Raw genomic sequence first — 114,368 nt, 5'->3', positions numbered from 1 at the left:
TAGCACCAAGTCTGCTCAAAGCGGTCAACACTAAATAGGTTTCTGTGTTCCAAAGACAGTGATTCAGACTTGAGGGTGTGGTAGTGCTGTTGTCCCATTAGACAGCAGTGGAAGCTGAGGCTTAGAGATGTTAAACAGCCCACCCAAGGCCATGGATCTGAACGACAAGATGACTACAAGTCAATTCCCAAGCCAGCTCTTAACCACGGTGTCATAGGGACATCTGACCAAGAAACAAACCATGAAAACTTCAAGAAATGGGACTGGCAAAGTGGTTAAGCAGGTGACTGTCACCAAGCCCAGTGACCTGAATTTAATCACCGGAACTCATGTGGTGGAAGGAGATAACCAATTTTCTGAGCTCACAAAGACGGTGGCATGGATGCCTCCCTTTTCCATATAATAAAGAAATAAAATAAAATCTTTTTTAATTCAGCAAATGCTTCCCAAGTAACTACTGTATGCCTAGACCTGTGCTGAATGCTAGGGCTTTGATGAAACTGTTTTCCGGCGCAGCTCAGTGTCCAGAGTTTTGTGTTTGCTGGTAATTTTTGTGAGTGAAGAAATGAGTTTTATAATTTTTATTTGATTTAGCCCTCAAGTTGTTAACACCTCCAGTGCAGGGTCAGGGGAGAGGCTCATCTATAAATATCAGCTCCCAATGTCGAAACGCCTCTTTCATCTCTAAGGACTTAATTAAGCTGTTGACTGAGGAAGGATCAACACCTCTGTTGGGAACAAAAGACACTTCTGTGGGTGGAAGGGTCTGTCCAGTGAGCGTTCCTGTGACATGCAACCTTTGAAAGGACAGAAATAGGCAACCTGGGTGACACAGGGATAAGTCTGTCACAGAGTGCACGCTCATGCCCATACCCACACCCACACCCACACCCAAGGCACTCACAGCCCAACAGCCTAGGAGGCACCTGACGTCTCTGTATAGAAATCAGAGCAACAGACACATTTACTGACAGTGCCACTTACAGAGGTAAACTGAGTCAGGGTGGGTCCACCTGTGGTCAGAGGACTCTGGCAAAAGAGGACCACAAGCCAGGTGGTCACCTTCCCAGAGGGGAAGCAGAGAGCCTGCCTCTTCTCTGCAGGGCACTGGCTGTGCTGTGGGGCTGTTGGGATGTGGCAACCCTTTATTAGGAGCAGTTGAGAGAAGCTGGCTTCCCTGAAGTCCTGATTGCAAATGCTGGGCTTATTCTATGGGAAACTCAGAAGTGGTTCCTGGAGCCACTGAAGTCCATGAGAGTTTAAGGCAGGTTGTAGAGCCGTGGATTTGAGGGGCAGCAGGAGGCACAAGCACGGAGAAGTGGTTTCCTCAGTGGAGCCTTGTGAGTAAGGGAGGCGTTTAAGTCTGGGGACAGAAAATGAATTAGTGGGGGGACACCAAGAGCCACTGGAGATGGAGCAGCCGCTGCACAATTGGTGTGTCCTCAGAAGGGATATCTCTGGAGCTGTGGCCAAGATGTCCAAGTTTCAAACTCATGAAACTATCATGCAGTTTACCATCAACAGCATATGCCTCTGAGTCAGGAGTCAGGATGCCAGCTTATTCTAAAAGCAAGATGCAGAGGAAGTCCTGTGCAGTTTGAGTCACGGCAGGAAGAAGGGAAGTTTTGGGGGAGGCCAGAGCTCTGACACCCGAGGAAGAGGAGGAAATCAGAATCTGGGGTTGCTGAGAGTGCCAGGGGCCAACAGAACTACCACACACACGCATACTGAACATCTACCTGGCTGCAGGATCTCAGGGAACAGGGGAGGGAGGGCTTTGTGCCAGAGGTGACTTGTGGGTAGGGTTGAAGCAGGTCATGTAGACTTCATTCTGCAAATGCTGAGGAAAGAATGGGAAGGAGCGAGAAGCTGGGATCAGATCTACACACACACACACACACACACACACACACACACACACACACACACACACAGATCCCCCACCTCGAGCCATCCTCAGCACTGGGCACTCCTTAGGAGTCCTCGGTGATCCTAGCTCACTGTTAGAGCTCTGTGGAAGATCCGCATGCCTGCCCGCCCCAGACACTGCACCACAGAAGGGAACGCAGCCACTTTGGATCTAAATGTTAATAAAAATGAAATCCCTGAGCAGTCACCGAAATTAGCGGGGGTATGATTGAAATGCTAAGGCAGGTCTTGCTATTTTTATGAAGCCGTGAATAATATAAGTATCCAATTGATAAAATGTTATTAAAGCTGACAGCCCTTAAGTGATCTAAGTGGTAAATATTGAAATGAGGTCTCTGTAACACTGTGCCTGGGGGGCCTGCTGCGGTAATAAGCATTGAACAATGGTTTCATGGGCTCTGGGGGCCTGCAGAGCTCGGGGGAAGCAAACGCTCTCTTCCTCCTAAATAATTAAACCAGGATTCCAGGGATGGATAGCAGGTCCTTGTAGTGGTTTGTTAACGTCCAAGGGAGCGTCGTCCTTCAGGCAACGCTCTGTAGGGACGGCTTTCCCCCAACTGGGGGCAGCAGGCAGCAGAGGAGGCTGGCTCGCCTTCCACGGACCCCAAGGAGCCTGCGTGGAGTGAGCTGCATATTTTAGTCTTTATTTATAATCTACACAGACTGGTACGCCCTGAGGGCAGTGGACGGTTGATGAGCAGCGGGCTGCCATGTGGGTTTAAGATTTTATTAGCACTGTTTAGGAAAAAAACACCAAGGAGAGCAATTTAGAAATTCCGTATCTTCTTGATCATCAGGTCCTTAAAGACGTGTGGGAAGCACCTTCTTTTGCTCTGCTTGGGTAACAGCAGGCAGAAGAAGGCTCTGTATAGTCACTCATTCTGTTCTTAGCTCAGGACCAGCTATGCTCACCTGGGTCTTCTGGCTGGGCGGTAGGATACTTCTGTGGGTGTTAGAGTTGGTCTGTGAAGGGCTGGGGTGTGAAGATGTGGGTAGAGACCCTGCAACAATGCACGGACAGCAAAGGTGGAGCAATCTCAGGTGTGTCCTGCATGCACGTGTGGATAGGTGCAGCAGGGCCTTCTGACCCTGGGAGCCCCGCTCTGGGTGGTGAGTGCCCAGGGCAACAGGGTTAGGAAAGACTGGGGAAAATCTTTAATTTACCAACATCCATGCTGAGATGCTGGAGCCTTTAAGTGGATTCAAGTGCTCACTTGGGCCAGGGAGCCAGCGTGGAGAGACGAATGAGAGTCGGAAGTCCTTTAGATTCTTGAGTAGAAAGTTAAAACTATGATGATTCGGATGTTCACACGGTGGTTTTCGGAATGCGTTTTAGGAAACTCAGACCCAGGGAAGTTAAGAGGTGCATGTTTGGTCTCCTGCTAGAGCACTGTTTTGGGAAATTGTGAAACTTTAGGAGGTGTGGCCTATCTTTGGGAGGTGTGGCCTATCTTTAGGAGGTGTGGCCTGTCTTTAGGAGGTGTGGCCTGTCTTTAGGAGGTGTGGCCTATCTGGAGGAAGTAGGTCCCAGGCAGGTAGGTCGGAAGTAACAGCAATGTTCCAGGTTCTGAAAAACCAGTACTGCTGACTTTAGGCCGGGGAAAGAAGATTTTTGGTTTTTTTAAATAGTGTTTCCCTTAGTCTTAAGGTTGAGCTTTCTTTCTGAAACTACTACTTAAACCTCCTCCGGGTCGCCTGAAGCTGGGGTGGCAGGGCTTTACTGAAATGGTAAGTGCTTTCCTGACCTTCGACTCTCAACAGCAGACAATAAAGTAACTGATCAGTGTAGTAACGCCTCCCCCACAGGTCTCAGCTCTCTCTACCTCTCTGAAGAGACTTTTATGGTGGTGAACAAACTCCCAAGACTATGGCTTAAGAGGGGAAGGGTGTCCTTCAGTTCAGTTTCAGACGGGTCAGACTGTGGTGGCGCAATGTCACGTACTTGGGCAGAACATCATGAGATCAGGAAGTAGAGACAAGGACACTGCCTGGGACCTACTTCCTCCAGATAGGCCACACCTCCTAAAGATAGGCCACACCTCCTAAAGATAGGCCACACCTCCTAAAGATAGGCCACACCTCCTAAAGATAGGCCACACCTCCTAAAGTTTCACAATCTCCCAAAACAGTGCTCTAGCAGGAGACCAAGCATTCAACACCTGAGCCCATGGGACATTTTTAATTATAGTCATTGATTCACCCTCAGGCTCACTGGTGTCCTGGGAGTGGGCAGAGTAGAATTTTCTCCAGGCAGCACTGGGGAAGGTGAATTCTATAGCAATGGATGTGAACTAACTTGGTTTCCCAACCTGGTGCCAACATAGTCTTTCTATTGTGTGTCACTGGTAGCTGCTACTGTGGACAGACGGCAGCCTGGGGTGTGATGCGGAAACACCGACCTCGCGAAGCAGAATTCTCCCTGGAGAGACGGTGTTCTCTTGTATATATAACCTAGTGCCCTGGGCCTCGCCTTAGAGGCCATTGTTTACCTCTGAGAAGGAAGATTATGGGATATTTTAAAGACATAAATGCAAGGTCTCTTGTGGGTAGGCAGTGGCTTGAGTGTAGGTCAGCAAGCAGAGCGGTTGGCAACTGCCTTTAAACAACGGTGAAAGCTTCCAGCCCAGGTGTCCTCCTCATGTGTCTTGGTGCCTCCTTAGGCCTCTGTAAACAGCCAATCGATTGAGTGTCAGGACTGTTTTCATAGCTGTCCTGCACACTGGGAGTATTAGATGAAGCAGACTTTTTATTTAGTTCCTGACAGGTAATTAAATTCTGCCTCTACATTGGTTTGTGATCCAGCCAAGAAGCCAGGAGTAGAATTCTGAATGGCCCTAGCTATTTTCTGGAATATTACAACTTAATTTTGCTTCTCAAGTTGCAAGTAGAGATTCTGATACTGTGGAAAGTTTGACTCACGCTCAGGGCTCCAGGTTGGAGATTTCATTTTTCCAACCAGAGTTTGTGCTCTTTCTCAAACATGTAAAAACCCCTCGTTCCACATTCTTTCCAGCGTGGCCAACTGTGGGAAAAACTAAAAGTTACAGTTAAGAAAAACACCAACTGGCAAGAAAAGAAATCGGATGCCTTCCCAAGACCTGTTTCTTTAGGAATCGGGATTTATTTTACAACAGAAAGTCGGGGGATCTGTGTTCACTGAAAATGGAACTGAGAGCCCCCAGGAATCTGAGTGTTTCTGTAAAGAGCATGTGGGATTGATTGGGTGTACAGGTGGAGCTCCCAGCGTGGCCTGATCTTACTCCTTATCTAAAAACAAATGAAAGAAGTTCTAAGGCCTATGAGATGATGCAGTGGGCAAAGGCGGCGCCAAGCTTGCCGACCTGGGTTAAATCCCCAGATCCCACGTGGTGGAGGGTGACTGCCTCAAGTCGTCCTCCGACCATATGAAGGCTCCCATGCACCCACAAATACATATTAAAAATTAAAAAAAAATAAAAAGAACCAGAGGTTCTAGCTTCCAGACACAAGGTTCCTTGCATAGTCCTTTCCTGAGCTCTGTTGGAAGCAGATCTAAGACATCTTTATGTCATCCTGTTTTCCCAGTGGCCTGCATCTCCACAGAGATGCCCAGGTTTAGCCTGTCTGCACTCAGTGACTACCTTCAAGCTTATGAGATGTACCTCCTTACTACCAGAAATTTCCTAGCACCTCCTCCCTCAGAATGTAGCTTCTCTGTCCTCCCTCCCTTCCTCCCTCCCTTTTTACTGCCCTTCTTTCCCTTTAATAACACAAAGCATCTCTGAATATGTTTACATTATCCAATCCATCCTTAGGTCTCTTAAACCACGCATACAAATTATTTTTCTTCACATGTTGACTTGTTATTTATCTCCTTATGCCATGTAGCCCTGGTTGGCCTAGAGCTTATTATGTAGACCAGGCTGGCCTCTAACAGAGCCCGGTTTGCCTCTGACCCCCAAGTTCTGGGATTGAGGGTGAGTACCCCACACCTGGCTGCATGCTGCGCTTTGAGGACATGCCTTACATCTGTCTTGTGATTGGCCATTTTTCTCTTTAACTATCTCCATCCTGTGTAGAATTTATTTTATTCAATTTTAAAATTTCATTAATTGTATCCCCCCCAAAGTTTTGGGTTTTCTTCTTTCTATTTTGTCTCATCCTGGTTTATCTTCTGTCCCCCCTATTTTTTAAAAATGTTAATTTCCTTTTTTTCTCTCTTTGCCTAAATGTACTTATTCAAAATTGCTTTCTAGATTTTCTATTGCTCTTATTTCATTTGACATAAATGACTTTCTGGGGGCTAGTTTTCCTCATCCTCTGGAATTTGTGTTTGTAGGCTTATTTTGAACGCAATTTCTCTGCGCACCCACTTACTCCCTCCCTCCTTCCCGCTCCAACCTTGCATTTACCTCCTCTGAGTGATTTCGTAGAGGTCCTGTGGTCCAGGTGTCTCCTGTAAGCCTGGTGTCATGGCATGGGTCTCCTATCCTGATCCTGTGGGAGCTGGGCCTGGGTCCTGGGTTCAAGAATATATTATTTACCTGGCCTCTCCAGGTAAGGCAGAGCCCGAAGCTACACTCTTGAGTGCCATGTCTGCCTCTTTCTTGAGTAGGTAAGCCCCGGACTGAGTCCTAGCATTTTAGACCATGGGTTTGAATGCAGCCTTTGGCTCTGTGGGTCACGTTTAGGGGCTGCTAACCTGAAAGAGCTAATCTGCTGTCTGTTTGCTGGCTTATCTTACTCAGTGGTATTTATCTGGGTTTTGAGCGAGTGGACTCGATCTTTGTAACATTCTCCTATTTTGTCTAAAGTTACTGTCTTTTACAGCACAGAGAGCTCAGATAGAAATAACGGCATGTTGATGGAAAGTTCTGGAGAACAGCTTTAAATCTTTGTGTGAAGAAGACGTAGGAAAAGGAGTTCTCATGTTCCCACCTCTTCTGGGCACAGCGATTGGCCAGGGTTGCTGGAAAATGTCAGCGAGTATTTGCTTTGAAGGACAGGGTAGAAAAGGCATGCGGCTAAAACAGAAGCAGAATTCTGAAAACTTCATTGGTGGAAGCAGCAGGAAAGACCTTCAGATCTCACTCTTTGCTCCTTCTGCTCCATGTTTGCTCACAACATCATGAACAAGGGCTCGTCCACACTCAGAAGGACTCTCCAGGGGAAGGACCCTACACATGAAGGCTCCTACATTTCTGCCATTCTGTTCTTCCCTTAACAGCCTGAAGTCTGTCTCCCCAAGGTCCTGCCAAGGTACTGCACAATTCAGTCATTTTTCCACTTGGCACACATAAATGCTCAACCCTTGCTCTCTGCCATTCTTTCTGAGCCCTGTTATGTTAGTACATCGGAGCTCCCTGAGCACAGCTCATCCCACAACTTCATGGCTCTTCCCCAGAGCAGTATGATTGGTCAGGATGCTTCTCCTGCCTCAAGCTTTCTGGTGGTCTTTCAGAATGGGAGCAAGACCCATGGCAGCTCTCTCTTCTGCCCACTGAGGGAAGAGCTGCTAAAACCAATAGCGGAGATGCTCAGCCTCCCCTCTTTGACACCAGTGTAGCCAGGGAATTCTGGGATTCAGAAGCCCCCTCTCTAGGCAAACCCGGTGTGCAGTGCTAGGCTGAGAGGTGGCCTGGCATTGTGTTGGAATGTATGGAGTGGCACTGCCAGAAGCCTGAAGTTCCATTCAGCCTTGGGGATGAGTGGCACTAGCTTGGGGCACAGGAAACACGCCAAGGAGTCATATGAACTTTGGCCTTGGCTATCCTGGGCTATTCTTAGTCCAGCATTTCACTACATAAAAGAAATACTAAGGGCTGGTGAGATGGCTCAGTGGGTAAGAGCACCCGACTGCTCTTCCGAAGGTCCAGAGTTCAAATCCCAGCAACCACATGGTGGCTCACAACCACCCATAACAAGATCTGACTCCCTCTTCTGGTGTGTCTGAAGATAGCTACAGTGTACTTACTATAATAATAAATAAAAAATCTTTAAAAAAAAAAAAGAAAAAGAAATCCTTAATTCTAAAAAAAAAAAAAAAAAGAAAAAAGAAATACTAAGCTCCAGGTCCATCAACCAACCAGAAAAGTCCTGACAATGGTAGCAACTATTCTACTAACTTACTTTTCAAAGAAATTGTATGTGTGTGGTGAGACTGGGGCATGTGCACACCACAGTGCACATGCAGAGGTCAGAGGACAGCTGTTGAGAATTGGCTCTCTCCTTCCACCATAGTTTCCAGGGATCAAACTCTGGTAGTCAGGATTGCATGGCAAATGTTTTTACCCGATAGGCCATCTTGCCACTCCTTCCCTAGGTCTCTCTGACTCACAGGACTGTAGCTGGAATAATACTGATTTGATCAGTTGATGCACTGCAAATGTGTGTTGAGATGTCACATGAGCCCCATTAACATCTACAGCTATTACACAAACTACTAAAAACAAAACCAGACCCAAGCCATCCTGCCATTGTGGCTTAGGTGGCAGTAGACACCCAGGCCACCCCTACCTTCATGGAGAGTGTGGCAGGACATCACCATATGTGATGGAGAGATGGGAAAGAGAGAAAATTGAGCACTGTGTGCTATGGATACTGGTGGAACTGGAGATGTGACTGGGCACAACAGCAGTGAGGACCAGGCTGGTGCAGATGGCTTGCACTGCCACCTAAGGCCATGGTGGTGTCCAGATCCATGCTGCCCCCAAGGCATGTCTGGGTCTAAGATACTACTACGACTGAGTCTCTATTGATGTCTGTGGCCCAGGTTACCACAAAAGACCCTGCAGATGACTGAGGACTACTCTCCTCCATGTAGCCGTGTTGATCTCTGTGAGCCATGCTACTGCTAGTGGGCGGAAGGCATACTGGTGTGAGTGGCCTGGGCTGCCACCTGAGACCATGGTGACGTCTGTGGTCTGGGCTGCTCCAAGGGCCTTGTCTGAGTCTGTGGGCCTCCTGCAGCCAGAGGCCATGTTCATGATCTGTGCTGTCACCAGAAACCATGTGGAAGGAAGCCCATGTTCCATGCTCCTGCCAGCTGTGAAGAGCAAGCTAGCTCCTTTTGCAGTGATAGCGATGGCTGCAGATGCAGAGTTGGAGAGGAACATGGAAGGCTTCTGTGACAACCCCTGCCTCCCCCAATCCCTGTTTAACAGCAATGATAGGAATGCTCACCTTAGTTCCCTACAACTGATGGCGCCCGGCAGGGGACATGGGAGGGGAAGGACTCTGTTTAAGAGGAGACCACTGAGGGTTTGACCATGCTGTGGTGATATACAGATAGCAGAAGGGGCTTTCTTATTTATTTTTTGGGGAGGGCACAAGGGTTGGGGGCAAACATGGAAGGATGGGGAAATGAGCGTGGATCAGGGTGCATGATATGAAATTCCTCAAGAATCAATAAAAATATTATGTTGAAAAAAATGTTTCCTACAGTTGGAAAGCAGTTTAAATCCCAGTTTATCCACCACATACTTACGATGTCTACAATTTCTCTGATTCTTTTTCCTTTCTGAGTCTGAGTCTTAATTCCTTTTGTGTAAAATGGATCTAATCCTGTTTGTGCATATGTGTGTGTGTGTGTGTGTGTGTGTGTGTGTGTGTATGCGCGCGCACGTGCGCGCGAGAGTGTGTGCCTAACTTTTTCAAGTCTGCTCCAAAGGACAGATTCGTTCACGTTTGAAAAGTGCTTAATATACTGTCAAACACACCAATAATAAACATTTATCCAATATTCTCTTCGTTTTTTCCTCTTCACTTTTCTTTCTTTTTCTTCCCAGGAATGGCAGGGTTTATTTCTCAGCATTTTTGAATCAAACACAGTAACTCAGAACTCACAAACAGGGGACAGTAATTGTTATCATCACGATTAGGAGACACACATGAAATGGGTTTGGCTGATCTTAGCTGGGCTACCTTTCTGGCCCAGTGGAGCCAATGCCTCATGCCTGCCCACCTTCTCCAGAGGCCAGTAAGGGGGCAGAAAGAGCAGAGGTGGCTGGGATAGTCTCAAGTGGACAGTGCTGGACATGAGGTCTTTGGTCATGCATTTGTTCAGAGTTTACCTATTAGGGACTTTCTGAAATGTGTGAAGCAATGTTCTGTGGGCCTGGGGAAATAATCCATCCCAGAAGTCAGCTCATATATGGGTGTTTAAGGCATGCATATAAGTTTGTTCTCCACCAAACCGTGATCTAGAGAAAAGATATTTGACACACACACACCCAAACTCTTGTCTCTCTTACTCTCTTCATAGGTCACTGCTTAGCCAAGGCTGCTCTCAAAATCATCATAATCACCATGTCCCTTGAGCTTCTATGTGTGGGACCACAGGTGTGTGGTGGCGCCTTTACAGCTGGGGTTTTAGAAGGAAAGAAGGACAATGGATGCAGGCAGACGGGAGAGCCGTTTTACAAGGCCTTAAATTCTGCATGCATAGAGAGCTTCTCACAGAGTGGCAGTGGGCACCTCTCAGGGCCCGTAAAACCCTCAAGCCAACCCTGAGTGTATCAGGAGGCTTAAGAGGATGGCTGGAGACTTGAGGGCCAGCAGAGAAAGGACCAAGGAGACATGCCAGGCAGGCTCCTGAAGTGGGAGCCGTCCTCATAGGGGTGCCAGGCTGTGAGTCTTTATAGGCAAAAGTGACTGGTGCCGCCTTGTTTCCAGAGCTGGAGGTGCCGGGCCTGCCGAGCACGTTTGCAGCTTTGCAAGCGAATGTATGCGCTTTATAAATGGAGCAGACGACTTCTGTTTCTGATTGATGGGCCATCAGTTGCACAGTTGTTAGGCAGTGATTGACTTTCCAGCCCAGCTGCTCCAGCTGTGCCACAGATGCCCCTCGTCTGAAGTTGGAGGGCTGGTGTTGTAGGCCGTGGAGAAGATCCTAATTGGAGTGATCCCTGAGAAATCAGCCATTGTGATGGCTAACGGCCATTAATTTGGGGCTTTCCTTGGGGTGCTAAAGTACAAGCTCTCCCTTGGTAATTGCCATCCCCAACTGGATTGGTGCCATTCTGAACTCACAGTGATGCAGATGGGGCCAGGCTGAGTCTTAACTCCTGCATGCTTTGCTGAGCCAAAACTCAATTTGCAAAAAATACCTTTTTTTAAAAATTTTTTTTCAAAATTAACACACGCTATTTTTAAGGTCTTAATATACACAGAAAGGTGAAGGATGAAATCAGCCTCGTTCTCACAATGCTAGGGTAAGCACCGCTTAATGGTTTACTGAGTTTTTCGTTGGTTGTTTTATTCTATGTATGACTTAAATGTTTTCAAAGTTGGAAATTATACTTCAAACAATCATATGTTTCATCTTTATAACTGGGAATGTAATCTATACCTTAAATAAGAATAAAAATGGTAACAAAGCAAATGATAAAGCCTTGTTTGTATTCTGGGACAGAACTGCTTAAGGACAGCCGGGTGCGCAGAAGTCCATGGAAGACAATGGAGATCTGGCACATGGAATATTATCACTGGCATTATAGTATGCCAAGTATCTCATATATACAACTGTATAGATATCTGCCCACCTGTTTCATAGGTAATGTAGTCACAATGCATGAGAGCATTAGGGACAATCATGTATGCAGTCACACTGTGTGAGAGCACTGGGGACAATCATGTATGCAGTCACACTATGTGAGAGCACTGGGGACAATCATGTATGCAGTCACACTATGTGAGAGCACTGGGGACAATCATGTATGCAGTCACACTATGTGAGAGCACTGGGGACAGTCATGAATGCAGTCACGCTATGTGAGAGCACTGGGGACAGTCATGTATGCAGTCACACTATGTGAGAGCACTGGGGACAATCATGTACGCAGTCACACTGTGTGAGAGCACTGGGGACAATCATGTATGCAGTCACACTATGTGAGAGCACTGGGGACAATCATGTATGCAGTCACACTATGTGAGAGCACTGAGGACAACCATGTGATAAAGTACTATTGTTACTTAACTTGGAAAACACCCTAAGCTTGTTAGCTGCACACATCTGTACAGTCTGGTTAATGAGGGACTCCTCAGTCATTAGAGCAGACCCCAGGGCTGCACATGCTCCTCCCTTCACTGGGTTTGCACACCTTTCTGCCTGCAAGTAGGCTTGAGCCAGTAGCTCTATGGATTCTTCTTCCAGCTCTGACTCCTGCCATTCGATGCCTTTGAATGGGTTAGCAATGAATGGGTCTCTTCTAAACACTCTGTCAGAGAACATCGAGGTGTGTCTCCCGGTCCTTCCCATGTTGTCCATACAGTGGCTTTGGGGAGATTTCCTCATAGGCTTAGAACCAGAACAAACCACTTCAAAGCTCCAAGGCTTTCTCGAGACATGGAGAGACTGTTGCGGACCTACAAAGGTAGACACTTCCTGTCAGGGAGACTGTCCTGGGTGGTATGAAATTCAAACAACCCTTCCAATCTGCAGACAGGAGTGCAGAGGTGAGGTGGTCTCTAGCTGCTGACTCTGCCCAAGTTTCCTGTGGCCGGGAAACCCAAGCAACATCCAAACCAGTCCTAGTTCACACGTGTGGTGTCTATACCTGCGGGTGACCTAGCCGTAGTGCCAGGATCTGAAGCCACGTATCACTTTTAGGACATTTTAAGTTCTTAGGATTCTCACCCAGGGAGGGGGAAAACAAACAAACAAACAAACAACAAACAAACCCACGCACCCAGGAGGGTCAAGCAGGGTGCATAGCAAGTGATGCCCGCCTTGAATCTCAGAGGCAGAGTAGGTAAATCTTGGTGAGATCAATGTCTGCCTGGTGAGTTCCAGAACAGCCAGAGCGACATAGCGGGACAAAACAAAAACAAACTAACAACAACAACAACAAAAAAATCGCACAGAAGCTCACAGAATCGCCCCAGCTTTGATTCCTATGTAAGTGTGAGGGATGCTGTGCAGGCCATGGTATGTGGCTGGGGAGTGGGGCAGCCCATGCACACTGCTGCCAACCGTGCCCGTCTTGTTAACTGGTGAGAGGAAACCATTTTCTCTAAGTTAGAGCCAGCAAACACCTTCCTGAGAAGTGAGACCTCAAACTTTGAACTCAAGCCCGTGTAAATGGCAGGTCTTACCTGCCCAAGTCCTGAGTGTGCTCAGGTGAGGAGAAAGGTCAAGTGTCAGAGAGGACGAAAAGTACTCAATGGTCAGCCTCTTAGGCCCAAGCTTGCAGCTGCTAGGGCGCAGGCACAGTTGAAGGATTCGTGGGCCCTGATGCTCCAGGCTCCGCGCAGGCGCAGGTGAGGCCGCCCGCTCCTGCTCAGCTAACAAAGGCGGTGTGCCCAGGCGGCCTCCAGGAGGCCGGCCTGCTTTGAAGCGCACAGCCTGGATTATTTAATATAATGGAACAGTGCAACTCGACCCATCAGAGACATAAATTTCCAGGTGTTTTAAATTTGTTTGCCCCGTCAGAATGGTAAATGACGGACAGTAAAACTCGGCCCAGGTCGTGGCTGTGGGAGCAGAGCCCCCCCTCAGGCTGCGCAGGGGCTGCTCTGGGGTGGGCTTGGTGGCCCGGGCAACTGGGGGTTCACCCGAGAGACACCCGGGGGCCAGGCACTCTCCTAGGCCGAAGCCTCTGAAGCCTGGAGAGCGATTCTGCACGCAAGCTGGGCACGGGTCCTGGGCTTTTAGATTGTGGAGTCTCTGGCACCTAAATCTTACCCCAGACATCTGTGCAAAGCAGCCACCAGGCTCTCGGCCCCCCAGGTTAATTGAGGTGTGAGTGCCTGTAACACCCATAACGAGGTTTCTATTGCCCTTGCCAAGTTCAATTACGGTTGCGTCTGCTTTCTGCTTTTTCCAAGATGGCTTGACTCGCTCCCACCCCCACCCCCCAACTACAAAGGGACACGCTGCACAGTAGCCCTTTGCAGAAGGTAAAATATTCCTGTTGCTTTTTCCAGACTCTCCTTTTGAGATGTGTCAGCCTCCATAGCATGGCTGCTGAGGATAGATATTACCGAGAGTGATTCTAGAGAAATCAGATCCTTGGTCTCACCCCATACAAGTCCCTTCACCCTTTTCCCTTCAAAGTAGTAAAGGACGTTGACTTTTTATGAGGTGGGCTCCCTGCCTGCTACTCAGAAACCTACTGTGATCTGTCACTGGGGATGGAGAAGTCATTTCACGGACCGGAAGCCCGTGCTTAGGGAGGGGGAAACCCCAGAAGTCAGCGAGACAGAGGAGATGAAGGAGGCAAAGACCTACTTAGTACCAAGGTGACTGATTATCATTGCCTACCTGTTTTTTACGGGCAGGGCCTTAAACAGGGACGCCTCGGGGACCGATCTCCTAAGGACAGTTACATTTGCACTGAGAGCGTGCTGTTGGCCCAGCACTGCACATGAACATACGGATGTATGTGTATTGGTGGAAGAACAGGGCTGAGGATTAAAACACAGAACTGTGAGGCACGGGGGATCAGTAGCCCTCCAGGAACTTAGCCGCCTTATCAGAATAGGGCACAAAGTCAAGAGTGATGGGTGTTAGTAGAGCAAATGGATGATACAATCCAAGAAGATTGAAGAGAGACAAATCCCCCCTGGAGTCTATTGTGGGGGCGTGGGGGGCGATTGAGGGAGTGTGAGGAGACACAGGGAGAAGCAAGGTACTGATGGGGGAGAGGTAGGATATGAGGACCAGTGAGAGGTCGCATTATGGAGATCACAATGGGGTGGAGTTGGACCCTGGCATTCTCAGAAAGTTGCTGGTCCCCTGTTAGCCCGACTGCTGTGTTTTCAGCCTGCTGTTGCTTCCTGGTGACAAGCCCCCAAAGCAGGAGGGTGTTCAGAGGTCAGTGACTCCAGCTGATTTTCAGAAAGCAGGAAGCAGAGATTAGCAGATCAATTAAGGTCCAGGCAGTCGTCGGATTATAAAGAATGGCTGTTAACTGAAGGCAGGCCCCTGAGAAGGCTGACCACCACAGCTCTGCTAACCCATGTGCTGACCATACAGCTCCGAGAGGCAATGTGAGAAATTCTAGCAGCTCTGCCTCTGCTGATGACAGAAGTGACCGTAAGAAACCTAGGAGGCCACAAGTCAAACAAATAATTTGGTTGACAAATAGGAGTATAAACAAGACCTTGATAAATGTATTTCCTAATAGTTCTCTGTTTATTGACATTAGCTCAGCTCGGTCATTAGCTCTGACATCGCCTATATATACCGCGCAGTATAACATCTATTCATCCTGTGGCTGCCCTGCCCATTTCCCCTGCATGTTTTATGTCTCCAAGGCTCCTGCTTTTGGCTGGGCCATGAGGCCTTGGTTCCAAGAAATTGTGCTGTGCTTACTGAATGAAGAGTAGGTCCCAGAACTTGTTATGGATATGAGTGGAGAAATGAGAGAAACAGGGAGAGCTTCCAATGCCTCGCCTTCCCTCCCATGCTCCTGCTGGGAATCAGGCACTAGCTCTGGTCTCTCTTTCTCTGTTTTTATGTAGATGCCTCTTTGCCTGTTGGTTCTCTATTGTTCTGTCTCTTAAATGAGTGCAGAAGGCGACACTGGGTGGGAATACATACTGGAGGGATGGCCTCTGGGACAAGAATGTGCCTAAGGGTCTTGGCCACAGCTTAAAGTGCTTCTACCTGAGACTATCTCGCATGCTTTGGGGACACGAAGCTTTGCCTCTCATGGCTCAACCTGACAGGTTTGCATGGCCAATCATCAGTTCTTAGCCAGTGGAGCCAAGGACACAGCCTGACCTTGTTGGCAGAATGTGCAGGGGCGCTGTGGTCTCAGGCCAAGATTCTTGTCTGGGGTAGCCTCTTGTGGAGCCTTAGCAACATGGGAGAAAGCAAAGACAGAAGGTTGAAGTTGTAAATGCCAGCTGTATTTTTATTGGTCATCTGCAACTTCAAAGGCTTCCCTACTTTAAAGGAGGCCCAAACAGGTATCCAGTCAGCTCTCTGGGCTCCCAGCCTTGAATGCCTTATTGATTTTCAATGTGGCTTGACTCCCAGGTGGGCAGACTTCAAAATGGTGTGTATTTCCCCCCACCCCTCGCCGTCATGTTTCCATTCCCGTTAGTCTCCATCTCCAGCAAGCTTCTGGGCGGCGGGGTTTGGGAGTGGTTCTGTCTTTGGCTTCTCTCACTTTCTCCTTGGACAGGATTTCAGAGGGCCAAGGGCTGCTTCTGTGGAGTTGTGTCGTAGGGGCTTTGCACGGAGCTGGACCAGATGCTGCCAGGTGTGAAGGACGAGATGTAGTGCTTGCTCTCAAAGAGTTCAAACTAATCAAGCCATCTAGTGGATTCTGAGTGAGGCCACTGTCAATGTGTGGCAGTGATGGAGGTGGAGCCAGCTGCTGAGACCACTTCCTGTTGAACACACACCGTTCAGAAAGGACCTTAACCCACCAAGTGTTTGCTGAGCTATCGCGTTCCATGCCACGAGGAGCATGAATACTTTCTAGCTGCCCACTTTAGGCCAGGTGCTCTGTTCAGCTCATATTTCATGGTAGCTTTACTGAAACACCATGTAAGTTCTATGTGGCTTGGAGAAACCAGTTTTTACCCCCTTTCCACAGGAGGAAACTGGATTGTGTGGGACTTACTAAATTTGTCCAATTTCACTGAACAATTAAGTGAAGACAGACAGAGGCTGTACTGTCCTCATTTCCCTGCCAGCCTGGGATTTGTGTGCCTGAATGTATTGTAGAGAAAAGGGGAGGAAGAAGAGACACTGGAAGACAGCCATCTTGTTCATTGCAGATCATCCACATTCATTCATGTGGAATAAATAAGCAAGATGAGACATACCCATGGATATGACAATAACGGCAAACACTTCCTCAACACCTGCCCTAGCCCGGACTACGGAAGTGTTTCACCGGGGTTAACTAATCCCCATGGAGAAACTGAGGCACAGAGGGTTGGGTTTCTCTCCCAAAGGAACATGGCTGGGAGTACCAGATTGGAGATTCAGATACTGGGTGTATCTTACAATCCTTGGTTGAGTTTCAGACCTGCTACAGAAAGGTACCAGCAGTATGGATTGACTGATGACTTCTGACAGGAGTTCTGTCACCTGTTCCTTCATAATTAACCTCTAGACAGTTGTGAGGCAGTGGCCAGGCTCTAGTGTCACCCCCTTTGATAGATGAGAAAGAGAGAAAGAGCAAGTGAGAATCCAGAGTTACCCTGACCACACCCTTGAAAGGACTTTCTCTACTATGAGAAGAGAAGAGCCCTAGCTAGCCGCAACAGCGAACACATCTTTGAGCAGAAGAATCTTATCTATAAACTTGGGGCACACTGGTCTAAGAAGTCTCCCAGGCAGGCCGACTGTGTGCCTTCTGTGTGCTCTGGACACAGTAAATTGGGAAAGACATTTTTTTTTTGCATATGAAAGAAAGAGGTAAGGGTAAGCTGGGCCCAGCTCCCAGGAGTCCCCAGTACCCTGGCACAGATGGGCCTTCTGCTCAGCAGACAGCCTGGCCCAGCCATGGAAAAGGAGAGGCCTTTGAAGTCACAGGCCACCAATAACATTGCAGCTGGTAGCAGAAGCTCGCAGGGCTCCATTTTACACTGCCAGAGGCTAAGCCAATGCTGACAGGGTTGGAATGTGCCCTGGACTCCCCTTTCTTGTGCAAAGAGTCACTAGGGTGCCTCCAACCCTGGCTACTCTGTCACCCAATCAATCAATGCTACAGTCAAAGTCCATTATTTACCACGGTGGGGCAAGGACAGTTTGCAGTAGCTCTAGCCCTAAGACAGACACATGTGCAGGACACAGCCACGGTAAAGGCTGCAGGTGAGTCCAGGCTGGGCTGTGAGGGGCCAGGCAATAAGGCCAGGAGAAGGGGACAGAGTGGGCACGGGTGTACTTCATATGTAGTAAATGGGGTGTGGTGGTACATGCCTGTACTGCGAGCTACTCAGGGGACAGAGGCCAAAAGATTATGAGTTTGAGGCAGCCTGGTCTACCTTATCTCAAAGGGATAAAGGAAGCTGGGGAAGGGGCTCAGTGCTGAAGCTCACAAGTGTGAGGACCAGAGTTCAGATCCCCAGAAACCCCCATAAATGCCAGGGTTGCGTGGCGTTCCACCCATACTTTGGAAGGCAGAGGTAGAGAATCCGCAAAGCCAGCTAGCTGGTAAAACCTACCATGTCGAGAAGTTCTAGGTTTGACTGAGAGTCCCAGGTAACGATTAACATGAGTAGGGCCTTCAGTGGACAGGGAGCAGTAAATTAGTAAATATGCCTGATTGGATAGTGAGGGAAAACGTCTTTAAATCTGGGATTACAAAACATATTCGGCCAGGGGAAACTCCATTTCCTTTAAAGTAGTTACCTTGCCAAGTCAGCATTCCCTGAGACTTTTGAGCTTTGCAGGAAGCTCTGCTTTGTTCCAAAAGGAACTTGGCATGCTGGTCAGGGAAGGCCCCATCACCTAGTGGGACTCTCTGAGTTTAGACGAGAGATCGCATGCTGCCTGAGGTTGGGACAACTGGCAGACGGTTACTGTGTGGGAATCATTCTACTGTATGAACTGAATCATATGGGAAGGCAAAGTCAACCTTTTCATTAGGTTAGCTGTCCCGGGAGAGCAGAGGGCAGGGGTAGGGTGGCATACTGATCTCTTTCCTGAAGCCTGAACTAAATGGGAGGTGGGGGGAGTTCAGTTGACGTGGAGCCTTGCTGGATCGCAAACTAACTAACCACTTCTGTTCCCCAAACTGAAGCCGGGGTTGGTGGCATTTAAGTAGCTGTTGACTTAGCAAAGGCTTGGGTTTGTGTTCTGGCACAATGGTGGTGAGCCCACGGGGGAGGATGGCTTTGAGGGCTTCCTTCCCACCGACAGCTGGTTTCTCAGCGCTGCAAGGCAATTGCTGCTAATCCGAGAGCATTGGCAGAGGCCAGCAGCCGGCACCTTCGGGAACACTCTGTGGGTTTGAGGCTTATGAATATGTGAAAGCTTTAGGTGTGGGGAGTCTTTTCTTGTAGAACTGGGAATCCAACCCAGGGCCTTGTGCAGGCTGGGCAAGTGCTTTACCACTGAGCCACACCCCAGCTCTATATGAACGTAAGTGGTAGTTTTTGTTTTGTTTTATAAATGAGGTGTGGCCGGAAGATGATACATCTCAAATGTATTCTTAAAAATTATTGACAAAAGGAACCGTAAGCCTGGCCTTAAAATAATCGTGTTCAGTCTTGAATTCGTGCCTGGGCTTCTGATGTTGCTGCATCGGAGGAAGGACCCTGCGAAGCTGAGCAGTTCTCTTCTCTGACCGCTCAGACATAGGCAGGGATGACGGTGCGCACGGGTGAGGGTCCCAACAGCACAGACAGCTTTAAGTTGTTGGAAACAGAACAGTAGGGTTTTCTCCTCAGGACATCAATTACACTCTTACTTATTTGCTGTGGACTTAGATAATGCTAGGTGAGTAATCTTATATATTGCTTTTGTTACTCTGCTTTTAAGTCCTAACAGTGTGAGGATCCTCTCTTACTTGACTGTTCTCTCAGATACCAGGCTAGAGGGTGGATATCGTACTTCATCAAACGGAGCTCATAAGTCTGGACATTAGGACTATCTTTCCCTTTTTTGATAATTTAAGTTTTTGACAATTTCATACATATGTATATATAGACACACACACACAAACAAATGTGTATTATAATGTATCATAAACAGTTCCTTCCACCAGGGTAACCTTCCTTATCTACCCCACAGTCCACTAACTTCCTTTTCATTTCATGTCTTATTTTTATGTGCTTTTTGTGCAGTGTCTTGTGTGGGTAGGCGTACAGTCTGTGTCCATTCTTAAATCAGCCATGTCAGAGCTGGAAGATGTTTCAAAGGGTTTCTCCCCAGTTTCTAGGTCTTGCCATCTTTCTGGCCCCTTTTCAGTGATGTTCCCTGGACCCAGTTTAGGACGGGACTCTCGGCAGCCATTTCGTCTCTGCATCTGACCAGTTAGGACTCTGTATTAATAACTGTCACCCATTGCAAAAAAAAAAAAAAAAAAAAAAAAAAAAAAAAAAAAAAAAGCTTTACTGGCCAGAGTGGACAGCTGTGCTAGTCTAAAAACACACATATTTAGAAGACAGTATTTATTTAGCTTCATGTCAGTGGTTCTGTCCAATGACTTATACCATCCTCAGCCCTAGATCTGTTCTTAGTGCATAGTGCCGGGAACCTATTTCTTCCTAGGAGAAGGCCTCTGTCTAATGAGAGAGTGGTTGCTTGCATATTGCCTGGCAGGCCCAGACTGTAGTCGTCGGCATCCAGAGCTAGACAAGATGACTGACACCTCTCTCTCCTAGCAGCCATGGCTCCATGCACAGTAGCCAGCAGGAAGAAGGCTTCCATCTTAGCTCCAGACTGATTCATCTGTATGCTCATGTCCAGTGTGTGTGGTCAGCAATGCCATCCAGTTCTGGTGTATTTCCCAAGAGCCATGACAACAGCCTTCATTGTTCTAAAAACCTCTGGGTGTGTGCTGGGGACTCTCTCTGGCCAGTAACTCACCGGGAGCTATCCCACCCCTAGCACCGGGATTTTGGTTTAAGATACATTCCCATTCTTACCTATTTTTAGAGGTTTTAAAAAATTAACTAAATCTCATAGTTGCTGCATTATTTAGTATGTCTTTCTTTGGCTTTTTCCTGTATCGTAAGTGCTGGTTGACACCCCACCCCTGTTTAACCCTTTCTAGTCCCAGTACTTCCCCACTCCACTCTCCTAGCACATGTGTTCTCCCATCCTTCCCTCAAGCACCCTGACCACCCATGGCTCTTTAACTTATATTACGGTAGGTACGTTTCTTCCAGTGGAAAGCGTTGGCTGGTCAGAAGCTTCTGTGGTGTGACAGTTTCCCTCCTGTTGTTCACAAGGTTCTGGCTGGCCTACCATCTTTGAATGCACCCATTTTTCCCACTCCTTCTGTGTGCCAAGCTAGCTGTCACTCATTTCCATCCCAGGATGGGTGGGCTCAGGCCTGCTCTCCTTTGTTTCGTGGAGATCCTCAAACTGTGGTTTCTCATGTGTTCCCTTTGCCACACAAGAAGACAGGGTACGTTCTCCTGTCCAGACTCTGCCTTCACCATCTCTTCCTGACCTCAGCAGAGGCCTAGGGGTAACCAACTATCAGTGTGCCATCTTGGAAACTGAGCCTCATTGTCCAAGATGGCTCAGTGGGCCCATCTACCTCCCTCAGAAGTCCCAACTTGTCTGTCAGGGAAGGGACACAGAAAGAAGGGAAATCTAGGACCTGAGCACATAGGACAGCAGGACTTGACAGCCACAGGAGCTCACAGACAGCTGTCACAGTCCCTTCTCCAAGGAACAGTCACCCCCTGGGACCTCCCGGTCACTCTGACCTCAGAGACCCTCTGTTTTTACCAGGCAAGCTTTCTGATGGCAGAGTCATTCTTGTTTTTTGCAGATATTTAAAAAGTATAATAATAACAACAACAACAACATCGTGTAGCCTCCAAGAAAAGAGTAAGGAGCCCACATGGATATTTGGGATAAACAATGTCCACATTCCTCTGTGTGTTTGCCTCAGGGTTGAGATCTTTTAAATGTGCAGTCGGCTTTAACAATGATCATAAAGTTTCTCTACTCAGTTACATCTCAAGTATTCCAGTGGCTGAATGTTATTTATATTTAGAACATTCTAGAACTTTCTTTCACATTTCCCATTCATTACAGAGTCTGCTGGCTCCTTTATGTACGGTATTTCTCCCATCAGTTTTTACAAGTAGTTCAGAAGAAAAGCTCTATCACGGTAGCCAGTATAAAAGACCATTGCTTGGAAGCCATCTGCCACTGGCCAGTTCCCACAGAGCAGGGATAGAGACTAGTTAAATATGCAAATACCTGTGATTGAACCCTTTGACCCTGTCTCACATAGTAAGGGGGCATTGCAAGTAGGTTTCAGGTAAGGATTTAGAGCCAAGAGAGTACCTAAGAGTCTCCACTTGAGTCCTGTGCAGTCACCAATGTCCTTCTTAGAGGGAGACACAAAATTCAGAGTTTCAGAGGGTGGAGTGGCTGCAGAAGCCAAAATGGAGAAGGAAATATTTGAGAATGGTACACTATTGACTTTGAAGATGAAGAAAGGTGACACAAGCCAAGAAGGACATCAGCCTCCAAGAGTTTCAGAAGTGACAGTCCCAGGACCCACATGTTGTCCTCTCACTTCTCTATGTGTGTAGTGATGTGCCTCTCCTATGAAATAACAAATTAAAATGTAATAAGGATACCTCAACTATCTACAGTGCTCTCTCAGACATGGTCCCTCTGAGAACTGTGGTAACGTTTCCCCTGCACTGGCCCTTGTCTGTCCCTTGTGAGTCCTGTGGTGAGTCACAGCCACAGGTTAGCCCACTTGCACTGCACCAGGCCCTCAGGTGAGGATTTGCCAGCTGACAGTTGCCCCATGCTGGTGAGCATGGTCAGCTGAAATCCGAACCCACACCATACACAGAGTAATGCAGTTCTCAGGAAATGGATGATTTATTTATTTTCAGCCTAAAGTTTAAACACTTTAATGTACCTCCCAAGATGTTTACCTGGCTCAGAAAAGTGCAAGGAACCCACAGAGCACTCAAGAGCCAACTGCCTCTGGGACCCACCTGCAGGGAGCTAGCCTCCTGCAGGGAGCCAGCCTGCTCCCCCCAGTGCTGAAGGAATGACAGAGAAAATGAAAGCTAGGGAAAATGGCATCAGAATTATCCTTGGGGATGGCTTTGGGGCGGTTACCCCAGATGCCGGTGGGTGAGTGCGAAGGGCAGGTGCTTACACTTGCTGGGGATGGGGAAAAGGAAAACCCGGTTCAAATTTGCTAAAGTGTTGGCGGCACACGCTGTCTGAGGCTTTGTTTTAGTAAGAGTCACTAGTCATAAATAAATAGGTTACTGCTGGAAAATCAGTGCCTTCTTTATTTGTTTAAGTGTTGATGTTTTCAAGGTTGGGTTGGAAAGTCTGATATCACTTCCTGCTGCTGCAAGATTCTCTTCCTGAGTCCATTCCACTCTCTTACCTGGGTCTCACCCACTAACATTCACCTGGCAGATTTGCTAGTAGCAGGTCTGGGGCTCACTCACTGGTCACAAGTGTATTGTCTACATGCAGGATGCCCATTAGCCAAATCACAGACTGCTGTGAGACTCGAGACTTGAAGTCCAGATGCATCTCTGCATTCGTGTGTGTGTGTGTGTGTGTGTGTGTGTGTGTGTGTGTGTGTGCACCTTGCTTAGGTGTGAGGACCTATGCTGTGATGGGGGTCATCACTGTGGAGGCAGAAATGCTTTTTTAAAATCAGTTTCCCTAGACAGTAAGAGAGCTCAGCCATGCCTCCCTTGTCCCCCTGTCCTTCATGAGTGAGATTCTTTGACTCCTTTGTACCTCCAGGCCCTCAAGCTGGTCCATCTTAGTCTAGTGCCTTACTGGGCTTGCTCATGGCTTGGTTTCATTCTCAGGAAATCAGGCAGAGAGAAAAAGCAACTAGATACAATTTTTTCATCCTGAATTGAGACGACAAAATGTGTATCCGTTCTGGTAATAGACATATGCACCGCCATGCCCTTTGTGCACACGGTGGCCGGTACATTCCAGACTGTCTGCTTCTTCGTAAGCGCCTTTTGTTTGTTTGTAGGTGTGGAGGCATCAACCCAGGTTCCGGTTTCGAGACCTGCATTTCCTGTTGCCTCTCATGCTGTTGGTGTGGCTTTGTCGTGGCTTAGCAGTGAGCCTGTCTGACCTGCGCCACTTCTCTTGGCCCTCACTACTCCTGCTTTTAGGTCCCTGTGTTTCAGGCTTGCATCCTTGACATTCTTGTGGGGCTTCTTTCCCCATCCCTTACCTTTATATCTCATAAGTTGCTGCGTCTTTAACCATTTCCTGATCTCACCCTCCACCCCATCCCGTGCCTTCCTCTTTTAAAATCTCTGTGTGTATGTGTCCCTGTGTGCTTGTGTGTGCCCATGTATGTGTCCATGCCTGTGTGCATGCCTGGATACTGTGAATGTAGCTGCAGACAGATCAGGGCACTTGTGAGCTCAGAGGTTAATCGTGGTGCAGGGCTTCATCTTCCATCTTGTTTCTCACTGCTTATGCCAGGCTAGCTAGCTTTCGGGGACTCTTCTGTCTCTGTCCTCACATGTCCTGGTAGGAGTGCTCGAATTATAGACATGCTGCCCAGCTTCTGTCTTGCTTTTTCACCTGCCATGACACTCGAATAATTGCTATTACTTAGCTGGTTACCCGCTTCGAGTCAATCACCCTGAGATGTTGGTCTTCATCCCCAACTTGACTAGATTTAGAATCACGTAGGAGGTACACATCTAAGCACATCTGTGGTGTTTTCAGATAAATTCAACTGTGTAAGGAAGATCCAGTTACATGTGGGCAACGGCAGCCAATGGGCTGGGGCCTGAGAATCAGCATTCATCCGTTTCTTGACTGTGTGACAGCCTGAATCCAACCTCAGTGTGCCTCTGTCAGGTATTTTTCTCAGTGTGAATCTGCACTAGTGCCTGACTCTCACCCATCTCTTCCTGCTCACAGCCTGCCCCCCTTCAGTACTGCATGGGCTTTGGGGGTCCATCTCCCCACTGTCGCTCCAGTCCACCCACCCAGTATCACTGCCTCTCCCAGGTGACTCTAAGCTGCTCCAAACACCTCAGGTCTGTTCTTGTCTGCGTCACCCCCCAACCCCCAGTGTGTCCAGCAGAGTTCCCCTCCGCTTGGCCAGCTTCATAAACATTTGCTGAGTTGAGCTAGCTCCCACCTGGCCTGCTGCCAGGCTGAGAGTTGGAGAAATTAAACAGCTTGCACCAGGTGGGAAACTATGCTCACAGCCCCCAACACATAATGCGACCTTTCTTTCCATTCCTTCAAGATTAACAGGATAGCTGGAAGTCCCGCTGGCCATCGGACACTCGTTCATTAGGTGCTAACTATGTGTCAGGCACTGGGTACTGGGATGCGATGGTGAACAAGACAGCCACAGACCAGCTCTCCTTGGAAACTGAGCTCAGAGGTGGAAACCAACCTAAATAAACGGTAATTAGGTGCTACTAGGGGAGGCTGCATGGGGTGTTAGGCTAGGACCATAGAAAAGGGCCATCTGACCTGGGCTAAAAGCTTTCCTGATGCTCTGCTATTCAAAAGTGTCTGTGGGAGAGAACCAAGAGAGGAATGGGTTTTCAGGCCCCGGGAACAGCAGTTTAAATGCCCCAGAACAGGAAATACCAGGCATGGAAAGGGGGCCAAGGTGCTGTAGACACTAACAAGAAACAAGGGTGGCTAGGGTCATATGTAATGGCAGACCTAGAGGTAAGAGAACCGATGAAGAATGGACAAACAAGAGAGGGCAGGGGGACAAGTGGGGAGATACCTAGAGTGCACAGAGAGGAGAAGACAGAGCTCCGAGGTGAGAGGACGCAGAGGAGCAAAGGAAAGAGTAGGCACCCACTCCTGCCCTTTCCCAGGAGGGCACTATGCAGTGTGAGTTCACACATCGAAGCTAAGTGTCACACCTTTTTCTGGATGCTAGTGTGGAAAGACAAGTAAGTGTGCATGCGAAGCCTGCCTAGCACCTGGAGGTCCGACCTCACCCCTACCCTGCTCCTGCTCACACTCCTGCTCACACACTGTGTGACCTGCAGGGGACTTGAGGCCTTTTGTTTTTCATTTCCTGAATCATATAGTGGAGTTGGTAAGGCCCCATCGAGGGTTCCAGGAAGACCCTTTTAAACAGGATTCTAGACATCCCCTGAAGAACGACTGTTAACTATCCTCTTCTTGACGATGTCCGTGCATGCATGGAAATGCTAAGAGAGAGAAGAAGGTCTGTCAGCAGCTGGAGGGAGTCGTTGCAGACCAGGTCTAGCGAGGTGGATGGACGAGCCCTGTGAGCGGGGAAGAGGGCAGCCAGCGCTCATTGGATTAAGAGTGTAGAAAAGCAAACGTGTTCGAATCTTAAACACATCATAATTTTAAGCATCCACAAGTGTTTAAAAAGTGTTAGCTGCTATGAGCACATACATCCATTTACTAGTTAAACATCATAACCTGTTTCTTTTCTAAACACATGGGCAGGAGAACAGAACACGGGTAACATGTTAAACACACTGACATGTTTACAATGTGTTGCAAGAAGGTGTTTAACTTTTTGTGCTCCAAAGCTAAACACTTTGGAATTAGAGGGTTGGCTAATTCCACCTCCATTTAGCTCATACCGACTGGTCCCCTCGGCTTTGGACTGAGCACCTTTGAGGAGTGGCCCAACCCTGCAGAAGTAGGCGATCCCCGTGATGGCCTTCCACAGGAGCAGGCAGAAAGACTCATTGCAGAACCCCAGGGACCACGCAGTGTGGTTCAGAAAGCACATCTTAAGAAGACTTGGTCCTCAACCTGTGACTCGCTGCACCCCATTCTTTTGTCGGGTGAGTGAGAGCAGTTTCTGCTCTCTAGTGTTAGCTCCTGTCTGCTGGTAGGGCTTTTGCAGAGGCCTCAGACATGCGGACATGAGGACATGCAGACATGCGGACATGCGGATATATGGACATACACCAGTTCAGTTTTGGTGTCTCCTCCATACACACACAGACCTTGACAAGGAAATAGGACCCCAGAAACTACCAGGAAACAAGACTAAAACAAACTCTGTGTGTGTGTGTGTGTGTGTGTGTGTGTGTGTGTGTGTGTGTGTGTAGCGGAAGGGGTATCCAGTGAATCTTCTCTCCTATGGTTTCTGTAATAAGTTATATTTGGTGCCTCACAAATGGCTTTCTTCTACTTTTGTGAGGTCACGATCAAGCTGTCAGTAGGACCGATTCCTTGGAGAAACTCTGGAAATAGTGAGTGCCTTCTGCTTCCCCAGTTCCCAGAAGCCCTCTGCAACCCTTAGCTTGTGGCCCCTTTGATCTTCAATATCAGCAATTACCAGTCAAGTCTTTTTCACGCTGCGTCCTTTGACCTCTTCTCTTGCTTCTATCTTTCACTTTCAAGCACATTTGTGATGATTTGGGGCTTACCTGGACAATCTACAGTTATGTTTTCTGGGAAACATAACACAGTCACGACTTTTAGGTGGTGTCTGTGCCTGTCGCAGGCAGTTGGACTGACAAAATATGAACCGTGCTCAGATGCCAAGAGCACACAGTGGCTGTGCAATGAGGGAGCCCGAGGATGGCCACTGATGGCAGGCATTTCGGAACCCTTCTCCAAAGCTCTAGAGCTCTAGACCAATGATTCTCAACCTTCTTTTTTAATGTGCATTGGTATTTTGCCTACATGTATGTCTGTATGAAAGTTTCAGATCTTGGATTACAGACATCTGTGAGCTGCCATGTGGGTGCTGGGAATTGAACCTGGATCCTCTGGAAAAGCAGCTAGATGCTCTTAACTGCTGAGCCATCTCTCCAGCCCCCGGTTCTCAACATTCTTAATGCTGAGACCTTTAATATATTTCTCATGTTGTAGTGACTCCCAACGATAAAATTATTTTTGTTACTACTGTTATGAATTGTAATATCTGTTTTTTTTTATAGTCTCAGGTGATCCCTGTGAAAGGCAACCCACTGACTGAGAAGCCCTGCCCTAGTGGTCAGCTGGCATCCCTGAGTAAGAGCTAGCTCCTCTGAGGGGGTCTAGCTCCTCATTCGCAGGGCCTGCTTTCAAGTGCTAGGAATTACTAAGATCTAAAGACTTGGGATGCAGATATTGGTGAGAGGTGCTATTCTGCATGCCATGAGGTATTGCTGAGAGAAGGAGGAAGAAAAAGAATAGGAGGAAAGAAATTACACCGAGTCACTCTCATCTGAAGTCTGATTGCACCCAGGATAAAAGACCTTCTCGGACAATTACCGGATGGTCTGGGAGAGGGAGCCAAAGGGCAGGGACTGCTAGATGGCTCTAGAAGCCATTTAGAGATTTGCACATTGCTGCTATCCTAAATCCTACTTCCTCAGTTAGGACACGGGCAAACAGAAGTGCACCTGCAGACTGGCCTTTGCCAAGTAGAGAAGCCTCAGGTGTTATAACTGAGGACTAGTATGTGCAGACTCCAAGCAAGGAAGATCATTTTTCATCACTGGCCATCGCAGAGGCCAGCGGGCAGGGCTGCTGTGAGGACCCTGACATGCCCAGGTGTATGCCCTAGCCTGCCATCATTCGGACAGGCTAGACGATGATGCAGTATAAGGGAGGAGTGATTTACTCTGGCTCACAGTTTCAGACCTTTCAGCCCGAAACCATGTGGCCCCATTGCTTTTTACCTGAGGTGGGGTAGACTACCATGGTGACAAGGACATATGACAGAGCAGTGGAAAGACAAGGGACCAGAGACAGAGGCATATCCCAAGTGACCTGCTTCCTCTAGCCAGATCTGGTCTAAGATTTCCTCCACTTATCAAATTAGGAATTTGTGACTTCATCCCCCAGTCACATCAGAGTTCTCCAAGTCTAATGAGCACTCGGTGACTGGATCCATGAGCTGAGGACTAAACTCCAACACTCATGCCTTTTCACAGAGGGGCTGCCATCAAGCCTGTACTTCCTGCTGATAAGTTAATCTACACAGAATACTCTCATCTCACCTTGCAGCACTGAGGAGAAGAGGAAAGGACCAGAGGAGGCAGCAAGCAGCCCTTTTTAGGGCATGGCCTAGAATGGACTCTTTCAGCTTTGGCACTGATGACACTTGTGCCAAGCAACTCTTTTGTGTAAGGGGCTGTTTTGTACAGCATAGCTTGTGCCACGCCTCTAGAATCCACCTTCTAGATAACAGGAATCACAGCTTCTGGAAGTGACCGTGAAGAACGTCTCCAGACTTTGTCAAATGCTCTGGGAAGCAAAGTCGCATGCAGTTAAGTGGATATAGGAGAGAGCATGCTATTCTGGTACCCTCCTCTTGCTCAGAACTTAGGAAACGGTCACTCCTCTAAAGTGTAAGCAGGGGTTCTATCAGTAAGGAAGTGGCTGACACGTGGCTTCAGCTGGTGGTCTCTGGGAGACTAACAGCTTCCGAGCCTCTGCTTAGTGTCCGAGTCACGCTCCTGAACACATGGGATGTGCTGTGAGGATGGTCGCTAGTGAGAGGAGTTTCTGAACCTGTCTCCAGAGTCCTAGCTGGTCAGTTGGCATCCCTGAGGCAACGCTATCTGAGGAGTTGGCCCTTTAACCACTGGACTTGCTTCCCAATGCTGGGGGAGTCAAAGACATTTCCTGGAGCCACAGGCTTCCCAGTTCTATGTCACACTGAATGCGAACTTTGGCTTTAACTTCTGGCTCTGTCTTACATGCGTCCAGAGTGACTTTGCTTCTCCCATAGTGGGTTTCAAAGGCGAACAGTATTGGCTTTTATTTTGACCATGAGTTAGCTCTGTGGTTCTTTGTCATCCTGCTTTCCTCGTCTGTAAAGTTAGGGCAGGGTCCGCTTTCACTCAGGGTTGTTGGGGGAATTAAGTGAGATGATGTGGAAGAGAGACTTGTGCTCATTCTTCAGACTTCAACACCTAAGGGCCTGGCAAATTGATACTCAGGTTTAAGCACTGGAGTCTGGGTCTCCAGGGTTAACATGAGTGCTTCGTAGGCATGGCAGCCTACTTGAAATCCGGGAACTGTGGGATTTGATGAGGATGGGGAACGCCAAGGGAAACAGGGTACTCAGAGCACGCTGGTCAACAAGCCAACAGAACAGTGGCCTCTGTGCCCAGTAAACACGCTGGTGAGCAGCAGTGAAGTATGACACCTAAGATCAACTTCTGTCCTGCATGTGTGTGTGCACATACACATATCCATATTTCACACACACCCCCATACATATGCATACATGGGAAAAGAAGGAGAAAGAAGACTGACTAGCAGCCGCATGTCGAGGAGAGCAGGATCTTATCTTCGCAGTGTTTCCCTGTGGTATTTACTGCCCTTGTTATGGTCGTTGATTCTAGAACTTGCCAGCCAGTGGGTAGATGAGGCTGAACCAATACATACTGGGTCTGCATGTGGAAGAATGAGGCTTGCAGCCAACGGCCGTCCACATCTCTGATGAGGATCAGGTAGGTAAGGACGAGTGGAGGCTGACCAAAGCAGAGCAGCCAAGGACTTGGTCCTAGAAGCCAGGGACAGAGCTTCTGTCATCTTTAGGAACTCAGAGGACTGAATGGAGGTGGGGCTGTCAGGCTGGGTGGGTGGTCAACCATTACAGAAAGTCAGGACAGACAACCGCATGGTGGCGCTCCTTCAGTTCAATGGAGGGAGTAAGAAGCCTGGCCAAGGTCCAGGCAGCTGTTGGAGTTACTCCTGCTGAGGCAGACTGGCTGATGAGGCAGGAAAGCTCTTTTTTTTTTTTTTAAACAAATGGGGTTCTCCATGGTGGCCCAATGGCAAGTTTAATAAACTATGACAGCATCTCACCTCTGTTCCTCTGCCAACCCATATGCTGTATCCTGTCTCTTGGCGAGCTGATTAGGAGAGCAGGTTCAGGAGGCAGGTCACCTCCATGAAGTCATCAGAGAGCCCCTGAGTTAATGATGGCTCCAAGCAACGAGGCTCAAACTTTTTCCATCCACAGCTCAGTGCTGGCAAAGCAAAAGACCTCACATGTTCCCACTTACTGAGCCAGAAACCCTTCCTTCTAGAGTGAAACTTACCATCAGTGACCAGTTATTATGACCGCTCCTCTCCATGTCCCTTTGACGCCTCTGTTCCCCTCATCTTGTAAAACCACACCCATGGTCGAGTCCACTCTTTCTTTTAATCCATGCTTGTTTGGAAGTCAGGGGGACACCATGACAGTGTTGAATGTTCTCATCCAGATCATGCCCACGGGTTGTCACACTCTATGGCCTGAGCACATCACCCTCCCACTCGCCAAGAGACAGACTATACCTTCACTTCTCCCTTCAGACCCCTAACACCTTCCTCTTCATCATTCCTCCTGATGGGTGACCCTGCTTCCCTTCCTGTCTTCATGGGCAGAACACATTCCTCCTCCCACCACCACCCACCCTTGTGTCCTCTGTTTTCTTGACAATATCAGGGATGAACTTGCTACGTGCTTCTGCAAAGCCGACCTCTCCACCTGTGTGCCACCCGTCCTGTCTCAGCTGGCCAAGGACATCACTGCTGCCCCATTTCCTACTCTCTCCTACATCTTCCTCCTCCATCATCCCTATCAGCCTACATACATGGGATTGTGACTTGTAGCTTTAAAAATGCCTTCTTCTGGCCTCACTTTACCCAAAACTTTCTTGTGTGCTCCCAATGTCACAAAACTGCTCTAGAAAGTTCTCTGTGTTTCACTTTTACACCTTGTCTCCTCCCATGTCTCTTAGGCAGACTCATTCAGCCTTTTGTCTCTGCGCCCATCATGCCTTTGTCATCATGTGTTTCTGGGCCTGGGTCGCCTTGACTGTGTTTCACACAGGACGTCCTTCCCTCTGGGGCTGTTTTCTCCCGTGCCCTCAGAACAATGGTCTCTTTGTTTTCAGTCTCTGGAACTGCTGCTTCTCAGCCTTCTTTGCTGGCCTTTTTCATTTCCTTGGTCCTTTAAGGCTGAGTCTTCATCCACAACCATCACTGTCTTGATTGGTGCAGTTCCAGTCTTCTAGTTGCCCAGGCTCATCACCCCCATGGTTACCACCCTGGCTGGGACCGTATCGATGTTCATCTGGACCCATGACTGTTAGAGAGAGAGAGAAACACACACACACACACACACACACACACACACACACACACACACAGAATACAACAGATCATGGCATTCTTCATTCCTCTTTAGATCTTCTAGTTGCTCTTCATATCCCTGAGGTTTTATGGGAGACTTTATCCAGCTGGGCCACCCAACTCCACCTCCAAACTCCAAACTCCTCTTCTACCCTACCTCTGTCAACTCCATGCCAACCACAGATCTGCTTGTAGCTCCTCAACACCGTGGGGATTGGTCCCCAGCCATTCCCATGATCCCCTCCCTCCCTCCCTCCCACTCTCCTGCTTTCTCCCCCTCCCCTCTCAAGCCTTTGCTCAGTGTTGCCATGTCTGCATCTTCTGTGCTATCCGTATGTGCTATACCCGATTCTGTTTCCATGGTAATCCTCCCACTCTGGCGTCCTGTATGCATATTTATTTATTCTCAAATGTTTATTACCTTGGGTTTCCAACACTTGCATATTAGCTCCACGAGGACAAGGACTTTTGACTTTTCGTTTTGTTCATGAATGCCAGGGACCTAAAGCTACGGCTAGCACATGGCAACAAAAGTATTTGTTGACGATTGAACAGAAAGATTAGTCTAGCTGTGAAGCGCCTGCAGTAACAGATAGGTGCCACTCAGTTCTCCATTTACCCCCTGGCTGTCCATCAGCTTCGGCATCCAACAGGTACGGTTTTGATTACTTTCATCCAGTTCTTTGGATTGTGGAAAAATGTGTCCGCCCTGAAAGAACTTTTGATCATCTAAGTTAGAATTAAGTGTGTAGCCCTTATCACACTGGGGAATTGGTATCACGGGTAGTAGTAATTATGAATTTAAGAACAAAGAGGCTTTGAGCCCCCCCTTCCCCCCATCCCGCTCATTGCAAGTCCTGCAGTGCTGAGGATCTGCCTTTGACAGCCCTGGAAACTCAGTAGCCTGAGAGAGGAACTGTTGTTCTTTTGCCTGTTTGCCTTGAGACAAAGACTTCCACTAGGATATCAGGTGGGGGGTGGGGGGGTGATGGGCTTGGGGAGGTGAGGGTGGCGGTGGGGATAGAGCCCCAGGGTAGAGGTCTTTTCACCTAGAGGCAGACTGGACTTCTTGCTGTGTATCCAGGAATCACCCTCCCTTGAAAAGTCTCCTCCACCTTGGTTGGAGTGAGAGGAATTCTAAGCATCAGTAGGGAGAGATGGGAGGCAAGAGCCCACATTCTGGGTGTCCTAAACTGGGAAGCCTTCCTCTCACCTGACTCCATCAAATGCCTAAAGAAAAACAGTACTAATCCCCCAGCCCCAAACCAAACAGCTTGCAGCTGGCCAGCTCAGCAAAACAAATAAACCAGGCCTCCTCTGAAGAGCAGACCAGAGCCAGCCAGACACAGGCCCTGTTGCTTCTCTTTGTTTTGTCATCCCGTGAGGGTTTGAGGGGGTGGAAGGTGTTGACACATCACATCACATCTGGGTGTGCTGTTATGTCTCTGGGAAGGATGGAGTGGGGAGTGTCAAGAAGATATCCAAGCATGTTGAATATCTCCCTACCTCCCATCTATGGTGGGCACATAGTAGGCATAGCCTAGGGCTGGCTTAGGGTTGCTGGACAAGCCAGTTTTGTGTGGAGAAGGCCTTGGAGTAAGGAGTAGCTCACCCTGGCCTTCACCTTTCCACTCAGCACTCTGAGGGGATACCTTTACACTATGTAGCTAGTCACATGTGGACGGGAGGGGATGTCCTCAAGACCTGCCAATCACAGAGCAGATTTCCTTGCCTCTGCATTTTGATTCTTCTACCTGCCCTGCCTTCTAGTCAGGGATTCCTCAGCTTTCTCCACTTATGAACCCTTTTCACCTAAGAACATTGCACGAGGCCCCAGGTATATGCAAATAAATCATTTACTGAAAATAAATCATTGTCTTGGTTATTTTTCTATTGCTGAAATAAAACACTAAGACCAAGGCAAGTTATAAAAGAAAGTATTTAATTTGGCTTATGGATTTAGAGGGTTACAGTTCATGACAGTGGAATAAAGGGACAGCTGAGATCCACAACCACAAGGCAGGGAGAGAGAGAATGAGAACTCGGAATCACATGAGGGTTTGGAAATCAAAACCCACCATCAGTGACAGGCCTCCTCCAACAAGGTCATGCCCCCTAATCCTTCCCAAACTGTTCTGCCAACTGGGGACTAAGTTTTCAATCATAGGAGCCTATGGAGGCCATTTCTCATTTAAATCACCACAATCATAAAGAAATTTATTCTAAAGCAATTAAAAGCAAATTTACATACTAATTAGCCAGATGTCCTTGTTTGTTTTCATGTAAAGGTCACGTCTTGGCTGAATATTTGATACTGCTGGATGTAGAGAATATTCAACAGTTTTCAGAGTTGATCAATATTTTTATTTTGTAATCGTCAATATTCAGAATACTACTTCACATAGGTAATAGGAAATGGAAGAAGTGTGTTTCAGACTATTTAAGAAATTATTGGAAATTCTGTCTTATCTCAAGCCAAAATTCATTTAGTGATTTTTTTTTAAAGCAATGTTTAAAAATGCAACTTAAGTTAGAAACTCAAACTGAAAATTTTAAGATCAAACATTCTATCATAACCTAAGATATGCTAACAAGCTGAGAGTACCTTGAAAACACCCCCTGGTGGAGCTGCTCAGGCTCAATTTCTTTAAACTCGATCTCTGAGGTAAGGCGAGAGGAGATACAATATGAAGATGTAACCTTGTAGTTGCTGCAGACCTTGGACAATGTCTTCTCTTGCTCCTTGTCAGTCAGATTCCAGTCTGGACTGCATGGCAAACAGTAGGAAGTCAACAGGAGGGACTCTGGAGAGGGTTTAGCCCTCCTCCCAGCCAAGCAGGCAAGCATGCTTGAGGAGAGAGCAGCGCTGAGGTTGCTAAGGTCCTCTGCTAGCTCTTCCTTTGACGACTACCTGAAACCATGTGAAGGTGGGAAGCTGTATTTTGGCTCAGGGTTTCAGAGGTTTGGCAGATTCACTGCTTTTAGGTATCGGGGAGAGGGAGAACCATTATGGCAGACAGGGAGTAAGTGAGTGGAGATTACAACGCCATCATGGGTTTGATCCATTGACTAAAGCAGACTGTTAATCCCACCAGGAGGGAATAAGTCACTTTCACAATGTTGAGCCAAATTTGAAGTAAGCTTTAATTAAATAAATACTGGCCAGGATGATGGACCGTGGACAGCTCCATTCTGGGATTCCCAGGAAATAGTGATGAGTCACGTTTTCAGAGGCTTAAGAAGACAAAAGCACTAGACTACCATATTCCCCATCGTGTCCAATCAGGGGCAAGCATATATTCTGAGATACTTCCTGCTTTTGTACCTCCCTCATGAATGTCCTCCCTCCACATATTCGGTGCAGTTGAGTCACACAAACTTGCTTAGGGGAGTTAAAACATGTGATTTGTTATCTCCCCCAAACAACAGCTTTCAGCATCTCACGAAGTATTTGTCCTTGGTCAGGGGTTTACAGGTTAGAGGTGGTTTTTTTTCATTGATCTCTTAGGCACAGTAATGAAAACATAACTTTGGCTCTCACAAGATCCCTAAGGATCTAAGCACCTCTCTATCAACCCCCCCACCCCACCGACCCCCCCCCCCCCCGCCTCTGGTAACCAAGCCTTCGATGCCTGAGTTGGAGTACATTTGCCTATAAACCATAATATGTTATTTATCTGGAGAAGGCCACAGCCCTAACAAGAACATGGGCCTTCAGCATTGTCTGGTTAGTAAGATAGCCAGAAAGAGAAACACTGTGTTGCTAGGAACATTTGCTACCCCACCTAAGCTCCAGCCACCTGAACTGGACTGCGCTATCAGCCCCTACTCAGAGAATATTGGATCTGCAGATGAAAAACACAGACACACACACAGTTGTTCAATTTCAACTTGCCTTAGTGACACAATTGCTGGGCACCCCCAATCTACCTTGACTAGTGTGCCCTACCCAGAACTCCCAGCTCAGCACCCTAAATCTGTACTCAACTTCAGTTGATCACTTTCAGTTCTAGCTCAGCATCCCCAATGTCCTGCCTGTAGAAGCGGCCTGTGGCTACTCTGCCTGAGATCTCACATGGCTGGTGGGCTTTTACCCCTCCAAAGCATATTGAACTCTCCCTTTCTCTTCTGTGTCTGTCTCTGGCCTGCAGGAACCTAGAATCCCTGCCTATTCCTTCTGATCAACAATTGGCTCATGGCTTCTTTACTGACATATCAAGAACCAATAGGGGAACAGGACCTTGATGTGGGAAGCCGTTGCAGAGTGGCAGTTGGCTACTGCTGGCCACCACACATACATAGGCAGTAAAGGTTCTTTTGCCAAGATGAGGTTTTGAGAATTAACCAAAGTTAACCAATCAGATGAGAGACAAGTTAACCAATCAGATGAGAGGCAAGTTAACCAATCAGATGAGAGGCAAGTTAACCAATCAGATAAGAGAGAACGCCTCTCCTAGGCCTATATAAGCAGCACCAGTTCTGGGCTTGGGGTCACTTCGCCTCTGCAATCAAGCTCTCCCAATAAATGTGTGCGGAAGGATCCTGTTGCAGCGTCGTTCTTCCTGGCCAGTCGCACAAGACCTTAGCATCAGAACCATCCCTACAGAAAGGTACATAGGAACTCTCTTCACTCTTCTCTCAACTTCTGCAAATCTAGAATCATTCTAAAATAAAAATTAGTAAAATAAAAATATTTCCAGACTTTATGGTAGTGTTCTTTCATTTAATATCTGGATCCTTAATTAATTTGCATAAGTCTAGACTTCCTTTTCTAGTTCTACTTTTTTTTTAATCTAAGAAAATAATAAATTGATCTAATTCTATTCTGCTGTCTTAGCATTTCCTCCTAATGACTTGGTCTAACAGAGAGAGTACTGTAGTTGCTCCTGAAGAGAGAATTCTCTATGAAAAAAAAGCCCCTGGGGTATACAAGATAGACGTCTGGAGGGGTCTAATGTTTGGGGTACATCATGAGCCAAATTAAAGAAAGCCTTGGGATGGAAGAGTTCTTTGTAAATCTGAGCAGGTGCAATAGAGGCCACACATTGGGAGGAGACATTACCTGGGGTCTGCAGAGCCTTGTTCTCAAATAGAGGTGCCACTAAAGCTCTGCACTTAGCAAGGTGCCTTGTCTTTGTTCAAGATATTTTAAAAGATGAAGACAGAGCAAAAGATACTGGAAAGAAAATCAGAACTCTAGATGAAGAGATGGCAGAGGGGTTTTGGTGGGGAGGAAACAGGAGCAACAGCAAGAAGATGGAAGGTTTGATAGGCTATGGAAGGCTGTGGCAGCTGTCTCTGAACTGCACTGCCCTGCCTTCTCCAGCTACCCTCTGCCTCACTCCTTATTTTGGACCAGTTACTAATGTTGGGCATGACAGGGCTTAACTGTGATGGGCTCTGCTTCTGCCCTCCAGCTTATGCCATGTCTACAGGAGGCTGTAGGCTGAGTGGTTTCCTTGGTTGCTGAGGTGCATAAGGTAACAGGCTTCTCAACTTCAGGGCCGACAAGGTTACATGCCAGATGGCCACAGAGGCATCAAGACACACACAAAACAAGCCAGTGGTTCTTAACCACTTCCACTGTGCAAAGCACTGTGCCGGGTCATAGGGACATACTGAGACAATGCAGAAGAGTCCCTTCATGCCTTGTTCTACGGTAGTGGTTAACACTGTGGTCTTGGGACAGCAGTGACATGGTACTTGGGTCCTCAGGGGAAGTGCACAGAGACTGAGGGTGTGCCCTTTTTCCATGCTGAGGTCACAGGAGATTCTTGGGTGCTTAGCATGCAGACACTGTTACTGGATGTGGCCTCAGTGCATGGGAGATGGGGCTGGGAATCCAGCAGCAGCAGCAGCACAATAGGCTGTGTACCCTCCCTCTCTTCTGCAGTGCTGGTTCCAGGCCTCTCAAGGCCCTCGGTTGTACCTAAAAGAGGTTTGTTAATGGAAAGTCCAGATAGGATTTTGCATGGCAGCCAATACTCAGGTGCTTCCCAAGGGCCAACTCTGCTAGCTAAATCCATAGGAGAATAAGCCACCCTGCCATTACCGAGGAGAGAAGCCTGAAGTGGCAGTTTTCTGGGCAGTGAGAAGGGTTGATGGGCACCATTGGGCAGAGACCAGCCCCGGGGCAGACACGAGTACCTTTAGTGAGAGAAAAGTTGAGGAAATCTCGTCTGTCTTCTGTGCAGAATGGTTCTGTGTACTAAGCGTTGTTCCCACCATTAAGTGTCTTCCTCCCAAACAGTGGTATTTGTGGGTTCCCAGCTGTGCTTGAGAACTTGGAGGAATGTTCCAGCTCACAAATGGATGCTTCAGTGAGGGGCTTCCAAAACTGGAGTGTCAAATACCCCCCACTGTTGGCTTGGTCTGCCTGCTTTGGGGAACTGTGGGACTAGGGTCTCAGGGAGCAGTCTAGGCAGAAGGTGAGGTCTTAGGCACAGATAAGTTAGTGTTCCTGAACCCATCCTCTGGTTCTGACCACCAGGTACTCAATCCTTCACCAGACCTCAGAGTCTCTCCCTCTCTGTGTGGCTAGCTTTTGCTTCTAGAGAAGGGGATGGGGTCTGGATCCACAGAACATATTCTTTGCCTTCCAGTCCTGCCTCAACCCAGGGCAAGGGAAAGGGTATTGAGGAGGAATTATACCCCTGTGGTTTGCTTCCTGGAGCATCTGAGTTCTGCACCATGGGACCTGGAATCAGGCTAACTAACTAGCACTAACTAACCCTTCTCCCTTGCTTTTCTGCCCCCACCCACCCCCACTATTCCCTAGTGGTATAACATCAGGCATGTCAAGAGTAAGATGAGAGGGTGAAGTGAGAGACACAAATGGACGTTCTCTGTACACAGCTTTTATGATTCTGCTCCCTTGGGTGCCTCCATTGAGAAAACAGTCTGGATGTATCACAAACAACAATTTGACTCAAAGTTTCAGAATGAAACACTTCTGGAAGAGAGGGTAGTTGGAGAATAATCAATAGTAGAGGCTGCAGTACCTGCAAGGCCTGGTCTATTGACTCACTGAGAGTCTAGGTATATTTTTTTTTTTGTTGCTATGGCTAAACATCAGAGACTGTCAATTTATAGAGAATAAAGGCTTACTCATCTCACAGTGATAGAGGTTGGGAGGTCCATAGCTGAGAGACTACATCCAGGGAAGGCCTTCTTGTAGGTGGAGAGTATCTGTAGAGTCTTAGTCCCAGGGCATCATATGGTGGGAGAGACACACACAAGAGACAGAATCAAACTAGCTTTTGGTTTTCTGTGGTCTCAAGATGACCTATCCATCCACCTATTAATCTATAAATGGAGACATCCATTCAGAGGGGGAGAGCCCCCATGACTTACTAACTCATATATCCTACACTGCCTAGTTCTTCACAATGGTGATTAAATTCTAACATGAGTCCTGGCAGAGATATTCAAACCATAGTGCTGAGCTCCAGTGTGTAAGAGCACAACTGATATTTCCCTGACCTAACAGAGTTCCTGGCTGTGGAGCCAGGGAATGCTCCGTTGCTGGCCAAGCAATCCAGGACAGAGTAGGAGACAGGGTGAGCCAGGTGCAGTCCGGGTGTGGGGTGAGGGAAGAGGTACAGAAGTAAGGCAGTCTTTTGGGGATGAAGGGGGCTCTAGCTTAGGCTTGGAAGATTGGCAGGGATTCTAACAACTGGAAACATGGGAGAGAGGGCTTTCCAAGCCAGGATATGATCCTGCGAAATAATGTATAGGTAGGAATGGACATGGGGGGGGGGCTCCCCAGCTTCTGAGCCCCAGGCTTCTGGAAATCTGCACAGTTTCCAGCAGCAGCAGCAGACTCCGTAGATCATTAGCTCCAGCAGGGGAAACACCTGCCTCTTGTCTATGCCAGGTTTTTGGTTTTTCTTTTTTTTTTCATTTATGTTGTCTTCATTATTTTGTCTTTATCTCATTTGTGACTCTTAAAAAAAAAGATTCTTGGCAGCTGTCATCAAATCCTAACAGTGCCTTTAATGTTCCCCATACCTCCTGAACATGTCAGTGATTATATACTGCACATTCATGGATCTTTTTTTTTTTTTTTTTTTTTTTTTTTTACTTCCAATAAAATGTTAGAAAAATGTAAGCTCAGTAGAAAGGCCTGTGAGGATAATAAAAACCATAAACACATCCTTCAAATGCTTTAGAGAGGTGTGTACCACACACATCAGCAAACTCACACTACTGAAGCGATCCCAACCTTCTTAAATAAAGGCTTCAGAGAGACCAGGCTTCAGGAGTGTAGAAATTCTGTATGTCCCATTAGCAGGACAGTGGCATGGTCCTGGCATCCTCAGAATTTGGGATGAAGTCACATCAATGTCCCAGGACCAGTCACTGTTAAGTGACTTTGAGTCTGCTGTGGAAAGGATATTCTGGCCCTGTGTCCACACCACCTTCCTGTTAACACATAAATGGAGGGAGGTTCTGAGTCTTGAACTCAGCCCTGCATGGATAGACTCATCTACTGCAACTGAGGACTCTGGACAATCACAACATCAGGGGTTGTGGTGCTGGGGGATTTCTTCTAAGGACTGGGAACTGGACTGACTCTTTGGTTTCATGAGTTTTAGTCTGTTCCATTCCCCTTGCCCGGGATCCAAATTATCTGATGCTGCAGTCTCGCCCTGAGCACCCTTTGAGGTCCCTACTGAGGCTAGAGTAGTCTCTCTGGGAAAGTCTTGTGTAAGAGGCCTCTTGGTATTGGATCCATAGATAGTTGGATCTGTTCTCCAGCACAAAATCAGAAGCCTTCAGGCCAAGCAGATATAAGAGCTGATGTAAGAGCTCATCAGTCTTCGCTGAAGTTTTACAGCTTACCTGGCTGGGGAAGGACAGTAGATACAAGACATATAAATGCACTCCCGTTCTCAAAGCATCAAATGCAGTTAGGTCCAGCTTCAGCTTTCAACACAGTGGATGATGCCTGTAGCCTGGGTTCCCAGTGTTTACATCTTAGGTAAGCCCCGAGGGGAGGTAAAACACAGAATTCTTAGTAAGGAATTCCAAATCCGTGAGGCATGGTGGCATACGCCTTTAATCCCAGCACTCAGAAGCAGAAGCAGGCAGATCTCTGTGAGTTCAAGGTCAGCCTGGTCTACATAGTGAGTTCTAGGAGAGTCAGGGCTATACAGAGAGGCCCTGTCTCAAAATAAGTAAATAAAAAAGAAAGAAAAAAGGAAAGAAAGAAAGAGAGAGAGAGAGAGAGAGAGAGAGGGAGGGAGGGAGGGAGGGAGGGAGGAAGGAAGGAAGGAAGGAAGGAAGGAAGGAAGGAAGGAAGGAAGGAGGAAAGAAAGAGAGAAGAAAGAAAAAGAAAAGAAAAAAGAAGAAAGATCCAGAGCTCTGTACCACCTGCACACAAATGTTGTTCAAATGAAACCAGGGCTGTTTTGGATGACAGTTTTGAATGTTCAGACCCATGGTGGGTTTGCCCTGTTGCCTTTAGGCCTGGGGTGAGGCAGCCCAGGAGTGTACGGCAAAACAAAACTAATCCTCATAGAGAAAAGGAAAAGTGGCTGAAGTACCAGCACTCCTTTCAAGGGTAAACTCCCAGTGACTTGCAGGTAATGTCCCCGCCACCCCAACCCCCTGCCCAGCAGTAGGCTCTCCTTAAGGCTTCCGTCCCCTTCCTGTAGCACCAAGCTAAGAACCAGGCCTCTAAGCCATGAGCCTTTGTTGGGGGACATTCAAAATACAAACTCTAGCCGTAGTGGTTTGAATGAGAATGTCCCTCACAGGCTCCTGTATTCAACTACTTGGTCCCAGTTTATGGTGCTGTATGGGGAGGTTCTTCCTGATGGAAGGCCCTCACTCAGGGTCTTCAGAGCTAAAAGTCCTCCTTCCACTTTCAGTTTGCTCTCTCTGCTCCATGCTTGTGGTTTGAAGACAGGGCTCACAGCTTCTTGCTGCAGTTACTATCCCAGCACCCCACCATCATGGGCCCTTATCCCTCAGGAACAGTAGACCAAAGGAAACTCTCTCTGCCTTGGTCATAATGTTTATTACAGCAACAGGACTAAAGGGAATGAAGGATGCATACTGAGAAAACCACTAGAAAAGGTCATATGTAACTTATCTCACTGTATATGTAGCTCAAGCTGGGAAATGGGAGGAGGGTGGGGTCCATTGAGATCTTGGAGACTTTATGAAGGGCAGGAGACTTGGTTTAGCATGGAGAAGAATTAATTATCTACTAAGAACTCTTCAGGTGCCTGGCATAAAAATCATGTGACTACAGCCCCACTAAAGTCATGGAAAGAAGTCTCAAAAGGAACAAATCACAAAGAAGAGAATCGGTGTACACCAGAAAGAAGGAAAATGGAGTCGTCAGACATGAGAGTCTCTTTACATGCCCAGTTACTACACCCTATAACTACTGGGGGACTACCCTGTAACTGTTGGGGGACCACCCTGTAACTGTTGGGGGACCACCCTGTAACTGAAGGGAGACCACCCTGTAACTGTTGGGGGACCACCCTGTAACTGTTAGGGGACCACCCTGTAACTGTTGGGGGACCACCCTGTAACTGAAGGGAGACCACCCTGTAACTGTTGGGGGAACACCCTGTAACTGTTGGGGGAACACCCTGTAACTGTTGGGGGACCACCCTGTAACTGTTGGGGGATCACCCTGTAACTGTTGGGGGACCAGCATGATTAGTGCCATGACTGGTAAGGCGGCGGTTGGTTGAACCCAACGGTTCACAGCTGGGCAGATCTGCTAATGTCTATGCAGGAATGAGGGGGCGTGGGTAAAGGCTGCTCCTGAGGTGTGTTTTGAAAATCTTGGATTAGTTGGAGGTGGGAGATAATGAAAAGAATCATAATCATGTTGGACAGATGGAAGGATAAACTACGGAATTCTACAGAAAAATGAAGGCACACACAGGATGGATGTTTAGAATAGGCCCAGTCTCCTGTGAATCGGGCTCACTCTGGAAGATTCTTCACATCCTTTCCCTTTCAGATTAAACCTCTCTACATACAGGTCAGCGTGATACAAAGTCACCTGAGCCATCTTTGTTCCTTAAAATATTTCTAGTAGCCATACTATTAAAAATAAAAGGTAGGTGAAATGAATTTACCAATAATACTTATTTAACCCAACATGTCTAACATTATCATTTCAACATGCATTCAACATGTTTTGGGCTAAGCCTTTGAAGTTTGGTGTATTTATTATGCTTGTGTATCTCAGTTAAGAATGGCTTAGTGAAGCTGGGTGTGGTGGTGCATGCCTTTATCCTAGCACGTAGGAGGAAGAGGCAGGCAGAGCTCTGTGAGTTTGAGGCCAGCCTGGTTTACAGTGCTAGTTCAAGGACAGCCAGGGCTACATAGAGAAACCCTGTCTCAAAAAACCATGGTAACAATAAGTGGGGCTAGCCCTGCTGGGGAAGACCTCTGGATTAACATGGTGACAGTGGTATTTGAAATTCCTTTTCTAATAGAGCCTTCTCTTGTAACATCTGTATTGGTTTGCCTGTTAGTCTACTGAGCATTTAGTGTGTGTGTGTGTGTGTGTGTGTGTGTGTGTGTGTGTGTGCTGCACCGTGCTTCTCAGTGTGAGAGGGAAGATAAGTTCTATGGAGATAAAATAAAGGTCCTGAAATCAGAGCCACAGGGCACTGTCACATATGTAAAGTGCCACATGAGTGGTACCTGGTACTAACTAAGGGCGGTCTACAAAATCACGGCCTCCCATGCCTGGCTAATGAGCTGTGAGGACCAGGCAGAGCTGAGTTGCAGAACACAGAGCCCTTTGTTCAGTTTGGACAGTGTTCCTGATATTGCTGGAATACATCAATCAGGACACTAACTTGCCCAAGGGTGGCATTCCTGGTCTGTAGAGGGAATGTGGTGATGTTTGCCTAGCTAACTTCCTGGGGTGTTTGTATTATAGTTTGAAGATTCCACAAGAGGTAGAGAGTTACCAAGGCTGCTGAAACAGCTGGGCTTAAGGAGAGCCTGGGAGAGCCCCAGGAAGGAGCATCCAGGCCAGGTCTCATGTCCTCAGAGGTTGGTATGGTCTCACTTTCCTGCCAGGAATAACCTACAATGCTTTTGCAATTTTCTGAGACCTCAGTGGGACTGCTCCTCTAGGAAACCTGCTTGGATTGTGATTTTCTACCCTGAGTCCCTGGTGTGGTCCCGTGCTCTCCTGCCTGGTTATCCAGTCTCTCACAGCTCCCGTGTTAGACGGAATGACAGAGAAGTAAAGCTGGACCTCATTCATCTGAATTATGGGATCCTGGCTTGACACCATCTACACACTCACTAGATCAGTGATCTCCATATCCCTCTAAGCTTTGCTTCTCAAGGGAGGAGCGGCCCGAGGCTCTCCTGATCCTCCCAAGGCCTCCTGCTCTGCACTAAGTGAGGATTTAGAGGCTGTTTCTGATTTGAAAATTGCAGCCGAGGTGTTTTGCATTCCGTTATCCCAAAGCAACATTTCCAAGCAATGCCAGGGCAGAGGGGAAACAGTGCCCCTGGACCTTGAAGAAAGGATCAGTGTGGTTCCGTTATTACTTAGGTGGAAGAATGCCCGTGGGCCATTCTTCCCCATCAAGACTGGGAGGGCACACAAGCAGGGCAGTGCGTCCAATCTGAGGAGGAAACCTGGACCGGGAGGAAAGCAGGGGACAAAAGGACAGGGTTATGCCTACTCCCATGGATGCCACACATTAGTCTTTTTTGTCACGTCAGGGTCTCAGTTTCTCATCTGTCTAATGTATGTCAGAAATGTTACAGAAGTTGATTTGGGAATCTTTATAAAAAGCTTTGACGGGGTCTAAAATTAGCAATGGAAAACCCTGACTAATATATGACGTGCTGTGTGATCTTGGCTGAATCCCAAGCCTCTCTGAACCTTAGATTATTTTTTTTGAAAAAAAAAAAAAAGATGAGGGAGTGTTCAGTTGGATTTTCCCGAGAGCTGTGCACAATTCTGAATGCTTGCTGGCTCCTCTGATGAGAAGAGGCTTGGGGGAGCGTAGCCAGTTTGCCTTTCAAGGCTTGACAGGAGTTGTGTGCTAATAAATCTCTCAGCCAGCAAGCAGCCATGAAGTGCTACAACCTGCTCATGACTTTCTGTTCTGTGACGCTTTTGTGTTTGTTACTGATTTCCTGTGTTTTGTGGTCCATCTAGACCAACACTGACTGGGGACAAAACCATACATAGTATGCAATTTAAAATGCCCCACTAGCCACACTAAGAGATGCAAAAAGAACTTGAGACATTTTAATAATGTAGTAATGCAACATCCAATACAATTTTCATAGTATTTTAAAACATAGTAACAAGATGTCTTTTTGTGGTTTTATTAAAACTCACACACTCCTAGTATATGTGTGTGTGTCTGTGAGTGTGTGTGTGTGTGTTTGTCCGTGTGTGTGTGCCTGTGGGTGTTTGTCTGTCTGTGTGTGTATGTTTGTGTCTGTGTGTGTTTGACTGTGTGTGTGTGTGTGTGTGTGTGTGTGTGTATAGTCAAATGTGCAGAGGTTGCCATTGTCATGTGTCTTCCTTCCTCAATAGCTCTTCACTTTCTTTCTTTCTTTTTGTTTTTGAGAAAGGGTTTCTCTGTGTAGCCCTGGCTGTCCTGGATCTTGCTCTGTAGACGAGGCTGGCCTTGAACCTGGAGATGAATCTGCCACTGCCTTCTGAGTACTGGGATTAAAGGTGTGCACCATTACCCAACCACCTTACTTTTTGAGATGGGGGCTTTCTTATTGAACCCAGAGTTTACTCATTGGCTAGACTTGCTGTCCAACAAGGTCCTGTGGTCCTACTGTCTCTGCCTACTCTGGGGTGATAGGCATGTGCCACTGCACCGGGTGCTAGGGATCCAGGCTCAGGTTCTCGTGACAAGAACTTTTCCAGCTGAGCCCTTTTCCCAGGCCCCCAGTGTGTGTTTTGTATTCTCCAAAGGTATCTTTCCTATCAGCCATATTCAGGCACTCAGTCATCATGAGGAGCTGGAGGCGGCTGCAATGGGGTAAGCTGTTTGAAGGGGAGATTGCATTTCCTGCCATTTAATGGCTGACATTAATTAGCTTTGGTCTACGAGCTGGGTCTTCTATGAGGCCATTCAGTGTCTCTTGCTTGGTAAGCTGTAATTATGGACACCATTGCATAGTGAAGACTAAGGTTCTAGGGAGAGCAAACACCTGCTCAAGGGCAGAACACAAACAGGAACAGTGCTAGGACTTGAGCCATTGTTTTGGCTTCAAGTGAAGATGGGGATAGAATAGGGCAGTCACCCCCACATTTGTCCATTTACATGCAGCTCTCTGTTCTTAAGAGAGCGGATGCTGTGCACTGGGTGCTAATGAGACATCCTCCTCCTCCTCTGCCTTAAGAAGTGGAGAGGATTATGTGACTTGTTTCTAGTTCTTTTTCTTTTTCTTTTCTTTCCAGGTTTGAGAGTAAGAAGAGCTTGTGTTTGTCTTTCTATCTGCATGCCTGTTTTAGCAAGTTCTGTCACCCAGAACTGGAGAACATTCCTGCATTTCAGACTCTATTTCCTTTCTTCCGTCATACCCTGATTCTGAGGGTCCCTGGCCCAGCTCTGTGGTTTGTGTCTCACAGAGCCTGGAGATACTTGCCAGGTTGTGTCTAGTGGGCCTCACTTATTGAGATGATCATAGCCCCTTGGTTGTGGGTTCCCCCCCCCCTTTCCTCTTCAGACAGACATCCTGGTTTGGGGGAGTCTGAGGCTTTGTCGCTACAAGTCAAGGTGGGTCTGTGCTGCTCTGAGGGAAGCCTGAAGGCCTGGCAGAGCCTTGGATGCACAATGATTACCAGAGGCATCAGATGATGTCTCTAAAAATTGAGAGCACATAATAGGCTAACATCCAGAGCTGGTGGCCACACTGAAAATGCCTGGCTAGAAGGCAGTGTTGAGGAGGGAGAAAGATCAAGGCTCGAGACTTCTGAGCTGAAATAGACAATTCCACATTTGGGGTCATAGGAGGCCAGGGCTGGGGGTGGGAGATGAATCGGGAGCTGAGATCGGGTCCACAATGGCCTGTATTCTCCCTTGTTGCATTTGTGGTACGAAATCAGAGAATCCTTGAAATGAACGTGTCTTAGAAGACAGCAGCTCTCTCAATTGGTATTCTACAACGTCTCTGAGTTCATGAGAGTGTCTCAGGGTGAGTGCTGTCCTGTGAGACACTGGGGACATTATTAGACTGAAAATTGCACATGCTTAACCTGAAGTTAAACAAATCCAAATGTGAGGCCTTTAGGTGGAACAGCCATTTAAAATCCAAAGCCTGTGTTAAATCATGCATTAAAAAGGGGATTTCCAAGGTAGAGCTGACGGGGACTGCAGGTGCAAAGTCCTCACAGAAGATGTGGTCAGGCATTCTCGACTCTAGTTGATGGCTGCAGTTTGGTGCTGAGCCTGTGCTTCTGTGCTTATGAAGACACGACCCTGGGAATGAACGTGTCTTAGAAGACAGCAGCTCTCAATCAGTATTCTACCGAGCTGGGTGTACTGCAGACACATCATGCTGCCTGAGGCATGTTTGGGATAGCTTAACACAAGCTGTCAGCATAGTTCTTAGGAAGTGGTAGTGCGGAGACTCAAATCTAAAGAGTTCTCATCGGATCATTTATTATTTATAGTCATTTTGAACGTTAGAGCTTTAGGTACGCTCACATTACTGTTCATGCAATCTAGTACTGAAATTTCACGATCATTAAACAGAAATTCCATATTTCCTCTTCCCCTCAGCTCTGCCTTCAACCCCTGAAAACACAACTTTTTGTCTATTAGTTTAACTTCTCTAGGTATCTCAGATAAATAGAATCATACAATGTTTGACTTTTTCATAATATCCTTAGAATTATCTGTGTTGTGGCAGGTGCCAGGATTTCTTTTCTTGAAAGCTGAATAATATTCCATTGGGTATGCAGACCCATCTTAATCTGTTTGGGCCACTGTGACAAAATACAATATATTGTTTACAAATCACAAAAATGTATTTCCCCAAGCTTCGGAGACAGGGAGTCTAACCTCACAGTGACAGTGTCTTTGACACTAGGTGAGAGCACTTGGTTGCTCCCACCCTTTGACCACTGAGCGTGACATTCCTATAATCATGGGCATCCAGATATCTCTTTGAGACTGGACTTCTGTTCTTTTACATGTATGTGGTAACTCCTTCAGATTGTGTGTTGGACCACTGTACTGTTTGCCATTTGAGCGCCATCATTTGTGTCCCTGTCGGTAAGGGACAAGGGTCTGGTTACTCAGTGCCTTCACTTACACTGGCTGCTTGTTTACTTACTTTTAGTAGCATCCATCTGAACGGTTGTGAGGTGGCATCCTACAATGACATCTTTGTATGTGTTTGTTGGTCATTTCTGTAGCTTCTTATCCAGAAAAGCCTTTCAAGCCCTTTGTCCATTTTAAAAATTGTTTTCTTATTGTTGAATTAATTATACATCGTGGACATCACTCAGTTATCAAATTTGTGGTTTACAAATGTATCTCCTATTCTGGGGTTACCATTCTTTTTGTTTTTTAATATACAGAAATTTCTAAATATTTATTAATTTTTATATTTATGAGTGTTTGCTTACATATATGTATATATACCACATATGTGTGTTACACAGAAATTTTTAACCTTTGATCATATTTAAGAAATTGTTTTTTTTAAATTACAACCATTAATTGGTGGAGAATATTGTGAGGAGTCTGGTCTTGGTGACAAGAAGAAGATGTGAGCATGAAGCCCACAACAGAGGCCTCTGAGGTGCAGGGGGCTGAATATGTTTAGGGGAACATTGGTGTTAGATCATGTGGTAGGCAAGCTGCTTCTAGTTGAGTGTGGTGGGCTCTTGGGAAATGGGTCCAGACTGTGACTCATTCTCTGTGAGTTCCAGGCTTGTATGTAGGCCACTAAGCACAGAAGATACACCACAGAGTAGAAGGTAGACCAGTTGGCCTTCCAGTTTCATTAACTGCTAATTTTCCATACTCCACAGGGAACTCACTTATTCTTAGGAGTGAGTCAGTAAGGGAAAGAGACCTTCCCTCAGTCTCTACATTTCCTCAGTGATTGTCTGAGAGTCACATGTGCCTCAGGCAGAGCTCAGGCAGGGTCTTGGTGGAGGTCCAGCCTATCTTCCTCTGCTGTTGGCAAGAGCTCTCAGATAACCCAGAGCTGTCCAGGATGGGGCTGGAACTTGGGCTCCCAGTGTGTGACCCAGGCCTCATAAACTTCCAAGAACAAGATAGAATGTGACCACTGGTGCTAAGAAGCTCTGCCCACTGCCTGAATTAGGACTGTGAAAGGCCCAAGTGACTGCTTTTCTGGTGAAGTGTGTGCTTTAGGGCAGAACTCTTGAGTATGGACAGACAACCTATGCCTTTTCCATGAGTAGAAGAGAGAGGCTGGAGATACACACTCCTTTTTCAGGGCTGGGGAGAAAAGTTTCTTCTTTTGTGTCAGCGGCACCCAAGTTAGAAGGTAGGCACCTCATCTGCTGACAACACTGGTGCTGTGTCTGCTCCTTTTCATTTGGAGGAGAGGTGGGGCGCTGTGGCAAGCAAGACCCCCCGCCCCCCATCACAATTGCAGCTTCTCTGTTTGAGAGATTAGCTCTGCCTGGCTGCATTTCAGACTCCTCTGTCAGTAAAATCAAGGCTGCATAGCTAGCTGGGCCCTCGAATACAGTTCAGAGACCATTCCTGGTTACTGACCATTTAGTGTCACCGAAGAGACCATGCAAGGCTCCTGCCTTGTGGCATCATGCTATGCTGTAGAGCCCAGAAGTTCCAGAAACCCCACTGTTCTCAACTTGACACATCAGTCTTCAGACTGAGGCAAAGGGTGTCTGTTGGTGCTGTCTGTGAGGTGTCCAATGTTATGAGGACTTTTCTAGCCTCACCTTCACCTTCCTTATGTTGAGCAGGGGGCAGGCCCTAGAAGATCCAGTTCTTCCATGCTGGTGCCGGGCAGGGGCTCAGGCCTTAGCAATTGAGAGCTACAGGGAGCAGGGAAGAAGTTGCTTTGTGGGTAGGGCTTTGAAAACTGAGGGATTAGATCTGGAAAGAATGGGGGAGGAAGTGGTTTCAGGGTAGAGGACTTCATTGTGAACTGGTACAGGTCGCATGGAAAAATGGGGGTCAGATAGAAAGATGGAGTCTGATGGAAAGCAGTGAGAACAGAGGTTCCAAGGCTTGGGCTTTCGAGGGTTGGAGTGCCGTGCTGAGTTCAGACTGGTACTGCCTGCTTCCCAGGCTCTCTGTGAAGCCACTCTGTGAAGCAAAACCAAACATTAGACAGGACTCCATCTGCAGTGCCTCTTACACAAAGCATATCAACAACCTGCAGAAGCTGTATCTGGGCTGGAAGAAGGCTCTGGCAGTGCCTCTGGCTCCTGGGAATCCAGATGTTCACACTGCCGGGAAGAAGCTCATTTTAAAAAATCCAATAGTTTGTAATAAGATGCAATTTTCTCCCGAAAGCAATTAGTATCTGCTAATTTCTTTGCACACAATTGCTTTCAAGCATAAATCCCGGGCTCCATATGTATCCCATTAATCATATCAAAAGATTTCTTTCTCATTATGCATTTTAAAACAGGTTCAGACTTCAACTTTTAAGCAATGAAATAGACTAATGTACAATTTTCCTCCTCATTGCAGATAGAGTTTATATCTAAAATTTCGGATGTGATTAGAGTCCAATCTAACATTGAGCCTAGATTAGTCTAATGGAGGATGAGAAGTAATTATAACAGAACAAAGCAGGGTGTGCTGGCTTACATCTGTAATCCCAGCACTCAGGTGGTGGAGATAGGAGGCTCTCTGTGAATTTGGTGTCAGCGTAAACAACTAGGGTCCTCATCAGCCTGGACTACAGTGAGACCCTGTCTCACCAACTCCCAAAATAAGAGCAGAGAAGCCACATAGAGTTCTTTCCCACATAGATGATGAGGAGAACAGAAGAGGGGAGGAGACAACGTGCAATGGGAAAATGATTTCAGGACACGAAGCCCTTGGGTGGATGTGAGAGAAGAGCTAGAGTCCATTCAAAGGTGGGGAAATCAGGAGGTTGAAAGGGAGCCCAGACCTGCAGACACATAACTGCCATTTTTTCCAGTTCTGCTTATAATCACCCTCACTTCAGGATAAAGGCCATGTTGGCCCTGTGTCAGGAGTACGTATTAGAGTGAGTATGCTGCCTGAAACCATGCCAGCAAGCATAGCAGGACTTTTCTGTGGGTGTCTGTGCCCATGAGCTTACTGCTGGGACATAGTCAACTTGCCACTGGGGTCTTTGAGCCTGGTGAATGTATGCTTTTCTTAGGACAAGTTGTTAGGCTAGGAAATGATTTTCTCAGGAGGTGAATGTGTAGATCCAAAATTATTCCCCCAAAATAACTGTTAAGCAAGGAGGGTCCCAGAACCACTTGAAGGTTAGTTGAACTACTTAGCATATGACCAGAGGTGGGTCTCTTAGCCTGAGGAAAAGAGACCCCAGCAGGGTTGCCATATTCATTTGAAGAATGTTCCAAGCTGAGGACAGAGAATTCTTAAAGGAGAAGTGGAGAAGGCACTGCTGATTATGAAAATTCTACCCGGAGGAGTTTGTAGACCTGTGCTGTGCTCTGTGTAGGAAGAGAAGTCCACTCAGGCAAAGAGCCTCAGAGAATGAGAGAGCCAGTGTCCCCCAATATGGAACAGTTACTTTGTTATTGAGGAGTTAGCATTTTTTTTTCAGGGAAAATTTCTCCCAGGAATTCCCTCCATTGCTAGTATGTTCTAGGGCAGTGGTTTTCAACCTATGGGTCATGACCGCTTTGTGGATCAAAGGACCATTTCACAGGGATCATCCAAGACCATTGGAAAATACAGATATTTACATTATAATCCATAACAGTAGCAAACTTAGTTATGAAGTAGCAGTGAAATAATTTTATAGTTGGGGAATCACCACAGCATGAGGAACTGTATGAAAGAGTCACAGCATCAGGAAGGTGGAGAACCAACCACTGATCTAGGGAGGAGACAAGCCGTCCAGTGCATGGACTATAACCCAAGTTCAAGTCCTCATTCTGATGTTTTCCTAACTGAGGGAGCTAGGAGAATTAACTCAAGCTATTTGAACTACAAGGGCTATATCAAGTAGCTTCTGATGAAAAATCAACTTTCTCTAACACAGTGACTTAAGACAATAAACATTGAGTATTTCCCATGATTCTGTAGGTTGAGTAGGCAATGTTTTAGGCCAGGGCTATCTTTCTGTGGGTCTTGGTGGTCCAAGATAGCCTACTCCCATGCCTGTGGCTCTAGCTGTGATGGTTGGACTAGCTGACTCTCCTAGTTCTGCCACTAGTTCTGTATGAAGCCAACCTGTACTTATATAGTGGCAAAGTGTTCAAAGACCCACTTGCATGATATTGCTGAATGCCCTGCTGACCAGAGAAAAATCATGAAACTTGATCCAAAGGATGGAGAAACTGATTCCAGTTTTTAATGAACATGATAGAAAACATTGGCTATTTTAAACTTTTTTTTTGTAATCTACCACAGTAGATAATAACAAAGCTCAATTCTGTGAGTTACTGTGAAGTTTGTATGAGATGGTATAGCTCTCAGCACGGTCCTGGCACATAGTAGGCTTTATATGAATGGAATTCCCTTTCTTCTGCTGCTTTTAGATTAAGAGCCCATCTTTAATGAAAGACACAATGGATCTGTTGACTCTTAATTCCATTCTCTTTCAGAGCACATGGAAATTGAAGCCATGTGGGACTTAACAAGAGATCAAATGGTATCTTAAACATCCCAGGGCAGCTGCCCTGTCCCCAGAGCCTGGGGCGGCCTCTGTGAAGGGGCCCCTCTTTCCTGGTGTTCTGGGTCCCTCTCCTCCCAGCTCCACTGCAGGTCAGTCTTTTTTTCATTACAAATTGCTCGTAAGCACACACATCCCCAGATGCCCGCATAAAAGCTGGCATTAAAGTGGAGTGATGGTGGAAGGAGCCTTGTTACGATTAGTGCGGCCATGAGCTGTTCCCCAGAGCTCTGGCTTCAGTGGGAACGGCCAGGGAAGCTGTGCATACCCCAAATGCATCTGACAGCTTCTTTCCAGTGAGCTGGAAGCTGGAGGGTATTGGTTTGTGTACTCTGCTGCTATGTCCATTATCCTTGTAATGAGAATTAGGGGGTGGAAGACAGACAGACTTCTGAAGAGAGAAACCCTGAGGGATAGAGAGAAACCATTGAGATCTTCAAAGGAATCTACTGATGAGTTTTCCTAGAGACACATACCAAAGGATCTGGCACCTGTCAATGTTTAGCCAAAGCCTAAAACACTGCATTTAGGATGTCACAGCACAAAGGGCCAGGATCCTGTCCTTCAGGGGCCTATCTGGAACCCAGGGAACTCAGCAGGGGTGACAGTGCCATTTCACACATGTAAGAGAGTGACGTTTTGGGATGAAGATTCATCACTTCATCCCCTGAAGAATGTTATTTTCTCTGTGTTTAACACTAAACATCTCGGTTCCCACCTGCATCTTGGTTCAATGATGATGGTGCTGATAAAACATTAGTGGCCAGCCTCTGACAAGTGTAAGTGCGCTGTGTGTGTGTGAGATGGTGTACTAGGCGAGGACTCAGCCTTAGCCTCTTGCCATTGCAGCATCCAGATTTCTCGAAGTGGCTGATGTGTGTCTCATGATGAGTACTGAACATCATAAAAGGAGAAGTGACAAGCAAGCCCGAGTCTAGAGAGTAAGAGAAGCCACAGGCTAAGAAGTGGGACCATGGCTTAGAAGACCAGAACAGAAGAAAAAGCAAGAGATGAACATTCTGGCAAAAACCAGACTACAGATTTACATTTTTTCTTTATTATTTTATTAGATATTACCTTTATTTTTATTATCTTTTTAAATTATTTTTATTATTTTATTATCTTTCATTATTTTTATTAAAATTCTTATCACTTTATTTTCTTTATTCTTTTTTCTTTACTCTCAGTACTTCATTCAGCATCACCATATTTAATGTTTCCTTACAACTGGGTCTTTTCTATGGTTGTCCTTGGATACACCCTTGTTGGTGGCAGAACCCTGTGGTTAGTTCTGGCCAATGACTGATGTGTGGAAGTGATGTGTCTGGGCTGATGTATTGAATGGCCTCTGGGAAGCAAGCAGTTGACAGGGTGACAGACAAATGCTTGAAACAGCTTATGCAGTGGAGGTTTCCTTCAGAGGACAATTGCCCTGGGGACATCTCTTGATCAGGATCTGACTTTGCCTGGATAAATACAATAAAGCTTTGTTTTAATCTTCTGACACTTGGGGTTCTTATTATTGCAGTACAATGAAGCATATGTTGCCTGGCAGAACCCGTGACAGGAGCGCCACCTCATTTTACAAATGAAGAAAACGGCCTCTGACTAAGTAAAACACTTCCCAATGATGCATAGATTTTAAGTGGGAGCAACAGGCTCTGACTCAGGATCAGGCCCCCAAGCTCTTACACATGAGATGTCTGACAAACAGCTGGGTCCATGGCAGTTCCTTCTAGTACTTTGCAGAGTGGAGGTAACATGCTGAGAGCAGGGTCTGTGGGAGTCTGTGCTGGCCTATGTGTCTCCTCGACAGTGCACCATGGTAGACCAGTTGGCTGCACTTCTCCCTCTGCTCTCTGGTGGGGTTGCCACTGCTCTCTGTTTTAGTTCAAGGAGAAAGAATACCCACTTCCCCAATGGCAGGAAGGACAAGGTGAGCCTGGGTAGCCTGTGTGTAGGTAGAAGGCTTGTTTCTGGGAAGGAGGTAGAGAAATTCTGTCCCACTCCCAAATTAGAGCAGAGAGTTTCTTGTCCCCCAAGTGTTGCTCTTGTCAGAGTCATTCACAGGGACTCCCACTTTCTGTGAAGGTCATATACCCAGGATGAGGTTTTACCACACAACTCAGCCAAATGAATGAGGTGCTGGTGTGTGGCCTGGTTTCCAAAGTTTGCCTGGACATGAGATCATCTAGGGCCACACACCAGACTCCAGCTCTGTCCTTAAGATCCTGTGGGAGTCTGTTTGCTTCAGGCTGTGGGGTCCCTGACATCACCAGCCCTCTGGGGACTCATACCTCAGGAAAGATGGCAAAGCAGTGACTCATGTTCTGCCTGGGCCATCTGAGGGACCGAGGGTCTGGCTAGCATCCAGAGCACAGGATGGAGCCCTTCAACCAGGAAAACTTGCTTTGTCTAGTGCCTTTCTTTATGATCTAAAATGAACGTGGTCTGAAGAGTTATCTAGTTGAGCCTTTTGGTGTTGGTTTTCAAGATGAAAACCACTGGCATACCACAACCCTTGGGGTTCCCTTTGCAAATCCATGTGAAAACTGCTTTGCAGTCTCCCCATCCCATGCCAATCCCCGGAATAGCTGTGACTCTTCTGAGGCGTAGTTTGTATTTTACCTTAGCATTGCAGTGAGCTCTATTAACTGGTAGAATTACTTCTTTTCTGGAGTATCTGGGAGCTCAGAGTCAAATTTGTAGTTCTTCTTAGCAAGGGTTCATGCATCAGCTTATATTTCTACCTGGTTTTCTTTCATTTGCTTTAACGGCCGTTCCACTTACTGCCCTCCCTCCCCCCCCCCCGCCCCGTCTTATCTGAACTACTCACAAACCCTATTGAGAATGAGGTTGTATGGACATAAACAAAGGCTATTTCAGGAAAGCCCTTGCATGGGGCAGCAGCCTGTAGAAAATAGGGCTCAGAGGGAGCAACGAGCAGCATCCTACATGAGCCTGAGAGGCAGAGAGGACAGGTAATAGAAAGGAGCAGGCTGAGGAGACATAAGATACCCTGACACAGTAGGGGTGGAAGTCCTTCCTGCAGAAGCAGCTCTCACAGCACCCAAGGCAGGCAGTTTCTGAGTGATTCTCTTGTGTGTTTATAATTCTTCATTTTTCAGAGTCTCATTGAAAGTATATATATTGAAAGGAAGGACCTGGGCTTTGGGTGGTTTGGCGAGTTCTTGGGAGGCCGTCAGAGGGAACGGGGAAGCAGATTTCTGGGGAAAAGACTGAGCGATGTCTGAAGTCAAAAGCTGGTGGACATAATGCGTCCAGTGTGGGGAAAGAGAGTGGGGCTTTCCCAAAGGCCCTGGCTCCTGCAAGCCTCTATTCAGCTTAAGACTTGGAAGGAAGGGACGAAAAAGACGGGCAAAGGCCTGTTTGAAGCTTTGGCAAAAAATAGTTGTGGGGTTTTTGTGGGGTTTTACTGTGCCTGCCTGGTTTTAAACCTTGTCCTATCTCACACAGAAACAGAAAGAGCAGAGTGCTCTGATGTACCCCGTCCTCCCTTGTGGTCTGACAGGACCCAGCAGGGCACCAAGATGTAGGAGACACATTTAGAGCAGGAACTTAGAAGCCATGAGCTCTAGGCGCCGTTTCAGGCCTCCGGACTGCCTTGGTTGGTGTTTTTGTGTTTTCTCTGGCCTCTTGACTTATAGGTGTTTTGGTTGTAGGGGCTCCAGCCCCAGGCCTTTGTAGCTAAGCAGATAATACGGCCCTTCAGGAGCCAACTCTGCCCTGGTTCTTCATGAGACACACGTGTGTGCACGTGTGTCTGAGTGTGAGTGTGAGGCGGGTGGGTGCACAGAGGCCCGCCGACGTCTATTACATGGAGAAACATCTGTTTTCAGCCGAACATCCAGAGTATCAGATGTTTTACTGCAAGGAAGCCATTTTTTTAATAAAACGAAAATGAGACATGGAAATCAAGGTAACCACATTTTCAATGTTTATGGAAGATAAAGGTTTAACCACAAGTCTTTCATCAAGTGAAGGACAATAGAAAAAAGCTTAGGGAATGCCCTTTGGCTGTCCTCGCCTCCACAGTGAAACCTTGCAGGGTCTCACCTCATATAGTACAGGGTCCTTGGGACAGCTGGAAACATTTAGTGATGTGTCTAGATGTGGCTGTGCAGTGGCCCTACCATCAGCTTGTCTGGGTGTGCCTGTGTGCAAGGCTTCATGGTGACTGTGAATGGTGCCCCTGGGGGACAAATGACCCTGAGACCTGAGGACACAGCAAGAAGGATGGAGTCCCAGGTCCTGGAGTTATTAGGAAGTAGAGTCAGCTGGGTGTGGGGGACTTGCATCTTAGTTTTTAGGTCAGTCATCTTGACTTCTCATTCAAACTAGGAGCCAGGGATCAGCCCCTCTCTGAACAGTTAGCTCCATGCAGGGCTCTTCCTTCTTAAAGAGCTACTACACACTTTTTAAAAAAAATCTTTCTCTGCCACCCTCTCTCTCAAGTAGATGTCACCACCTGGGCATAAAATGAAGCATTTTCTGCAGGTTCACAGTCCACTGGATTTAAAAAAAAAAAATGAGCTTCTCACTCCTTCAAGGGTCATCCTTTCCAGGGAATGGTGCATATTGACCCTGTATCGTATTCCTCAGTTGAGTGTGGCTCTCCTGTCACAGATGAGAACTCAGAGTCAAGACCCCGCTATACCCTGTTCTTAGGAGTTTGCCTGAAACACAGAGAACGGCCACGTGCATCTTCCTCATGGGGTTCTGAGAAGGAGAGAAATGGAGACTTGAAGTGGAGTTCCCCTGGGTGGCTCCCTCTCCTCCCTGGGGTTTTGAATCAGTTGCTTCTCTTTGGACCTGAGTAACTTTTTCCATTTTAGAGCAATCCTTCACCTTCCAGGCCCCTGGCAGGGACTTATCTTTCTCACCATCGGCTGGGTGTCCCCTGAAGCACATAAAGTGTAGGCTGGAGTGAGGGATCATGATGAATTGCGTGACCTACAGTTAACTGTGGGGACCTCTAGACATCCGATCCAGTGTCTGAGCTCAGTGACTACAGAGCCAATGATTAGGAGCTCCTATAAAGGAGTTCCTGGGGCAATGACGCCAAGGTAGATGCGGAGGTCTAGAGCTCTGAGCTCCGTGCAGCTGCTGGCCCTCATTATGTCTTTTGCCTCTGTGGCATCACTACTGTACTGACTGCTCACTAGTCCCTGTAGTGGGATACAAATGGGTATGAGTGGATAAATGTGGGTGGAGCAAGGAGCTTATGGGAAGAGTGGATAGATGGATGGATGGATAGATAGATAGATAGATAGATAGATAGATAGATAGATAGATAGATAGATAGATAGATGGATAGATGGATGGATGGATGGATGGATGGATGGATGGATGGATAGAGGGATAGAGGGATAGAGGGATAGAGGGATAGAGGGATAGATAGAGCACACCAGCTTTGGCTGCCAGTGAACTGGATTTAAGGAGAAGAGTATCTTCTCTCTGCCTGCACTAACCCAAACTATGTTTGTCTTGCTGACAAGACAAACATTTTAGCAGGAACTAAAATGTAGAAGAGGTTTCAAATGGGGCAGTGAAAGCAACGGTATTTCATAGACGCACAGCCTCTTAAGCTATAAGATGAACTGAGAATTCTCTGTGGCCAATAAGCTGAGACTTCATGGGGGCAGGAAAGGGGGCTGTTGTAGCCAGCTATTTGGCTGAAGTACCCACATACCAGTGTTCTGTTTTCTTAGACATATGATATAGGGATATTTTTAAACCCCAAGATGTGCCACTAAGGCCAGGGTCTTTTCAGTTTGAGACTCTGGTTTCAGAAATTTTAGGGTCTACTGGGCATACTAAGGGTGGAGGAACCCCAAGAGCACCTGGACCTGGGGGTAAAACAGATTCATAGCCAATGGCCCAGCATGAGGTGAGCCTCAGTACATGAATGTGTAGCTTTGACAGGGATCAGGAGCTCAGATCTTTGCGCTGGTCCTGTCTAGTGTTTTGTTTGTATTGTCTTTAGATAGGGTCTCACTCTGTGTCCCTGGCCTAGAACTCACTATGTAGACCAGCCTGGTCTCAGATTCACAAAGATCTGTCTTCCTCTGCCTCCCTAGTGCTGGGATTAAAGGTGTGTGCCACCATGTTCAACTTGTCTAGTATTTTTAAAAGAAAACAAAACTTCAGAGCTTCCACTTCTCTTATATGAATGACCTAGAGATGCCTGTCCTGGACCCATGTGAGGGCTGCTCTGAGGACCTAGCAAGAGAGTGCACTAAATATGCTGTTGCTCTGTAAGGCCTTCAGACAGGCACTCTCTTCCTACATCCGGAGTGGAAAATAAATGTCCCCAAATAAAAGTGGACATAGGACAATAGTGAGTGGTGTTCAGGAGAGGTTGTCAGACTGTCTTATTACCTCTGTTCAGAAGGGAGTCCCCATCTTACAGATGAGGCAGCCCAGCCTAAGTAATTAAACTTTCACAACTTGAGATCTGAGCTCAAAGAGGAACCCAGATGGGTCAGAGCCATCTTAGTTTATAGATGAAAGACCTCAAGTTCTGCTTGTCTTTGTCAGAGCCCACAAGACTGAACCATGTGATTGCTTTTCACATTAACATAGTGAGCTGGCTGCTGGCTGAGCAGTGGTGGGTATAGGATGGGGGATTTGGAGTCAGGAAAGGTGAGTGCTGAGGTATTCAGGCAGACTGCTATTAGAATTGGTCAGATGTAGGTTTCCCCCATGTCTCCCAGCTGCAGTCCCTTGTGAATCCAGCATGGAAGTTTCTCTTCTGCCTTTGTAACCTGGCCCTCATCCGACTGGCTTCCGCTCAGTGCTGCACCCCACATAAGCGGGGAACGTTCAGGAAAGTGTAAATACCACTTGATTTGCGCAGCCTGCTGAGTTGTGGTAGATACCTAATCTGGGGAGATCTCTGATTCCTTGACTCCGAAATTAGCATGTAAGTGCAGAAACCTAATAGCTAACCAGAGACAAACTCTATAATAAACCCAATAAGGTTTAATTGTTTCTATTTGTAATCTAAAATGACCTGGCTGGATTGCTGTGTCTTGGGCTAGAGCCAGGTTCCTTTCTTTATTTAATATACGTTTGCTACCAGCTGCCGAGGGAGCCTTCCTGTCTGTATTATTAATATGCTATAGGCCTTTGGTTTCCAGTATCATCTCTTTGGAATTTCTGTCTCAGATCCTGTGCAAATGAACATAATCCCCTGGCAGGAAAGGCATTGCAGAGTCCTGGCATCAGGCATAGAGCCTCTGGGTTTCATGTGAGGAATGCCAGATGCTGTTGGCCTTGGCCTTCTCCTTGGTTAGCATCTTTGCACCAGAGGAAACATCTACCTCCCAACCCCCAACCTGAGTCGAAATCTTGACAAAGAGGAAGCAAGCCTTGGGGTTCTCTAGCTGAAAAGACGAAAGCACTGGCTCATGGGGACTCGTGTAATTATTCTCCCAAGACAGAGAGCATGTAGCACTTTTACAAATATCCCAGACAGGGCTTGGATAAACAACATGGCTTATGGTAAGGGTACAGTCACCTTCTGGGTTTCTGATTAACAGGAAGAACTTTTGCTCTTTAATGTTAATTGCTTGGCATCCATCCTGGAGAAAAAAAAAGACTACATCTTCTCTGAAAGAAGGCAGAGGATGCAATTGGTACAGGGTCCTGGCTGCTTCAGAGGCGGAGAGGATATGTTATATAGTCCATCCATCAGGGCCTACAAAGATATTCAGGGCTGACTGAGTGGAAATCCAGACCTGTATGGGAAAATCTAACCCGGAGGCCATCAGCTCGCTATTCACCTACATGACCTTCACTGAGCAGACAATTGAGCCACACACATCATTCTGGGATGAGCAGGAGCGGTTACACATCATCTCTGACCCAGGGGAACTAAAGGAGAGACACACACGTCCTGTGGTGTCAGGCAAGTCAAAGCAAGCCATTTAATACCTCGGACGTCACTGTCCTCAGCTTGTATAGGGTGGAATGAGGTGACACTCGTCACCCAGTCAGCGAAGTGGTCATCTAGTAGCAAGGATGCGAAGAGGAAAGCATGTGCCGTGTAGAGAAGGGGGTCACACAAAGTTATTAGACTGCTGTTCCTCATTTCTTATGTTCGTTGGTTGTTGATATTAACAATAGCATGTTACCTTTCTCGATGCTGCGTGTACCTGATATAAATAAACGAGAAGCCAGATGTAGCACAGTCTGGTAATTCCCAGTAAGTGGGGGAGCTGTGGCGAGAGCATCATCAGTTAAGTCAAACCTACCTCACCTAAGCTGAAGAATAGGTTCAGAGCTAGCTGGGAAACTTGGTAAGACCCCCATCTCAAAACAAAAGAAAAAGGTTGGGGAAGGAGCTTGGTGGCAGAGTGCTTTCCTAGCAAGTGTGAAGCCCTAGGCTCAGCCCCAAGTACCCCAACCTCCTCCCAAAGAAAATCCTCACAAAAAAAAAAAAAGAAAAGAAGGAGGAATTTGTGTTGGCTAATAGTTTTAGAGGGTTTAGCGGGTGTTCACTTGACTCTCTTGCTGTGGGCCTATTTGAGACAGAGAGTTTGCCCCAGAGAGGTAGAGCAGGGCTGATCATTGAGTGACAGCCAGGAGGCAGCAAGCAAGCCAAAGAGGACCACAGAACAGGACAGGCCCAAAATCATGCCTCCTGTGACCTACTTCTTCCAAGATTCCACCTTCCAATTATGCCATTATATTTTCAGTCCATCAAGGGATAAATCCATTTCTCAGATCAGAGCCTTTAGGATCCTCTCAGTGACTGGCTACCATCTGAGAGCTAACCTTTCAATTCACAGATTTTTTTTTGAAGGACACTGCATGTCCAACCCACAACGACTGATTTCATAAGAAAGGGTCCTTTAGCAAGTGCACAGCACACAGAAGGGAGGGGTGGGCATAGAAGAGTGGGGGAGGTTATTGTTAAGTGCACAAATTGTCTAGTAGTGTCCCTAGGCCATTCCAGGGAAAAGAGACAAAGGTTCTTGGTCTAGGGCCTTGAGGGGAGCTTGTATATTTCCTGAGGCTTTTGTGTGATTTCTATAGTGGAGATTTGGGAAACAGAGGTGGTTTATTTCAATTTATGATTGACATGCCTTCCATCCTACAGCCACTGGCCACAAGAGTAGGCCTCTACCTGCCATCATGTTTGTGGACTGATACCACTTTCACCCCGTGATTGACACCTCCATCCCATCATTGATACCTCCACCCCATGATTGACACCTCCATCCTGTGATTGAAACCTCCATCCCATGATTGATACATCCATCCATTGATTGACACCTCCATCCTGTGATTGACACCCCCATCTCGTGACTGAGTAAAATAGTGTCATCTGGATTAAATGTCCACCATCAGGACTATTTGCTTTCAAGTCTATAATAAGAAAATAGGTCTACATGGTGGTGGTGCACGCCTTCAATCTCAGCACTCAGGAGCAGAGGCAGGTGAATCTCTGAGTTCGAAGCTAGAGCAAGTTCCAGGACAGCCAGAGCTGCACAGAGAAACACTGTCTTGGGGAGAAAAAAAAAAGGATCTAGCAACGTTGTTTTTTGGCTAGAGTCTTGAACAAAGGAAGGTCTGAATGAGGAGAGTTTAGTCTACTGTGTGCACCGAGTCATCAGGGAGACAAAAATAAATCCACTGGAGAGGAAGAAAAGCAATTAAAACAGTCCTTCTCAACAAAGAAGAGGAAAGTATGTATTTACTATGAAACTTTGGGGTTACAAGATGGCTCGGCAGGTAAAACTGCTTGCTTCCCACGCTTGGTATGAATCAAGTCCCTAAAACCATAGTGGGAGCTGACTCCATTTATGCTCTGAAGACTAGGCTGGCCTTGAACTCAGAGATCTGCCTGCCTCTGTCTCCTGTGCTAGACTAAAGGCATGTGCCACCACCGCCTGGCCCATTGCACAGTGCTTAAGGACATGCTCCAAGGGGTCCTCCTGAAGGACAGACTTTCTTCAATAACGTCCACACCTTAATGTCTGTATCACTTTTCAGGAATGCCATCAAAATTTGAAGGCACCAATGGGTTGCTTCCACTGCTAGCTACACTGAGGATCAAGCTTTCAGTGCAGGAGCCTTTGGGGGACACTCACATCTACCCAAAACATAAGAGCGGGTAAGAAGATTGGGCTCAATATGTGTCACAGTGGCCCAGTCTTGGCACCCAATCTCACAAGACTATTTCCTCATCTGTAAAATCAGATTGGAAACAGCAACTATTTCTCACAGTTTTCCAAAAAGCTAGAGCCAGTAGTATGTGTGCAGAGTAGACCAGGAGGCAGAAGACTCAGAAAACAGTTCTGTCTGGTCTAAAAACAGGCTGCTTGCTGAGTTCCTTGCTCTTGGGGGATGAGTCTTTGCTCTTATTCGGCCCTCAGCTGATTAGACAAGGCTACCCCCAGTCCTGGGTTGTATACTTCTTTACTCTGTCTAGAGGTATACATTTTAATGTCATCTGACATCCTGAATGTTAGACCAAATATCTAAGCATTCTACTCAGCCAAGTTGACATATAAAATTAATCATCACAGCTGGTCCCAGGGACAGGCTTGGAGATCTAACTAGTCAGGAAATAATAGAAGTCCTCTACGTTCTGAAAGCTTCTCTCCCACAATGAGGGACTCTGTGGGCTGTGTTTGTACCCCACGGCAAGAGTACTGGTACACTGGGAGCTCAGCAGCCCCTGGATGGATCCTTGTTCTTTCTTCTGTCTGTCTAAGCTGACACTCTCCCTCCTAGTCACCCCCAGGTGCACCCCAGCCAGTCCTCAGGTGAGGGGGTCGGGAGAGGCCCTGGAGTTGCCTGATACTAGATACTTCCTTCCTGCCGGATTAAGGAAGTATTGTCAGCATCGAGTCTGTGTTTACCAAATTAACAAATGGACTTCAAGTCAAACACTAGGCGATTTGTGAGATGGATTTCTCAACAACGTGCCAACTGAGGGGGTCGCTCCCAGGTGCCGGGCTGTTTGCCGCTTCTTGGACTACTGGACTTTGACATCATGTCACTTTAAGGTGCTCTTCGTGGAAAGCTGTGACCCTGCCATTCCTTAGGCAGGGCGGAGAGCCTCCACGCAGGTGTTCCGAGGTCAGCTGGAGTCCGGCTTTGCTTTGGGGCCAGCTGCTTTCTTCTGGTCCCAACAGACACAAAGATTCTTGGTCAGTGGCTCCAGAATGGAAAATAAAGTGTGTTGAAACACTTGCTCCCCACTAGGCATCTCCATCATGGGTAGAGCAGGGCCTCCAGCCAGACACTGGCTCTCTGCTAACTGTGGCAAAGACAGCAGAGACAGCAGGGCCCCAGCGCCTGGACCTGCTGTCCGTAGATGCGTGTTTGCATCCTGTCCATGCCTGGGAAGCCACTGCTTCTTTGCCTTGGTACTTAGAGCGTGTCTCAGGATCTGTGGCTGCTCCACTACAGGGGCACATGGTCTTCATACCTCTCATGGGAGAGACCCCCAGGGAACACAACGCTTAGCATGCGTACCTTTATGCAGTCGAGGGATGACTGTCTCTTGTAGACCTGTCTTCTGGCCTGCATTTTGTGGCCCACTGTTTGTTAAATGCTATTTACTTTGGAAAGGCATTAAGAGGAAAGAAAACAGTGCCCCAGCACCTTCCCCTGAGCCCCTCTGCAGTAATCGTCTGAAATGTAAAAACTTCACTCGAACCTTTTCCTTTCCTTGGCTCGCTGGACAGCAAAAGAGCTGGTTTAACTGAATTGCCCAGTTGTTTGATGACTCAATCAGTCAGCAAATATTTGTTTTGTGAAGCCTCTGAGTAAAGCGCTCAGTGTTTGATTAAATTGTTTGATGAAACAGAACAAATAGACGTGTCTTTTGGGCCCCTTGTAGACACCGGCTTTGCTCGAGATGTGCGCCACTAATTACCCTCCCACACTAATTACAGATCTGAGTCAAACCCAGCTCTTTCCCTTGAACCCAAAGCTAACCCTGGAAATCTGGTAATGCAATTACTGAGCTTGTTTCAACATGTTGGGGAGAGGGCAAGAGGGGAGAGAGAGAAAAAAGAGAGAATGTGAATTTGCCCCATTTATGAACCCCACAATGAGTGAGGGTTACAAAAAAAAAGGCTCTAGACCCAGGGAATAATACAAGCAGGCCTGTAGAGCTCAGCATGGTCTGGTGTCTGAGATCTGGCTTTGAAAAGAAGCCGGAACCCGCTTTCTTAAGTGGCCTTTAATGTGTTCCTGTGGGCTTAGGGTTTTTATTAGCTTAGTTTTTAATTGATGTCACAACTCAAAGTCAGGAGCATATTTTAAGAAGGAGCAAAGAATGAAAACACTCGGGAAACACACGAAACAACCCAAACTCTAAACCACAACAGTGAAAAACCGTGTCTTGCTTTTACACATCATCTCAGTGTTAGGCATTTGATCTGTCAGATATGCTTGTCATACCCACATAGTTTATAATCCAATATGTTCAGGCAAGAATTTTGGCACAACCTGCCAAGAGCGATCCTGAACTTTCCTTGACACTTTAAAGAGCACGTAATGTGTTGAGGGGTGTGAGGAATGACTGATTTGGTGGGAAGCCTTAACCCTTTCATCTAGGTCTAAGACTCTTTTGCAGATAGACCTTGCTGGAAAACAGAGTCCAGGGAGGACCTGCCACAGGTGCTGGTGACAACCAGGAGTGAGTGCTGACAGATACAGTATCCACCACGGCCCTCAAATGCTTGTGTGTCACTAGGGCTCTGAACTAGAATGTCCTTCGAAGAAGACTTCATGGGAAGATGGCATCCTATTCATTTTTGCCTTGGGATTCCACAGGACTGTTTGGATGACCTAACCCAAGTTTCAAGTTTGCATGTTGAAATCACTTGGAATGCTTAAGAAAATAAGAGAAAACAACAACAATAACAACAACAACAACAACAACAACAAAACCGGTCTATGAAAATCAATGTTGAGTCTGACCTACTACTAACCAACTAGAGTCCCTGCAGCATCCCTCAATGATGAGACTGCATTCCCTGGTGATTCTCACGGACAGATGACTACAGTTCTGCTTCTCATTATATAGATGAGGAAGCTGCGGCCTGTCTTTAGAGGAGACTGACAGTGTCTGGACATAACTCTAAACCAAACACCTATGGATTTGTTTGAATGCCTACAGAGTGCTCAGCCCTTCCCTGCTTGTAAGAAGAGCTTGCCGTTAATAAGCATCCAGCCTCAGAGGTGTGGTCAGGAAGAACTAATGGCTAAAGTAGTCACCGATGTGCAGGCAGGAGCTAAGCTTCATAACATGAGTGCTAATCACAGGAGAGATGCAAACACTGACGGATAGAGGAAAGCATTGCTGGAGTTGGCATTAGAGAAGAGGCCAGTGTCAGCAGGAAGAGAGGCACACTCAAAGGCAAAAGGTGGGACTATATCTTGGAGGCCAGAATGAGTGGTTCCTTATTGTGTCCTTTGGTGGCCTGTTCTGGAGGACATAGGCTTGGAGACAGTGCATGAGGTCTGAGCAGGGATTGAAGGCCGCAAGACTGGTTCTGCCTTCTTAGCAGATGTTTGAAAATGACTCTGTCCAACATGGGACAAACGTAAGGTTAAAATGGAAAGTTAAGAGTGACTAGGTGTGATGGAGCTCTGTTCTGATTGGTTGGTGCACCCAAGTCATAGCAATGTTCACATATTTAAAAAGTCTTCCCTTCTCCACATCCTTGGCTAAATGCTACCCTAGACTTGAGGGCTTCGTTTTAAGACATGGATTTTGGGGAGTTTTGAGGAGAAGGAAGCAGACATGATTGCTAGTGAGGTGGTGTCTTAGTCAGGGTTTCATTTCTGTGAGGAGACACCATGACCCAGGCAACTCTTATAAGGGACAACATTTAATTGGGACTGGCTTTCAGTTTCAGAGGTTCAGTCCATTATCATCATGGTAGAAAGCATGATAGTGTCCAGGCAGGCATGGTCCTGGAGAAGGAGCTGAGAATTCTTCATCCTGATCCAAAGGCAGGCAGAGCTTGAGTACTGGGAACCCTCAAAGTCTGCCTATACAATGACACACTTACTCCAACAAGGCCACACCTCCTAATAGTGCCACTTCCCAAGGGCCAAACATATTCAAACCACAAGTGGTGAGCATTCAGTCACAGGTGGACAAAGAAATCTCAGGTCAATGCTAATCAAAAGTCCCACATCCTCAGGGATCCAACCAGGGACTTCTGATCCTGCCTGTTGCTGTCCACAGCAGTGCATGGACCACGGGCAGACTGGGTCTCTCCCCACTACATACATACGTTTTCCACCAAAGCCACTGGGTCTTACATCATGGTCCTCCCATTGTCTTCTCTTACACTTCCTGCATGGCTGTTACCTCCCCCTTGATCCTGTGGATCAAACCAACCTCTATTTGCTTCATACAAAAGCAGTTCCGAGGTAGGCTAACATACTGAACTAGGAAATAGCTTTTGGAAGTGAGATTGGACAATTTGTTCAGAGCCCCTTTAGGAATCCATGGGAAAACAGGATTTCTCTTGAGTCCGTTCTTCAATCGTGGACCTCATTTTAAATCACGTTTGTTACTTGATGTCATATCTTTCATTTGCTACCTACCAAGAAGCCACTCCCCTCTATGGAAATGGGGCCTGCCACAGAATGTATCAGTTTGGCAAAACCCATGAGATCCATAAAGCTACACCAAGAGCTTCCTTCCAGAACTCTTATCAGACTCCAGTGTGCTTAACTTGATTCTCATAGGAAACTCGGCTCAAAACTCCAGCCTATAGGAACACCATACTTGAATAGCTAAGATGCCTCCTCTTGGATTTATATTTATTTGAAATGCTCTCTCTCTGCCTTGTGCATGCTGTCTGAGAGCATGTCACTGGAGGTCTGAGGTGATGCTTATCTCAATAGATGAACAGCTTGCAAAGCCTCTTTGTCATCACATCGACTGACTCTGGAGCTTGCTGTCAGCACTCTGAAGCTGAGTGACCTTGGGCCTGTCTCTTTGTCTCTGAGATAGCCTGTAATAATGGTCTGTGGTTCACTGGGCAGTTGTCATGCTTAAGGAGATAACCCACACGAAGGGCTGAAGACAAAGCCAAATACAACAACGCCATGTTTTTGGTTTTTGTGTTGTTTTTTGACTTGTTGTTAATTGTTATAAAGGAAGTATTTGAAAGACTTATTCTGTAGACTTGCAAAATCTGTTGGCACTTGTCTTTTTGTTTTGTTTTGTTTTTTTTTTTTTTTTTTTTTTTTTTGTACTTTGACTGAGGTGACCCTAACAGCTGAGAGGAGTGGAACCAGATCTGCAAGAACCTAGGGAACTGACTTCTTCCAGAACACTTGACTATCTTGGCAAATGCATGGAAACTTTGTATTCATTTTTTTTAAAATGTATCTGTGTCTTCCCTAACAGAAACTCCTCTGGACATACATGATGCTTGTCCATTGCATGCTAGGCATGTCTATGAGTGTGGAAGTCGGGTTTGAGAGACTTGAAGTTAGCACACTGGAGTGTCTTGTTGGCTGCTTCTATGGGATCCTTCCAGGAAAGAAAGGAAGAGAGAAAGGGGGAGGGTTATGCAGCAGCGCCCGCCTACCCCTCCTACCCTCCTACCCTCCCCACCTTCAAGGAAGAATGTGAAGTCAGCAGTATGAGGCAATGGTGACTTTATCCTTGAAAGTTGGTGGCTTTTGGGCTTAGAGCACCGGCTCAGTATGACCCTCTGGGCTCCAGACTGGGGGTTCTGGGACAGCTGGGCCCCAGGGAGGCCAGGACCTGAGAGATGGAACGTGACTTGATGCTCCATGCTTGCTGCGTGCTGAAATGGCATGGAGACAGACTGTCAGTGTGGAAACCATGTAGTGACAGCTTCCTTCACCTTCTAGACCTTTCAGCTCTTGAGGAGCTGACAGGCCTTGACTAAGAAGGCAAACAAAGGCTTCAGAGCTGGTAGGAGGAATGCAGACATTCTTCCTTTAATGTTTCCCTATCCATAGCATGCCAGAGAGCTAAGGCCTGGCCTCAGGAGGTAGCAGTTCCTAGCGTTTAGTATCTCCTGAGGAGAGACACTGAGCTGAAAATCCAGACAGCGCCCTCTGCTGGCCAGGGAGCTGGACACCTCTTTGGAAGTTCTTGGCCCTCAAGGTTGAATCTTTGAGGCTAAAGTCCAGGTTGTGTACCTGCTTGAGTGACAGTTATGGTTACCATACAGCTTTTTCCGGTCTAAACTTCAACATTGCAATGCTCTATATAGCCCAGTTCCCTGCCCCATCCCAGGGTTTGGGTCCAGTTCAACAAAGCTCTGGCACCTCAGTTTAGGCCCTACCCAACGCGCCCCAGTCTAGCTCCAGAAAAGCTACCAGGTTTTTCTTTTTCTTTTCTTTTCTTTTTTTTTTCTTTCTTTCTGCAGTCCCTGGATTGTTTAGCCTTCTTTCTGCTCGCCCGCCCCACCCCTACCCTGTCCCCTTCACAAGGCGAGGACAGCAGTGGCACTGTATTTCTGTGCCATTACTTGCAAAGACAAATGGCCTGTCCACCTTTTGGGGTGTAATTTAAAAGCCATTTGTCTAGTGGTAATAACTGGAAATGGACTTCCACTGTAGGATCCTACGACTTCCTGTATGAGCAGCGCTGATGGCGTGTGGCCACCTCAGGACTGGTTGGCCAGGCTGTTTCAGAACCTTATTGTTTTCACGGGAGGAAGTGCTGAGCACCGGAAGTGCGGAGCGGCTGGAAGCTTACCGTGGAGCTGAGGGAAGCCAGACAGCAGGCTCTCATTTCACGCCCTTTAGCAGCAGGAATAAGAAATAGGGTGTGGGGGGGGCACCAAGGAGGACATTGTCACCAATCCTCATAGCCTTGTAGCCCTTTGTAGCCTTGTAGCCCCTTGTAGCCTTGAAAGGCTGGCCTGCAATGCGGGCTCTTCTTGAGTCTGTAGGTAAATTTGAGCCTTCTGGCTTTGGCACACCTCAGAAATGAAATTTTTCAGACAACACACACTTTTTTTTCCCTCTAGGCAACTGGAGAGCTGCAGTTTTAAAAAAGGAATTGCTTACGTTTTCTCTTCAGCAGTCACAGCAGAGGCTGGCTTGGTTATACATGTCTTCACTTTATGCTATTTTACAATGACGTCATTGCTACAGTCTAGATGTGGAAGGTCTCCCACAGGCTTTCAATACTTGCTCGTGGTGCTCTTGAGGTAGGTTATACAACACCAGGGGCTTAGCTGGTGGGTATAGATATAAAGGCAGGCATTGGGGGTTATAAACCCTCCCACTTCCAGAGCTACCATTTCATGACTTAGCCACCTCGGATGGAGCCCCAGCCACCATAGGGACTGTTCCCTCTGAGCTGTGCATCAAGATAAATCTTCCCTCTCTTAAGTTGTTTCTGTGGAGTATTTTAGTACAGTGACAAGTTAGGCAACACTGTCACCCTGTTTATCCTAGTATTTATATTGTTTTTCCTTATCCGAATGATAGAAATGCACTCACTCTATGGGCCTTCCCGTGACTGTTAGAAACGACACAGAAGACACTGGCAGAAATGGAAGTATCAGGATGGCCTCTTCCCATGGTAAATCTAGGTGGGCACTGATTTCCGGAGTGTATTACAATATTTTTAATTATAATAATTATTATCTATGTGTATGTATGATATGGGGTAGGATGGGACACCTGTGCTACCACGTGTGTGTGGAGGTGAGAGGACGCCTCTGAGGAACTGGCCCTTTCCTCCTACCTTTACAAGGATTGGAAGGACTGGAACCTGGTCACCAGGTTTGCACAGCAAACATCAGGCTTTTCACCTCTATCAACGAAGAATTAGAAGTAATGCAGCCACAGCCCAAAGCTGCACTCTGCTAAACAGAGCTCCAGACAAGGAGAGTCAGTCACCTGCCGTGTGACAGGCCCTGTTCTGGGTGCTTGGTTCATGCTTTACCTCAGTTGGTCCTGATGTTGGTCCTGATGCTGGAGCTCAGAGGTCATTCTTGTTCAATAGAGGAAGATGCTTGGGCTCAAGGAAGAAGCAGTACCATGCAGAGCATGCAGTGGGCAACAGGCTAGGCAGCAAGGCTAAAACACGGCTGGCACTAACTCTGCAGCCCTTGCTATTTCTATTATGAAATATCAGTTACCCCTCACCTCCGTCACGCCTCATGATGATGACAGCATGGGCCACCCCTTGGGGTCCACTGGTATATGTCTCATGGTAGGCTGACGATCACTGGCTGGTCCAGGCTGGCCTCATTTGGACGATCACTTCTGCTCTGCATGTCATTGCCTTTGTCAACAGCCACCCTGAGAGTGGCCATGTGACAATGGCACAGGTGGGAAAGAGAGAAAAGAATCACCAACCACTCCTGAAGGATCAGCTTGGAAACTGGCTCCCTGTCATCTCTTCTGGAGATACCCAAGTGCTTGAGGTAGAGTATGGCAGAAGTGGTCCTATGCAAGCCATGAAGTAAGAAAGCCTGTGAGGTTATGATGGAATGGTTTGGGGACATGGCTATAGGATGAACTGGGTCATTAGACCTATTTGTCAGTCAAGCAGGTGTTCTGAGGATATTATTTGGGACACACAACCGACATTTTTAGGATCTTAGTTTTATCTAGATGAGGTGGGGGAAAGAAAGTTTAGAGGCTCAAATGGGGAGGGGGAAGGCTGATATACCTTTAACTAAAATAATCTTAGTCTGCAGGTATTGGTTTTACAACAGGAAAAAAAATTTGAAACCAACAAATTTTCTTATTCCTCCGTTGTCCACTTTCCACTGGAGGGCATATGGCACTTCAGAAATAATCTGGGTCTGTTTTCTTGTGGCCTCTGACTTTCTTACTAGGGCAAAGGTTTAGTAGAGCACTCTGTCCCCGGGATCTGGGGATCTTGGGTAACCCCAGGCATCCTTGTCCCAGCGGTCTCTTTTTCGTAGTCCCCTTTCCTCTGGCAGCTGCTGTCCCACACTTTGTTCTGTGTTCAGGCTCCTGGGGCCCTTTCCTAAAATTCTACTGGGGAAAGGGCTCCTTCCGAAATGATGAACACACAGAGATTTTGTCTTTTTTGTGGGACTTCTCAGAAGTGGGGAGGGAGGGAGGGAATCTTTCACTCACGAGAAGGCTTGTGCTAAAGACTGAGTTAAAGAACTGTAAGGCAGAGCTCTAATTAGCTCTCATCAGCTTGTCCCCTGAAGAAATCTGTGCCTCTTTCCCCAGATCCACCCTGCTCCCGCCTCTCCCTACGTGTCATGACCTCGGCAGCAGACAAGTTCAGTTCCCACAGGTGCAGGGCCCACTCTCCTAAATGAAGGAGAAGAGAAGTGATGAGAGCCGATCTCCTGCTCAGAAAACAGGAAGCGAGCTGGATAGATTGACTTGATAGGGAGCTATCAGCCGCGCTCAGCTCACGCTGGGGCTCTTATCGCTGCCAGTCATCAGCACTCTGGCGAGCTCATGAATAATGCATTTCCCAGTGATTTCCTTCCTCATTTGCTAGCTGGAGGCAATATTGATTGAAATTAAAAAAAAAAAAGGTCTACATAGCTAAGCTCTGTTGTGGTAATTTTTACTTAAGATGACTTGGAGCCAGAACATACACATATTTATCTCTACACGCGTGAGTTGGTGTCTGTTGCTGATGGTAACGGCATTTATTTAAGAGGCACCACAGCTACACAGCTACTGCACAGTGCTTTGCAAATGAAGGCTTGGTCAAGGTTAGAGCCCTGAACAGTCTCAGGGTGATGGTCCAGGAAGGTGAATCAGAGTGGGAGGTGAACTTGGGGAAGAATGAGAAGGAGAGAAGGTGGTGGGAGTGGTGGAGATGGAGGTAGGCTGGGAGGAGGTGGACCTGAGGATGAAGGTGCCCTAGGAGGAGGTAATGGCCGGCTAGAGTACTGGGACAAACGCAGCACCACCAGTGGACTCAGGAAACGTCCTGGGATTGAAACGGGAGCCCAGCGGGCATCTTCAACAGAGCTGCTCCTCTCTGCGTGTCAGGAAGGGTTGAGCATAAATGGAGCCTTTCCACAAAAAGAGTTTGGGTTGAATTAAGAGTGAAAGAACGAAAACTTTCTGGACAGTCAGGAGAAGCACGGGGGAACGGGGACCTGTGGACTTTGGGAAGATCATATAATAGATCATCTTCGACAGGACCCTCAAAACCTCAGGGTGTCATATAGATTAAAAGGCGCTGGGTCTTGATAAGTAACGGGTAAGTAGAAGTGACCCAAGCCTCAGCCAGTCTTTACCCCTATCTACACCCCTTCCCCCAAACTGCTTCTCTCTAGAACTTTGCTGATGGTGGCTTCTCCACCTCTGTCATTTGTACAGCCCAGAAAATAGAAACTTGAGCCTTGAGTGACTGAAAAACAAGGGGGGTGGGGGTGGGGGTGATGGGGGGCGTCACCCTCTTTCAACACTAAGCAGGCTCCAGGAACTTTCTCCGGAGCTTTTAGAGTGTGGGTGTTAGGGGGAGTACAGCATAGCCAGTGAATGGTCTGGGAGGAGAATTAAGTTTCGTTCAGAAAACTCTCTTCAGCGATCTCTGGAAGCTTGTGTGACAATATAATTAAGTGGGAGGCTGTAACTGTCTGTCACACTGGAAGTGTGCCTCTTGCCTGAGGTGCTGGGTGGGTGAGCAGAAATGGGGGTGGATGTCAGGCCTGCCACAGCAGGGCTATTCTAGGTATGTGCTTCTCTGTCAGCCACAGATGAACGGGACAGAGGTGCCTAGCCAGGAACTTCAGCAGGTAAAGATGGCAGCTATGGGCCTGCCCCGACAGACAGAGCCACCAAAGGTCTGGTCCCATCTGCCCCAAGCTCAGCCTGGTGGTACCTAACCTAGGAAGTTTCAGCCACTCTGCAGAATCACCCACAGGTCACTGTCACCCTTGTCTCTTGGATGCGGAGGCTGTGCAGTTAGGAGGGGCCTGACACACCAGTTCTCACCTCTCCCTTATTTGGGTGCTTATTTGTGGCAGCCTGTCAACCCTGCCCCAGACCCTCCAACACCCTTCACCTCTCGCTGCAGGCTCACCCACGCTGTTCTCTCCCAGGAGCACCTGGACCCCAGCTCATCCTTCAGGAATCAGCCTGAGCCTCCCACCCCTCCTGTCTTAGGGTCACTATTGCTGTGATGAAACACCATGACCAGAAGCGACTGGAGGAGGAAAGGGCTTATTTCACTTACAGTTCCTTATCACTGTCCATCATCAAAAAGTAGTGAGGGCAGGAACTCATGCAGGGCAGGAGCCTGGAGGCAGGAGCTGATGCAGACGCCATGGAGGGGTGCTGCTTACTGGCTTGCTCCTCATGTCTGGCTCAGCCTGCTTTCTAACAGAACCCAGGTCCACAGCCCAGAGATGGCACCACCCTCAATGGGCTGGGCCCTCCTATCAATCACTAATTAAGGCAATGCCTTTTGTCCAGACCTTATAGAGAGGCATTTTCTCAATTGAGGCTCCCTCCTCTCTTGATAAGTCTAGCTTGTGTCAAGTTGACATAAAAGTAACGAGCACACTTCCCTAAGGCAGGCTGGGCATTCTCCATGACCTTGCTCCTGGCTCTCAGAGGCCCCGTCCTGTCACGATGAAAGTGACTACACAAACACCTTCTCTAACAGACAGACTATAGACTCATGGAACCCAGGAGTGTTTCTGCTTCAGCTCCATCTTGTTTTCATAGACAACCTACCTACCTAGTACTGTGTGTCACATACAGAAGCAAACCATGTTCAACTTGCAAGTGAAGGGTGGACTGCCTGACTTTCTTCTTGTCCTGTGTGGAAAGTGCTGGATGAGTGCGTTCACTCAAAAGAGTGTTTTCCTACCTGGGGCATCAGTTCTGGAAAGAACAGTCTTTAAGAGTAAGTTAACCCAAGGAAGTATGTCTTGTGACATAGGGCAGTTGGTAATTCAGGTCAGGCAACAAAACCTTCTCAACTCTTTCCATTTCGACAGTCTTCTCCTGGCTCGGTGCACTAAGGTCGCCTGTGGTCCCTGGTGCAGTTAGTCTCAGCCACTCATGTTTTTCCGATGGTCGTGGCGGCCCTGGTGCTTTGTTTAGAACTGCTGGTTTGCCTATCCGTGGTAGTGAGTGAACAGGTCTATGCCTTCCTTTCCTTGCTTCACAAGGTGAAAAGCTTGAAGCCAGAGCAACCTTCAGGATTTGGAGGAGGAAGATGTTGGCAGGGAAGGCTTGTCACCTCAGCAGACCCCGGGGTGCAGGAGTCTACACCAGTTTTTGGAAATTGCCCCGGGGAAGAAAGGTGCTCTAATCGGTCATTCCATTGTAGAAATACGAGTTCCTTATTTACAAAGACAGAAGAGTGAAGACTTGTCCCCGTCTCCCAGGTGTGCACTTACGTATTGATGGATGACCCCAAAGTGGGTTTGTTATAGAAAAAGTCTATGCTGAAGGCAGAAAGCTTGCATCTGACGACTGGGCCTCCAAGTCAGAGGCCCAAGCTTGGCTCATCGGTTCGATTTCACTAGTGTCCTCCACCCTGGAGTGGGGAGAATTTGGGTCCTTACTGTTTCCACAGTATTACTTTCTGAGGTTGCTTTTTTTTATTTGGTTTGGTTTGGGTGGTGGGGGTGGCTTTTAAAAATCTTTTGGTCAGAAGAACAAAATGATAAGCCAGTCTCTTCCCTAGACAGGAGTCTGAGATGAAGAGTTAACCGCCACACCACTCTGGAAAGGAAAATTTAGAGGGGGAGCACCCCACATTCTTGGGGTATCCACCTTGGGGAATATCTATGCTTGCACACAGGGTGATCCCAACGATGATTCCTGCCCCACCTTGCTCTTACCTCCAAGCCAGAGGCTCCTTCCCTGCCCACTAGACAATGGCGTCCTTTGTTTTAAAAGGAGGTGAAATAATTTCACATCCGAAATGACACATACAAAAAAAAAAAGTGAAAAATTAAGCCAGGCTAAGCTAAAAACGGTGTGTTCTGCTTGGGCTCCTGAAGGCCTCTCTCCTTGCAAGGCGAGCTGCAAGCAGAGTCAGCCAGACAAATTGGTACCTTGTGTTTTGTGTGCTGTGGAAGGGGGAAAAATGCTGCAGGGAAAGGGTTAAAATTTAGCTTTCTTAGTCAAGAGCTCCAAGCAAGAGTCAGGCACGTTCAGTTTCAGCCAGGAAGAAAGACAAGTGTTTGGTTAGTAACTGGATAGGGCCAGAGCCGGTTCCGGGCCTCAGGTCCCTCTGCAGGTCCCTCTGAGCGTCCCTCTGAGCATTTGGGGATGGCCTAGTTCTTGTGGTTGTTTGAAGGTGGAACAGGGCCCAGCGCAGTGCTACACACGCCTTTACACAGAGGGAGAGAGACCACAGAGATTCGGATCAGATTGTCCTAGTGACACAGCCAAAACAAGAGTGAGTGAAAGGTGGTCTTCCCTCCCCTGTGCCTCTTCTGGAAATCAGGGTTGGGGTTTAGAAGGCCAATCCTAGCAATGGTGGGGCTCACCTCCTGTTTTGGATCCTTCCAGGCTGGATTATGGACCTTATAGATCATTTAACCTCGCCATTATGAACTCTCTCCTGCGAAATGGGCCCACACAGAGCTCTGTAGCTGGGGTTTGGGGGTTCAGACACTGCACATAGAGTCTAGAGGGTTCAGCACTCAGTAATTTTTATTCTCGGCTAAGGAGATGGATCCGGTGGGGGAGTTGGTTGTGAACATGTGCACAAGTGCGAGGACTTGAGTTCAGATCCCCAGAGCACACTTGAAAGCAGGTCTAGCAGCATGGATCAATAAGTAAACCCAGAACTGGAGAGAGGCAAGAGAAGAGGATCCTCGGAAGTCACCCCGGAGGTCACCAGCCAGCAAGCCTCGCTATCTGATGAGCTCTCCGTTCAGTGAGAGAGCCTGTCTCAGACAAGTAGGGTGGGAAGCAATCAACAAAGAAACCCAACACTGCACACACATGCATGTGTACCCACATGTGACTATGAATACATGCATGCGCATGCACACACACACACACATACACACACACACACACACACACGAGTTCACGCATGCACACACACTCAATTTCTCCCAGTGCTATCTACACAGAGCAGAGCGGACACAGGAAAGCCTTTGAGAAGCCAACAGCCCTGCTGAAGTCCTTTCCACAGGCTTTCAGCACAGCCCCCTTGGTGGAGGAGCACTGCCCTAAATAGAAAGCAAATGGAATGGGGAGAAGAAAGGAGCCCTTTCTAAGCCAAGGGGGATTCAGCCCCAGAGGTCCTAAGTTACCCTGCCCAGAGCAGGCCTGTGGAGTCAGGGGCCTGCAGATTAGAAGGCCGGTGGGAAATAATGCTCTTCTTGTCTTGGCCTGCATTGCGCGAAGGAAAGCAGCAGCTGGCAGGCATGTGCAGCCTGTTAGAGGCACGCTCCCTTCAGACAGAAGGAAATCCTGCCCAGAGCCCCAGAGCCCCAGATCCAGGATAACCACGAGGGACTGGGGTCTGGGGCTCTGTGTTCAGAGGGGCTGCTAGGGCTCTTGGCTTCCTAACTCCCTTCAGCTGCTGAAGTAGGGGTCTCCCTCCCAGCACTGGCCCCTAAGGCCCTTCCCCCTTTGGAAGGTGTTAGATCTAGTGATGGTATCGACAGAAACTTTGTCAAGCAGGGCTTTATTTTTGTATCTAGATACTTCAAAACACCTAAGGAGATCCCTCCTCTAGCCAGACGGGATGGACAATTCGGGTCCGCTCTGAAGGGGGTGGGGGGAACTGTTTTCCTGGTCAGGCCAGGCACAGCGTGGCTGTTCCTCCCGTTCTATTCCTGCCTTGGTTTTCTTTATCCAGCCACAGGCTGAAACTCCTGAGAAAGTCACCAGGTCGGACCTCGGTGACAGGATGCCCAGCATTAATGTCTGCTAATTAATCCAAAAGTCGGCTCCCAGTTGGCCTGTAGATTTTTACAAACCTGAATTAAACGAAGTGTTTATGTGACAGATATGTGGGAGGGATTTCAGATATAATCACCATCAATCTGGCTGCAGCCAAAATAAATTCTGTGAAAAGTAAAACAAACCATTGCACAGACAAAGTAGGCCTTAGGGGTCTGCAGCAGTAATCTGTGTTTTCTTATTTAGCTGCGTCTAATATTTCTGCTTTCTTCGGGCCTGATAGGATCTCTGTACACAGGGCGCTCTTGCTGCAGCTGACGGGTGGACACAGGCCCCACTAGCTCAGTGGAAGGAGAAGGGAGGGCTGCTGTGTTCTCATTTTTGAAGCTTAGTTCAACAAACCAGTGTGACTGGGCATGGGGCAGGAGGGAGGGAGCTGCAACACCCTTGTCTTCGCAGTCTCCATAGGGCATGCGCCAGCTGAAGCTCCGCCCCCGCCCCCTGTCAGTTCCTCTAAGACTCAAGGACTCCATGAGAAAATACTGGAATGACATCAAAACTGATGCAGTAGAGACTTGCCCAGCTTTAAGTCATCAGCTCCGAGATCCTGTGGTCAAGCCCTCCTCAATGCCTTGCCAAAGATAAGCTGGACTTGGCCATCTTCTCTCCTCCTTGGCCCCTCCTCTCTCCATGGTGCCTGCCCCTGACTACCGCTCTTGTCCAGTATAGCCTGTGCTCACTGTACAGGCCTAGGCAGACGATGCCGGTTCTGGACTCTGACCCTGGTTTCTCATAGATGGTTCCAGCTGACCAGCCTAAGGACTGCAGCTCCCATTAGCCAAAGCTGGCTCCACGCAGACGTCCACAGCTTGTGTGTATTTGGGCTCAGCACCCTGGATGACACTCCACACTTTGGGGGATTTCCCCTATCCTGCTCTCTGTCTCCTACTCAGTGCTTCCTTTGCGTGGGTTCGGAAGAAGCCATACCTGGCGCTCAGGTTTCTGTATCCTTTCTTGGTTCCTGTGCTAGTCCTTCATCAGTCCCGGGGTGGGGGCCAAGCCTGACTTTTCTTTGACACCTCATTTTGCTGTCTCTAGCACAGTGACTCTGATGGGAGGAAGCCCCTCTGAATATTTATCATGGGAAACCAGTCTCTCTGTTTTGCCCTCTGACCTCCATTCCAGTTTCTAAGAAACACATCTGGACTCGAAGGTCCTGTGCCCATTGTGAGACAACACTGTATCAATGACACCCAAGCCACAACTTCCCCGCTGGACAAAGTGGCACAGTGCCTGACCTCAGTGACCCAGGAACACCAAGTGGTCTGATTTCAGCTTACCTTACATGCATTGATAGACCAGGGGAAAAAAAAAATTTCTCCATGAGATAGAAGTTTGCTGTGGTTTTGAAAATCAACCCGTCCATCCATTTGTCTGTTTACTAACTCACCCATTCACTCAGTAACATTTAGTTCTGTCTGGTTTATGTCAGGCACTCTGCTAAGTCCTTAGAATATATCAGTGAATGCATGCTTTCATAGATTTTACCTTCTAACAGATATAAATGAATGATAGGTAATACCATACAACATAAGTCTGTACAGCCGACTAAAATGTCACCGTGTAGAACAGAGAAGGAGAGAACCGTAAATATTGGCTTAAAGAGGAGCTGACATGCTCACAATACACAATATGTTGAGGCAAACCTTGGACAGAAGGCAATAGCTTCTTACAAGACTCCAGGGCAAGGAGAAAGCCCAGAGTGCTTGAGGGAAAGAATGTCTAAGGGAGAAAAAGTAGCCAGAACAAAGGTCATGAGGTAGGAGTGTGTCTAGCATATGAAGAAATAGAAGAAGGTCAGAGTGTCCAGAGCGAAGCAAGCAGTTGAAGCCTAACAGGAGACAATCTATATGGGACCCTTGGGTGCTGGGAGGACTTTGACTTTGCTTTTCTGTTCCTACTTGAGTGCATTGATAAAGGTCAGTGTCTTTCATAAATCATGCCAGAGTTTAAGAAATTCAACACATATTTTTGAATCTGTATGCCAAGCTCCAAGGTCATATGGATGAATAAGGCAGCCTGCCCTTATAAGTTCTTTGTAAATACTGGCATGGGCGTCAGCAAGACGGAGGGGCTCCAGCAAGGAGGGAAGGGGCTCCAGCTTGGGCGGGGCTTCAGCAAGAGGGAGGGGCTCCAGCAGGGGGAGGGGCTTCAGCAAGAGGGAGGGGCATCAGCAGGAGGGGGTGAATGTAGGAAAGCCCTGCCCTCTTAAATCTTCAGCTTCCTGTCATTACACCAAGCTGTCTATGCTCTATTTATCTACCCAGCACTGCGGTGATAGACTGAAATAGGTAATGAAGGGATCTAAAAACTGAAGAGTCATGTAGAGGTGAGAGGTGATCAGGGGACCCAAGCGATGTGGCCATCACCCCATGCTCCTTTTCTATGCTGCCCTCCCTGTGACCTCATTGCCTCTCACTTTGCCTGCTGAGAACTATGGTGCTGTTCATTCAAGTTGATGCAAATCTCCAGCCTGAAAAACACATTCAAGGTTATCTGTTTTGCAAAGGAAATCTACCCATTCCTTCTATTTTATGCTTTCCTGATCAGATAAGTCCACATTCGGTGCTAATTTTTAAGTCAAATATGCAAGACTTTAACCAACAATAACAAAACCAGACCCACAGGTTGCCAAGCTCCGTACACTTTGAAAATGCATTCAGATGGTGTGAGGATATTAATAGGGAGACAGCTATCTTATTTCAGTCTACAAAGCAGATCCTACAGTGAGGCATGGAAATGCTTAAACAGAAAAGAGGAGCTCCAAGCAGGCATGCCTGAGCTGGGTACTGGATTCCCAGCTTCCAGCTCTGATGGCAGGGCCTGGCAGCTCAGCTCCATTTTGAATAGAACGAGCTCACTGTGTACGCTCTTGGTGGTGGGAGGTCCCAGCCGGAAGGGGCCATCTGGAGCTCACCTTGACAATTTCATAGGTGATGGCACCAATGCCCACTGGTGACTTGGAGGCAAAAGGGAGACTTAGCTTCAAGTTCAATGCCTCTCACTCCAGTGTCATTTGAATAATGAATGCATGTTTGCCACTTCTAGAGTCTAGGATTCTAGAGTCCAGGGTTCTAGAGTCTAAGGTTCTAGAGTCTGGGTTTCTAGAGTCCAGGGTTCTAGATGTGTTTTCCTGTCCTATGTGTGTGACAGTTACACTGTGGATCCAAGACTGGCAGGGTGGATAGTGAGACATTTTTGAGGGTTCATTGATGAGGATAGACTGAGGACTCTCTCTCTCTCTCTCTCTCTCTCTCTCTCCTTCTCGCCCCCTCTCTCTATGGTATGTGCATTTTCATGCATGCACACGTGCATACAGGTGTGTTTATATACACCTGTGCCCGGGAACATGGAGGCCAGCAATCATTTTGGCTGTCTTCCCCTGTTGCCCATCATTGTAGTTTTTGAGACAGGGTTTCTCATTGAACCTGAATCTCACCAATTAAGACTGCTCACTGAGCTCCAGACATTCTGCCTCTGCCTTGCTAGAGCTCCTAGTTTTCTGAGTGGATTCTGCAAATCTGAACTTGAGTTCTTCTGCTTCGTCAGCAAGCTGCTGCTTCCTTCCTTCCTTCCTTCCTTCCTTCCTTCCTTCCTTCCTTCCTTATTTTTTGAGTGAGAGATCTCCAGTCCAGTGACCCTATGTCCTCATTATTGTAAAACACGGGTGACACTGAGGTGAGGGTACAAGAAGTGACAACATGGAGATTTTATGGCTATGATTTCCCATCCCACTTTTCCAGATTCCGTTTGTGTCACCTCTGGGGTCATGATCTGAATTAGGTGGGAGGTCTCTGAATAGAGGAAGCTGGCTGTCCCTCTTAGGTGTCATCAAAAGACACAGGGCTTTTGACCCTCAGGTCCCTCTGACCTTAGAGTCCTATCCTAGAGGGGAGCCCAGCTGACCTGCCCTGACTTCAGGAGTTCCCTGATCTCATGTTCACCAGCTGGTACCCCACCCCCAATCCTTGCAAATGGCAACTTTGCCGACTCACCCTTAGGTCTGTCTGTCCTCAGCTCCCCACTCTGATAAGTTGCTTTCTATGCCATATCATGATTACTAAAAGGCTATCTAGAGCCAGACCAGGAAAGTGGGAATTCCAGCCTGCAGGCATTTGGTCATCTGGCTTCTCTGTGCCTCGGTTTCCTCGTTGACAAGGCACAAACAGTAAGAGAATCTATGGTGTGCAGTTATTCTGAGTGGTTAGTATCAGCTGAAGCTTTGGGACAATGTCTTCTTTGTAAGCATGACATGAATATCGTTTGTTATTTCCATATGTTAGAACTTGCCGGGGAGGGTGTAGTATAATATAGTAAATTGTATACGATTTACAGAGCCAGAGACATGTCCTATTGTGTCCTTTTCTCAGTGATTAACACCATGTCAGGGGCAGTATGTTCTTAGTACACATGTGCTGGAATAATGGCTGGTGTCATGTCGAGAGTCAAGTCTGTGATGTGGTGTCTGTGACTTCTTTCATATTGCCTCCCCTCAGTCAAATGCTCATGACAAGCAACCTCCTAACTGTTGCTTGGTGGTCATCCCATGAATGGTCTTGTGGTTTAAAAATAAAGAGGCGTTTGTGCACTAACCACCATCCACTGCACATGGGAACCTCTCCGATAAGGTCTGAGGGCCGAGCTGACCTGTGGGTATAGGGATCTGATTTAGAGAGTAGCCTGACACTGTGTCCATTTCACAGAACAGTACCAGTGGGTTTACTCCTGGGGCCTGTGACCTCCCCAAGCATGAAGCTCGTAACCGATCAAGGTGCTGAATGTCAGAGGAGCGCTCAGTCACAGATGAGCAACTTCTGTGCCATACACACACACAAGGCTCAGGGGCCATGGAGGGAGAGGGGCTGGGAAACATGTCAGGGCAGAGAAGACTGAAGCAAAACAGTATGCTGTGGACACGCAGGACCCAACCAGTGAGCTCCACTGGTAACAGCCCTCCTGGGGTCACACCTATTTTCCCTCACTGCCCCTAAGGCTCTGCAGCACATCACGGAAATGATACCCCAGAGCCTATCTATCTGCCAGTGTTGGTTTAGGGGGAGAGATCTGGGGTAAGAACTGCCATTTTTCATTGTATTTGTAATCTACTTCTGGTCCCATTCTCAATAGCAATGCCAATAAACCTCCTCAACACTATCATTTATTGGTAATCTAACAAATGATGGCATTCAACAGCATTTAGATATTAGCCAAAGCAGTAACATAAATATGTGTCTATAACTACAACGAGCATATGTGTATGCAGTTATAGTAATACATTAAAAAATTTAAATTAAATGAGTTGTCAGGGATATCAACCTAATCCCTTCACCTAGTTCATAATATGATCTTTTTTCAGGCCAGTTTTTTCAGGTCATTTGATAGGCTGAATAAAAAATAGATTAAATTCTCTGCAACGTGGTGGGCAACCATTCCTTGTGCCCCTCAGTGTGCAGGTTGGGCCTTCCATCTCGAAGAGCATGGGACCTGCAAGCTGGCTAAGCGGGTGAGGGTGCCACACAAGCCTGACCTCCTGAGTTCTATCTCTGGGACTCTCTCTGTGGAAGGAAAGAGACAACTCCTCTCCACAAGTTACCTCCACATTCATGCTACCAGGCATAGCATATGAGCATGCTCTTCCACACAGAAACGTACGCACAGAATAAATAAACAAATGCTACTTTAACTACAACACACACACACACACACACACACACACACTTTAAGCAGTAGAGTCTACTTCTCCCATTGAACCTGGCTGCCATTGCTATTTGTTATAGCTTAAAGAAATCTCTTTTAAGAGACCCTAGTAAGAACTGAAGCTTTTGTTTTCCTATTCACAGCACCTCAACTGTCAACTGATGAATCTGAGCTCATTTGCTGAAGGGATAAACCAACCAGTGAATCTCAACTCCATCCTTCTACCACTCGGGCCTTAACTCTAGTGCCAGACAAGAGAAAGGGAAAAATTCTTGGAACCTCTAGAGCTAGCCACACTTGAAAAAGAGAAGAGCTAGATGTCTTTTGAACCATCCTGTCTGCTTGACCAGTAGGACTGCTCTGTATCAGTGCCTAAGTCCCTCCCTATGGGGTCTCCTTCTTGTCTTAGAGTCAGTTGAGGGGAGCCCCCAATGCCTTTCTCCCTGTTGCTCATGAAGGACACTACTGGTTGACCACAGCTCTTTCCCATGCTGCTCTGGACAGCAGTCACATCTTTGCCATTATGGAACTAGCTAGCAATCATGCCTCATGCTGTCACCTGTAAGAAGGGAGAGTATTTACTCCCATAGCCCATGAGCAGTGTCTACAGCTGTGGACTGTCCAGAGACTAGATAACCAGTGATTCAGAAGCCTGGCTGCAGATCTGGTCGCTTGAATAAAAATGCCCCACGTGCCTAGAGGGGGTGGCACTATTAGGAGGTGTGACCTTATTGGGATAGGTGTGGCCTTGCTGGAGGAACTTTGTCCTTGTGGGGACAAGCTTTGATATCTCAGAAGCTCAAGTCAGTTCACTTCCACTGCCTGTGGATCAAGATGTAGAACTCTCAGCTCCATCTTCAGCACCATGGCCGGACTGCTTCATACTGCCGCGTTTCCCACCGTGATGATAATAGACTAAACCTTTGAAACTGTAAGCCGGCCCCAATTAAATGTTTTCCTTTATCAGAGTTGTCACGGTCACAGTCTCTCTTCATAGCAATAAAAATCCTAACTATGACACTTGGGATGCTCTGCGAATTGTATCTCTGGGCCCCAGCATTTAGCATATTCCTGTTCTTTCTCTATGGTGCCATCTGACTTCAATAAGGAGAGGCCTGAAGGTGTGGGTCACAGCACCCTGAACCCTGCTGGGGAACTAGTTTGGTTGATAAAATATTTGTAGGTTCTTGCTATAGCTGGAGTCTCTAGTGTATTCAAGGACTCTGAGCCCCCAAGGGGATGAGAGACCTCTAAATGGCAGACAATGATTAGATAAGAATGAAGGACTGGCTGGGACCCAGGAGAGCGAGCTCCTAGGTCGGGAGATGGGCATTCCCCGACACTCTGTCAGAAAGAGGCAGCCAAACTGGGAGGTCAGCTTCTGTGTCTTGCTCCAGATGTGAGTGGAAAGCATGTGCCAAATTGGGAGGATTTTTTTTTTCCCGGTGGAGAATTTCTTAAATTTCAGACACGATTGTCAAAAAGAACCCAGGCAAGGTACGAAGCACATGGAAGATGCGTTTGACACAATCGGGTCAGGAAAGTTCAAGGCGCCGTCCCTCTTGGCAAGCTAGGCAGGAATGTTCAAAACACAGCCGGGGATGGGGAGCCTATGACAGTAAAATTTTAAGGCTTCATTTTTGGTAAAATATGACTTGCTGTCAGGTATATGGGTTGGTAGCTTTGATGCAAATATGTAATAAATCTCACCTCTTCACTGAAATCTGAAGAGATTTTCTTCATATAAATAAAAGCGGGAGTGTGGCAAAAATGGCTTTTGATCACTTCACATGAAAGGTGTTGCAGATTGCCATACTGTTACTGTAATTAAAGGACATTGGAGTTCAGGGGGGGGGAGTCCCGCCTGCAAATCTCCCCACCTGCCTCTGTTTAAAAGACACTTTTGTTGAAAACCTCTCTCACCCAACTTTGCTGTAGTTTTAACCTTGTAGTTAGAAAGGAAAGTTTTAACAAGAAAATCGTCTTACAGGCCCTCCTCAGGCTGTGAATGGCACTGGCCTTTGCAAAAGCAGAGTTTCTCTGCAGCCTCTGCAGCAGCAGCAACGGTCCTATTTGATCAGAAAAAGAGTTCTCCAAGGGCCCTCTCCCTCCTCTTCCCTTTCGTTCCTAAGACTCCCGTGTGTTAGGTTGAAATGAGAAGTTTAAGATGTTTTGTTTTTTGGTTTGGTTTTGGTTTTGGTTTTGGTTTTGGTTTTGGTTTTGGTTTTGGTTTTGGTTTTGGTTTTGGTTTTGGTTTTGGTTTTGTTGTTGTTTAGCAATCTACTGTGCACATCACAGTGTCTGCCCCACAGTCACAGGCTGAGACTGGCTGAGGGTTTGCTGTTGATCTGGTCCCATCTACTCACACAAGCTGGGCATCACGAGGCTGGGTAGCCTCCTTAGGAGTGATATTTGGTTCCATGTTGTGTCCTTGTTTTGATAGGGTGGCAGACAATGGCTGGGTTTGTCCCGCTCCACTCCTCTGAGTGGATGAATACAAATGTCTGACATTTTGAAAAGAGAACTCAAAAGGAGAGAGCATGCTCTCTTGCTGTTCTCAAGTGGTCCGGCACAAGACGGGCGTAAGGATGATTGATGATGATAGCCAGGCATCCCACATGGCCTGTTTGTGTGGATTTAGTGCCAAGCGTGTTGTGTCTGCTTCTCATCATTTTCTTTGTGTTTAGTGCAGCATTGGGCATGATAGAAACACAGCAGAAATTGAACTTGATAGAGGTCTGGGTAATGTGGCTTGTAAAGCCATCCTGAAATTTGGCAGTGTAGTGCCTGGGGACGTCTATGCTGGAAAACACCGCTGAGAACTTTCTATCTCCTGGAGGTTTCCCCTGACCGCTCACCATGGCTGCCACTCAAGCTCGGTTCTCACGGTGGAGTTAGGGAAAACCGAAGAGCTATGCTTCCATGCCTTGTGCCATCCCATGTCATTTAAGGTCATACAGTGTGTGTTCTGTGTCTTCTTCTCACCCAGCCTTGAGCCAGCTTCTCCGGGGCTGTTTCGGAAGCTGGGAACAGCATGTTCTCTGTTAGTGCTCCTCCCTGGCAAACGTGCTTACACAGTCTGCCATTCCCTATCTAGAGGAATGCTAGACCCTCTTTATACATCCTTTGAGAAGTCCTGCTCTGAGCTGATCTTGAGTGATTAAGGGCAGTGAGCATCTTTTAAATCGGGCACACAAACACTTCCTTCACTATTTTGGGTTTTCCTGAATATCTTTTGATAAAACTTTTTATCATTTTTCTTCAGTTGGATCCTGAGTACCTCCAAGTGTTTTTGCAGCTGTGGCCTTTTCACAGTAGGCCTTTTTTTGGTGAGGTTTTGCACCAATTATTGTAGAACAGAAGTAAGCTGGAATGTTAAGATGTTAGTATGGCATCTGAGCATCTAACTGAACCAACTCTGCTCCCTGTCCGTGCTCTATTCCGGATGGGTCTCCCAAACTTTCTAGGAACATAACTTTATTGTATGCCAATCCTAGCAGTCTAGAGTCACATCTCTATATTTTACTTCTTTTCCTTCGCTTTGACTTGTCTAGGACTTCCATCCAGATCAGTATGACTTCATCGTAATGGGTGTTCCTTCTCACTGTGGATGCCAGGGGCAGTAATTGCAGTATTTCATCTCTGAGGTCCTAGCTGACATTCCGTCTCGAGGGGGGAAAAAGTCTTCCCAGCTTGTAGGAGTTGGTTTGCTGTGTGTGTTATGTTTCATTAAATGGTTTTCCTGCCTCTGTTGAGATGATCATAGATTCTCTCTCTCTCTCTCTCTCTCTCTCTCTCTCTCTCTCTCTCTCTCTCTCTCTCTCTCTTTGGTTTGTTAATTGAGCCCTGTTTTGAAATGTTGAACCAATATGACATCCCAGGAAATACATTCGGTTTGACTTTTCTCATTTGTGCTGAGAGTGATTTTAGTTGGCTTAAAAATCCCAAATTGGACAGGCAGGATTTGAGTTGCCTAAAGGCTAAGTGCTTGGCTGGCCTCCGCTAACTGTTGTTCTGCTCACTTGGCTTTGGGTGGTAGGGCCCATGGTTGTTCTCTTCAGAGGTTTGCTGAGGGTTGTAGGAGGATATAAAGGAATTTGAAATGTACCCTTAACTTTTAAAAGTTGGTAATCTAGAGGGCTAACGGGAGCATACTAGCTGGAGATTGGGGCCAGTCTGAAATCAGATGGGTGAAGCAATTGGCAGTAGCTTGCCATATGATAAGATATGATATGATATGATATGATATGATATGATATGATATGATATGATATGATATGATATAATAATTCATCCTGACCTCAGAAATTGTAGTAAAGTCCAAGCAGTTCCACAAGAGCAGAGAGCATATACCGCCATGGAATCAGACAATCCACAATCCAGGGCACAGACAGGAATCTAATAATCTCTTGGTTTCCATGACAACCAGAGGTGGCTTCACCTGATGCCCAGGAACTTGAGCTTGCAGGTGTCTGCTTGCATGGAGCCACTTCGAGGTCCTGCTTCTCATGTTCTGTTCTGCTGGGTTTTTTGTGTGTTTGTTTGGTTGTTTGGTTGTTTGTTTTTTGTTTGTTTGTTTGTTTGTTTTGTTGTTGGTTTTGTTTTTTGTTTTACCTTAAAGAGAAATTTCAATTTATACAAGCTTTAGACCCTAAAAGATCCCTTACAATGACCCAGTTTGCAGTTTGTGGGCTAGCAACCACGCCTGGACCCTGTGCTCTGAAGGCCCCTTTCTGGCAACCCTGATAATTCTCTCAGTTTAGCAATTAGAGTGGGTGGCAGATTAAATTACCCTGTTGCTTCCCAGCTGGGCTGGAGGAACCGTGGGTGTCACATGGAAGCAGCGCTCGGCCAGCTCACACGTTGCGCTCCGCGGGGGCACGTGATCAAATTCATTATTAACGCTGAGCTGATCTGGTTACCTTGATTGACACTAAGTGATTTCAGCCCAAGCTATATTTGTCTTCACGGAGGGAAAACGAGCGCGGTGGAGCTGAAAGGTTATTTTCCTCTTCAAATACGTTTGGGGCTGTCACTGCGGAGTTACGCACCCTGACATCAAAATCAGTCCCACGGGCTTTGGGAGACAGAAAATGACATCATGGGCAAAAAATGGTGTCAGGTTAGTTTTATTTTTTCATTCACTTTTTGAACCCTGACAGAGAAGTCGGTGGTTGTCTAGAACGTGCAAGGCTTCCAGGCAAGGAAAAGAAGAATTAGTGGCAGCTACACTTGTTTGCGCCCACAGAGAGAGCTTCCAGGACATCTTTCTCTGCTGTCGGAGCCCTTCTCTTATACTGTGAAGCTTAATTCATTTTATTTTTTTTTAAGGTTTTGGTGTCTACTTAATAAGCCTAATGAATGATTGAAACTGCTATTGAATGAAATGTTAGCTCCTAATTATTTTTTATAGTACCCAGAAGAAAAATGCTACCCACGAGAAACTGTTGTTGGGCACATTAATCAATGAGAGACCCGGTTTTATATTTACAGTGTTATGTTGTGAGCATGTGCGCAACAAGGCAAACCCAGTATCAGAAGAGAATCTGAGAATTTGAGCCTATGGCTCTCAGCAGGAAGGTTAAATTAGATGGAAGGGGGGATTCGAGCCTGAAGACACTGGATAGATTGAGCTACTGTGTCTTAAAGTGAACCAGCTCTCCCCTAAGAGGATTTCTTTAGTCTTGGGATGAAGTAAAAAGTTAAATTTAATGAGCAATGTTTTCTTTTCTTTTCTTTCGAACTTTTGTTTATTCTTTGAAAATTCCACACATATGTACAATGTATCTTTTTATTGAAAATTCTTATAGTATATTCAGATTACATCCCCCCCAATCCTCTCCACCTCTCCAACCACTGGACTCCATTCATTCTCTCTCTCTCTCTCTCTCTCTCTCTCTCTCTCTCTCTCTCCAGAAAATAAACAACAGAACAGAACAAAACAACAAAAGGCACACCTCCATTATAACTATTCCCTCCCTTCTCCCCCCTCCCCCTTCCCCCAGGAACCCCTTCCCATCCCCCTTCCGACTCTGGACTCTCTTATATTTATTCCTTTAACCCACTGAGGCCAATTAGCTCCAGATGCCTGGGGTACAGGCATCTGGAGCCTAGAGGACGATGCGTGTGCTACAAAGGGCCTGGCTGGAGAAGTTACCCAAGCCCTTGGAGGAGCCCAGAAGATCGTGAGTTGGATCCCAGACATTGGACGGTTGGAGATTGACTTTTGCTTTTGATTGTGACTGTGCCCTGATATTTTCCCTCTTGAAGGAAGAAACTGTTTTAGTGGAGCCCACAGTTAAGAGACTTTTAATTGTAAAAAGACTTTGGATTTTAAAAGAGATGGATATTTTAAAGAGATTGAAATTTTAAGAATATGTAAAGGCTGTGGGACTTTTAAAGTTATTTTAAAGTTATTTAGATCTTGTGAGGGGAGGGCTAAGCTAAGCACACTCAGATGCACAGACTCTTGCGTGGTTTTGGTTTGGGGGATTTTTGTTTGTTTGTTTGTTTATCACAAACGCAAATAGTAATTGCAAGCAGTAGAATTTCTGATTTATGGAAAATTCAGTTATGAATTAAAACTGTAGTATTTCTTTTTGAATGTGGCCAATGGGCTATGGGCAGCACAGTGACTGAGTATTAATCCACAGTTACCTCTTTAAACCCAGGGCCAAGTCCTTTCATCCTCAGCTCACAGTAGGTCCCTTCCTCCCTAATTTGCATACCCACTCCCACCCTCCCTAATCTACATAGCCACGCCCACACACAGTTTCATGGCAACCTGTTGATGATTTTTATAGTCTTTGTAATAAAAATATGTGTATTTCATAAAATTAACATGACAAATATGTTATGATGCAAAGTTCTCTGTGTTAAACATTTTCTCAAGTATTAAATCAGACAATTTTTGCAACTGGTCAAAATTCTATAATAATAGAAATTTAAATAAATAATTAAAATACAATGGCACTAGAGATATACTTGCCTTTACACAGGAGGGATTTCTTTTGCCAGTTTGCCAAGCTGACTGTATTCCAGGAACCTCGAATCCACCTGAGATGGTGTCATGCCTCTGTTCTATTGTCCCCTAAGTAATACACAGACCGAGAAACTGTGCTCGTGAGCTACAAGGAAGGCATGAAGGAAGGTATAGCAGTGACCCTCAACTCTACCTTCTTCAATTCCTTCTGCATCAACCCTTCCCCGCTGCACAACAAATCACTTCAAACATCCTTGCTGATGACCTAGAGCAGATTCAGTTAGATCAAAATTGGCTGGCTGACTAAGAGAAAATTGTTTGTGGTCATTGCACACATTTGTATTCGAAAGTTCCAAGAAACAGACTTGCCTGAAACTTAACTATGTCTGATCATTTTGTTCTCATACAGAAGTACCTTATTTTACCTAATGTGCTCTGGAAAAGTTAAAAAATCAAAATATTGTTACTGTACCTTGAAAAGACAAAGATTTAAAAAAATTTCCCATTTGTTTGTCTATTTTGTGTGTCTGTGTGGCAGGATATGTGTCTGTGTGGCAGGATGTGTGTGTGTGTGTGTGGTGTGTGTGTGTGTAGCTGGAGGGTGCCTTATAGGGGCTGGTTCTCTCCTCTCACTCACATGGGTCCTGGGGATCACACCAAGCCAGTGGCTAGTGTGTGTTTGTGTGTGTGTGTGTGTATGTGTGTGTGTGTGTGTGTGTGTGTATACATGTGTCTCTCTCTGTGTACTTACATGTTTTTGTATATGCGTTTCTGTGTATATGTGTGTACTTAAACACACATTATTGGAGTTATAAATTAAGTTCATGGGGGGGGAGTGAATTTTGCTTACCTTTTATCTAACTTAGTCAATCCAAAACCCACCATAAAATTTTGGTTGATGGCCAAAATCAGAGTAACTTTCAGTCAGAAAAGTCTAAAAAACCATATTTACTTATTTTCATTGACGTGTATGCATCCATGTGAGCACATGGAAAGTGTGTGTGGGGTGTGTGTGTGTGTGTGTGTGTGTGTGTGTGTGTGTGTGTGATCCATGGAGACCAGAAGAGGGCATGAGAATCCCTAGAGTTGGGGTTGAGTCACCTGGCCTGGATTCTGGGATCTGCACTCAGGTCCTCTGCAAGAGCAGGAAGTGCTCTCAGCCTCCGAGTTACATTTCTATGCACATCAGCACGTAGCACTGAGATGCTCTTGTGTATGCGTCCTACCCCTGGTACTGAGGCTTAAGAACTCCATTAGGCACGGGACCAGTCCTCTAACGGTGCCTGTTCTGGGGGAGGGCAGGATTCTGGGAATCCTCTCCGCCGAAGCCTTTTCTCCTCAGACCTCCCTCCCGACTCACTGGACTCTGCTTCCTTTTCTTTCATTCTCATGGACAAGAACTATTTCCATCTCTCTAGTAGGATGCCTCTTCCACACTTATGGCCACTTGCCACTTTGAGATGTAACCTGACTTAGAAGTAAGTTGTTTGAAGCGTTAGTAACTAAGAGATCTTGAGTTGAAATTGTAGGTGCTTAGAGAGCTCAAAACCCAGTGGCTGAAGTTCTCATAGGAAAAAGGAAGGAACAGAAGAAACACACACAGGGAAGGCCAGGGGGAAAATGGGGACAGAGCGGGGATCGAGGAGGGACAGAGCGGGGTTGTCCTGCCACCTGACCCAAGACAAGGCTGAGACCAGTAGAGAAAGCCAGGAAGCCTTCTTCCACAGAGACTGTGGAGGGACACAGCCTTGCTGGCGTGTTGACTTTGTTCCTCTGGACTCTAGGCCTGTGAAAGAACAAACTTCGGTTAGCTTGGGACCCCTTGTTTGTGTGTGGTCCTTTGTCACGGCATCTGCAGGAAAGAGTGGAATACGGAAGTGTTCGTCCTTAACCATCGTCATCTAAGTCAGTTCCTTGATGGTTGTTTGAAGTTATTGTTCAAATCACATATAATTGATGGGCATGGTGTCAGCCAGGCACTGCTGGCACACACCTTTAATTCCAGCATAGGAAGGCAGAGACAGGCAGACCTCTGTGAGTTCAAGGTCAGCCTGGTCTACAAAGTGAGTTCCAAGACAGCCAGTTACATAAAGAAACCCTGTCTAAAAAAAAAAAAAAAAAAGTAGGCGTAGGTGTGATGTCTTATTTTCTTTCATGAATTTATAGCCTCTGTAAATGTACATCTTTTTTTTTCCTTCCCCTTTATATTCTGAGAGAGATTCTCAAATACACAACAGAACACCAACGGGTTGGAGAGATGGCTCAATAGTTAAGAGCACTGGCTGCTCATGCAGAGGACCTGGGTTTGGCTTGCAGCGGCTTATAACTTCAGTTAGAGGAGACCCAACACCCTCTTCTGACTCCTGAGGGCGCTTACATGTATGCGTTACACATATACACATGTGCACAACATACACATACAAATAAGAATATTTTTTAAAAGAAGCATAAAAACTGAAATGGCAAAAGATCCAGAGCGTGCTGTTGGTGGGACAGTGTGCGCTGTGGGGAGACTCATTGGGTCAGCTGGCTCCAGAAGGTTCTGAAGTCTTCATTTTTTTTTCTGTATGGCATTGTATCTCTGTATTATGTGGCTCTTGTCTACAGAAGTGGAGACACAAGAGAGAACAGTAAGGCAGGAGGGAAGCCTGAGTACCTACAGGGATAAAATGTCCCCAAAGAGAGTGTTCCAGAACACTGTCTTTCTCCCTCAAACCACCACATTTCTGAGGACTGGCCTCCTTCCCGGCAGAGTCCTTCCTTCTTCTCTGGCATCAGGACTGCTACTCTTAAATGATTAACTGGGTCTTTCTGTCGTGTGTTTGCCAAAGTGCAAAGAAGGAAAAAACAGGTCCTTGGAATTTTGGTCTTTTAATCGTTGCTCCAGACTGGTTCTGGGAACTGAAGTACTCCATCTGCGAAAGGGTTTTGGAGAGCCGGTGGGAAGAGGGAAGGGTGGGCTTTTGGGGGGGTGGGGAGAATCAGTCCTCAAATGCACTAGTGGGAGACCTGCCATCCCCTCCCCGACCCAGGGCTGAGCAGCCCCTGGGAGGAGAGCAGCACGCCATGCCACCATCTTTAACAAACCTAGCCACTTTAACTGCATTTCCAGGCCCATCTGTACCACTTCTTTTTTTTTTTTTTTTTTTTTTTCTGGTTTTTGGCTGTTATCACAGGGGGAAAAAAAATCTATTCCCTTTCCAGACAAACTGCACTGGGAAAGGTAGTCCTGGAGGGAGCTCAGTCAAGGCCTTATCTCTGACTTTCTCAAAGACAACAGCTTTTTCTAGTCCTAGGCCTCTAGATTCACTGTCCAGCTCCTGGGCTGGGTGCAGAGAGGGAGCCCTTACTCATAAGTACATAGTGGGGCCATGGTCCACATTCCCCATGATGCCCTCCCTTTCCCACCAAACTCCAGTTTCCTTTGCTCTTCCCCATGTGTTGGCATTTAATTCTAGACTTGGATGAGTGATATAAATCATACAATTTCCAATATGGAATTCCTTTGCAGATATAGACTTCCCGGCCGCAATGGCAATCCCAACACTTGTCTTCTGTACACTGTTGCTGTTGGCAGAAGTTGGCAAGGATGTGGACTGCCTTGCACATAAGCTGTTACCCCACCTCTAGCGAGGGCTTGTGCACCTGCATGCAGGGCTGTCAGTGGCCGGAGGCATTGGGCCAGCTGGAGCTGGAGCTACAAGGGATGCTGAGCCACCTGATACAAACAGATGCTGAGAACCAAACCCAGGTCTTCTGGCAGAGCAGGCTGTGCCCTTAACCACGGAACCTTAATTTCAACCCCAAATGTTCATTTCTGAGGTTACGTAGGTGAAGCATGATGGGAGGTGGTTAGATTGAGAGGCCTCCAATATCTTCTATCATATGGAATTATACTACTATCCAGATGTTACCTTCAAAGCTCGTGCTTGGCCGTCCTGGGCCAATGTTTCTTTTCTAGTTTCTCACCCTTTCTTGCCTTTATACAAAGGCTAATTTCCTAACTGTCCCTCCTACCTCTCTCCCTCATGTTTTTGATGAGTTTGGGAGACAAAACATTCTAGCAGCTTTGCCAAGCAACCCCTTCCCTTTCCTTGAAGGGACTTTTTCTTGCCTTGCTGTTCCAGAAAAAAATCTTTTCTGACTAGGTAGAGCAGAGTTGGTTTTTCTCTTTTCTCGTCTTCTTTTTTTATGATAACATTTTTATTTTTATTTGTAAGTATGTGGATGTATATGAACATGTGTGCTTGTATGCACATGTATGTGCCTGCAGAAGCCAGCAGAAGGTGTCTGTCTCTCTGGGATCAGAATTACAGGTGTTTATGAGCTGCCTTTAGGTGCTGGGAACAGGATTCAGGTCCCCCTGAAGAGCAGAAAGCACTCTTAGCCACCAAGCCCTCTCTCAATACTCTCCTCTTCTTGGGCAAATGATTTTTCTCCTATAAAACTAACCAAGCCGAAATCCAGTACACAAGGCTCTAATGCACTTACTTCCATGGATAAAGCTGTTGAGTCATTGACCTCCATGCCAGTCTGGTTGTCTTGAACCTTCCTCTGGATTTTTTGCTTAATATATGCTTTTTAAAATTTTAGCTAAACGAGGTTGACCGTCTCTGAGCAGACGAGCACTAAGAGACCTGCAGAGTGTTTGCTGTGTGAGTCTTGTTTTCTCTTCTCTTTGCCCTGCATGCTTCACCTTTTCATTGATCTCTCAGTCACTGGCTTCTCCCATCTCCCATCTAGATTGTCTCCTAATACAGAGTACACCATTCTTCTTCCACAGGCAGGTGATGGAGAGAGAAGTTGGGACCACTGTAATGATGAATCTTCATCGTCAACTTGATTGCATTGGGATGTGTCTAAGAGATTAGTAACACGCCCTTTGGGGGGTGTCTGTGAAGACATAAGAACTATGACATGGGCAACTCTCCATCACAAGTTGAGTGTTCTGGGCAGAGCAATGGGGGCCAGATGAAAACACCCTCTGATATTCTCTCCTTCCCAGGTCCCCATGTGAGCGTCTCTGTTCCACCATGTCCATCCTGCCATGAAAGACCAAGACCTCAGACACTGTGACCCAAAAAAATAGCTTTCTTCTGTTGCGGCTTGACTGTAAACTGTCCCCAAAGCCTCGTGTGTTTAAACACTTGCTCCCAAGGTGGTGACGCTAGTTTGGTAGGTTCTGGATCCTTGAGGTTTTGTAGTTGCACCCCACTTCCTGTCTTCTTTTCTTCCTGACTGCAGAGCCAGTGTGACTCAGTGTTCATGTTCCTCCCATGCCCTCCCCCACCCCCATAAAGGACTGTAAGTCTTCTAACTGTGTGCCAAAATAAGCCCTTCTTTCTTCAAGTTGCCTGGTGTCAGGTGTTCGATTACAGCAATAAGAAAAGGATTCTCAATTGTTTCCTCATACTGAGCAGAGATGGACTAACTCAACCACTCTTTGGCAAAGAGCCGTCCAAGACCCCCCCCCCCCAAGAAGGTCATCTCTGTCCCCACACCTTATGTTAGAAACCTTGTTACACTGAGATGCCCTGGACTAATTTAGAGTGATAGTACCAGCTAAGTGTAGAATATTTGAAGAAAGAGTCTTCTAAATCAGAACATTCTAGAACCAAACATTAAATTAGACATCACCTAGCCTATGTGCCTCCTGGCACTGAGGAGGCACTTAAGCCCCTGCAGGAATGATGAGTGTTCCTTCAGTTTGCTAAGGCCTGAATTCTTGACTCTCCAAAACATCATGTTTAATACTCTTCTTACCTCAGTTGCTATGGTTACAGTCCTCATCATCACCACCACCATCATCATCATTTCTTCTTCCTCTTTCTCTTCATCCTCCTCTTTCTCTTCCTCTTCCTTCCTCTTATCTTCTGTGGGTGGGGGGTATTTTGCCTGCAGATATGTCTGTGCCTCATCACATTCGTGCATTGCTTCCAGAGGCCAGAAGAGCATATCAGATCCCCTAGGGCTAGAATTAGACACGGCTATGAGCAGCCACATGGGTGTTGGGAATCAAACCCTGGGTCCCCTGGAAGAGCAGCCACTTATCTGTTTCTCAACCCCGATGTTTGTTTTCCTTAATGAACTTTCTTTAAATTATTTAATTTAGTGTTTTGGTTATTTGAGAAAGTCTCACCTTGTAGCTCTGGCTGGCTCAGAGCTCGCTGTGTAGATCTACCTTATCGGAAACCCGGAACTTGCAGTGGTCCTTCTGTCTCTGCCTCCCAAGTGCTGGGATCACGGCTGCTTACCACCACACCTGGCTGCTATGTGAACTTTAGAAGCAGCTCTTCTAGTTACACAGAAAGGGTCCTATAGGTTTCTCCAGCAAGATATGAATTGAAATTTCCATGTCTGAAATATGATATACCTTTCCTTTTTCCCCCAGTCTCCCTCTGGCCTGGGAGTAGTTTAAAGTTTTCTTCATATATTCTTTATATGTTATCAGGGTTACGATCAGCCATTTCATGTTTTAGTAGCCATTGATTCTAAGCCTTTTACTGTGACTTCTAACGTCCTTATTTGTATATGTGTATAAAGCATACTGTTTATAATGTTCACTTATGACTAGCTTCATTATTGGACTTTCTTACGTACCACAGGTTTTAGCAGGTTCTCTTGGGATTTCAAGATATGAAATCACGCTACTGTTAGCTCATGAGTCCTGTCTCTGACACTTATAACACATATGAAAGCCACTCACAATGGCATCAAATTTTAAAACTTGTTGAAGGTTAGGGAGATGGTTCAGTGGTTAAGAGCGCTCTGGTGGGCTAGAGTAAGGTTCCCGGCACGCAGGTTGGATAGCTCACAACTGCCTGTAACTGCAGCTCCGGGAAATCTGTTGCCCTCTCCTGTCCTTTGTAGGCACCCGTAGTCCTGTACACTTGTATAGACAAAGACACATACAACAATTAAATTTTTAAAAGATATTAATTAGGAGGTGAAATGGAGAAAAATTTGAAAATAATGTATTTAATCTAGATATATGAACCTAGAATGAACAAAATGTTATTACCCCAACAAAAAAAAATGAAAATTAAGCAAAAGATTCAAATAGATGGCGTTCTTCAGAGGACATGTAACTGGCAGAGTGTCGTTGTCCATCAGTATCCTTGGCCATCAAGAAAATGCAAGTCAAAACCACAAGGAGATATTATTTCATACCTGTATAATCAAAACCACAGGAAATAGCTAACATTGGCAAAATGTTGAGAAATCAAACTGCCACATGCTGCTGGCAGTATTTTAAATAGAACTGCTGTTTGGAAACCCATCTGATATTTCTCAAATATCTAAACAAGAGTGGCCTATTTGACAACAATCCCTAGCTATCTACCTGAGAGAAGTTAGAACATATGTTGAGCTGAACCCTTGATCATAGATCAGCACAGTGCTGGGAGTGGTGGTGAGTGTGTGGTGTAATCCTGGCACTCGGGAGGCTGTGGCAAGATGATAGAGAGTTTGAGCAAGGCCCAGATGGGATTCTGTAAGGAAACTATCTAAAAGCAAAAATAAAATGGGTAACATTATTTGTCATAAAGCAAAAGTCTACCAGCTGATGAACTGTTCAGCAGTAAAAACAACTGTCCTGCCTCGAGGTGTGGCACGGTGAAACTGGAAAATAGTCTATGTCCTACATTATAAGTGAAAGAAACCACTCACAAATAGCCACGTGCTATATGACTCTATTTAAATTAAGCATGTGGACATAGAGGCCTGGTTGCCTAAAGGGGTAAAGGATGAGAAAATGGTGGCAGGGGAGAGGGCCAAACGGTGTCTTAATTTGGAGTGTTATAAAAATGCTCTTCTAAAGTTGATGGTGATGGGTTCTACGTCGAATGTCATTGAGCTATGCATTTGAATGGGTGTAAATTATGCTGTAGAGTCAGACCCCAGTAAAGCTGTTTAAAGTCATGCATGAGGAGAATTAGGGGCCAGTTCTGAATGCCCGATGGCATCATAGTGACTAAGGTACCGACGTAGAGAAGTCCAGGGCCCCAGCTTGGGAGGGTGCACCAAATGTCAACCTAAGAAAAACCTAGCCGTGGTTGACGTGGAGGTGGGTGTCGTTGTCATCTCCAGTCTCAGAGAGGGAGCTCAGCCACAGTTTGCTTAAGCTCCCACAGCTGGCAGAGTCAGCTAGTAGCAGGCATCAGACACCAGAGTCCTCCCTGTTAGGCAGTAGCGACTCCCCGGAGCACGGGGCTTGTGCTTTGAACCCACCATCTGGTAGCGATCATGTTTCCTGGACATGATTAAAGGGGTGTTCACTTAAAAATCTCTCTCCTTCACTATGCCTGTGGTTGCAACCCCTGTGGGCTTCATTTTGGGGGTTGGTGTCAGTTGCTCAGGGTCCTGTGGAAGGAATCACAGCTCATCAGTGGGCATCTTCTGGGGGTTTACAAGCAGCATCTGGGCTCAGGCACCGAGGATCAAAATGTCCAGGGAAGCAAGGTGAGGGAGAGCGTGTCAGGCACAGGGAGGAAACATTGCGGCGTTGGACGATTTTACCTGCGCTGTTCCACGGGAATTGTTTCACAAGACTTCAGCTCTCGGCCAGAGTCTCAGAAGCTGTGCCTGGATAGGGTGACTCTGACATGCGCTATATCCAAACTTAGATGTGGATGTGTTTGTCCTATCTCAGTGGTAGCCAAACTTAGATGTGGATGTGTTTGTCCTGTCTCAGTGGTAGCCAGCGCCCCTCAGCTTTAAAGAGGCCAGGCAAACTTGCTGCCGTGACTTCCTTTCATGAATAGTGAGCTGACACAGGGTTGGACCAGGAACTCACTGAGGCTGTGAAGGCATCCTATTATCAATAATTACCAATAATTACCAGATCCCAGTCTCCCATTGTAGCTGAGCCCCTCTCAGTTAGCACAGAATGAGCCCCCTACCCCCCAAGATCCTGAACCTTCCACCAACATCCAGCCAGACTGCGGGAGAGGCTGGATAGCACGGGAAGGGGCAAGGATGACAGACGGAGGCACAGGTGATGGCAGATCAAAAGCATCAGTGAGAACAGGGCAGGGGCAAATGTGGGGTTTGGGGTGTCTGGCATGCACTGGTAGGGTTGGGGTGGGTGTAGGGGGCCCCAGCCTGGTTCGTCTCAGCTTGTTCTGAGGCTTCTCAGATCTCTCGGATTTCACCCCACCCTCTTCTCAGGGTTCACTGTCCTTGTTATCTGGGCTTCGGTATCAGCTCTGCCACTCACTGCTCCTGAGCCCTTAGAGATTTGACTCCCTGAGCCTCTGTCCCTTTGACTAAAGTGTAGGCTCAGTGACATGGCGGCTGCCCTATGGGGTTGCGGTAAAGGTCAGATAAACTGACCTACAAAGTGTTCAGTGTAACAGTGTCTTATTAGGTGCTTAATAGTCACACTTAGCCTTTCTATTATATCTAACCTTAATGACCCAGTAACATTTATAACATGTAGCTTCATCATGATCCATCACTAAGCCTTTTCGTCATTCCAAACAGAATCACTGTATCTACTAAACACTAACTGTCCCAGCCTACCCTCCCTCTCTGTCCCCCAGTGTGCACTGCCCTCTAACCGAGTCTGAGATTTGGGCGGTCAGAGCAGGCTCCATGGAGTCACACTGCCTCAGGCCCTGTCCCTTGAGCTCACCCCCCCCCACCCCCCCAGGTGAGTTTCTGTCTCGCACCTGTGATGTGGGGATACCAGGTTTTAGGCTGTTCCAAGGAGATATCTCAGTGTGCTGGATGGAGGTAGCCTCCTTTTATAAGTAGGGAAACTGAGACCTGAAGGAGATTGACCAAAATGACAGAGGCAGAGCTGTAGCCAGGCATTTGAGCCCAAATGTCCAGTGGCCTTAGCTTGAAGCCTGGGTTCACGCCTTCTCCTTCACTAGCCTTTCCAAAGACTACGCATGCTCAGCTGACTTCTTTTCCCTTAGGCAATCTGGGGGCCTGTGCCGGTCAGGATTCTGTCACCTTGACATAAGGTCAAGTCATCTGGGAACAGGGGACATCAGTGGAGACAATCCCTCCATAAGGTTGGCCTATAGGCAATTCTGTGGAGCATTTTCTGATGTTGAAGGACTCAGCCTACAGTGGGCAGTGCCACCTCTGGGCAGGTGGTCCTGGGGTCTATAAGAAAGCAAAGTTAGCAAGCCATGAGGAACAAGCTAGTAGGTACTCCTCTATGGCCTCTGCATCAGTTTTTGCCTTGAGTCCATGCTGTGACTTTCCTCTGAGATGGACCTGAGACCTGGAAACTGTAAGGTAAAATAAACTCTTTCATCTTCCAGGTGGCCTTTGGCCACAGCAATAGACAGCAAACAGGGAAGACGGCCCTTTACCTTTGGCTTCGGCTCATACACAGGCCAGCTGTTTACTGAGCTGTGCATACCTCCTACCTCACTCATACCCACTCTTGACACCCGTGACTGCTTAAGGATTGGGACAGTTTTACAAATTCTTACATAGCTGTTCTCCCGGGCAGGGACAGTGAGTGAGTGGGCAGGTGGGACGCAGGACAGCCCATTGGTGGCTCCACTCTGGTTGTTTTAGGATTAGGTCCCTAAGCTGGGTAAGCATCCTGATGGTCTATTGTTTATATTCTCTATGTTCATTTCATAGGTTTTTCTCTGAGGTTATTTTTGGAGAATTCCAGGCTGTCTGGCCTCCATTAAAGGTGACAGCAGGGGTGCAGCCAACACCTGGGCAGGAGAGCAAGGCAGACAAGTCTGGCAGCAAGGAGATAGCAGAACGTGTGTCAGGAGGAGCAAAAGCTCAGGGGGAGGGTAAGGAGTCACCTCCACAAAGGTCACCTCTCCTCGGAAGGCCTCTTTAGTGAGTGAAAGAACGATTTGTTTATTCAAAGATGAAGTTTCCCCTGGGCCTACTCTAAGACACTAATCTGGCAAAAGGGAGTTTTTCTGCCCTAAGAGCAGTGAGAGGGAATTTAGGTTCCCTGCTGCATCTGGGGAGGATTGTGGGACAGCTAAGGAGGGCGCGAAGAGAAGAAAGGCACCCACAGCATGGCGGAGCAGAAGGTGGCCAGCTGCTAACTCTAAAGTCTATAACCTGCTTTTTACTTTTCTATTAAGCCCATTGGTTCTCTGTCATGCCAGCCAGGAAACGATGTTTTTCTTCAGAGCCTTAAACTGCTGTGGCCTAGGTTGGACACTTAACTCGGGCAGACCCGCCCTCAGCTGCCAGTGTGCCTGTTTAAGTTGGATTCTGTCAATGGGAGGAGAAGGGAGTCTAACTTTGGGGATGAGGGGTGTGTCTGGCTGTGTCTGAGCAGGACCTTCCAGAGGGCAAGAGATGGATAACTCATGGATAACTTACCTCAGGCTGCCCTGAAAGCAAATACCAGACTGAGGGGAGGCGGGAGGAAGAGGAGAGCTCCTGCTTCATCTGGTAGTCTGAAAGTGAGACGCTGATAAAGGTGAGAAAGCCTGTAACAGACCCACCGTAATCAAGCCGTGCCTGGCGTGAGCTCGCTGGAGAACGAGGCCACATCCGGCCTGTCAGGACACACCCGGGAAATGTAGCCTGCGGCTTAGGATTAACATGGTTTACAAAGCCCTGGGGTCCGAAGATTGAGTCAAGTCCAATCTCTACCACGGGACGGGTGCTCAGCTTCTAGGATGAAGACAAGAACATCCAAATCCACCTCTGCCTGACCACAGGTTGGCCAGAAATGCATTTTCTCCCAAGGTAACACCCTTGTGGGCTGCAGCCTGGACTTTCTGCTATCTCAGACATTGCTTTTGAGAGCTCCGTGGGCCCCTCTAAGCATTAGTGGAACCAATAGTCAATGATGGCTGTACTTAGTAACTGCCAGGCCCTGTTCTGAGAACCTGTGTCTAACTCATTTTATTGAATCTGCACACAGCTAGACCAGGCAACTCGGGGATTATGTGTATCTGACTGATGGGGAAACTGAGGCACGGAGGGAGCAGAGCTAGCAGGCCAGCACAGAAGCCTCGCCAGGGTGGTATCTAAACTTCTGACATACTTTGCTTTTCTCTGTAACAGTAGCCAGAGTAGGACTTCGGCCGACATTGTCCACTGAGGGAGTCACAGTGGTCTGACTGAGATGTGGTTTGTAAGGGTTCCATGGAGCAGGTCCTCAGAAGTGATATGACAGCTCTCTACCCAAGGGTAGTGGGGTGATGTCTGGAGACATGACTCAGGGCCACACAGCTGGCAAAGAGCCTGACAGGAGTGTGGTCTACATTCTCCTGACCTAATCTTTTCAACTGGTTTGTGGTGTTTTTCTCTCCCTCTAGAAAAATAAGGCTATGCCCACGTTTCTCTCTGTTCCCATGGTAGTGTAGCCTGGTGAGGCTTTCCTGTGTGAGACAGGACTAGGTTGACTGGGTCCCCAGAATAGGTGTCTCTCCACATCTAAGAACCCTATGTGGCACCAGAAGACACAAGGTGAATATGACTTCTTCAGCTTGCCCCCCCACTTTCTCTTATAACTTTTTTGTGGTAAAACACATAATATAAAATCTATATTCTAAACAAAATCAGTATTTATGTTGTTTTAGTTAGGATTTCTATTGCCATAGTCAAACACCATGATCAAAAAGCAAGTTGGGGAGGTACGCTTAGACATCACAGTACCCATGGAGGGGTACTGCTTACTGGCTTGCTTCCTATGTCTTGCTCAGCCTGCTTTCTTATAGAACCCAGGACCATCAGCCCAGGGAAGGTACCACCCACAATGGGCTGGGCCTTCCACATTATTTATGAATTAGGAAAATGTCTTATAGTCTTGCTTACAATCTTTTTTTTTTTTAATGGAGGTATTTTCTTCCTAATCGAAGTCCCCTCCTCTCAGGTGACTTTAGTTTGTGTCAAGTTGACATAAAACCAGCCAGCACACACATTGCTAGTCAGACCTGCATCGTTGTGCCGTAGAACGCTTTCCTCTTGCATAGCTGGAACTCTGCACTTGCTGGAGAGTAGACCCCTAGGTTGTCCACCTCCTGGACTCTAGCCATCACGTTCTACTTCTGGATGCCTGACCAACTCAGATACTTCTCCGTGACTGGCTTATTTCACTTAGCACAATGTCTTCAAGTCTTGAAACTTCATCCATGCTGCCGCATGTGATGTGATTTCCTCCTTTCTGGAGTCTGAAGAGTTTCTGTATGGATATACCAGCTTCTTTGTCCACTCCTCTGTCTGTGGACACAGTGCTATTTCTACCGCTCCTCTCTTCTGGGAACAGTGCTACAGTGAACATAGGGATGAAGATATTTATTTGAGGTTGTGATTTCTTTTGGATAAACACCCAGAAGGGGGTTGCTGGGTTTTATGGTAGTCCTATGTCTAACTCTTTTGAGGAGCCAATATACCTTTTGTTACAGTAGCTGTGCTTATTTACACCCACAGGGCTCCTGAGCTCTAATTGTTCCACATTTTCACCAACACCTGTGATTCTGTTTTTATGATTGTATATTTTAGACAATTGCCATCTTAACAGGCAATATGACAATATACCTTGTGTGGTTCTGATTCCCCCAATGTCTCCTGCTTACAGGATTTTAAACCTTAAAACCACTAGCTATTTGTATGTTTTCTTTGGTGAAAGATAAAACAAAGTTCCTTGCACAATCAGCTTATTCCTGCTGAGTTGCAGGACTCCCTTACAGATATTGGATTAATTAACCCCTTATTAGTTAATGTAGTTTGGCAATATTTTCTGCTGTTGTATAGATTGCCTTATTGTCCAATGTCATGAAGTGATTTTTGTTTGCTTGTTTGTGTTTCCTTCTAGAAGATTCTTGGGTTTGGGTCCTATGTTTAGTGCTTTGAGCCATTTGGGGTTGGCCTTTGTGTACAGTGTAGCATAGAGATCCCATCTCACTCTTGTGGGTGAATAGCAAGGTTTTCCTACACTGTCTGGTAAGTGGTTACTTTTGTCACAGTACAGCCTTCTGGGTCATTATTGAAGATCATCTGTCAGGGCATGAGTTCTGCTCTGGGGTCTCTGTTCTGTTCCATTGGACTATGCACGCCCCTGTGTCTGTAGCTTTAAAATACGTTTTGAAGTTGAGTGTGAGAATAAAGCTGGTCTTTTTAGATTGCCTCTTGTTTGCTAGTCAGAGGCTTTTTAGGGTCCACATGAATTTTAGGATTGTTTACTCTGACAAAATTCCATTAGGAGTTAAAAAATACTATATTAAGGGCTAATCAAGTAGCTGTCAGTCAAGTGCCTGCTGCACAGGCTTATGGATCTGAGTTCAAATCCCAGAGCTGACATAAAGAAAGCAGGCATGGGACACATGCTTGTAATCACAGCATTAAGGAGCCAGGAGCAGGCAGATCCTGGGGCTCACTGGCCAGCTGGTCTACCTTAATTAGCGAGCTCCAGACGAATGAGAGATTCTGTCTCAAAAACAAAGTGGATAGATAGCTCCTGAGGAAAGATGAGGCAGGGTGACCTCTAGCTTCTGCAAGTGTGTGTGTGTGTGCGAGCACACACACACACATACACACACACATAAAGTGTGAACATGCACTACATAAATTAGTAATAAAGCATTACATCTGCAAATCACATTGGGTTTAAGATATTTAAATAATATTATTCCTTTGAACCCATAAATGTATAGTGTCTATGTTTTCTTTCACTTCTTTTAGCAGCATTTTGCACCTTTCAAAATACACACACACTCACATACATATATATATTTGATATATTTCCATATTATGTATAGTCTTCTCTCATATAGTACGTCGGACCACAGTTTCCCCTCTCATGCTTCCTCCCAGTCATTAGCAGTCTTTAAGCTTTTTCTTAAATATCATATTCTTTTTAATGCTTTACTAAGCAGAATAGCTTGTTGAATTTACTTTGAATATTTGCTGTTAATATATTTTTGAATTTTGACTACTGATCTTGTATCCTACAACCTTGCTGAATTTTTGTTGTTTTTAGTATGGTAGATTAAATCTTGGGCCTCGTATATCCTTGGCAAAGCACCCTTCCATTGAGATATATCCCCAGCATTTTTTTTTATCATTAAAAAATCTTTTAGAATATATTTTCCTCATTTTTATTTTATATGTATGAGAGTTTTGCCTGCATGTATGTCTATGCAACATGTGCCTGCAGTACCTGTGGAGGCCAAGTAAGGGCATCAGGTTACTGAGACTGTAGTTACAGACAGTTGTGAGCTACCAGATGGGTGCTGAGAATCAAACCTAGTTCTTCTAGGCATAGCAGTGAGCGTACTTCACTGCTGAGATATCTGTCCAACCACATGTTTTTTTAATCTTAAACAGAGCCCCCAAGAAGTTTCCTTGAACTTGTTATGCAACATAAGTAAGCCCTAACCTTGAGAGAACCTTTTTTCCTCCATGGAGTTGGGATTACACATTTGTGCCTGTGGTTTTTATGTAGTTGGCATTGCACACTTGTACCTGCTGGATTTTTATGTGTAATAGCTCATGTTTTCTACATGTCAGATCATGTGTCTATGAACAGAGATAGTTTTACTCCTTTCTGATTTAGATGCTTACAATTGCTTTTTATTTTTCTAAAAGATTTTTGTTTTTAAATTATATGTATGTATGTGTGTCTGTGTTATGTACATCAGGGCAGTTGTCTCTAGAGAACAGTTGGATGCCCTGGACCTGGAGTTCCAAGCGCTTGGTAGCTGCCCTTCTGGGAGCTGGGCTATGTTCTCTCTGAACCCCTGAACTGTCTCTAGACTCTAAGAGTGTGGATTTGCTTAACGAGTGAATTATGTTAATTGGGTTCCCAAAATGAATCCTAATGTAAAACTCTGAGGGTTTCTGTCCCAGGTTGGTTTTGATTGATAAACAAAGTTGCCGGTGGCCAATGGCTGGTCAGGGAGACAGAAGTCAGGAATCTCAGAAAGAAAGCTGGCTGGAAGTTAGCAATGGACAATGGAAATATCTGCATACAGTGGGCATTGGCTGGGCATTGTTACCTTTGCCCCTTCCCTTACACCCCTTCCTCTCTCATCAGCCCATAAACTACTTACAGGATAAGATTGGTTCAAGTGTGGGCCGTGACCTAGTCACCACCACGGAGCACACACATATCTGATGAGGTGGCTAAAAAATAGGGTTAATCAATCTCTCTCTCTCTCTCTCTTTCTCTCTCTCTCTCATGCAAAACTTGCCAGAAGAGCAAGAGGCCAAAAGTGGGGCCAAAAGAGATCAGGCTGGACCAGTAGATGAAGCCAGGTCCTCAAGACTCCACCCCACCCCACCCCCAGTGAGACACTACATGAAGCCAAGAGCCAGGACTATCCCTTGGACTTTTCAATTATGTTGTTAATACATTTTCATTTGTTCTTATGAGAATTTAGGTTGCTCCTTTTGAAACAGAAAACATCTTGTTGCAAGGTAGGCCTTGAACTAGATCTGAGAAGATGTAGGTGAACGAAGAGGGCAGCCTGGGTTTGGTGCCTTGTAAAGTAGGGTGTGTTGGTGAGGGAAGGACAGGTTGCTCATGAAGCTGTGCAGAAACTAACTGGGAGAGAGAATGGGCAGACTTCAGTGTGTCTGTTCTGATGTCTGTCTGTCTGAGGAACACAGGTGATCACTGTGGAGTAGCATGTAATAATGGATGACCTCAGAAACCTCGAGATCTCGGACATAGACAGTGTACACTAGCTTTCTAAGCATTCCTTCCACCGAATCCTTTCAACAGTCCACTAGAGATTATCGTTTCTCTATTTTACAAGGGAGGAAACCAAGTCATGGAGAATTAGCCCAGGCTAACCCAGTCAGTGCCAGAGCCGGGTTGTAACCTGAAAACCCAGAATGCGTAACTGGAACCCACATTCCCAACCTTCTGCTTCTTCATCTGCAGTAAGTCATCTGCTGACTGTGGGCATGTGTGCTGGCTGGGGGGGAGAAAGGAAACACCATGCAGAAGTTAAGCATGGTGACCTGAGATTGAACCCCAGCAACCACATGTTTGAATGGAAGAGTTAACTTCTCCCAAGCTGCCCTCTGACTTCTGTGTGGTGCTGCAGTATGTGCCCCGCAGCAAAATAAAAGTGCATACGCTGACGACTTTTATGCCAACTTGACCCAGGCTTGAGCCATCAGAAAGAAGGGAGCCTCATTGAGAAATTGCCTTCATAAGATGAGGCTGCAGGCAAGTCTGTCGAGCATTTTCTTAATTAGTTATTGATGGAGGAGGGTCCAGCCTATTGTAGGTGGTGCCATCCCTACGTTGATAGTCTTGAGTTCTGTAAGAAAGCAGTCTGTGCAAGCAATGAGGAGCAAGCCAGTAAGCAGCCTCCAGGTTCCTGCCCTCCATTGCCTCTGCATCAGCTCCTGCCTCCAGGTTCCTGCCCTGCTTGGGTTCCTGTCCTGATGTCCCCCAGTGATGGACTGTTACCCAGAGTGTAAGCTGTAATAAATCCTTTCCTGCTGGCTAAGTTTTCATTCCAGGAGTGGCAAAAGCAAGTTCCATGGCTAAGTCCCTTCTGGCTTGCGTAACTTCCTGGATTTCCCCCGCACCTTTCCACTTATGTCCCCTCCTTTGGAGTGCCTCAGGTAAAGAAGAAATCTCTCCTAAAAGGGAGTGTAACAAAAATCATTTATATTTCCAGCTATTGGCATTGAACTCCAGCTTCTGCTGCCTGCCATGTAGGTCTTTCTTTACCTCTTTGACTGATGTGTAAGGAAAACAGGCCATAAAAAAAATATAATACCCCCCTCCAACCAAATATTATCTTAGGCTTTGTTTTATCATGCTTCTTGAGTGGTCCTTGTAAAATAAAAGAAGAAGGAATGTGGGCTTCGGTTTGTGCAGCACTGGCTGGAAGAGTCTGGGTAGACATAATGCACAAGGGGGTTGGGGTCTCTGAGCTCCCTCTGGAGACTACGGCCCCTACCTAATTGCAGTCTTGTTGAGTTTAAAAACAAAACAAATCAGCAAGCAAAAGCACTCTGTGCTGACCCAAACCAGACATTCCTGCAGGGTGGGTTTGGGCTTGAGGCAACTTGTTTGTAACCCAAAAGGATAACATGAGGGAGTGTTTGAGAAAGGGGCCTTAGTTTCCAGCCTCCTGTATGGACAGGGGTAGGAAAAGCCTGAAGGTGCTCAGGGCCTGGCATAACCTGTAAGGGATCAGAGGACTTAGAGACAGAAGGTTGGGCTAATGGACCTCAGAAAAATTACCCAAGTATGACAGAGCTTGGAGCTCAAGGCCAGAAAGTCAGGCGTTCATCCTTGTTTGTCTGGACCAACTGTAGCAGTGAATCAAATAGAACAGGACAGGCTTTGAATCTGAACTCACCATTTGGAAAGGCCAAGAAATTAGTGGATCTAGGCACAATCTTAGAATTAAAGATTGGTGAGTGTTACAGTGTGTGTGTGTCTCTCTCTCTGTGTGTGTGTGTGTGTGTGTGTGTGTGTTGTGTATCTCACCCTTTATGAGGTCATCTTGCCCAAAATAATCAGATCGAAGCTGCCCTTATAGATCCAGTGAGCCAAGATTGGGAAGTAAAAGGAAGCACAGGAGTCGTGGCTGGAGATGCGAGCTGTGAAGTCTCGAGCTTTCCAGATGATCCACAAGTAAGTAACACAGTGGAGAGAAGCAGGGTCCAGGAGACAGCTGTATGGCTGTACCGTAAGAAGGGCCCTAAATCGATTTTTAAAGACAAGTCTTGGTGGGCTGGGGTGTAAAGTGGCTGCCTTGTGAACTTGAGGGTATGAACTCAGTCTCCCTAGTGGGGTGGAACAGGCTATTACGGCCTTCAGGTCTAAACCCAGCACTGGAGAGGTGGAGACAAGTGCAACCCTGGGGCTCAACCACCAGCCAACCCAGCCTACTTGGTGAGCTGAAGGCCAATGAAAGGCTTTATCATATAAATAGGGCGATGGCACATGAGGGCCAACACCTAAGGCTTCAGCGGGACTGCTCCACCCAACGACAAGGAGGCTGCACACAGGCAGGGCTATAAATCTACTAACAGATGTTTGGTAAATAACATGAATAAAGCACTTCTTGCTTTGCCAGCATTGATACGCACGAGTTTCAGTTTTGCCAACTAATACCACTCCCAGCAAGCTGCTCAAATTGCAGACACTTTGATGTATTAACTGTATGTAATTGCACAGAGTACTGGCTCTACTGCAACTTGAACCCAGTTGTCAGGGGCCAGTTTCTAACTAATCTGAAACCTGTGCATATCTCTCTATGCAAAGCAAGTCTGTGCTATAAATGTTAACCGTTTGCTTTACCATCAGCACACAGACCATGAGGCTAAGACTGTCAGTGTACCAGGGCATGACCAATTACGTTAGCTCTTCCAGAGTCTGTCTATGATTGGTTGCTGCACATCTGTTAGGTGATGCATAGACAGCAAAATGTGGGCTGGTAGGAGCACCTTGTCTGCCAGCGAAAAGCCATATGAAGATTTAGATTATACATACGATGGGTAATAGAAGGCAAGCCTCCAAAATCAGATCTACAACCAAGAAACAAAGTGACAGACAAAATGAAATTCTCACAGTGATGGAGATTGGGATGCGAGCGTAAAGCTAGATTAAAGCAGACAGCATGAAGTTGTGGTCCAAGCCACCCTGGAAGAGGGTCCCAGACACAGCACAGCCACCTCAGCATTTCCCAGTTAACATCACAGTAGGCATAGAGACTGGGGTCAAAATAGAGTACCCTCTTCTAATTTGGATCAGCAACTGGTATTTCAAAATGCTAGTTAATTCGACCAGTGGAATCAGCTGCGACACAGGAGGAGCCTTGTCACACAAAGCCGGGTGCATGGGTTCAGAAGTGACAAACTGGAGGGTGTCAGGTACAGCAAGCTCAGGTCCCAGAGAACTGAAGTAGTCAGCAGAAAACTTACAGCTCAGAAAGCCCTCGAGGGGGACCTGATGGCATCACAGGAGCAAAACCTACAATCCGGAGGCAGATCCAGGCTTAGACCGGAGTGTGGCTGGCCGTTCCTCAGGGCAGGAGAGATGCTTGTTGTAGGTCCTGTGCCATAGGCCAAGAGGGAGGAGGGAGGGCTGCCCAAACCATTTTTGATAAGCCTTTTACACAGAAATAAAACACTTTAATTATCAGTGTTTCTAATGTTTTAAGTTATAGGCTAATAAAATTATCGTCATTTTTTTACTAATTTTTCATTTCCCTCTGCATTTACAACCAACAGCGAAGGGTTTTTTGTTGTTGTAGTAGTAGTTTTTGTTTTTTTAATGTTTTGACAAAAACCTTTAAAGGTCACAGGGCAATTGTGATTTCCCTTCCTGACTATTAAGGTTACTTTGTATGGTTTCAATTATGCAGTCACCTTTTATAGTTCTTATACTTGTGTACCAAGCAAGGGCTGCCTGTCCACAGACCTGGCCCTGCTAGAGTTATCTACAATTTCCCCACGTGTGTTTGTGACAACTCGCTTATACAGAGTGTGAGAAGACTTCTGGAATGAAAAAAAAAGCCACTATAATTCGGATAAATAAAGGTTTCGGATATCAACGGAAGCTCTTGGAATGAACTCTGTAGGTAAGTTGAGGTAGAACACACACATAGGCTCTGCTCTTCTGCCCAAGAAAGGTGCTGGTCGAGGCACATGGGCTTCTTTATTCCATGAACCACAGATATCTGAAGAAACAGCTGAATGCAGAGGTACATCCTAGCCTGGGTGAGCAGCCAAGGTGCCTACCTGAGCTGCCTGGGCCTTGTGGTAGTGAGGTGCTTAGCGGCCATCTGATGCCAGGAGCTGCACGCAGGACGATGCAGTTGAAGAGGCGTGGCTTGGGGAGGAGGCGTCAGTACTGTGGTATGAGTAACAGCCCACAGGGCTGCAGGGCTGATGTATACTTTGATCAAGTAAGAGCGGATTGGCTCCCTAAGGTCACACACGTATCCTGAGGAGAAAGCCAGGTAGGGTGAGCCCATAGAGCCTTCGAGGATGGTGAGGTCCCAACGCCATGCTTAGAGGGAATTCCAGTGGTGCGGCTCTTTTTCCAAACAGATGTGAAAAACTCACTATAAGGTTTGTATTTCTAATAGATATACCTATTCAAGGAATTCAGGCAATTCAGACTATGTCAACATGCTTTCGTTTCTGTCCCCTGTCAATGAGGCCTGAGGATATAAGGGTGTCCTGTGTAATTTATTGTTCAAACTGGGAATATTTTAAAAAATAAAAGGCACTGCAAAATGCGATGAAATAATGTAATAATTAAAACATTGGATGTCCCAGGAAAACCAGACTATGGTTAGGAACAGACAGAATGTAATGCAGCACGCACTAGAGGTACAATCAGAATGAGTAGGGACAAATGAATTCCCAGATTAGAATACCAGGCTGAGTTCCCTGGGGTGGAGCATTTATGTGGGAGCATCCTGGATGTCCCGTGGGATGGGAGGGATCCCGAGGGAGGTGGTGGTCACCATCTAAGGCCTCTGCTGATCTGACCAGGCACTCTGGAGCCAAGCGATCTGCAGAGCTGTTCCAAGTTGGGGTAAGAGCACAGACTTCCGTTCTCCACAGCCACTGCCTTTGGACATAGCTGTCCCCAAGAGTTGTCCAGCTGACAGAAGATCTGGGACGCATGCTGACCTCTGCAGGGCTCTCACCGGTCCTAAAGAGATATAAAGAGGCACCACGCACACTCCCTCCCCTACGGGGAAGGAGCGCTCAAATACACAGATCTATAAAACTACAAACCTTAGGTCTTTCTCCACTGTTTGGGGTAGGAGCTGCAAGTCCATTAAATTAACATGTGATGCTGTTTGCAAAGACAAGCAGAGGAAAGGCAATAATGCAATCTCTTAAGTCAGAGCGGAGCGCCAACCTGCTTGGCATTGTTGGGGCTTTTTCCTTTAATGTGCATTTCTACCTAGTTCTATTTGGTAACATCTTCATTTAAGACACCCATGTGAGACTTGTTGGGGTCCAGGCACAGCTGGCTGTACAGCTGGAGTCACAACTGGAGGTGCAGTCAGATAATCCTTCAATTCTCATCAAGAACAGTAGAGAGCGAGACAGTAGTCAGGGAAGCAGAGAATCCCCCCAAGGGTAGACAATCGGTTCCAACAGTGGTGTCAGCCTTTGGACCCAAATATGGACTCTTCAGGTCCCAGCTTTTTATTTGCTTGTTTTCAATAGTGAGAACTGAAGAATTCAAATTGCTACTCAATTAATGTCTGAAATTACTCAAACATTTCAACTATCAGGGTCTCTCTAAGCTATCCAAGGCAGCCTTGAACTTGAGATACTCCTGTCTCAGCCCCCATGTAGCTTGGATTAAAAACCCTTATATATGAACCAGAGGGTTGCTGGGCAAATGAACAGAGAATGACATGCTGAGTGTGGATCTAGAAGACCTAAGCCTTGGAAAAAAAAGTCCCATTCTGTAAGCAAAAAGTATGCAATGGTATAAGCAATCTCTTCATCAAACACTCTTAATGGAAAGCCACTGCATATTTTGTCTTGAGTTAAATATTGACAGGAAAGAAGGAAGCAGAAACAAAGACAGCTGATGGGGGCCCACACTGCCTGAGTTCAAACCAAACCCCATCCGTTCCTCTAAGAACTACTCTGACCAAGGTCCAGGCTCTAGCATAACTGTATTCACTTGAGTATAGCCTCTGAGGTGACATGCAGACAGTCCTTGTTTCCAGCAGTAACAAGTCATTAAGACTGGGCTAGCTGTCTCTTGTCAGAGTATGCCTGGGCCTAGCAAACATAGAAGTGGATGCTCACAGTCGGCTATTGGATGGATCACATGGCCCCCAATGAAGGAGCTAGAGAAAGTACCAAAGAAGCTAAAGGGATCTGCAACCCTATAGGTGGAACAACATTATGAACTAACCAGTATCCCGGAGCTCTTGACTCTAGCTGCATATGCATCAAAAGATGGCCTAGTCGGCCATCACTGGAAAGAGAGGCCCATTGGACACGCAAACTTTATATGCCCCAGTACAGGGGAACGCCAGGGCCATAAAAGGGGAGTGGGTGGGTAGGGGAGAGGGGGAGGGTGGCTATGGGGGACTTTTGGTATAGCATTGCAAATGTAAATGAGCAAAATACCTAATAAAAAATGGAAAAAAAAAAAATAAAAAAAAAAAAAAAAAAAAAAAAAAGACTGGGCTAGCAAGCTTTGGGGAAGACAGCCGTTGGAATCTCTGTCAAAACAGTTTTCTTTGGTGATGAAGCATCGTTGGACTTGTTGAAAGCTGAGCGTTGCTGCAGATCCAGCACGGGCTGCCCCCATCCAGGAGGAGGCTGTAGCTGAAGGCACCCAGGACTGATTAGTCCCAAGGTACAGCTGTGCTGCCGAAGTCTGCTCCATACATGGCAGCTTGCAACTAGAACATAATTCACTCTAGAACATTATACATGCAACTGTCGATTCTGGAGACAGATTGCTCTGAGTTAATTTCTAGGCTCTACCCCTCTCTGGCTGTGTAACTTGTGTAAGCATAAATTTTAAGGCTATTAATGACATGTCACCCAGTTGCCTTCCCTCCTCATTTGGGTGAAGCCCAGTTTATCTTTGTCTTTCATGGATTATGGTTTGGGTGCCATAGTTGAACAAAGCCATAAAAAGTTTCCCCTATGTCTCCTTCTACAAACAGTACACTTTAAGGAATTAATATTCATATCTGGGCTCCATTCGCAGTTCTGAGTCTGTAACAGGGCAAAGACAGTAATGGTGGAGTCTTACACCTCTCCTTCCTTCTCTCAGATTTATAAGAAGTACGTCTGTCCCTTACAAGCTAATCTTTACATTTCACTTTCTACATGTTGACTGCTGAATCTATAAAATATAAAATTAATTTTTATATTAACCTTGTAACCTAGGACTTTAATAAAACCATTTGCTAGGTCTTACAGTAATTTTTATAGAATCTTTAGATGTTTCTTTATAAGAAATAGTACATCAACAAATAAAGACACTTTCCTTTCTTTCTGGACTTTCAGATCTTCCTATTTCTTGCTTTAAAGTAGAGGTTCTCAGCCTATGGGTATGATTCATAACAGTAGCAAAATTACGGTTATGAAGTAGCAACAAAATAATTTTGTAGCTCACTACAACATGAGGAACTGTATCAAAGTGCACAGAATCAGGAAGGATGAAAACCACTTCTTTTGGAGAGCAGTGTCTGTGATGTGAACGCCAGTACACTGATGAAGACATATGATGAGGAACCCCTCTTGCTTTATTCCCAAATCTTCAAGGGAAACTATGTTCAATGTTACATCTGGTAAGATGATTTTATTTGATTACAGTTTTTTATTAGGTTGATGCAAGTTTTTTTTTTTAATCTTGAGTACAAGTTCAATTTTGTCAAATGATTTTTCTGCAAG

General features: G+C 46.7%; 1 long non-coding RNA gene across 5 annotated transcripts; it reads left to right on the top strand.

The window, feature by feature from the left end:
* Positions 1 to 17,593: 17,593 nt before the first annotated feature.
* Gm30117 lies at positions 17,594 to 84,020 on the top strand. Of its 5 annotated transcripts, XR_877083.1 has the most exons (6): positions 17,594 to 17,686; positions 24,254 to 24,388; positions 24,786 to 24,949; positions 29,842 to 29,949; positions 52,392 to 52,551; positions 53,309 to 53,520. It is a non-coding gene; the product is annotated as a predicted gene, 30117 (long non-coding RNA). The 5 variants fall into 5 exon arrangements; XR_877085.1 differs by lacking the exons at positions 52,392 to 52,551; positions 53,309 to 53,520 and adding an exon at positions 83,203 to 84,020; XR_877084.1 differs by lacking the exons at positions 52,392 to 52,551; positions 53,309 to 53,520 and adding an exon at positions 61,587 to 61,956.
* The last annotated feature ends 30,348 nt before the right edge of the window (positions 84,021 to 114,368 follow it).

This window comes from Mus musculus, chromosome 17 (genome assembly GCF_000001635.26).
Source record: "Mus musculus strain C57BL/6J chromosome 17, GRCm38.p6 C57BL/6J".
Classification (NCBI taxonomy): Eukaryota; Metazoa; Chordata; class Mammalia; order Rodentia; family Muridae; genus Mus; species Mus musculus.
The sequence above is the reverse complement of the archived record's forward strand: the minus strand, read 5'-3'. Positions and strand labels throughout refer to the sequence as shown.